Here is a 137,721-nt window from a genome sequence, read left to right on the forward strand (position 1 = left end):
CAGAGACGTTGGAAGAGCTGGGGGAGTCTCTTGGCAGTCTTCCCCAACGAGTGAGGGGGTCTTCTGCACAACGGCTTTTCTTCCAGGCATGTGGCGCAATCGTAGCCGAGCATGTTGAGACCAATTTCCGCCTGTCCCGAGTCTGGCCCTGGCTGGAGGCAGCTCTGCTCCTCCGGCACTGGAAGCTGCAGGAGTTGAGTCCTGGGGGGCAGCCTCCCACCGACTGACAGACGGCCGGCTGGCCACTGTAACCCCCCTGCCCTCTTTCATAGGAGGAAAGTGAATTGTGCAAGACACCAACACCCCACGGAGAAGAGCAGCTGGCAAATGCCACCTTCTGTTTCCATCAGTCGTCTTCAGTGAGCCAGGGGGGCGGGGGGGCAGGTTCAGACATTGGATGGAGAGACTTGGGTTCAAACCCACCTGTGGATGCTCATGGGGTGACTTTGGGCTCCCTCCCAGGGAGGTGGGGAGACATCCCTTGCCAGCCGCCTTGGTCTGTGGAAGGAAGGCAGGAAACTCCACAGCGAAAACCCCCAAATTCCTCCCTGCAGCCAAGGGCCTCCCGAGGAAGCCGTGCCCTGCCGGGGCCCCGGGTTTTGATGGACTTGCCCAGCAAGTTCTTCCCAGACGTGGGGAGCTTCCTTCCAGCCAGCCTGGGCAGGAGCAGCAGCTGGGAGGGAGGCACATCTGGCCAGGAGCTCGTGAGACCGACCGGGAGGCCCTCCAACAACATTGGGGCTGCAATTCCCAAAGGCAGACTGGCTGCAAAGGGCAGGTGGGGCTGGCAGCCCCAACACTTGCAGGGGGCAGGAGTCCCAGGGCTACGCAGCCCGGGGAGAAGGGGCAACCCCTGGCAGCCTTGCTTGTGCCGGGGCCTCTCTCCTCTATCTTGGCCAGGGGCCACTGATGGCCATCCCTGGTGGCGGGGAGGGGTCGCAGCTTCCTCTCCCAAGGAAATTTTACAGCGGGGAGGAAGGCAACCTCAGCCCACCCAAAGAAGTGTCCTATTTCTTCCCTTGTGGTGCGGCATTGCTGCCCAGATGGCCTTGGATAGATGGGCAGCCATAGCAGCGAGCCAAGCAAAGGCATAAACAGACCTCCCCGTGCCACCTTGCCAGAGACAGATCCAGAAGCCAGGCTGAGCAGCCAGCCTGTGGCGGGCGCTGCACGAGAGGACAAAGGCCCCAAGGGGCCGCAATGGGTGGATTATGGATTACGGCCATGTCACCAGACACCGCGGTGCCCCTGAAGGTCACCCACATTCACCACTGCTGGAACAGATGGAACCATTTGAGCTTTTCACAGCATTTCAGGTGGGTTGAAATGAAGTCCCTGCTGGAGGGTGCTTTGGAGCCGGGTCTGTGGGCAGAAACCAAGAAGCCGTTCTCAAATGAAACCAGTGGGTCTGATTCAGGGGATCTGGGACTGCTCCCTGTCCGCAGGGCTGGAAGGACCCGGGTGTTGGCTCCGGTACCCCTGCCTTGGGGGCGCCTTCCTCCGCTGCTACCGGTTGGGGAGGCGGGAGAGGGAGGCAGTTCAGCTCACGTCTCTCCCAGCCAGGTAACACGTGCGGAGAGCTTAATCTGTCGACATCTGGAGCTTCATTCATCACCCATCAGCCCGGGAGATGCGCAGAGGGCTTTGTGCTCAGGTAAGCGAGAGCACTCCAGGTTTGTTACAAGCCCTTCAAACGTGTCTTTCTGGGAGAGAAGAAAAGCAAAGGAAAATCCAGCTCTATGGGCAGGGCTCCTTGCAAGGAAGCTTCTCCGGGGATGGACCTATTTCTTCAGGGGGAACCAGGTGTTGGAGGGCAGGTCCAGAGGCCTCAGTCCCGTTGTGGGCAGGGACTTGCCCATCAGGAGAGGCTCTCAGCTCACCCTCGTCCTCCCCAGCCCAGTTGCAGAGAAGGGGAGCTGGGAGTGGGGCACCCAGGCTGGGCCAATGGCGCCTGGGGCAGCTGCCTCTCCCGCGGGCAGGCAGTCTGGCAGGTGACTTCACTGGGGCAGGCGAGCAAGGAGAAAGGAGGGCCACTCAGAGCCCTAAGCTTAAATGGGGGGGCAGCAGGGGGGCTCCTAGCCACCCTCTAACCCCCCCATGACCTGGATCTACCTGCATCATCCTTTCCAAAACTTAATGGCCCCATAATCTTTGAGCACATGGGGCCATTAATCTCTCTCAAAGAGATCCCCCCAGTTTCAATGGGGCCTTGAATTCTCAGCCTGCGTTGAAGGGGGGCAGACCCTCTGAAAGAGCCAACTGGCCCCCCTTAGTGACCCTTGAATAGTTTCCAAGCAGGGGTTATTCCAGCCCCACAAAGTGGGAGCAGGTTGGGGTTCCCAAGTCCACCCAGACACCCAGTTGCATTCCTTATTAGGTAGAGGATGCAAATATCCGTCTTCCTGGCTGTCTAGGTCGCTCTCTCCCCAAGCTCTGTGGATCAGGCCAAGAAGTGCCATGTAATTCTGGGGGGAAAGGGAGGATGGGTGGCCCCTGGATGGGGTCCCATTTTCTTCCAGCAGGCGGGCCAGTGCTGGGCGCAGAAGGGCCGAGCAGAGGCTGCTCTGCAGGGAGGTTGTGCTCCTGCTGCTGCACCAGGATGTGAAGCCCCACTGGGATGCCAGCCTGGCCGTCCTTCCTGCCTAGCCCTGCCTCAGCCCATAAGGAAGGGCGGCACCCCCCCCCCCCCATATCCAGGTAGCAGCTGAACGTGGCTTGGGAAGCCACCAGTCAAGCCTCTGCCAATTCAGACCATGGCTACCCTCTTTTAAGGCACATAAGGAAAGCAACGGAGGGAGAGAAGCAGAAGTGTGCCGGGGGCCAGGAGAACCTTCCCCCCCGGAAAGGTTTTGCTTCAATCCTCCGGCCACCAACCACCGTCTCTGCAGCCCCCAGGCTGAATAACCCTTCAGGCTGGCTGTGCCAACAAGCGCCTGGAAGCTTCCCTCACAATGTGTTTTCCAGGGTGATGAGGCACGGATGCTGCCAGCATGCAAATGTCCCTAAATGAGGCCCAGCCCCACGGAGGGGAGCAGCTGCCCGCTCTGCGCTGCACTGGCTGTCATTAACTGGGGGAGCAGAGCAAGGGGATGGGGCAGGCCGCAGCACGTCCCCACCCAGCCACCCTGCCCCGCAGGGCACCCTGGACTGAGAGTGGAAGAGGAGGGGGGGCTGTTTTTTCCAGGAGAGACTCTCCAGCTGGGCAGTGCCAGTGGGGAGTGGGGCAGGACAAGGCCCAGAAGGAGCCAGACCGGCTGACCAGCCAGGCTGGGGGCTGCTTTGCATAGCTCTTCAGCTCGGCTTCATAATGCTTCCGATGGGCGTTCCCTCCCCGGCTGCAAGCTCTTCCGATGCGCCAGACTACAGTTCTTATCAGTTACTCATATTCATGTTTTATTTTATGTATCTTTTTAAATTGGGACTTTGGTTTTGGTTTTTAATTGTGATTTGATGTTTTATGATTCCTGCACGTGATTCAGCAGCATATAAGCCTGGTAAATAAATACACTCCCTGAAGCATACCTGGGGCGTGATGAGGTTTGCAATTAGCTGCCTCCGGGAGATGTCAGATTGGGAAAAGCAGCTTAGATCTGTGTTTCTCAACCTCAACCATTTTAAGATGTGTGGATTTCAGCTCCCAGAATTCCCCAAACAGCATGCTGGCTGGGGAATTCTGGGGGTTGAAATCCACACTTCTTAAAGTTGCTGAGGTTGAGAAACACAAGCTTAGATGATGGTAAGGGAGGGTGAGCTTTGGGGTAGAAAGCCTTCGGGTTTCCAGGCCAAGGTCCCAAACAGAGAATTATTATGCATCTGGGGTCCCCAAGGGCAAGACACCCAAAGTAACATCGAGCAGTTTTGGAAAGGGAGAAAGCGGTGGATTAAAACTCTCCCTAGCTGGCCATCCCCTCTCATCCCCAGAACCAAGAATCAGTCAAGAAACTTTAAAAAAACAAACCAAACTATCTTTAATAATTAAAACCAAAACCAAAACCTCAGAAGGGCCACTTTCTCCAGAAAGTCCTCTATTTGACCCCAGGTTGCAGCAGGTCATGCAGGCTGCCAGACACAGGATCCTCAGAAATTCTCCAGGAGCTCCACGATCCGCTTCTGCTCGCTCTCCTGGAACTCGGGGTTCTTCCCATCTCCAATGTTCTCCGCGTACTCTGCAAGAAGGTCAGAGGGGCTCTGAGCAAGAGGAAGAACCGCTTCCGAGCACCCTCCTTCCCCCTGGGCTGCAAGGGAAGCTCGGCCGTGGCTCAACTGCCTTCCCTCCTCCTTGCTGAAGGCAGTAGATGCCCGGTGCCCAAGGTCCTGTCACTGGGGAGGCACACGCCAACACTGGGGCCTTGCACTCTAGGGGAAACTCATTTGGGTAGGCCAGTGTTGTCCAAACTTGACCACTTTAAGATGAGTGGACTTCAACTTCATGGCTGGCTGGGGAATTCTGGGAGTTGAAGTCCTCTCATCTTAAAGTGGCCAAGTTTGGACAACACTGGGGTAGGCTAACTGTTTGAGACCCAGAACTTGGAGCTGACGGGAGTGGCTGCTCCACGCTCCAATTGGGAGAACCCATCGTGGGACTGCAGGAAGTCAGGAGCCGGCACCAAGCGGGGCTACGACAGGGCAGAAGAGGAAAGGGTACTTCTGAGGGAGAATCAGTGTCTCCTAAAGCCACCAGAAGCAAAAGTCTTCAAAAGGGGTGAGCTAAAATTCTCCAGATAGAGTAAAGGCAATCCCACCTGTGCCTTTAAAACATGGAGGAGGTTCTGCAAAGGTCTGGCCTTGCTGCCGTTCCGGAACCAAGTGATGGGAACAGCCCTGCAGAAGGATGTGGACCCTCCAAATGGCAAGGAAGCCAAGGACTGATCCTGAAGGTCCTGGGTAGCCCCCAAGGGGTGGCAGCCACTCCGGTGCCTTTCTCAAAGGGTGCCACAAGGAGACCCTTGGACTCCATGTACCAAGCCCCCGCTTTCAAGTAGAAACTGGGAGGTGAATAAGACTCACCCCCACCAAATGGGACCCAAGCAGGAGGGGCCGCAAGCTGGGGTCTCCACCACCCCCGTTTGATCCCAAGAGAAAGATGGACCCCTCGCAAAGAGCCACGGACCACCTGGGTAGAGCTCGGAGGACTAGCGATCAAACAGACCTGGGTCAGGGTGGGGGGACAGTGTGCCTTGCTCCCCTAGCTGCGGGTCAGCCGGGCTGTGTGCTCACAACAGACTGAGCCCAGGATCACTTCCACACACTCACAAGGCTGCTCCTGAGTCAGCCCTCAATTCCCCTCCCCAGCTGCTGCCCCGAAGTTGCAGCCCCTCCCCGCTTCTTCCGTCTTCCAAACACGCAGTGCTTGGGTTTACACCCGGAGCGCGTCCACACTGCTGGTTTGCAGTGGCAAACGTTAGAGCAGGACTGAGCCACGGCCAGATGCAGGACACCGGAGCGAGCCACGCGTGGAGCCGCCCGGATCCAGAACAAACAGAGCTGCATTAATATTTATGGAGCTGCCACTGCTGTACATCTAAGCAGCTCATCAAGCGCTTTAATATGCGCACAACAGGAAGGCTGGTGGATGGGTGGGTGGGTGGGTGGGTGGGTGGATGGAGGAGGAGGAGGAGGCAGCTTCTCCCCACTCAACAAGGGCACATCGACCACACCAACCAAGGAGGGAGGGGGTGCTGCTGGTCTCCCAGGAAAAGGAGGCTCCTAGGAATATGCATGGAGTTCACATCTGGCAGATTTGGATGACAAGCGTTGGTGGGGGCCCTCTCCTGTGCTGGCTCTCAGTTAATAACAGTTAATACAGAAAAATATAAACTATATCTTGGTTGCATTATTGAAGCCCATGTTATGGTTTCATAAACAGTTGGCGAGTAAAATATGAATGGAGATTGAATTTTTGGTATAGTTAAACAGCAGTGCCCTTGGGGGGACCCGGTGGGGGGGGCGTCAGATAGGGGCGGCTTGCCAGCCTCTCTCCTCCTCTCACCACAGCGAAGTCCAGAGGACAAGCAAAGAAGGACCCGAGCGCCCTGCACCCTTCTCAGTGGTTACTATCAGGACCCGCCACCCCCAGCAGCCAAACGGGGGACAGAAACGGCTTCTCTACGTGGCTTGGGCAGGAGGCACCACGAGACTGACTCCTGTCCTTGCAGCTCCTACAAAGTGCCCCCCAAATGCCGTTAACTGGCAGCAGGAGGAGTAGAAAGGAGACGCGAGAGACGTGTCTTGAACAAGGCGAGAGGAGGCAGGAGAAGAGCCAGCTCCTCTGGGGCCAAGACTGGGAGGGGCGGGCCGTCGTAGCACCTCCTGGCTGTCTGCTAAGCGAAGAGCTGCCTTCGGGGATCCAAAGGGCCTGGAGGTCCTCTGCTCCAGCCCTTGGATCCAAGGGCAAGACCTGTCACGCACCCCCTTCGCCCCACAACGTCTCCTGCTTAACCTGCACAGTTTGGCTGGCCCAGGGAAAGCCTACGGGATGGAGAGAAGGGCACGTTTACAGGCGAGGAGCCATTCAGTCCCAAGGGCGCAAGCAAAGAAGATGAGAGGAAACCCGGCTGGTCTCCTGGCAAGACAAGGGATACCGTGGGTGAGGTACCACAGAACCCCTTTTCAAGTCACACTCAAAGAACATTTTCTTGGTTTTCTGGCCACCCACCCAAGATGTCTGCAGAGCTTGGGGTATTCCCCCCCAATGAGGGGGAGGAGGAAGAGGAGCAGGAGGAGCAGCCGCCGCCACCCTTCCTGTCCATGGGTTCCCCAGCAGGGCGGGTGGGCACCCCCCAGGGGGCTTGCAAGGCGAGCCCAGGCTGGCCAGCCAGCGGCCGCGAGGAATTCCAAGGGCTTCTCCCTGCCCCCCCCGGCTTCCTGAGAAACGGAGAGCCCGATCCCTCTCTTGCATCCAAAGCAACTCACGGCCCTCCCAAGGGATCCATCAGCTGTCAGGCTGCCAGAGAAACAGGGAAAATATGTAGGCCATAAAAATCAACTCAAAAGCAGGCTTCCAATTAGCATGCAAAAAGGGAGGAGGGGGCTCTGTGTGGAGAGCCAAAGCAGGGGGGCGGCAGAAGCTCTAAACTGGCTGCTCTCCCGGCCTGGGGCTGGGGGTCCCCAACTGGCCTTCCTGCCCCTTCCTCCGCCAATACCTGTGGGAGGAGCAGCAAGCGTGACTCAGGCCTGAGGGCGAAATTCCCCGTCTTCCCCGAGGAAACAGCCACGGCCAAACACCCCCAGAGAACTTCACCAAGCCGCCACCAGCTTCAGGGGGGCTTGCGGTGCCTCAGGAGTACCCGAACCAAGCCTCGCCCCCAAAGCAGGACCAGACCTGCCTGGTGCCAGGCTTGCGGACGCCAGGGTCCCTCCCTGGCCCCCCTTGGCAGCAAAGGACCGCCTGCCGCTCCTGTTGCTGGTGGCTTTGCAGGCCTTCCGCGGCGGCTCTGCCGGACCATCGAGTCCCCCCAGGGAGCCAGGAGTTTCTGTGGGGGGAACCCAGCCCAACGGGAGCCTGGGGGCCCCCTCCCGCCCTAGCCCTCGAGGACTCACCTTTGATGATGTGCCGGACAATCTTGATGGAACTGCCCCGCATGTTCAGAATCTGATGCACTCTCTGACGTATCTGGCAGGGGAAGAAAGGCGTGGGAAAAACCTGCTGCCCACTGGAAAGGGAAAGTCCACCTTTGGGGATTTTTTGCAAAGCAGCTCGGTAGAACCGCACCACCCCCACCCTGCAAAGCAGCCAGGGAGGCCCATGAAAGAAACGCGGCGCTCGGCCAGGAAGAGCCCTGCAGAGGGAGGGCCTGGAACTGGGGGTGATCCCCCAGGTCCAGAGAGTGCGCTGCGGGTCTCCTCTGCTAGGGAGCTACGCTTGGCAGGTCCTAGACGGCGGGCATTTTCTGCCGTGGCCCCCACTTTATGGAATGTCCTTCCCCCCGAAGCGAGGCAGGCCTCATCCCTTTTAACTTTCCGGAAGTCCCTCAAGACCTGGTTACGTCGTCAGGCCTGGAGACCTCAGGGGACTGGCAAAATATTGAGATGGCTCCCGTGTAATGAACACCTGCTCTTCGCCTGATATACATTTATTTTTTTATTTGTGCACCTTTTATAATTTTAAAGTTCTTAATAATAATAATAATAATAATAATAATAATAATAATAATAATAATAATACTCGTTTGCATATATTGTTTTTTGCTGTGTTGCATGCAACCCGAAGTCACTTGTTTGTGACATGGGTGGCCATATAAATACGACCAGCAAATAAATAAGTAAATAAACAGCAACAACTGGAGTCCTTTGAGGGGCGTCCTGTCGCGGCACCAGAGGACCTCCAGGCAGGGGGCGGCGCAGAGGAAGCTGCAGGACCTGCCCTTCTGCAGCGATGGCGTGGAAGCCAAGGCGCCGCACGGGAAGCTTCGGGGCCGGAGCAGGGCGGGAGCGCGGTGGCAGGCGCCCGGACTCACCTGAGGGATGCTGGCGTTGCAGATCTCAGCCATGATGTAGCAGATGAGCTGCAGCACAAAGAGACCCGCGTCCAGGCGGCGGAGGTAGAACTCCTCCTCCGTGTCGTCGTCGATGATCTCTCCGCGGCGCACCATGTCCTGAGGGGGGCAGGCAGAGGTCACGCTTGAGGAACGGAGTCGCCGCTTGCTTCGCCCGCCAGGCCCTACAACTCCCCTTAGGGGCGGTCCAGAGGTGCAAGCAGCAGACCTCTGAGAAAGCACCAGCACCAGCTCTGCCTCGCCAGCACGTGCCCTCTCCCTAGCCATGACACAGCCCACGGCAACCTTAGGAGGGTTCCTGAGCCTCGAGGCCAACGGCCAGGGCTGAAGGAACGGGGAAGATCACCAACTGATCTGGCGGAGGGGAAGGCATCCTTTCACAGTGACAGCGACTGAACTCGGTTTCACATGTTGGTCGTCTGATCACGCGGGAGGCCCAACGTATGGACTCTCGCAGTCTTCGCCCAAAGCCCCCCACTTCCTCTCCCTGGGACTGTGCCAGAGCAGTCTCCAAAGATGCTCGTGGAACAAAAGGGACCAATCCATCTCTTTCCGTAGCTGCATGTGTCCTGCAGAGGTGATCCCAGGACATTTCCAAGGTGGAGCCTGGGAGAAGCCCAGAGGAACCAGGCTCAGGGGGCAGACAAAGATCTGAAGGAGCAAATCTCCGGGGGGGGGGGTGTCACAGCTGGGCGCAGAGGTGGTGCCAGAGAGCTGGTTTCGGTCCAGGGAGAATGTTATGAAACCAGCTCTGTGCTCAAATCCAGGCTGCTCCCTTGCAAAATGTGCTCCGAGATCCCTCCTCTGGCTGCAACCCCCTCCAGGACTCGGCCCCCCACCAGCAGGAACTCATGCCGCAGCTGACCTTTTGCTAGCCTCACACTGGAATTTTGTTTTGCCAGCCCAAGATCTCCTGGCCGTCTGCCTGATTTATGATATGGTGGCCCGGCAGGTGGGCACACTCCACTGGAGCAATTTTTCATCCTTACAGCGAGAGCACGGCGTACCTGCAACACTCAACAAGGAGGGCCTCCTCCTGCGGGTGTGCACTGCAGTCAAGCCCACGCCAAGCCACGTTGCAATGCCACTGCCGAGGGAGAGAACCCACGCTTGGCTCTGCGGCTGCGCTGCCCTGGCTAGGCGATGTGAGCGGGACAGCAGGCTGAGCGGGAGCCCCCTGACCTTGGGCACCCGCCTAGGAAGAGCCACAGCAGGCGGGAAGGGGCCGGCCAGGCTCCTGAGATGTTCCAAAGGGTCACTGCCCCAAGTCCAAGGGCAGTTTCCCTGCCGTGCCCTGCAGCCCGCCTGAGCTGGACCCCAGCCTTCCGTTCTGGCCCTGCAGAGGAAGGGCGACCCTCTGCTCTTCTGCTCCCGCGCAGCACAGCCCCCAGGAGAGCCACGCTGCCTCGCCTCCAAGGCCGGCTTTTGCCTCCCACCCTTATTTTTCGGTCTCCCAATTCCACCTGGGCTTGGCTGTTCAGAAGCCGGCCTTTTCACAAGCCACATTGCCACCTCCGGGACTCCCAGCTCCGAGACTTGTTCTGTGAGCAGGATTAACAGCCACGTGGCCTATATCCTGCAAGCGACCGCTGGCCTGGCTGGCAACCGCAGACACCTCAGGGGCAACACCCCACTCAGCACGGCATGAATCCCTCTGGCGTTTGCAAGACGCGAGGATGCTCTCCGGCTGCACTGTCTTTCTGCCCCTCTGGGCGGCAGGGTCGGGCTTCTGGAACCATCTGCCCCGCTGGCCGAGGCGGACGCCCCAAACTCCCTGCGCTTCAGGACACCAAACCGATCTGGGCGGACGGAGGTGTCTGCCTGGGCAGCAACTTCCCCACGTCACCCAGGAGACTCCGCCAGGGAATTAGGAAGGAGTCTCTCGCTGGACGTGCCGAGCCCAGTGCCGCTACGAGTCCGGCTAATCACCAGCACCCCTCCCGACCCCCCGTGTTAATCGCTTTCCAGCACAAATACCAAGGCCCCCCTCCTCTAAGCTGTCAGGATACAACATCCTGAGGAGTGCTCAGATGCCATCCTCATCTGCCGTGAGATGCCCGGCGCTGATGGGATGAGACAGCCCGAGATGGGCTCCTGCGATGCTCACGCTGCCTCTCCTCCTGCTAACAAGGCCGGGCTGGCAGCAAGAAGGATGAGGAGAGCAGAGGACCACTCTCAAGCCAGGCTGCAGCCTCCCCCGAGCAGGAGCCCAGCTCCCCCAGGGCGCCGGAGCCTCCCCTGAGGACAGCAGGGTGGCTGGGGACTCCAGCCTCAGCCTCACTTCCTTGGGGACTGGGCAGAGGGAGCAGCTGCCCTTCCCTCTGCCTTGGGAAAGGCTCCTCTGCTCCTCCCAAGACAGGCTGGAACCATGGGGAGGCCAGAGACCCTCTGCAGTGGGCACCTTCCATGCCAGGGGAGTAGTCGCTCTATGCAAGCTGTTTGTGAGCATCTGGACGTGCCAGGGGATGAGCCACAAGATCCCCAGGCCGGAACGGCCAAGGGGTCACGCAGCTCCAGTGGGATTATGGCAAACCAAGTGCCCCCGAGGGGGCTGCTTTGCCTGTTGGGGCACTTGCACAGATGCCAACATGCAGGCAAGCCCACCCACCCTTTTCAGCACTTGGCCGGCTGTCCACTTCTGCCGAGAATCCAGGCGCCAGAGCTGCTCAGCAGTTGGAGCGCACATCCGCCTGCCAGTCCTGTTCCTCAGGCCCTGCACGACTGCCGCTGACCTGCCCTCTCTGGCTCTTGACGCAGCCATTCGCAGCCGCCCACAAGGCCACGCTCATCCAGATCCCCTGGGAAGCAATCCACGCCTATGGTCCCCCTGCCCTTCCAGGATCCCATTTCTCCCTTCTGAGGTTGTGGCACAATTAGCATCTCATTTATAAGCCATTATGGTGCAAAATGCCCAGAGAGAACATTTTATCGAATCAACCTGCTGAGCATAATTTCCACACAGAAGTCAGGATAATGTATTAAGCCATCGCCTGCATTTGCCTCCCTGCTGCCACCGCTGCCCTGTGCCACCGCACCTCCAGAGCGAAGGGGGCTTGCCACCTCCTCCTCAAGAAAGGAGGGCAGCAGGCAGGAAGCAAAGGAGGCCTGTAATCCACAAGCCTGGCGGGTCTCAGCCTCGTCCGTGGCCCTCCCGTGGCTACCTTTCCCCATCCGTTCCTCTCGTCCCACAGGAAGCACTTCACGGATCATCCCCCGGACTGAACCACTGAATCCACACTTGTCCTGGGCAGGAGAGCTCCCGGCAGGCAGACATGCTGTTCGTGGCAGGAGCCTCTGCGATCAGGAGCTCGGCCAGCGTCTGAAGAAGGGCCCGCAGAGTGGGAAAGCTGCCTCGCAATTCCTTTGCGGGGCCCGCAGGACCATCCACTGTCCCCCGCCCCACAGCAGGCAGCCAAGGTGCTCTGTCGGGAGGCCCCTCCAAGAACTGGGCTCGGCCCAGGGGCACCTCTTGGAAGAACGAGAGTCCTTTCGGGGGCACCTGGCGGAACTTGGAAGGAAAGATTGGGGCACCTGCCCCCGCAAGGAATCCAAAGCGCCGCCTAGTTCGGCCTCCTGTTCCCGGCCACAGTCGGCCAGGCGCCCAGAAGGAACCCGCAGGCCAGAGGAAGGGCAATGGGGGCTTCCTATGTGCGACCCGCGGGGCCGGAGCAGGAGGGGGACACTTACATGCTTTTCACCTTCAATCTTCTTATCGGCTGCCTGCAAGGCATCCAGGTACTTGAAATACAACTCCATCAGCCTGTCCACCTGGAAGAGAAGACGGGGTGTGTCTGCGCGTCTCTCCCAGGGTTAAGGCAAAGGCTCTCAGCCCAAAGGGACAGAGTTGCTCCGTCGGCCACGGGAGCCGGGGGGAGCCTCAAAGACGCTGCTTCCCTGCTGATCCCCTCCTCCAGCCTTCGCAGCTCCTCCTTCCTCAGCATTTGGTCTGCTCCCGCTGCTCTTGGCCTCCCCGAGCCAGCGGTGCCTGGGGAACCCTTTCCAAGCCAGCAGGGCTCCTGCCCCCGAGATGCAGGGCCCGCAGGGCTGGCACAGGAGGCGCCCGGTCGGAAGCTTCCAGAACCTAAAGGCCAGATGTCCCTGTTTCTTATCCCCAGTGATAGAGTGCCCCTGAACATGGCAGTTCCATTTAGCTATCAATAGTCTGCAGCTATTGACAACCTTTCCTCCACCTCCTCCATAAATTTCAGGGGAAAAATATCAATTCTAATTAAAGTAGTTCAAATTTTAAAAGCACTTTAGGCACATTAATTGCTGTTCCTCGCAGAACAAAACCAGGAGGAGCACCTTGGGACATGTTTGGCAAACACTCCACGAAGCCCTTGCGCCCTTGCAGTTTGGGCTCTCCTGCTTCCCGCTACCGTTGCCATTGATTTTCAGAACTGACACCCATTTTGATCCAAAATTATTTTCAGAGACCTTGTGAGCATTAATCGATTAATTCTTTCATCACAGACTGAAAGGCTGCCTTTGGAAAGGGAGAATGTGCAAGAAAATCGGGACTGAGGGCCGGCAACGCACAGCAACCGCAGGAGCCACAGGAGGCTTCTGGCCACTCCCGGGCCAGCACGGCCACGAAGCAAAGTGGTCACCCGGCCTGGCAGTGTTTGGGGCAGAGGCGACAAATTTACCCCATGGGTGCGAGTCCCCGTGACAGGAGTGAGGAGAGAAAGGACCTCCGGGCAGAACAGCACCGGGGTGAATCACATTTTAACTTGGCCCAGGGGAATACACCTTTGCACGAAACATGAGTGGCTCCTGTCCGAAGCAGCCCCTCTGGCCACCCGTCACCCACCTTCTCGCTGTCGTTCTCCGTGAATTTGTTGAGCAGCCGCGTCCGCTGCTGCCCCCGCAGGTTCCTCAGGAGGGAGGCCAAGATGGAGCAGACGTGCTCTGGGCACAGAGAGGGAAAGACAGACTTCAGCTGGGGACGGTGCTCCCCTTCACCCCACCCGCCCCTTTCTCAGCACCCTCCTGGCTCCTGTCCAGCAGCCCCTAAAGGCTGCTTTAGTCCCACAAAGAACCCCAATGCCCCTCTCCCCACGGTGGAACACCATTTAGCCACCGCGAGGAAGGGTGGATCCTGCCCCTGGCCACAGCCCAGTTTGCAAGTGGCCTTGCCTGTCCCAGAGCTGCACTGCAATGGGGGGGCGCATGTGTGTCTGGAGCAGCTCTTGCTCCCAGGTGAAGCTCTCCGTGGCACAGAAGCTCCGGAGGAAGAGGAGGGAGGGCCGTCTGGCTACAGCCCCCCAGAAAAGCCTTTGCTCGGCAGCCGCCTCCCAGGCCCAGCACCAGACAAAGAAGCCCACCTACCCTGAATCCGTTCTCCTCCCCCTCCATCCTCAGAGAGACCCCCTTCGGATCCACCGGGGCGGGGAAGAAGGGGGCCGGAAATGCCAGGGGGATGGAGGATCTCTGCCTGCCACCTAATTGTCTCTCCTGCCTCTCAGAATAAACATGCTCGCCTTGGCTTTCCCAACAGATTTATTTATTGTATTTCTGGTGATTCACAATGAAGGGTTTAGGGCTGAAAAATGCAGCCGAATATAAAAGCTTAGAAACTGAAATAAAACCCCGAAATAAGCACCAGCGAAGCCTCCGGCACTGCCGAGATTTAAGTGGCGAAGAGAGAAAGGCTTTCCAGGCTGAGGTGGCTGGGGGGCCAAGGGGTCCCTCTGGCCAAGGGGGCTTTCAGCGCCAAGAAAACCCCGGCGGGCAGGCCTTCCTGTCCAGCTTCCCCCGGCCGCAAGATGGATGAATCCTCCAGTGTGTCTCTGCTGCCTTGCCGGAGGGCAGAGGGGTCAGGATTTGTTCTATTTGAGAGAGGAAAAGGCGGGCCGCAGAGGAAAAGGGTGGTCTCCTCGTTGCTGTCAAGACGATTAACGGGCACTTTCCCAGCACTGCCTGCTCAGGGGCCACGAGGAGATGCAATCCATCGCCCACAGAACAAGCCACGTGCCCCCGCCTGCAGCGGCTTTCAGCAAGAGGCACCTGACCCCCCAAGGGACGGGCCGCTCCCCCCTCGCTGCGGGGATCCTGCACGATGCATTAAGGCCTGTCAGTGCCACTGGAAGCAGGTCCTGCTGCGCTGAGGGCTTTGTGAACTGCTAATCAACGCTGCTCGCTCAGAACAGATTGCAGCCTGCGACGGCGCCCACTTCTTATGCCCTCCGGAGGTGGAGCTGGGCAGGGAGAGGAGAGGAGAGGCGATAAACCCGTTCTCTGGAGGTCAGCCCCAGAGACCTGATCATCCTGGAAGAGCACGACGTGCAGCAAGATCGCTTGGGGGACGCCACAGACCTGGGCTTGGCGCACCTGCACGCAGCGTCCCTCCGCACCCTCCGCTTTAAGGAGAAGGAGTCACATGCGTGCGTGGGAGGGAGGGGAGGAGGAGTGAAAGGCGCCCAGCAGGCTGTTTGCGAATAATCAGAATCCCGGGAGTTCTCTCGGGTTCCCCCTTAGGATGAATTGCCTATCGCTCCGGTTGGAGGGCCCTGAAACTCCCCTCTGCCCTCCGCCCCACCCTGCCCAGTACAGCCCAACCGCAAAAGGCATTCTGCTCGGTGACGGATGGGACGAAAAACAGCCGCTGGGAGCGTCAAAAAGATGCTGTAGCTCTTGGCTCAGCCTGGCCTGGTCGATGCCTGGCCCGCAGGTGAGTCTTCAGAGCCCAAAGGGGGACACGGACCTGACCCAGAACCCCCCACCCCAAAGCCAGCCCCAAGCCCAGGGCCAGGGCTCAGAAGCTGGGAAGCACGTGGCCTTGCGAACAGCGCCTGAGCACAGGCCTTGGTTCCCTCTGCCAGGGGGCGGGGGTGACAGGCTCGGGCCACCCTTCAGGCATTGCCCACATGTGCAGGGCGCGGTGGAGGAGCGCAGCGCCAGGTGGACCTTGCCAACCGCCCAAGAAAGGGAGCTCTGAGCGGCTGTGGAGAAGCAGGTCCCAAAGAGGAGCCTTGGGGAAGTGGGCCCTGCCCTCCGGCCCTGGGGGAAGCTGCAGCCTGCCCCCGTCTTCTGCTCAAGCAAAGGGGAGCCCTCCATCGACTGGCAGCCCCTTAGGCAGCTCCCTAGAAGAGCAGTAAAAGGCCAAGGCACAGAGAAATGGAAACCTGGATGCGCGTGAAAGGACAGGTCTGGGTCACGGTGTCCAGTACCTCTCTGGGCCCCCTCCTCTGGCTGGCAGTGGATCTCTGGGGCCAGGGAAGGGCTAGCTGGGGACTTTCCAGCTAGCTCTGGGCCAGGTCCGAGTCTCCTTCCACATTTGCAACAGGCTTTGCTGGTCTGGCTCTGCTCCGAGGACAGATGCTTAAGACCCCAGGAGGGAGGCCAGAGTAGCTGCGCCCCGGCCTTCTGAACCACCGGGACGGCCCCTGGCCCCTGCCCCCCACTCAGGGATTCTGCTCCACCGGGTTTCCTGCAGCAGACAGGCAGGAAAGATGCAGGATGCAGGCAGGGCTTAAAAAACCCTAATTAGATTGGTCTCGACTGGCTTGAAACTCAACATTAAAAAAACTAAGATCATGGCATCTGGACCCATCAATTCCTGGCAAATAGAAGGGGTAGAAATGGAAGCAGTAACAGACTTCATTTATTTGGGCTCCAAGATCACCGCAGACGGAGACTGCAGCCATGAAATTAAAAGACGCTTGCTCCTTGGGAGGAAAGCTATGGCAAACCTAGATAGCATATTAAAAAGCAGAGATGTCACCTTGCCGACAAAGATCCGCATAGTCAAAGCTATGGTTTTTCCAGTAGTAATGTATGGCTGTGAGAGCTGGACCATAAAGAAGGCTGAGCGCCGAAGAATTGATGCCTTTGAACTTGGTGCTGGAGAAGACTCTTAAGAGTCCCCTGGACTGCTAGGAGGTCAAACCAGTCAATCTTAAAGGAAATCAACCCTGATTGCTCATTGGAAGGACTGATAATGAAGCTCAAGCTCAGATACTTTGGTCACCTAATGCGAAGAGAGATCTCTTTGGAGAAGACCCTGATGCTGGGAAAGATTGAAGGCAAAAGGAGAAGAGGACGGCAGAGGATGAGATGGTTAGATAGCATCCCTGAAGCAATGAGCATGAAACTGAGCAAACTCAGGGAGGCAGTGAAGGACAGGAAGGCCTGGCGCAATATGGTTCATGGGGTCACGAAGAGTCGGACACGACTTAACGACTAAACAACAAAGCGGAATACAGATCCCCACATTCATGGCAGGAACTCCGTTCAGGTCAGTCTGTGCCCGAGTGCCTCTCGGCCTTTGCGGCGATCCTTCTCCCCCTTCTAATGGACTTGGGCCCAGCAGGGAGGAAGGGAAGGACTGACAGGCGGGTGGGCGGAGGGGACGGGAGGCAGCCGTGGAATGCTGGTGGGGGTTCAAGAAACACCCCCTGCCAAAAGCCCAACCCACCCATCTCCCAAGAACGGCAGTGTGGGCTTCTGGAGGGAAGAGAGCAAGACAAGAAAAGCGAGAAGCCAAGGAGGGCAAGGAAGAGTTTCCTGCTAATGAGCTCCGAAGGAGCCGGGCTGCGTGCCCTCCATGCCAAACTGTGCCCTGCTGCCTCACTTGTCCTTTCACTCTGTCAGAACGGAACGAGATGTTTACAGTTGACTCCAGAGATCTCCTTCTTTCTGCCTGCCAGATCGAAATGGGCTCTCTTGGACAGAATGCTTTTCGCGTCAGCAATCTTCTTGCCAGGAATGAAAACCCCAACCGCGCTTCAGTCTTGCTGCCGGTTCCCTCTGGGCCCGGTCCTCCCCTCTCCCCAGCTGGAGCAGCAGACCCGTGCCCTGGCTCCGGAGAGGGAGGAGGAGGACAGCCATGATGGGCACCAGAGTTGGCAACAGCCACTCAGGTAGGCTGTGTCAAGAGGGCCCAGCTACTGCCTTGCTGGTTTGAAGACTAGCGTCAACGTGTCCCAACTCAGAGCTCTCTATGGGCCCCAATGGGGTCACAGAACATCCAGCTGCAGCCGCGGACTCATCCCACAACGGATGTGTGGAGAGCTGAGATACCTCCACTGGTTTAAGAAAGGAAGACCTTGTGGGTGGTGCAAGAACACTTCATATATCAGAGCTACTCTGCTCATAGAGCAGTGTTTCTCAACCTTGGCAGCTTGAAGATGGGTGGACTTCAACTCCCAGAATTCCCCAGCCAGCAAAGTTGAAGTCCACCCATCTTCAAGCTGCCAAGGTTGAGAAACACTGCTCTGGAGAAATCTTGAATCATAGCCACAGCCTAAAATGGGCAGCTGGGGTGATCTGCGAGAATATGCAAGACGTGTGAAGGCAGCTTTCTGCTTCTTAAGGAACCAAGTGTCTGGGCGCACCAAAGCCCCCCCCCCTCCGCCCCCAAGACTAAAAGCATTGCAAGCAAGTCTCGGTGTGCTGAAGGCCTCTCCATAAGGTACGACAGAATGGAAGAGATTGAACACCTCTGCACTGCCAATTAACTTAGCGCAGCAGGAAAGATGAGCACTTCCTGCAGGAAGAAAAAGGGAAATCCCAAACTCCACAGGGCTCTGCTAAAGAGGCTGGGAGCCACTCTGGGGCTCAGCTGGACTGACAACCCAGTGTTTGCCTACGTGCAATTCGCCAGAGGCCCGCAACAGAAAACGCTGGTCTTTAATATTACGCTGAGATAAAAACGGAGAGGAAATGGCAGGATTTTAGCATTCTCCTAGGAGACAGTGGAAGATCTGTGATTGCAGGAGGCCGAAAAGATGGGCAACCCTGCAGCCCTCCAAAACTTCTTGCTTATTTCCAAAGCCCCAAAATGGATGCCTCCCGCAGACCGCTCCTGACGGCTAAATCCATTAAATAAACAACAAAGGCCACCTGAAAGGAATTCCATCTCCGTCTGCAATTCTGCTCAGAACTGCTGATGCTTCAGCCAAGGCTTCCCTTTGGATCTTCGCTCCTCCGTGATACAAATACATATTGCAAGATATTACACGCGTCTGATTAATTGAATAAACCCGCTTGGTCTTTCTTCCTTGTCTCTGCAAATTCCTCTCCGGTGTAAAATGCTGACCAAATGGCAAAGCTTGTGGAAATATTTCACTCTGCACCAGAAAAAGCCTTTGAAAATTGGGCAGGGGCTGCTCTGCCTTGAAACTGGGGCCCTGAGAAGGTGGCCTTCAGCCTCCTTTGGAATTCTGCATTTCCACAGCCCACCAGGAAATCCAACCTTTTGGCGACTCCTCAGGCACAAACCTGGTTCCCACATATGCAGAGGCAAAGAGGGGAGTCCAGAAGACAAAATCGAAAGGTTCAGGTAGACTTGTCCTGCCGAGTGGGTTTTACCCCTCTTACATTCTGGAAATCAACCTGAATGGCCGAGACTCTTCCTGCCACGCTGCTCTGGGGGCCAAACCTGCAAATGCAACCCTGTTCCAGAACTACCTGATCGTTCACCATTGTGGAATGTCATCAACCACCCACATTCGCTTTTTGGGGGGGGGGGATCAGAGAAGTGCTTTTCCCCATTTTTCAGCATTCGTCTCATACCCGCCAGAGCTCCACCACCGAAGCAAGGTTGCCTTCTTTCTGAGCATTTCCAAACCTTCCTCTTTCTATTACCCACGCTGGAGACGTTAAGCAATTAACAATTTCATTTTCTTCAAGCTCCTTGACACCTTGATTCATTACGTTTGTAGGGCTGGGAGCGAGACGCATTTTTGAATGTCGAAGTGTCGGGGATTTGCACACTGAAGACAAGGGTGTCAGTTTAACTTGTGACAAGGGCTGGTTCCAGAAGCCTTCCATCTCTGCCAGCCAGGCTCTGAAGCCAGCAGGGACGGGAGGATTCTCAAAAGCAGGAGCCAGCTCTGGACGGGCAGTGGCCCCTCTCCAGTCGTGGCACGGACACACGGCCAAAGGAAGGGGCGGAAGGAGGAAACGTAGCACACAAAACGCACTCTCCTCCATCTCCCTCCCTCTTAAGATGGCCCGGCTTTGCTGTGCATGGCAACCGCCAAGGCCACCAACGATCCAGGGGCGGCATGGCGGGCGTGCAGGTGTGGAGCAAGGAAGAGGAGAAGGCAAGAGCGAGCAGAAGGACAGCGGGGCGAAGACGCTGCACGAGAGCAGAGTGGAGGCGAAAAGGGAGAGAAGGCTCAGGGAAAACGGGGGGGGGGATGGGGAAGGGGCAGAAGAGCCAAGTGGGATCAGCAGCATCGCCCTTCCTCTGACCGGGGCCGCCTGTGGCCATGAGGCCAGCCCGACCAACCCGGCAGAGCCAGCCCAGGCCCAGAGGCGAGCGGGACGGAGCCCGCCCGGCAGAGCCAGGCCAGGGCAGACCCCCCCAGCACCAGCCAAAAGGCCACAGCCCACCGCAGCCAGCAGCACAAGCGCCTGCTGCCCGACCTGTGGGAGAAACCCACTGTGCCAGGACAGGAGAGGCCTGCCAGGGCAGGAAGGGAGGGCAAGCAAAGTGGGGGGGGGGGGGCTGGAAGGGTACAGCTCCCCCACCTCTAAGGGAACAAAGAAAGGGGAAGGGGGTGCAACTCACGCTCCTACTTTACATGCATTGGAGGCAGAGACCTCTTCTAGTCAGTCAGATTTGGGCAGCCCAAAATCAGGAGAAATCTGGCAGCATCTTTTCCAACCAACAAATGTTATTACTATATTTATTTATAACATTTATAGATGTTATAAATAATGTTATTATAAATGTTCTGTCATGTGCTGTTTTTTGTGTTTTTTGCATTATTTTTTGTTTTTCAACGTTTTTAACAATTGTAAACCACCCAGAGTCGCTGGGAGTTGGGCGGCATATAAATTTAATAAATTATCAGCAGCAGCATCAGGCATAGGCTTTCATGAGCTGCAGCTCACTTCCTCAGATGCATGAAGCATTACTGATAATGCAGAAGTAATTCTTAAGTAGATTTGCTAAGTACAGTTAACAGGGATATGTTTATAGGAATAGGCTGCAGGATTACAGATAAAAATTACTGATACAGGTTTAAGAGGAGAAATAAATGCAGATTTATAGAAGCAAGCATGCAAATCTGTTTTATAAAGAAACATTAACAGGGAATCTAAGTAATAAAACTACCTGTTTCTGGGGTGGAAAGCTTACTGGCTGTGTGTGCTGCGCCACTCCCAAAGAACCCCCACCAGTAGGTCATTCCCCTTCCCGATCTATGTATTGCTGTGAAATACTGTGCACGGCACTCCTTCAGCTCCCGGGGGGCTCCCGGGGGCTCTGTTCCTGCGGGGATCTCAATCCGTAATCAAAAGTATTACAATAAGCTGTTAATCCCAAAACCAACAACGTCGCTGCCAGGTAGAGCTAAACTTCTGGTCAACGTCAATTTCCCTGGCTGACCCAACGTGATCTGCAGAAATTTCCCGCACAGGCTTCCCTGGAAAGAGGGTGGCGGTGGCTCATGGAGTCATGAGCACGAAAGGCGGTTCCACAAGACACGAGGCCACCTCTGGCCTCTTCCTGCCTTCCCACCAAGTCCACCTGTGTCCTCCCTTGCTTCCCCTTTTCTGAACCGCACGCCTGAATGGAGGCATCCCTCTGAAGTAGCACCAGTGGCTGGAGCCAGAGGGACTCCCCAAAGTTCACTCCGCTAAGCATTCACACGACCTGATATTACTTTGTCTGCTCTGACTGCTGCCTTCTCGTTCTCCTTCCCTGTTTCCAGCTTCACGCTAGCACTACATTTCATGGGCTGACTTGTTGACAGGGGCTGCAGAGCAGAGCAGAGCAGAGCAGAGCAGAGCAGAGCAGGCCCTCCCGTGGGTCACATCACCAAAAAATTGCCCTGGGTGCAATGGCACAGGACGTGGAATCAAGGAGAACAGCCCCGAAACGGCGCCAACGAGTGCCAGGCCCGCAGAGGCAGGAGGCCTTTTGCAACTGTCACAATAGACCAACAGAAGGAGGGACACAGTTTCCGCTCTGCGTAAACAGGCGTCCACTGAAAGGCACATGTACCAAGTGCACGGCTTGTTTAAACAGCTGGTAGCGTTTACGAGACAAGATCAGAGTCAACTTAATAGCTTTGAGCCCCCCGCCTGGCAAATATTTATCAACTGAGCAACTGCATGTACCTACTTGGCTCGAAGGAGCCTTTTTCCCAATCAGGGAAGTGGTTCTGAACATCAAGCAGCTCGCTTGACAACGAAGGGCACAACAGGTGGGGGATCTGGATGGCAGAGCTACTGTTCTACCCTTGTGCCTCAGTAGACTCTGCATCCCAGATTACTCGCTTTTGCAGCAGGTCTGGTCCCAGGAAAGCTTCTGGGACTGTGCTTTACCGTTTTGCAAAAAACGGCATCTCTGCGGAGCCACCCCAGGAGCCCAAGATCCGTCTCTTGGCCAGTCACAGACAGTTTGGGTCCCGCCTGCACACAGGTGAAGGGGGGGTTGCGCCCCCCTTTACCATTTTACCAAAATGCTCTACCATTTTCTCTGCTGTGCTCAAGGCTCTACTGCGAGAAAGTGAGGCTGGCCAGCTCATTGGGCACATGAACCTCAACTCACGTATCTATCCTTACAATTCCCTACGCATCACACCCAATTCGGTCTTTCCAACTTGTATATCCTGCGCTGGGGAGAAAGCACTCCCGCATAGAAACACGTATGTGCAGGCGACTCTGCCCACTGCCAGCCTGCCTGCCATCGTGGGTGCCTCTTCCAGGCTATGCGTAAGGTCACACTGCCAGTGCGGCACCACTTCCCGACAGCTCTACTTCGGCTGATGGGCGTTTCCCTTCTGCTAAGCAGCTGATGTCTGGTTGGGGCACCTGTTGGGCCAGGACCTGTCAGCTGATCAGTGGCCTTTTAGCCAGCACCCTTGGCGGACCCTGTCCTGGTGTCTGGAGGGGAGGAGAAGGCTGCTCCCATCACTCGCTCTGGACCCTCTCCCAGATGTTCCAGCCCTTCCTCGCAGGGAGATGCTTGAGATTCCCAATCGTTGGCATCTGTGCTCCCAACTCTCTGCCAAATACGGTGACCAGAATTGTCCAGATGTGGACGTGTCGTAGATTTGCAGAAGGGCTCTACAAAGCGGGCAGTCCTATTTTCCACTGGGGCTTGCCTTTTCCACCGCCACCACGCGCAGGGGTGGCATCTCTGCGGAGCCACCCCAGGAGCCCAAGATCCGTCTCTTGGCCAGTCACAGACAGTTTGGGTCCCGCCTGCACACAGGTGAAGGGGGGGTTGCGCCAAGGGGCGTCCCTTTGGCTCCCTTAAGTTGAACCGCATTCGCTAACCCAGTTTGACTAAAGCCTTCTGGAGCTCTTCGCGCTCGTGAAGAGCTGAGCGTGGTCTGCAAAGTAGGCCAGCTCACCGCTTACCCGAGTCAAAAGGATCTCGGAAGAAGCTAAAAGCTAAAACCAGAAGTCCCAGCCCAGGGCCTTGAAGGACTCTCCTTCTTCCCTTCAGAAAATGTGAAATTTTTGTTTTGGCTAGGACATCAGCAATTTCACACTTGAGCTCTTCAAGCACTTTCAAGCGAGTGCTGTTAGGGCCCCAAAACTCATCGGGCACAGTCAGAAGAAAAACCGCACGCTCTCACCCAATTAGCTCAACCCCCTCCTTGAAACAGAAGCTCCATAAATTTCCCTTTTGCAAATTCCTCTTCTTTTCCCAAAGAAAACCACCTGGGAAGCAGCAGCAGAGTCCCAGGTAATCATCCTGTTAGCTGCTGAACTGCTGCCCTCGGAATGCGAGACTCAAAGGGAGCCCATTGTGACGGAAGATCGACTCGACTGAGAAGGCTGCGCAGTGCTCCAGATCTGATCTGGAAGAGGTCCTCCCAAACATGTGGGAGTGCAAATGCCGCATCTCTCTACGACTCATTAAAACAGCCCCAACTGTCTCCAGGGTCCTCCAAAACTTCTTGTCTAAACTGAATCCAAACTACCACACAGTCCTATTGACTAAGAGGGGTATGTGTGTGTGCGCGCGCGTTATTCTCACTATTTCTCTAGCATGCAAAGGAGAACAGACTGCGCAAGGGTGATAAAGCACTTACAGCATGTGATGGGATGTGATGTAAAGTCAGCTGACACACAGATTTACCACATTTCGTAGCCAGTGCTGTGGCCATCCACATTTCCACCCCTTTCACCAACTAACTCCTGCCATTAGTCACAGGATATCAGAAGCAAAAGCAAACAAGGAACAACACTTGCCCTTGAATTCCTACCCGTCTTGCCTCGGGGGAACTGGACCCCCAGCAGGAAGACATACTGTCTACCCTCCCAGGTGGCTACTTCTTGCCACAACTCTAGTCTTCCAGCAAGGTGGGCCTCTCGAAAGGCCAGCTGCCCCTGGGAAACCCGGCCTGCTGGTGGGTCTACTGTGGGAAAATTCACCATGGCTCTTCTTACGGATGCAGAATGCCAGGGGCCCTTTCCCACCCCACTCTCTTTCCCATGTTGAACCAGGTCAGAGAGACGGTGTAGAGGCAGCTGGAGTTCCTCCATCACCAGAAGCCACATGGGCTGGGGAAATTGGGGGTGCTGCTCCCCAAACAATTGGTGGGGGAAGGTTGGTCCAACTTAATTTTGAATGGCTTGTCTCTGGTGCTCCCGGTCGCCTTCTGGGCTCTACTGTCCCACTCCAGCTCCCTGAGGTACAAAAGAAGGCAGGATTCGTGTGGCTTTTCTGCCACTCTTAAGCATTCCAGGTTTACCTTGATAAATCACGCTCGCCCCCCCTTTCCCATGCAGGGTGGAAACTAAGGTGGCCTCTGGGCTGAAGCCGCAGCAGCAGCCCCAGGTAAATAATCTCCTGTTTGCACAAACAAGATCAGAAAGTGACACAAACAACCGGCAGGCCTGCCAACCCACACGGGTGCTGCAGGAGGAGATAACAGCAATAATTAAAACGGTGTGCCAGGCTGCTTTGTCTGCTGAGAACAAAGGAGGGGAGGCAGAGCCCCTTCCCTTCCCTCCCGTTCCGGCTACCTGCGGGGGGAGGACTGGGCTTCAGAGGGCAAAGGAGGGGGGGAAGGGACGCAGAGAGGCCCACCCAGGGGCGCAGTGCTCAGGGGTGGCCGTGCACAAACTGCCCAGACTGCTCTGTTGGGGGACGGGGATGGGTGGGGTGCAAAAAGGTAGAGAAAACCTCCCCCTAGGGCCCCCTTTCCATCAGTATCTTCCACACTGCCCTTCTGGATTCCCATAACCTGCAGGTTACAGCTTGTCACTCCCTCCAGCCCGCTTTGACCATCTTGTCATTTATATGTTTTGTACAACACAAAATCGATAATGGTTAGCAGGAGCTGTTACAATGGGGGTGGGAAGAAGCACAACTGTCTTGCACAATTCACAGCAGTGACAGTGCTGGTCATCCTGACATCTTAGAATTTCCATATGACTAATTTCTGAGAGGTGCTGATCCGCCTTCCTCTTCTCCTTGATCTCACATCAGGATCGGCCACCTGGGCACTCAGCAGTGAACCAACTCCTTATGTTTATCCATAAATGCTCTGCCCTGGCCGCGTCTCCAAGAAAAGCCAAGGGTTCAGTTCAACCCTGTGGTCCATCAGGGAAGTTAAAGTCTCAGAATCAGAGAACTGTAGAGTTGGAACAGACGGCAGGGATCATCCAGCTCAGCGTTCTCAACCTTGGCAGTTTGAAGATGTGTGGACTTCAACTCCCATAATTCCCCAGCCAGCTATGCTTGAAGATGTGTGGACTTCAACTCCCAGAATTCCCCAGCCAGCATAGCCAAGGTTGAGAAACACTGAGCTAGCTCAACCCTCTGTAATGAGCAGGAAACCCAATCACACCATCCATGACCAGCCCTTCTTAAAAACCTCCAGAGATGGAGAACCTACCACTTCCATAGGTTGAAAGTTCCACTTTTGCACAGATCTTAATGCTGCGAAGTTTTTCCTTATGATTAAACTAAATCTGAGAACCTGGCCATTATTTCTGGCCCTAGTTTCTGTGTCCATGGAAAATAGTTTTTGATCATCTTCTCTGTAGGTTCCCTTTACGCACCCGAACATCACTATCCTCTCTTCCCTCCTTTTTTTTCCTCCAGACAGAACCTCCCAGTTCTCCCTTCAGCCTGTGCTCACAGGACATATCCTAAGGTTCCTGTGTCATCTTTGCTGCCCTCCTCTGACCCCCTTCTAATGAACCTGTTTTAATGTGTCCAAATCCTTCTGGAAATGTGGTGTCCAGAATTATGAAGGAAGGCTGCATTATTCCAATAGCAAGTAAAAAAGTAAGAGGGAAGAGGGGAGGAACTAAGGCAAGAGATTGGCACCAACTGATAACTTACAGAGAAAAACACCTTTTAAGTTCTTTCTATAAAGTTTAATTGGAACCATGAAATTTCATAATGCAGGGAATGCTGCCCAAACCAAACTAATGCAGCGTCAAAACTGCAGCATCACCTGGGCGAAGGGGTTCAAATAAGAGTTTCACATGCAAATGCTAAGAAAAGCAGCAGCCGTAGCACCTTATCCTCCGAAGAGCACAGAGGTGGGTACCCAACTCCCTTGACAGAATCTGAACAGGAAGGAGAAGCCCCATCTGCCAGCCTGCACCGTCCTTATCCTTGGGCAAACCAAAGACAGGGGTTCCCAGAAACATGCCCACAGAGGAGAAGCGCTCCTGAACAGGTGCACCACCTCAGCCGTGGGGCACTGCAGCAAGACCCCTGGTGCCGCTGAGGCAGACCACCGATGCCTACCCTCTTTTCTGCCAGAGATGCACAGGGATCTTGGGTTTAAGCTTTAGAAAGTCCCTCATGGAAGGAGAACTTAGCTGACTGGTTTTATGACTCATTAACTATACGCCGGTAGAGGAAAGCCTTTGCTGAGAAGTCCAACTATACACCACATTCTTAGCTTCTTAGTTTAAATTATTTAACGGTAAAAAACAAACAAACCCCCTGCTAGTGCACAATTCACTAAAGGCAACTTTTTAAAACAGAGATTTTAAATTAATGATTCTAATAACTAAATATGGCAACCCTATCAGAAAGCCCCCGGGTTCTGCGAGTAGAAAGCAACTCAAGGGGATCTGCCATATGGACCCCCGGATCTAACCCTTGGCTCACAGCAGGAAGCCCACTTTATCCAGCTTTGATGGATATGCAGAGAAGGGGAGCCCACCAGGGGATAATTAGTTCTGCTGTCGAACGGCTCTGACGTTAGGGTGTTTTTAGATGTTTTGGTCCAAAATAATTCAATCTGGAACCCCTTTCAGAAACCTCTGGGCTGCCTTTTGTCTCTATGGATGAGGAACATAACCCAAACCAAGGACTTCTGAGTCCCCCCAAGCTACCCGTTCTTAACTTCACCACATAAAAGATGCTTCCATCCTGCTGCCAAAGCTAACCACAAACACCATTTCCAGTGATGGAAGTGTGCCAACCCCATGCGACAGAGGAGGAGATCTCCCTCCCATACAAAGCAGAGATGGATGACATGAACATCTTCTGGAGAATTACCAGATTTTTTTGAACATCTCCTAAACAGACCTTGCCCAGTGCAGCACTCTCATTTCTTGGAACCTTACTAGGATTTTCTCAGTGAGAAAATGAACAGGGATGGACAAACAGTTTGGAGAAGCACGAAACTCACACTAATAACCTTTATGGACAACCTGGACTGGCAAAGCATTTGGGATATATTTGAGACACAACTTTATTTTTTGCAGAGCAGTAACGAGATTGAAAAAGTTTGTTCCTGGCTAGATTGATCTCCTTAAGCACAGCCATTTTCCAGAACTCCCAGAATTCTCAGCCAGCACGGCCAAAGGATGCCCGACTGCGGAAGGTTGTATTAGCTATGAAGTCATCAACAGAAGGTTTCTCCACCATCTTCCAGAAGCATTCAGACGTTCCTGCCTGATTGGCTTTCAGATGAGAATCATCCATCCATCCATCCTCTATCATCCATCCTTCCATCCATATCTGTCTGTCATCCATCCAATAATATCCATCCATCCATCCATCCATCCATCCATCCATCCATCCATCCATCCATCCATCCATCCATCCATCCTCCCACCTACTTACCTACATGTATGCCACCTCAGCTAAAGGGCGATCATTGGGAGTCTGCATGTTCAGCTTTGTTTCTGGTTAATATTCTAACTACCCTCAGATGTGGGAGCAGAACAGAGTAGCAAACAAAGCTTCGAGCTGGTCAGACCCAGATGTCCAGTTCACCAATGACCAGCCCAGGACTTGGGTGGAACATCACAGTAGGACAAGAATGCAACTGCCCAATCTCCTCCAGGGGCAGCTGAGCTTCAAAAGCACTCTGTCTCTGACAGGAAGCCATCATGACAAGCAGCCATTGCCATGTATACTATGATAGCAAGACCATCATAATGGAAAATCAGCAGCCTTTATTTTATGTGTTTTATTTTTATATGTAATGTTTTTACTGTCCATAACACCAAAGGCACAATGTCTAAAAGTAATGTGTACATTAAAAGGTCATTCATTAATACATCTGTATTTTAAATCTTACTTTTCCTCTGAACATACTTAGTTAATTTTGCAGTATTTACAGGTGAAACTCGAAAAATTAGAATATCGTGCAAATGTTCATTTATATCAGTAAGGCAACTCAAAAGGTGAAACCAATATATGAGATAGACGCATTACATGCAAAGCGAGATATGTCAAGCCTTACTTTGGTATAATTGGGATGATTATGGCGTACAGCTTATGAAAACCCCAACTTCACAATCTCAGAAAATTAGAATATTACATGACATCAATAACACAAGGATTGGAAATAGAACAATATCGGACCTCTGCAAAGTATAAGCATGCATATGTACTCAGTACTTGGTTTGGGCCCCTTCTGCAGCAATGACTGCCGCAATGCGGCGTGGCATGGATGCTATCAGCCTGTGGCACTGCTGAGGTGTTATGGAAGACCGGGATGGTTCAATAGCGGCCTTCAGCTCCGCTGCATTGTTCGGTCTCATGTCCCTCATCTTTCTCTTGGCAATGCCCCATAGATTCTCTATGGGGTTCAGGTCAGGCGAGTTTGCTGGCCAATCAAGCACAGTAATCCCATGGTCATTGAACCAGGTTTTGGTACTTTTGGCAGTGTGGGCAGGTGCCAAGTCCTGCTGGAAAATGAAGTCAGCGTCCCCATAAAGCTCGTCTGCGGAAGGAAGCATGAAGTGCTCCAAAACCTCCTGGTAGACGGCTGCGTTGACCCTGGACTTAATGAAGCACAGTGGACCAACACCAGCAGATGACATGGCTCTCCAGATCAACAGAGACTGTGGAAACTTCACACTGGACTTCAAGCATCGTGCATTGTGTGCCTCTCCATTCTTCCTCCAGACTCTGGGTCCTTGGTTCCCAAATGAGGTGCAAAAGTTGCTCTCATCAGAAAAGAGGACTTTGGACCACTGGGCAACAGACCAGTTTTTTTCTGTAGCCCAGGTAAGACGCTTCTGCCGTTGTTTGTTGTTCAGGAGTGGCTTGACAAGAGGAATACGACATTTGAAACCCATGTCCAGGATCCGTCTGTGTGTGGTGGCTCTTGATGCACTAACTCCAGCCTCAGGCCACTCCTTGTGAAAGTCCCCAACACTTTTGAATGGCCTTTTCCTGACAGTCCTCTCCAGGCTGCGGTCATCCCTGCTGCTGGTGCACCTTTTTCTACCACACTTTTCCCTCCCACACAACCTTCTATTGATGTGCTTTGATACAGCACTTTGGGAACATCCAACTTCTTTTGCAATTACCTTTGGGGGCTTTCCCTCCTTATGGAGGGTGTCAGTGATGGTTTTCTGCACAACTGCCAGGTCAGCAGCCTTTCCCATGCTTGTGATTCCTACTGAACCAGCCTGAGAGACCATTAAAGGCTCAGGAACCCTTTGCAGGTGTTATGGATTCATTAGCTGATTAGAGTGGGACATTTTGAGCCTGGAATATTGAACCTTTTCACACTATTCTAATTTTCTGAGATTGTGAATTTGGGGTTTTCATAAGCTGTACGCCATAATCATCCCAATTATACCAAAGTAAGGCTTGACATATCTCGCTTTGCATGTATTGCATCTATCTCATATACTGGTTTCACCTTTTGAGTTGTCTTACTGACATAAATGAACATTTGCACGATATTCTAATTTTTCGAGTTTCACCTGTATATCCTGCCTATGACCCAACATTTCTTAACAAGGTTTATTTTTAAAGACAAAGAAGATAATCCAAAATCCAAGAGTTGCTAAAAGAGTTCTACAGTACTGGAACTGCCTGGAGGGGAAAGGCTCTTCTGACAGGCTCTGAGGCCAATATTTCTGCAAGGACTTCTGCCCAATGAATTGTGTTGCAAGCCTGCAGCCACTTGTCTAAAGAAGAGATCTATTCAGATGCCAAATTCTTGACCTCTTGCAAGATTTCAGCTGGTTTTGGTTGTGGGGAGAGGTTGCTCTCTAGGTCCCTCTTATGTGGGGTGCCATCTCTCCCCTCCTGTAGGTAGGTAGGTAGGTAGGTAGGCAGGCAGGGAGGCAGGCAGGCAGGGAGGCAGGCAGGGATCTGCCTGCCTTCCTGCCTACCTGCAGTCTACCTGCAATCAACAAGCAGTCTGACTCCCACCTGAAGGTGCCAGTGGGGAGGAGGGAGGCTGAAGGCCCTGGATCCACCAGCAAACGGTCACAGCCGAGGCAACTCAGTGGTGACATTCTTAACTAGCAACCAAGCCATCAAGCCACACATTTTAATCCTCGCTTAACACAAAGGGGCATTCAGTGAACAGTTTAATGCCATACTTCACAGTAATTTTAAACAGCACTGACTATTTAAAGCTTTATAGCCAGGGAGGAAAAATTCTCTTTTGAGGGGTCCAAAGCATATCTATGGAGGTCACAAGCATATCTATGGAGGCACTGACATGGATTTTCTAGCTCTTGGGGCCACGCAGGATGCTACGTAAAATATTATCCCTTCCGATGCTTTTCTTCAGCAAGTTCTGAAGGAAGGTCCATTTGAGTGTGTGGGTTTGTACGTTTGGGCAGTCAACAGGCTGCTTAATCCTTTCCCCAAATCCCAAGTAATCCTGGTACCCCCACCCCACCCTAGTAGACCTCTACCTGACCAAATAGAAAGACCATCTACTTCAGATGGAAATGAAGAAACAGCACTCTTGGTTTGGACATTTAGGGGCATATTTGCAGCCCGACCAAAGTGTGAGCTTGCTCCCAGGATGGGTTTCCACTTCCCAGTCAAAGACCTGGAACTGAAATAGGCTGAATGGCTGAGAGGTTTCCAAAAGGGCTTCCTGAATCACGGGCATATGGCTGATATAACAAGATATTCCTTTGCAGCTGGGCGGGATTGTGGAGGCTACTTGGTTGGAAGATAAGGCAGCACCTGGAGAATTGCTCTAATTAAAATGAGCAATTAAATGGAAAAAATTGAACTTATCTCTGTATTGTCCTGGCTGGTTATAGAACAATGTAGAGCTAATTAGAATGAGAAAAGGGCAAAGAGAAAAACATTAGGAAAAAATAAACTGTTTTAGGTTAAAGATATTCAGGTTTGTACAACTGCTATTGTTTTACAACTATTCCCACATCGTCAAAGGCGATGGCTTGATTTTAAAGCAGAGCATATTTTGGTCACTGTAAAAGTACTTTGCTATGTATTGATGCTAAGCCTTTCTTTTTCTTGATATTTTGTCATCTTGCAAAATTTTAGATTTAATTTTTGAAACTAAATGGTTTCTGAAGCTACAGCTGAGGACTGAAAGTCCTAGGTAAAGTGGCCTGTCTCTTTGTCTGCCCAGGAAACGGCTCTAGGACAGTGTTTCTCAACCCTGGGAACTTTTAAGATGTATGAACATCAACTCCCAGAATTCCTGGCTGGGGAATTCTGGGAGTTGAAGTCTGCACATCTTAAAGTTCCCAAGGTTGAGAAACACTGCTCTAGGAGGTACTGTAGACAAAAGGACACTGCTTAACTATGTTAAAAGAGTAAAACTACTCATGTTGAATGGAAACTGGGAGGGGCAAGGTTTTTGGTGGTTAAGGGTTGTACTTAGGCTTTGAGGGGGGAGAGGCCACTTGACCATGGCTGAATTTGGGGGGACTTGGGGCCTCCACACTTTTTAACTGTGATGTACCGATGTTAAGGTTATGGTACAGCTCTATTCTGTTTCACGCTTCAATGTGGAATCTGAACTTTAGGCAAAGGAGCTGTTGGGGGCTTTGCCACTGAGTCTTACTGCTTTGACCTTGCAGAGAGACAAGTAAATTTATTGTAACTGGAACGTTCCTCTCTGTTATGACCTCAGTTTTCTTTTTATCTCTTTGTAAGATAAACTTACTCTTTCCTGAATTTTCTTAACTTCTCCCAATCTTTCTTTGTGCTTTTGAATTATTTCAATGTTGACAAAACTTCTCACGGGGCTGAAAATATCTGCAATCCTAAACTATCATTGGAGGGGTGTGTGTGTGTGTATATCTTTTTCCCCCATGCACGGGGTATTTAAAATCCTTAAGTTAGTTATACTAGAGATGTGGCCAGATCAGAAAAATAAGACTAAACCTAATTTATTTATTTACAGGACTTATACGGCTGCCTACCCCATACGGTGACTCTAGCGGCTCACAACAATCCATAAACCATAGTTAAAAACCAAGGCACCCCCCAAGCCCCCACCAGAACACACATCCTCACAGCTCAACCCGCATCCCAGCCCAATGCTTGGGGGAAGAGCCGGGTCTAAATCTAATCTTCCTTGTCACTTACTAAGCACTGATTAATGAATGTAACTAACATGATTACGTTATTAGGCAACGTAAATCCACTGTAGCGAACTAAGATTAACGGCAATAAAGAGCCGCTTCCCCGTCTCCTCCTCTCCTCCTGACTGCGCCCCCTCCCCAAAGGGCCTTTCCCCGCTCTTGCAGGTAGAAGCTAAACACACGGACATGCCTTGCCTGATCTGGCACTGATGTTCCCAGAAGCGGATCGCAGGTCCCCAGCACTTTTTTAGTGCAATCGTTCATCAAGTCTCCTGCGGAGGCAGGGCTGGCTAAAGAATGCAGCAAGCAGGGAGCAGCAATTAACCGGCAGCCTCCTTGGTCAGGAGAGCGCCCGGCAGTGGCTGGTTCAGGCCAGGATGCTGCGGGAGCCCTGACCTGGTGCTTGAAGGCGTGGGGGGGGGGGCGGAAGCCGGAGGGGACGAGACAAGCTGCAGCCAGACCCTAGCGAGCGGGAGCTGCCGTCTGCCCAAAGGACAGCTCGAGATGCGTCTCTGGGCAGGCTGACACTCCGGTTCGAGGAGAAGGTCTGAGGCAACCTCCGGAGGCCGCAGCCGGGGTACGCTGGTGCCCCGGGCACAGCCCTAGCTGGAGAGAAAGCATCTGGCGACGGTTAACTCATGCCCTCGTTACTGCCAGGAGACGACTTGGAAAGTGCAACTGGTGCCAAGCGCTGCGGGGTGAAAGGCACTTCAGCCGTATTGCGCCTGCAAAGCTGGGCAGGCTCTGGCGCTTCCAGATACGGTTCCAAGTGTTGGCTTTCATCTACGTGACTTCCCAGGCACTTGTAGAACTGCCTTTTCCCGGGAGAACCATTCCATCCAGTGGGTTCATCCTGGCAGCAGATCTTCACTATCCCCGGTATATGAGAGTGCTGGGGCGGATGTTTTATGGTCCCCCGCTTACGGAACAGCCTCCCCGTGGAGATGAGACTGCTACAGCTTTGGCATCAATCTGCAAAGCAGCTAGAGCCGAGGTATTTTGGAAGGACCGGGAGCTACTGCCAATAAGTATTGACGGGCACCTTTGGTTATGGGATTGGATAATGATATGGATTCGTTTTTACTTGATTGTGCATGCACCTTTTTTTTATGTAACCATGTATTGATTATTTTATTGTGAACGGAGCCCGGCTCCAGGCAGGCCGACCTCATCAAACAAGAAGAGCCCCTCTTCTGAGGCGGCTGGGTTGTTTGTAACAGAAGGGCTGGCCGCCACCTTTAAAGCCCTTTGTAGCACAACGCTGGGATGTGTAAGGCAACAACCTGACACCACTGACTCTGTGCACGCAGTCAGGCCATGTAGAGAGCGCCTCTCACAGATGTGGGGAGGGGGCGCCAGGCAACAGGCCCTCTCGGGGTGGCCCTCTTTTTATGGAAGACTCCTCTTCCCCACGGAGGTACCGATGGCCCCTACTTTACAAGTATTTCTAAAACAGGCCAAAACAGCAGCAAGTTAAACAAACAGTGCTTTTGTACTAGTTAAAATGTTGATTTCTACTATTTGTATGCTCTGAATGCGTATTTTGGTTGTATCCTGCCCAGAGTCCACTAGGATTGGGTCAGGCTATAAACACCGTATGAATAAATAATTATTTTCTTTCATTGTTTTTTCTCAAGATTCAGTGGTGTATATATTTAATGACGATGATGGTGGTTTGTGTGTGTGCATGTGTGCGCTGGGTGTGCCATTCCAAGGGAAAGGGGATCGAAAATTTGTTTTAGTCTCTCCTTCTGAACCAAGAGACCGAAACCTGGATCCTGGTGACTGAAGGGCTGGGACTGCGGCCTTTACCTGCTGATGCTAAACGTCAGGCCCATTTGCAATAAGACCTTGCTTGTCCATGGCTGAATAGCGGACGAGTGAGCAGACCTGGGCGTTTTACTGAACTCCGGCAAGGCAGGGAGCAAGATGTTGCCGCTGAAAATCTGCTCTCTTGGATTTGGCATCCTTTATCAGCCTCAACGCCAAGGCCAGAGCCGAAGAGTGGCACTGATGTGCAGAGAAACCTTATCTATGACCAAGCTCCCTGCTGCCCAGTTGGGCCACAGGAACAAGATGGGGACCCTACTGGAGTACCAGCTGACTTCTGCCCAGTGGGATCTCTGCCCAAACTGCTGGACACAATCACGTGGCTGGTGCTGGAGTCTCCATACTTGGTGGTGCTGGGTAATTCAATTTCCATATCCCGGTCTAGGTCTGAGCGAGCTAAGGATTTCATGGTCTCCATGGCCAACATAAAGCCAGGTAATCTCTGGTCCCGCACACCCAGGCAGTTGTAAGTTGGACCTTGTCTTCTGTCTTGGAGCAGTGGTGTGATGCTCACTGTGGTCAGATCGTTCAGATAATACCGACTGCCACCTGGAACTTTGCTAGGAGCACAGACCAATTCAGATGGTCCGCCCCAAGTGTCTCACAGATCCAGATGGATTTTGGTGGGGAATTTCACAGCAATTTAGTAGTAGCTCTACTGACTGCCTCCTTAGCCACTGGCCATAGGAGGTAGCCCAGGCTCTCAAGGGGATTGCTCCTGAGAGGCTTCTTTCTGGGCACCGATCTTGGATGGCTTTTTGGTCTACCTTCTCCCTGCTGCACAATATTTACATGAAGCCACTGGGAAATGCCATCCATTAGTTCAAGGTGTAGTACCATATGCTGATGATATCCAGCTATTCACTGCCACCATAAGCTGTGCTGGTGATGTGTAGAACCTTATCCTGGTAACAGGAGGCTCTAGAACAGGCTGAAACTGGAACTACTGTCTTATCTCTGAGACTGACAGTCACCTCCAGGGTTGTCTCTTGATGGGACAGAGCACTGTCCTCGAGGGAGGAGATCTGCCACTTGTCAATCCTTCTAGACTCTTAGCTACTTCTGGATTGAAAGGTGGATGCCCTGGCCGGGAGGGCTTTTGCTCCGCTCTGGCTGGCGTATCAGTTGTAGCCTTACCTGGAGTGTGAGGATCTGACAGTGTGACTCATGTCATTCGACTACTGCAATGTGCCCTGCGTGCCTTTGAAGGCCATCTAGAAACTACAGTTGGCTTGAAATGCAATGGTCCATTTCCTGGCAGGAGTTACACGCCAGGACGCTCCGTTGGGTGTCAATAAGTTTCCAGGTGCAATTCAAAATGCTGGTTTTGACCTATAAAGCCCTTTATCTCTTGGTGCCCAGGAACCTGCAGGATTACCTTCTTCAACCAGAACTGGCCCGGGTACGTTCATCCTGGGAGAAGCTCTGGTTGTACCGCACTCATAAAGGGAGGGAAGTTCAGGCCAGCCTGACGGAAGAGTTTCCCTTCAGAAGTGACCCTGCCTCCTCTGGTACAGTTTTCTGGTAGTTATCTAAGACGGAGCTCCCCCAGAAAGCATTTAGTGGCTAGTATGTTGCTATCTTTTATTATTTATTACTCGTTATTTGGTTATGAATTGTTCTATGAATATTATCCCTAGTTGATTGTTTTATCATTACATTGGTTATTTATGTTATTACCACAAGTGTTATAAATTTGTGATTGTAACTTACCATGGATTTTTAAGTGCTGATTTATGACTGTATATTGCTAGGGGTTTGGGGTAGATTCAGCAGTATTCAAATGAAATATATAAATAACACAGAGTCCTCAATGGATGAGGATGATGGTGACTATCACATTTTAAAAGCTTACGTTTTATCTATTTCACTGGGGGCAATTGAAGTCACCAAACAGAAAACATCTGCAATATTTAAAACAGTCCCCAAAGCCCAGATTCCCCCCCCCCCAAAAAAGGGCCACAGCATCTGTAAGAACACTGTGGGCTGCTCCTGGAAGAGGAGCATCCCCTTCTTGGGCCAAGGCGGTGAGCAACTTTGCACATGATACAAAGTCCTTCAGGTTGAGGAAAAGCAGACCATAACAAAACCCCCGATGAGCTCTCAAAATTGGGCAAATGGAAGACCACATGCAGAATGTGAGTTGGAGGTGAGGGATGAAATGTCAGTAAGGCACTTACGTATTCTCCATCAATCGCATCTCTCATGAGTATAAAATCTGGTCAACTGGAGTTAATGTTTCCAGACAAGCAGGGGTTTGGCCTTCTCAAAATTCTCACCGTGCCTGAATATACTGTTTCCAGCTTTCAGCAGGACCAGTAGCTCATAACACTCAATGCTAAGTTTAAGAACTGTGTTTTACGAGAGCAGATGTTTTTCTTGTTATGAATGCTCCTAGGTCACCCAAGGAACAGAAGGGGAGCTTTGCGTCTCGGGCACGGCACAGCTTCCTTCAGAAACAGCTCCTCTGCACCGAGACCCAAAGCCCTTGTAGATGTTCTGGCTGGCGGGGGGTGCAGAGAATGTCCCACCAGCATAACGGCTAGGAGGGGGCCTGTTAAAGTGTCAGTCTACTGGAAGTGCTACAGTCTCCAGGGCTCACTTGCTTTCTGAAGCAAAACAAAGAGCTCTTACTTAAAACAAATACCGCTATTTTAAGTCTGCATCAGGACCATCCCTGAGTTCTGCCCCTCTTCACCACCGCCACATCCTCTGTTTCCCAGACGTACTCAGGAGGAGAGAAGCAAGATCCGGAAAGCGAATGACCCGCTTCTCCCCCTCTCACGCGCCTTGCAGCATTCTTTGTGCAGCATCAGAATTACTCAGGACCTGCTCGTTGCGCTGCTTGTTTCAAGACCATATTAGAAGCTACTACAGAAACAGTGTGTAAGGTGGATTTAACATACATACCCGTCATGCTATTCCATTTGGGGGTAAGCTATGTTATGCAGAGTGCAGGAAAGCAGCAAGAAACAATAAGCACAAGAAACGGCATGTGATAAGAAAAAGAAACGGAACTATATCTAGCCTATGCCAACCCCGCTCACGACATCTCTCCTTGGTTTTCTGTCCTTGCAAACCTCCTCACTTCTACCACATCCATTCACTGTTTCATACGCCTCATTCTGTTCTTTAAACTTCTCACTTTATTCTTTCTGAGGACCTCCACCACATCCAACCACACGTTTCTCGGTCTTCCCCTTCCTCTCAACCTATTCCTTTTTCCTTCTTAGTTTTGCAACCGGATCCTCATTCATTCTCTCCCTAAGAGCAGAGCACCCCACCCATTCTCACAGGAGGTCGCTCTCTTTTGGATTCAGACCACATTCACTCAGCACCCATCGGTCTTGACCCCACCTTTTGTTTCAACGCGCAAACTATTCTATTACAGCATTCACGTCCATTAGCTGTATCATAGGCTTTCTCTAAATCAACCAACCCTTTCTCGCTTTCCTACATTTCTCCACGACCTGTCGAAGAGCGAACACCTGGTCTGCAGGCCCTCTGCCTAGCATGCAGCCACACTGCACTTCTTACCTTCTGGTCACTGTCGCCTTTTGCATGCTTTCAATCAGAAATCTGCCAGATATCTTCCCTCGGCAAACTAATCCCCCTGTGAGTTTTGTATTCGCTCTTGCTACTTTTCCTCTGCATACGGAAACAGGAACAGCCTTCTTCCGATAATCAGCCACAGGTGCAGCCCCGCAAACACATTAAGCAAGTTGTACAACTGTTCTGCAAGCAAGCCACATTCATACTGTAACCTTTCTCTAGCTACACCATCTACACCTGCAGCCTAACCATTTTCCATCATTCTCACAGCGGGCTTTGGAGACAGCCCGGAAGGGACAGTTGCTGCAAAACGGGGCAACCCGACTCCAGGCAGGCCGACCTCATCAAACAAGAAGAGCCCCTCTTCTGAGGCGGCTGGGTTGTTTGTAACAGAAGGGCTGGCCGCCACCTTTAAAGCCCTTTGTAGCACAACGCTGGGATGTGTAAGGCAACAACCTGACACCACTGACTCTGTGCACGCAGTCAGGCCATGTAGAGAGCGCCTCTCACAGATGTGGGGAGGGGGCGCCAGGCAACAGGCCCTCTCGGGGTGGCCCTCTTTTTATGGAAGACTCCTCTTCCCCACGGAGGTACTGATGGCCCCTACTTTACAAGTATTTCTAAAACAGGCCAAAACAGCAGCAAGTTAAACAAACAGTGCTTTTGTACTAGTTTTTTAAATGTTGATTTCTACTATTTGTATGCTCTGAATGCGTATTTTGGTTGTATCCTGCCCAGAGTCCACTAGGATTGGGTCAGGCTATAAACACTGTATAAATAAATAATTATTTTCTTTCATCATTTTTTCCTTAGATACTAACATTTAGAGTATTTCATTTTGGCTCTACTCTTCAACATATCACATTCATTCCCACAAAAAAAAAATCTCTTCATATGCTTTTCAGCATTCTTTCAAAGTTGAGTTTTATCTCTTTTATTTGTAATTCCATTGGCTCTCTGAAGACTTCTTGTTTAGTTCTCTTCACCCAGTTCCACAATAATTTTTTATTTCCATCAGAACTCTTCTGCATTTTCTCTGCATCTTTTAATCTCAACCATTCCTTACTCTTTTTGACTACACTCTTCTCAATGTTCTTTTGCCTCTGTATTCACCTTACACAGTATCTTTCTCATGTCTTCATTTTTGGCTGCACTCATTCTCTTAAATGCATTTCTCCCTCATCTACATCCTTTCTCATTTCATCATTCCACCAAGCATCCTTTTACATACTTCCCATGAGTGAATTCCAGATATTGCTGTGTCACTTGGAAACATAATTCTTTTCACTCTGTACTAAACTGCTTGCACATTCTCTTTCCTTAGGCCCGGTTCCTATTAATTCTGACAGGAGATTAATAATTCTTCTACATATAGGACCCACAATGTCTCTTTCTGCAAGCACTGTAGTTTCACTCTTGTTTGTTTCACTTATTTCCTTTCCTTCTATATCCATTTTTTCTCAATATCTACAGGTAGTTAAGAATACCCGGGTTACAGATGACCCATAGTTAAGAATGGAGCCTATTGTAGCAAAATTCAAGTTAAGTACACAATGATTTGAGTTAAATGCACAACGGTTTGAGTTCATTACACAATGCTACTTACACAGTATTATACAATAATACTGTTCTGGCTTACATACAAGTTCAACTTAAGGACAAAGCTCGGGAACGGAACTCGTTCTTAAACTGGGGACTAACTGTACTTCTGAACTACCAAAAATCGGTCAGTTCTCTATTCAGAGCCACTCATCGCCAGTGTATCCTTCACCTCCCTGTTGGACTACTGCAATGTGCTCTGCATAGGGCTGCCCTTGAAGGAGGTTCAGCTGGTCCAAATGCAGTGGTACGTGCAGTATAGGGTGTCCTCCATGCAAATTACTGCTGCATGAGCTGCACTGTTCCCAGTAGGCTTGCAGGTGCAATTCAAGGTGCTGGTTGTCCCCTTTAAAGCCCTACCTGGCATGGGGCCAGGTTACTTGCAGGACCACCTCTCCCTGATGGCTTCTGTCCATCGCACAAGATCGGGCAGGGCAGTCATGCTCCAGGTCCCATTGGTGAAGTAGTGTGACTTGGTAGACCTAGAAAGCTTGTCTTCTCTGTCATGGCACCTGCCTTGTGAACCAGCCTCCCCCTGACATATGAACAGCCCTGCTCTGGCCTTCTAGAAGCCTGTGAAGAGCTGGATCTTCTGCCAGGCACTGGGGCCAGGATGATAATGAAGCTCTGGTGTGGGTGTGGCCATGCTGACATGTTAGTAATGACATTTTCAGGAGCTTCAAATTACATTTTAATTGAGTTGTAAATTTTGGATGATGTTTGCTGCTCAAACTTCTTTTAGTAGATGCGTGACCATATGAATTTGTTTAATAAACGAATAATCCTCTCAATCTTTCATTGTAAACAATCATATTTTTAGATTTCTACCACTTCTTTGCCAGTGTACATACAAATACGCTGATGTATTCAAAACCGACATTTTTCTAAGGGTCCCTGAATGGCCCACTCATTTTTTCTATACTATCTTGTCTCATTCCCACCTATCCGCTAAGGTCACTTGGCAGAATATTTTTCCTTCTGAATTATTATCCTCATTCAGAGCATTGCACAATTTTCCCCACTTGCTAGCAGGAAGGACAGGATCAGTCACTTCTTGCATATTTGGGTCACCAAAGCCCCATTTTATCCTACACATGTTCACACTGTTCAACAGAAGCCAGGATCTCTCGTGTACACTATCTTTCAAGCCAACATACTTTGGCCTGCATCAACCAACTAGTAGATATAGGCAGCATACTAACATGCACACAAGATGCAAGATTTGCAAATAAATAAATAAATAAATAAATAAATAAATAAATAAATAAATAAAAAATTCAAATGCAATGACCAGAGTTGAAACTTATGGAGATATGCAGTCAGGCAAATGGACAATGTTAAATTCTAAATATGCATACTGAAAAGGTAATTTTTCGTTTTAAACCTTGAAACTTGAGAAAATGAGTGAAAATGTTTTTTCCCAGAATATTTTTGTACTATCATGCTTAATACTACACTCATTCATTGCAAATCTCAACCATAAATTAGCCACGCCAAGCAATTCTTAGCAGAATGGACTACAACTTCAGGAGGCATCATGAAGCAGAGATGGCTTTCTTTCCCTGTGCTCCTTTTTCAGGTCTTTTGGAGAAGATGACAGTACAAGTGAGGCGGCATCTCGAGTCAGGGGAAGTCAAGACACACTTTCTAGATGAATAATTTTTGTCCTGCTCCATTCCCCAATGCACCAAATCACACACATTGGCCTGTTTTTGAAACACCTTTCCAGGGAGCTGTCCTTGTTTCGTATTTTGTACCAGCCTTGCTGTTCCTCACAGCTGAAAGATGGAGACAGCCATGCTGAAATCATCAGCAACTCAGGCTGATGGGAATTCTGGATCCTTCCCCCCACCCCTGGGGAGTCAGTGGAAGGAAAGTGAGAAAGTAACAAGAGCCACAAGCAATTTGTGTCTGCGGTGCCTGATGTTCATGTCACACTTCAGTGCTGGGAGCCAAAAATACTGCTTTGGAGGTGACATTTGCAGTTGGCTCATTACTCTTTTCCAAAGAGCTGGCATCAAAGAGACAGCTTCAAACGCCAGGCTCACGTGCACAGATGCAGGAGCTAATTAGCCACTAAGCTGGGAGTCGGAGCTACTGGGAAGAACCCAGCCGCCTCCACGCTCTCGCTGGCTCCGCACAGGAGAGGGAAAGATTTACGAAGCGTGGACGGACCAAGCCCTTCTCTCAGAGGACAACTTTTCCAGGAACAGTGGAAGGGCGAGCTTGGAGGAAATCCTACCTTCGTGCTCCTTCTCGGAGGTTCCCACTTTCTTGATTTTCTTTGGGGACTTCATGAAGAGCGGAAAGATTGTGCGAAGGCCAAGAATGTCGACAAACTTGTGGCAGTTGTCGGCCCCCTCCGGCCCAATCATGGCATGGTCCAACACCTTCAGGGCACTGCTCCGGGAGATCTTCTTCTCTCTGCAGAAAGGAAGATGTTTGCGCATGAGCTGGGCTTTGCTGCAGGAGCCTTCTCTGCCAGCTGGAGGAGGAGGTGGTGACCCAGAAAGGGGAACTGAGGCACAACTCAGATTCAGTCTTCAGATGAGAGAAACTGAGCTCCCTGCCTTTTGAGTCAGTTATTTAAAGTTCCCTTTCTCTAGCACTAAGTGTCAAACAGTTCACGGGTATTGTGAACTTCAGCACAGAAAAGCTTTGGAGGACGCTTTCAGTTTGCTAATCGTGTGATTCTGTTTATCAGGTTGGCTACCACAGGCCTGCTCCCATTTTACAGAACGGCAAGGGACAGATGGCAAGGCCTTGTCAACCAGTAATTGGAGACATTTAATTTATTAGAAGGGATTACTGAATTCTGAGACAAAAAAAGTCCATTAGTTTTTATAAACACCCATTATTGATAAATCAATCTGATAGGCAAATTATAAAGGCTGAATGGAATAAGAAATCAGAGATCCTTATTTTGTCTGAACAATGGGAACTGTTTTAACATCAGGATCAAAACTTTCAGTAGATCTTAGATTACAGCTTATTCAGCAACAACAAAAATTGGAGCTCATTTTGTTTGTACAGAAGGGAATGAGTAAATCATCTTGCCTAAAACCTCTTTGTACCTAAATCTTTAGGGTTCATATTATGTGTGTTCTATTCATACTTGTAATGTGTTTAACGTATGGTATTTTATTTACCTTTTCAGTCCCCTAAGCGGGATCCCCTTGAGGGACTCGGTTATAATTAAGTCTCCTTTAGAGTTGTTTCCTGCTTTTCCCTCAACTGAACTGGTGTGTCAAGAGAACATATAGTCGTTTCCAGGGGGAGTGGCATTTTTTTATTGCTTCTAATTCCTTGCTGGGCACAGCCACGCATCTTGCTGTGCAGCACTCTGCAAATATTGTAAAACGGGTAAGCCAGCCAGCCAGCCAACCAGGAACGGAGGTGGGTTAGAGTTCCTCTTGGTTCAAGGCAACCTGTCTGCCTGGAGGGCCTCAGTGGGCATGGCTGTCTCGGGGCTTGAGCTGGGCTTCTTTTGGTGCTCTAGATGGATCTGAAAGGTCCATCTCCAAGAGGGGCCCAGCGGTCAAATGCGCCTGCCCACCTTCAGAAAAATTCCTGACGTTAATCGCCAGTTACTGTTGTGTTTTTCTACTTGAGAAAAAACACACCTTTACCTGCTATGCTTGCTTATGGACCTTCAGCATGCAGGGCCCTGGTTTCCCCTCCTAGCAAGAGATGCAATGAATGCCTCACAAGAGAAAAACGCTCCCTCCTCGGAGCCCTATTGATCCACGAATAATGTTTCATGTCTCTTGCTATGACAGCTACAGGTGTGTGCAGAAGCGGCGAAGAGATGAACGGAAGAAAGAGTGGTCCTGAAGCTCGCCATCAACAAGATCCCATGTCCGTTTTCATAAAAGGAAACAGCAGACCTTTGGCCAGGATGGAGCTGAACAGTTCAGTTCAAAGAGGGAGAACTGGGCTCAATCGTAAGCCAGCCCTGCCGGACCAGATCACGGGGGGCACCAGCTTGCTACTTACAGCAACAATGGGTGCTTCTGGGAAGCTCACAAGCTGTCAGCCCTCTGAGGTAGGCCAGGCCGTAGAACAAATAATGCAAGCCCTGCTGGAACTCTACTGTTGTTGGGCAGAGTAAAAGAATCTTGAAAGTCGGCCCCCGCTTATACCAAACAGAACCAAGGCACGGACTCTTTCTCACACCCTCTCCATTCCCAGGACTATGTTGTCAGTTATTTTCTCTTAATGATTCTTGCATTCCTTCGTCAAGGCTACTTCCAAAATCCTCTACCCTAGCAGGGCAGGGCAGGTGGACCAGATCCTCCCCTCTTCGCTACCTCCAGCCCGTTGTGCCCCAAGATGCTGGGACAACGGATGCTGCTCTCCAGCTCACAGAAGCCACCCTTCCATCCACTGCCCCAAATCTTGTTGGGAAGCCAGAGACGGCTAGAGGCCACCCTCAGTGTTTCTTTGGCAGCACTCCATCCCTGAATCTGGTGCTGTGGGAAGGACTTCCTTCGGGTTCTGTCACGGCTCCATCCAATTCAGTGGGCTACCTGTGATGGACTGGAATGGAGGAAGGGGGGTGAAAACGGTGCTCTCGTCTCCAGAGCAACGTTTTCACCCCCCTTCCTCCATTCCAGTCCATCACACTATCTTAACTTGGGCTATTAGAGAGACAAGAAGGAAACCTCCTAGCCAGTTCTGCACACCACACACACGTGAATGGATCTCTGTGATGCACAGACCTGCCCAGCCTCTCTTCATAAGGAAAAGCCCCAAAGGCTGGATAATCCGGGGTGTCTCCGGGGGGCACGGCCATTAGGCTGCACATATGAGTTCTCGGGGATCCATCCAGCAAGAACCTGCTCCTCCACCTAAGCCTTGCTGAAGAAAACTCTGATCCCATTCAGTTGAAAGGTTCTACTTCGCAGGAGAGCGTTGGCTTGACTGCCTCCAAGCCTATATTAGATTATTCAGCAGCTCTGCTTCCCAACTACTTACTAATGGTCATTAATTTTACTTCTGCCTGTGTGTTCTCCTTCCTTGCCTGAAGCAAGCAGTGCTGGTAACCCGCGTTAGTTTGGCCGCCAGTGCAGAATGCTTGCTGGCACATCCAGCAAGGTTTTCACTCTTTCCCGACTGCAGCCACTCTTGGGAAATGCTGCTGCGAAATGCAGATGCGTGTCTGTCATTCAACAAAAGTAAGTACAGAGACAATCGTTGGTCATCAAACCCCTTGCTTCAGCACAGAATAGCCCCCAGTCTGTTTGGGGAGCCTGTCTTTCGGGGGAAAACACCCGACACTGAAACAGAAACAACAGCTGTTGGGATGCCTGAACTGGAATATGAACAGGCAAGAAAAAAGGGGAGAGCGAGACCACAAATCTTGGCCACTTCATCCGTGTCTTCTAACACCCCACAAAACAAAAGGCCACCATCTCACACAGCCCAAAGGCACAATCAGGCCCTCAACCCACCACCACTAGCTTGACATGGGGCTGCGTTAGGCTGAACCAGAAACTGGAAGCGCCTCCTGTCTTAATGGGAAGCCAAGAAAGCCCAAGGGAGGGAGGAGGACCACTGCAGAGGCCAAAGCGGCACAGAACAGCCTCAGGAGAGGGCATTCCCACATTCCACTCCTCTAAAACATACTCAGTCCTGGCTGGGAATTATGGAAGTTGAACACCGCAGAAGGCTGTTCTGATGCACACAACGCATGTACCTCCACATACAAAATGACGTTTATAAGAGCAAAAACAAGTCTTCATGTAAAACAGAGTATTCCCACTCCTGTCTAAACTTCGTGCATCCCAGAGGCATCTCCTCCTAGAAACCCCCTTCCCTCCCCCCTCCCCATAACCTTATCCAGCAGATCTTCAGACAGTTGGCAATCCGGGGTGTACCAGAAGACACTAGGAAGCATTTCTGACTAATCTGTCAGTTCCAGATGTTCTGTAAGCCCTACCCTACATTTTCGCAATTCTCTTTGAAAACGTCCCTCAAAAGGAAGAGGGGCAACGCGCAGCTCTCTGCTCAGCTTCAAGGGCCATCTGCGCCAACCTGCACACCCCGGCAGTTGCTAGAAAGCTAAGGCTCTGCCACCCCACTCGAAGAAGCTCAGCATCAGGCAGACAGAAGAACGTCCTCATTCGAAACCAACGCGAATGGATCCACCAGTTAACTTTTCAGAGCTGAGCAGAGCAGGGTGTTGGAACAGAGGAACAGGGATGAGTGGTAATTTACTCGGCTCCTGCCCCAACACACACATCTATACCCCTCCTTGTTTCCAAGTCTGCTTGCTTCACCTTGAAAATCAAAATAGTAAAAGGCTAAAGGAAGTTCGTGTTTTAGCTGGAGAACTGAAGGACTCTTTTTCAGAGGAAGCAATTGTATATCGATCAGTGTTTAGACAGGTTGCAAGGAGCTGATCCCCGGAATATTCATGGCATTTAAGTTCAGGCTTTTAGAGATCAATAGATGTTTGACCGGTCTGTCCGAGGTTGGTTTTATTTGAAATATTTGTTCTACCAGAGGGCAAGCAGTTTATCTTAATCCACCTTTCTTGGCTGATTCTTTCAAAAGGAGAGCAATGGCAGGACCCTACAAGCAACTGACATGTTCTTGGGGCTGGAGGGGCTTGGGAGGGGCTGGAGCTTCCCCAACCCCAACCCCAACCCCAACCCAGTCCATTTGGGCTCAAGGAAGTCCCCTGATTTTGCTACCTGGTCTGTGAGTGCAAGAGAGGGAGGGGAAATGTGTGTGTGTGTGTGTGTGTGTGTGTGAATTAAAGACTTGGTGAGAGAGCACAATACTCAGCTATTCAATACTCAGATCCCCTTTCACAAGTAGACCAGGCAGAGATCTACGGATCCATCTCTGAATTAGTAAAGACAGGCCCAAAGGAGGAGGATGTCTGCACCGTTCTCAGCACAGAAAGCAACTCCATCCTTGACCCACCGCAGCGCCCAAGTATCAGGGATAGTTTCACTGTGGCTTTCTGCTCGCCAGATTTATGCAGGCACGGACCACAGCAGGTGGGCCTAGGTTTCTCGTGCTGAATAGCTGATTGCAGCTCCCGATACCTACGAAGCTGGGCCTGAATTTCCCAGCCACACCCTGTAAAAAGAAGCCAGAACAAAAAGAAAGCCTTCCATTCAACTCACCTTCCATTCTGGGCATCCTTCTGGAAGCGCCGTACAATAGAGCCAGGGGAAGCTTCCTTCCACCAAGGGTCTCTATTGTACGATGCTTGCAGAAGGTGGCTGCTTTAGAAAACCTGGCCCAGGATCCAATTCGGCTAGGTAAACATAGCACAAAGCTGGTAATAAAAGGAAATCTCAGTAGTTACACATTAATTTTGAGTTTCCAAGGGGCTGATGTGATGTGAAAACAAGAAAAGTAATGAAAGATTTTGCAGAGGCTGCTGCAGGCAAGGGGCACTCCACTCCACACATAAATCTATTTGTCTTTTGTTCTGTGTGCCCGGCCCTTCACGCAGCTTCTCTGCTGGTGCCATGCAGCCAGAAAAAGCCTCTGCACAGGTCAAAGAAAGCCATTCTAATGGCTTCACAGCAGTGATCTGCCTCCCCAGGCTTCCATCTCCTTCCCCCGCAACCCAAATGCATCCCGTTATTTTTCAAACATGGCCTGAATTTAAAAACTAAGCCAGCTCCTTCACTTCTGCAGGAAAAGGCCTCCCAGGTTATCCACCAAGAGATCAAGGCTACCTTCCTCCTTTTACACAGGAGGAGGTGGCGGCAGTGGCGGCGGCCTCACAGGTCAACATTCCCGAGGGCCTCGGAAGCCTCACCCTGCCTTTGCAAAGCCGACAAAGGGGCATCACTTCCACTCCAAGAGATGCCAGGCACCTCCCAGCCAGGGAAGAGACAGAACTGCAGCTGGAGACAGCTCTGAAATTGTTGTGACACCACCAAGCCTCCCTTTGGAGGCCGCTAACTGGGAAGTAAATCTTATTCTCTTTAGGTCTTTTTTGTAAAGTGCCCTGAGAACCTTTATTATGGGGCAATATATACACACTGTGATAAAATACACAGCTCTAAATCTGCTCACATGTAGACCAGGCGAGCGATTTATTTACAGCATTCATAACCCAACCCAATCCCAAAGGACTCTGGGCAGCCTACATCGGCTATGAAGGGCCACGCCTTTTCCAGCTACCAATTTTTACCCAGCAAATTTGAAGTTTCGTCCCTCCTCCAGCTAAATGGACAAGTTCAAGATAACCAGGTTCTCATAAGCCACGTCCAGCAGCACACCCTGTAGGGCCAGGGCAGACTGACAGTCAGGGTCCTAGCTGAAGCCAGGATCAAAACACAACATAGCAATCCACAAGCAGCAGTGTCCTGAACTGAAGGCTCCTCCCCGGTCGTCCTCTGGAGGCTGACCTGACATGGCCTCTCTGGGGATACTGGAGTCCTTTTGGTCATCACCAGAGTGAGCGGGTTCGGGCCATCTGGTCAGGATCCTCACTGGAAAACCCATCCTGGATTAAACTAAATTATGCATGTTACCCTAGAGATGGGGCAGCTCAGAATGTGGGCCAGTAAGGGCAGTACTTTCTTGCCACCGCTGCTGCTGGCAAAAATAATCCTGCAGAGTCGTAAGTGTCACTGCCATATAGGAATTGCTTACAGAGTCCTCTGCACGCAGGAAAACGTGAGAGCCAGGGAATCTCACCGAGGCAAAGAACCATGACCACAAAGTGCACATGCAGACATATGTGTGTGTGCACATACACAGTTTAAGCACAATCAGCAATTTTTATCTTTGCAACAATCACCCAGGCACCAAGGATGAAAAGGGCATTATGGTTATGGATAGGGAAGGTGGAGAAGCAACAAAAGACTGATTAAAAGTGTTATGCTAGCCATCATTACTATTATACTGGTTAACTAGTTGTGTGCCATCAAACTGGGTTCAATTCCTGGTGAATGCACAGACAAATGCTTACTGTCCTGGCCTTACTGGTACTAACATATAACATAAAATACAACATTCAAAGACAACCTTTATACATTCCCAACGCTGTACATTCCAACGAGAGAGTCCCAAGATGAATGCCTTGGTAATTCCAATCTACCGTCACCATATGGATCATCTGTGGTAGGGAAAATGCTTGAATTGTGGTTTCCACCAGCCACTTGTTCAGCCCTACCCTGTGTCCTCGCTAAGCATCCTGAAAGAAATGCCTCCCCAAATGATCTCAAGGAATGGGAAGAGCTTCTCAGAGACAGATGGATCTCCTGCTGCAGAGTCAAAACCTGGCTGGGCACCATCTCCTGGTGAACTGAGCCTTTCACCACTCTTCCAAGGCAACTCAGCATAGAGCCAGAGTACAACTGTGGCTTGCGATAAGAATGGAGATAGTTGATGTCTCTGCTGTTGCTGCAAAAGTCTTTAGGAACACTGTTGAGAGCCACTGGAAGTTCATTTCTTATGCCAGCCCAATAACCATGAGTGGAGACATCTGCCCCAACTCTTTAGAAGATAAAGAGAAGGCATCACTGGACTTGGAAGGGGGAGGGCTGGCTTCATGCCAACCCTGTGCTTTATTTGCAACCCCCGCTTTCCAAGGGGGATAAGGGATGCTCCACGATGTCTGGCAGGCTGTGGGTTTAAGCCTCACTTTGCCTTTCAGAGCTCCTTTGAAATGTAGCCACATCTGGGGACCCATTTGTTCTCCTTGTCATTATTTGCCAAGATGGAAGAGGAGATGGCAAACAGCATAACCCCAAAATGAGGCGGGGGTGGGAAGGAGGAGCAGGTAGGGGATGGATGGGAAGACCCAGTGAGAAAAATTAAAATACCGGATCCCTCCTGTGCAGCTCAAGGACTCCAGCTAATTAGTTCTGCAAGGCCAGCAGAGCAGGCCTGAGTCCAGAGGAGAGAAGGACAAGGACATCCAGGAAGGAAGCGCGCCCTCTTCTCCGCCGTGGCTCCAGGACTGTGCAGCTTTGCTTTAATCAGCCTAAAGAAAACTCAGCAGAACCCAGTCTAAATAATCCATGTTTCCTGGTTATTATTTAGTCCCCTGCTGCTGCTGTGCATTAGCCAGCCTGGCTCTGCAGGAAGAGATCACTTCTTGCCAGCCACCTTTCCAAAGACCTCCCTCCACTGAGGGAAAGCTGAGAGCAAGAGCAAGAGCAAGAGCAAGAGCAAGAGCAAGAGCAAGAGCAAGAGCAAGAGCAAGAGCAAGAGCAAGAGCAAGAGCAAGAGCAAGAGCAAGAGCAAGAGCAAGAGCAAGAGGGAGGGTGTGGGGAGGGGTGAGCTCAGTCCCCCATGGGAGGGTGGAAGAAAAAGTAGGCTTTCACGCAAGCTATATCTTGGGTGTGGGGGCTGTGGCACTCCCTCAACCTCAACGCCAGCCCCGAAGCATTCCACGGAATCTGGGAGAGCAGTCGAGTGCCCGCCCATGGCCCCCGGGGATTCCTAAGCTGCCCCCAGAGGCCCCCTCCCTGCCCCAGCAGCACTCGTGTTCGCAAACAGGCATGGAAACCAAGCGGCGGGGATGCGGGACGCAGTCCAGGTCTGCCACAATCTCACCACCTGCCTCAAACCGTGAGGGACGCGGGTGGGTTCTCTTTGCTGGGGCTCCACAGCAGCACCGATACTCCCCCTTGCTTGCGACTTTTCGGCTTCCATCCGCAAAGCAGGCTGCTGAACAGGGGGTTGCTCTTGGATGGGAGCTTTCAAAACAAGGGGCTCCTGCGGTCTCACATCCAGGCCAGGAAGGGAAGTTGCCGAGGCTTGATTTCCCATTTCTCCGTGGAACTGGCGTGAGGCGACCGGAGGGAGACATCCAAGTGACCAGTGGAAGTGGACGTCCCCTTCCCAGACTGAGACCCCACCCATGAAAAGCCCTTGTTACCTTAACTGTTTCTGGGCATACTGACTACTGACTACAGACGGCCTTAGCGGTCAGCGTGACTGGATGCCGAGTGCAAGGAAGAGCGCTCCAACCCAAAGGCTGGCTGCCCTGGAGGGCTCCCTCTCTCCTCACATTAGCCTTCCCCAGCCTGCTGCCTTCCAGATGTGCTGGATGACAGTCCCTTCACCCCGTGGCTGGTACGGTCATTGCCACTATGACTGGTTGTTGAGGGAGACCATGCACAGGAGCAGAGGCAACCCTTCCTCCCTTCTCCCCCACTAAATCTTGGGCCCAGGAGGCCCACTTTCGGCAACCGAAGGCTGGCTTTACTCTCCAGGGAGCCGGCTTCTATCTATGCTTTGGCGGGGTGGGGGGAGCCTCCATCCCTGTCCCCAGAGAGGCCTGGCTCTGGGGTCCCGTACAGCGTGCCTTCACCTGAGCATGAGGTTCATCAACTGCAGCCCTTCCCCCTTCAGAAAGCGGTCCCGGTTGGAGCTCAGCATCAGGGAAGAGCAAAGGGAGTCAAACAGGTTCTCCATCATCTCCTGCTCCTCTGCCGGGCCTGGGTTGTGGCGCTTGAACACCTGCCTCAAGAGGAAACAAGGAGACCTGTCAGCGGCCTGCCTCGCCAGAGACCCCTCTTGGGCCTCAAAGGCATGCTCTGCACATGGGGACCTGAATGGGACCCTGAGGTTCATGCCCTTGGGGCTGCAGAAAGGCCTACGTGGCGCATTCAGCACAATCCAAGGGGACTCACAAGTTGCCTAAGCTGAATGTATTAACACCACAGGGACGTTTCTTAGCAGCCTCCCTGAAGGGAGCTGCTGGTTCGGCAGGCAGAGGGCTTGGGAGCTACTGGGAGCTGGCTCAGCCATGTGGGACAAGCTGGGAGGGTGGAAGGTTCAGTACCGCTGCACAGGTTTCCTTGGGGAAGTAGAAAGCTCGAGGATGACCTGATTTTAATACTCATTTCTACTCAAGTTATTTCCTTTTTGCATCCAGTGTGTTGTTAACCACCTAGACTGCCCTGTTTGTATAGGAAGGGGGGGGGGGGAGCTACATTAAAAACAACCCTGCAACATCACACCAGCAGCATCCTCACCCTCTTCATCACTGCTTTCTAGCCCAACCTTCCCCAGCTTGGTGCCTTCAGACAGAATCCGTGCTGGTAGCTGGTCTTTCATGGACCTCGTGGCCACCGGCTTGTATGGCAGCCCGAATGACCTGCTGTTTAACAACACGGGGCTGGCAGCCAGGGCCCTTCGTGTTTCCACAGGGTGGCTTCAGGGTGGCCTTGCGTGACAAGCAGCAGGAGGAGGCCTCCCGGATGCTGCTGCCTTGCTCCTGAGCCAGGAAGACTTGACGCCTGACAGAGCTGCTGTCAGAGCTGAATTCCCAGGAGCTCCTGCTGGAAGCCCAGCAGCAGAAGGCTTCAGGAGCCGTAGTGCAGAGCCTCCATCTCCTGCTGGGCACGGAGCCTGCGCAAGGGGCACTGTCTGCCCTCGCGGAGGCTGCCGGGCACGGCCAGAGGCAGACAGGTCACCCCTGGCTCAGACGGAGGGCCACGAAATCAAAGGGAAGCTACAGCCTGGTGATTAGAAACAGGAAGGGCAAAGGCTGGGCCGGGAGACAGCTTCAAACATGGTGGCTTCTGACCGAGGAGCCCCCGCCTGCAGGACAGCCTGCAATCCCAGGGAGGCAGTGGGCATCCTCATGGACCGCCATGGACAGTTGGACAAGCGAGACTCTGCCAATTGGGAGGTCTAAGGATGAGGAGGACCACTGCAGGCGCGTTTGCTCTCACCTTCAGGAACCAAAGGCACCCTGCAGCGTTTTATCGTCCCAGCTGCCGCCCAGGAGGCTGGGAGCTGTCATTCCTGCCCCCCCCCCCCACATTTCCTGCCATTTGCATTTTATTTTTTCCCTGCAGAGGCAGGAGGGGAAATCCATGGCGGTGCAATGAGGCCAATGCCACTGCAAATAGGTGAGGTGGAAGGGAGGGCATGTGGCTCACCTGCTTCTGCCACCTGTTTACCCATGTGGTTGGGGGAGGGGCAAACAGAAATGTCTACAGAGATTAAGTGCCTAGAGAAGTGTCACTTTCACAGGGACTCTAGGATGTGGGTTGATCATGGACATCGGAAGCCACGGCTAGCCTTCCAATAATTGATGGGCGTGATGGGGGCTAGTGTCAGTTTGGACTTAGATATCCTTCCGGGTTAACCAACTGAGAGAATTAGCTTAATTTTGGAGTTTGCACAACTTTACACCCAGTTAAGCATGTGGTGCAAAGAGGGCCAAGAGGTTGGTTGGATGGTTTGTTTATTCAATTTATACAGCCGCCCATCTCAACGAGTAACTCTGGGTGGCAAAGAGAATTATGTAAAATAAAATAGAAACAATTGCAAACATTATAGAGGAGGTTGGAGAAAGCAGAGATGCCAGGACTCCACGTCAGAGCACCAGCCACAATCAGTGCAACTGATCCACAGACTTTTCCCAATTGTTTAGTTTCCAGATGATTTACAGGTAGTCCTCAACTTGCGACCACAACTGGAACCAGAATTTCCATCACTAAGTGATGCGACTGTAAAGCACGACGTTACGTGACCACATTGCTTAGCAGCCACAATCCTGGGCAGTCCCGGTTGTTGTTGTAACCCCAAGATCTTGTTAAGCAGGAAGAGGCAGGAGTCCCAGGTAAGGAAGATGCGGGTGCCACGGGGGGGGGAGGCCTGGGAGGGCCAGTGCAGACTGTGCATAACTTGGGGGGGGCGGGTGCTGGAGGGCAGTGCGAGCTCAGGAAGGCTGGGAAAAGAATACGCTGCGGCTCAGGGGCTTCTTGGGGCACCGCAGCTCTGGGGCTGCAAAAAGCAAAAAGCCCTAGAGCTGTGGTGCGCCAGAAAGCCCTTGTGTGCCATGCAAAGCCCAGCCCCAGCCCAGCCAAGCAGCACAGTGAAAAGCCAGCAGGCCCTGGGAAGGCCCAGCCACCCCAGCCCAGTCCCAGTCGCCCTCGGTACCCTGCACTCTGAGGCCCCTGGTGCCCTGCGCTCTGCCGCCCCAGCTGACCTTCGCTGTCTTCTTGCTCCCACTGCTGACGAGGCATGCCCACCCTGGCCCTTTGTGAGGCAGCTGTGAACCAGGTGAGGCCATCTTCTCCAGGTCTCATGAGGAAACTGCCATGCACAGGCTGGGAAAGAAAGCCTTGTGTGGCCAGCAGGTGCCTCACGAAGGGCCAGGTCAGGCATGCTTGGTCAGCAGCGGGAGCAAGAAGACGGCGAAGGTCAGCTGGGGCAGCAGGTGCCACAGAGTGCAGGGGGCCAAAAGGGCATAGGTGGGGGGAAATAGGTGGGTGGGGTGAGTTGAAGCACTCCTGCAGTTGTAAGCGCGGGTGGGCTGCCAAGCATCCAAATGTTGATCGCGTGACCGCGGGGGCACCGCAGTGGCCATAATTTTGGGGACCGGTCATAAGTCCCTTCATTCAGTGCTGCGGTAACTTCGAATGGTCACTGAATGAATGGCTGTAAGTCAAGGACTACCTGTATTTGAAGAAAAGATCCTTGCAGAGACCAAAGGCTGACTGTGTCCAGTATCCATTTTTCCCCAGTGAAAAGAGGGGAAATGCTCTTTCTTGATCCTTCATAGCCAGGAGCCCATTTGTTCCACGTAAAGCACATGGACTGCAGCCCCCCGCAAGGGACTAAAAGCATGCCAGGCTTCAACTTCTGTTCTCTTCCCGCTGCACCTGCTCCTCTCCCCTTGGCTGAGCTTTGCCCACCATTCCTCCTCCACCCCCTCTCCCTCTAGCCCACTTCCAGGGCAAGCAAGAGGGCAGCAAATTACTCACCGATAACTGCTGAAGCAGCACATCGATCCCATCCAGCTCTCCAAGCATTTCCCGGTTGTCTACAGGAAGGAGAGGAGGGGGAAAGGAGGCCAAAGGTCAGGTTTTACAGCCACCTACCACAGCGATATCAGCAAATAAAATCAATACGGCTTGACAGAGCATCTAAGCGGGGAGCATCAAGGTGAGGAGAAGGCGGGACGGTGCGTGAGTGCAGCAGAGGCAGCACAACGGGGCCCAGCAAGGGCCGGGCAGGAGCAGGGCTCACCATCTGTATTCTGGAGGAGAATGGCCAGCACCTCACTGCAATAGAGCTTGTTGGCATCGAAGGGCATCTTGGCCTGCAAAAGGCAGAGGGAAGAGCAGAGAAGCTGGTAAGGAATCACGTTTCTGATACTTCCCATGGCAAAGGAGTTACTGTCTTGGGTGGGCGTTATGGGAGTTGTAGTCCCCAGGCTCCCATGCGTCATTCTGGCTAGCTTTTCTTCAGTTCAACCCCCTCAAGTTGGAGAAGCTGATCCCAGGACTGAGCCTGACTACCTACACAAGGCGGGCCCCAGCAACAGTCTGCTGTGGTTGGAATGAGAGAGCGGCTGAGCCAGCGGCCTCTCCAGGGCTGCCCAAGGACCAGTTCCTGGCCGGCCCGCCACTGCCTTCCCTGGGGCTCCTGGTGGGCCCCGCTTTCCTTGCAGGTTTCAAGCAGCCCCAGGTCAGAGCACCATGATCAACCCAGAGAGACCTTCTCAACACCACCACTGGGATGCTGATCCCTCCCTCCCTCCCTCCCTCCCTCCCTATTTAAGTTCTCTGGGTGTTTATAAACACTGACAGCCTCTTTAATAATCCTGGAGACGTTGTTGTTCACACTATGACACTGCAACATCACAGCACAATATCAAGCAGGATGCTGAGGTTTTCCAGGTCCACTTTGGGTTTGGTCTCTGTGATGCTGACCATCTTAACTTTTCAAGCCTGATAGTCTATGTCCAGTTCCGCAACCTATGAAACGTCCAGTTTGTCCAGTGTAACTTCCCCCACGCCCACCCTTCTTCGTTTGGGGAGTCTGTCCTTACTGGAGGGCAGCAGATGTTTTTTCTTGCCCACCACCCAAATCTTATCCCTATACTTTTTATTTTATATAAGATAATCACTGGGTTGGTCAGAAATCTTGGCCCAACAAAAATAACCAGATTTTGGCTTATCGTTCAGCATCCCGAAAAATCAGTTCCGAATGTTAACCCGGCCTCCACATAAAGTGACTATGGGCTTAAGAACCTGGAAGTATGGCAGGCCGGGTGATCCGTAAAAAGTCTTTACCTTTCCTTGCTAGCTGAGACAGAACAAATTATGCAAAGCAATAGATAAATGTGCATGCTTCAATGAGAATGAAAATAGCTTAAGAGTTTTAGGATTACTGCATTCAACTGCTTGCAGTTGTTTCCTTTCAATACTTTCTCCACTAAATACCCAGTTCTAAGCACAGACCTTTCCTGCTCCCATCACTGGAACGTCTCCTAATGGGAGCTGTACCAAAGGACTAAAGGGGAAGCTTTCGTGCTTGGTTTTTATCCCACGGGGGACCTGAGAGGCCCGTGCCATCAATGCCCCCTTTTGCGGGGGGGAAATCAAGGTTTCAGGAACACGGAGTGCTCAAAGTCAGTTCAGGTCCTCCAAGGTCAGCAGGATTCCGGACAACTCCCCTGGTGGCCTCTGGCAATGGCAAGACCACAGACAGGGCCCTCAATGACCCGGGGGGGGGGACTAGCAGAGCCCCATTTGTCTGTCCAACAGCTTGATGCTCAAGACACACCTCCCCAGAATAAAGCTGGTAAGCTGAGTCTTAAGGGCAGAAAGCATGATTGCATTATCACACCCAACCAAAACTTCCAGAACATTCAGCATACTAACAAGTACCCGGGGTCATGGAGAAACATCTGTACGCTCCTGCAGCTGATGAAGCACCATTTAGAGCGTATTTATAGCAGGAGGAGGAGGGTCAGCAGCCGTTGGACAATTATAGATTTATTCATACATGAACCTGAAATCTTTGCCTGAGAGCAGTGGTGAAGGAGGTGGGCCGGAGACCAGGAGACTGCGAGTTCTAGGCCTCCCTGAGGCGTGAAAGCCGCCCGGGTGACTTTGGGCCAGTCCCTCTCTCCCAGCCCAGCCCACCTCACAGGGCTGTTGTAGTGGGGGAAACAGGAGGAGGGAGGAGGATTAGGCATGTTGACCAAATGTATATTAAAAAGGCAGGTTAAAAATCTAATAATAATGATGAGAATTTTGGTATCGGTTTATCCCAAAGGCGTGGGCAGAATCCAAACCACAGTATCCGGCCTCTTGGATGGTCCTGGGCCAACATCTGGATACAATAACAAGCTGTGTGAAAATCAGAAATCATAGGCTGGTTCTCAGCAAGAGAGATGGAGTCCTTTGTCTGGGAATTAAAGAAGCCTGTCGTGAATCAGGTTATGCTCCCTCCGATGGAGGTCCCAGAGCCATAACCACTATCAGACACAGTGATCCACACACTGGTCACCTCGAGGCTAGGCAACTGCATCGTATTTATGTCTAAGTCTCTCTCTGAGAGGGTGCAGAAGCCACAGCCAGCACAATATGACATGTGCGGTTTGCTTGAAGAGGAAAGACTACCAGGAACACTGAGCATCTGCTTCAAAAGAGCTACAGTCTCTGCCATATGCCCCAAGCAATGTCCAAGGCTTTTGCCCTGTTGCAAAAAGCCTTTGATGGCTTTGGACCTGGGTAGCTAAGGGATCACCTTATCCTTTAAGCTCCTGCCCTTCAATTAAGGACAAGCAGGGTATCACCCTGAAGAAGCCACATGCGCCAGACGCTCACAATGCAGCAGCGCAAAAGAATGCCTTATAACTGTAGATCTCCTCTGGTAGCTTGGCTCATCCAAAGACCACCTTGCTCACCCGGGCTGTTGATGGAGTTTAGGCTGCAGTGTGGTTTAGCTTGAATGGATGCCTCATTGCAGCAGTGTGGGTAATTCAACTAGACTCTAGCCAGCACCTTTAACTGGGGGAATAATGCCTGGGACATCAGATACTTTCATAAACATCCCAACTGCTGAAGGGAAAGATCTACACAGAAGCGAGAATAAGTTTGGCTGAGGAGAAAACCACAATTAGGAAGGGTTTAAGGCAGGAGAACAGGAGGAAGCTACAGGTTCATGGGGGTGGGAGGCAAAAGATATGCAAACGTAACGAAAGGCCTGTTTTGCAGCTTTAGGGGGAACCATCGGAGAAAAGCAGGCTGGCACTCACCTTCAGCCTCTTGAGGAGCCACTGCATAAGGCCCTGCTGAGCAGCATCTGCGCACATCTCTGGCCGAAACTCTGCCATATTCTCAATTATCGCTTTGAAAAGAAGAGGATTAGGAGGGGGAGAGTGGAGAACAGACCATCAGTTTTGAATTTCCAGACTGACACCAGATTTCATAGCCAACAGCCTATCTCAACAGCCTTCCCAACCTGGCAGCACCCTCAGGCTTACTGTGTCCATCATTCCCAAACAGCATGGTCCTCTGGTCAGGAATGATGGTGGCTAAGTCATGCCCTGAGAGTGCCAGGTGGCTGGAGACTGTCTGAGGGTTCCTCTCTCAGATCAAAAGCTCTTGTTCACACCCTTGCCAGATCCTCTTTTTTCCTTTGGAGAATCAACCAGACATTGCCCACAGCTGTATAGAGCCATGGAGATGACTTTGGAGAAGACATCCAGGAGGAGAAAAACAGGTGCTGAAGCAAGCCCAAGATGTGGAAAGTATTAGAAAAAGACTCAGACTAGGGGTCCCCTGACTCCCTGGGGTATAAGAGGGAGGGAAGGGAAAGATTCTGTTTCTATAGCTTATCTCAATAAAGTATATTTCTAGTCTTCTTGTGGAGTTAGTTTCCTGGGCTACCTCTCAGGCCCGACATCAGCACTGCTCTGGAGTCACTCTTAATAAAGCAACCCAGAGTGTGTGATTCCACCCTGGAGGTAGTCTTTCTTGTAATCCTGACTGCAAAGGGGGGGGGACCCCTTTCAGCACCCAGTTTCTGAAGAGCTACTCCTCCAAAACTACACAATGGGGTGGCTTTGTGCTAGAGTAATAAGAAGGGCAAAAGGTACTTCAAATCCTAGGCACCAAAGTCACATTTTCAGATCCCCAGCTGATGGGACCTGGCGTCATGGCCTACTTCATTCTCTCTCTTCTTTAAGAGTTAGAGGAACAGAGGCCAAGATGGCAACAGATTCTTCAGAAGGGCCATTGCACTGTGCTGGGATTGGAGGTTGTAAGTGGCTGTCACTTGACTCCAATCCCAAGCTTTGAGGAAGGCATCAAGATAAGGCGAGCTAATGGTCACATGCCTCTCCATTCAGCAAAGGCTGAAAATATGCCATTATGTTGCTAATGTCACTTTGATATGGAACATCACCGTAAAGCAAGGGGCAAAATGTCGCTCAGCCCACCGTTAGCCAAGGACTCTTGCAGAGTCCACAGGTAGTACTCTGAGAGCCAAGGTCCCTTCCCTCATCCTGACAACCATTTGCATTTGGGACGCCAGCTCAGCGCCTGCCATGGTGAGTCACTGCAAATGGGCAAAGCTACTCATGATCAGGTATAAAAGTGCATCGCTGTATCTTAGAAGTGGGCCATACGTAGCCCCCAACACCCCTTTTACAGCCGGAGGGCATCACCAGATCACTTGCTGGTTGATTTTGGAACTGTGTCTATAACATGGAGAAGAAGCCACTTTATGAAACCCCCCAGAACTGCGGTGCCCCAGGCCCACTTCGCCCTCCAATGGGCACGGAACTTACCCAGAGTATTATGAACACCATCTGCCTCTTCCTTAACACTTTCATCCAGACGCTCCAGATTCTGCACCAGCAGCGCTACTACCTGCCCTTCGACCTGGGCCATGGAAGGGGAAGAGAGAAAGGACAGACTCAGAGCAAGCACACTGGAGGAGTGCGGGTCAGCGCAGCACACATAAATCGGCAGACGGCAAGAAATCCAACATAACAGAAATGAAGACTGCTCCATTGAGGGATGCTTGATCAGGGAAACAATCTTTCTGTCAAAGCTCTTCTCTCTGCAGCCTCCATGGCTGTTTTGCCCTTAATTAATTGGACAATTTTTCCAAGTCAGTCACAACAGAAAAACATTTGAAAAATATGAATCTTGTCACAGGTCTGCCGTTCCCTAAATCAGGCCTTGATTGGCTCATCATCTCCTTGAATTCCAAAATGCCAAGCAGAACAGCCCAAAGGGGCGTCAGCTGCCTGCCAGTCCTTGGCATGATTCGACTGCCAGTTATCGCATGGGCAGACTCCCCCCCCTTTCCTGGGAAGCAATGGAGCAAACTCCAAAGGCCGAGCAATCACGCCTAATGAAACCCCCAGGCAAGAAGTGCCCTCTCCGCAGGAGGGGAGGGAAGATGCACACATCAGGTAACCCCTCCCTGCCTTTCATGCACAGCTCTAAGACTGCGGTGGGCCGAGGGCCACGTTATCCGATTAGAGCTGCCTTTCCTTGTTCGGGGTGTGGGCCTGCTGCACGGATGAGCTGGGTCTTCCGAGGCAGTCTGGCACTGATCACAACTGTCCACGTCCGACCTTGGATTGGGAGCAAAGGGCAGTGCCAAAGGGGCAAGCCCATTTCGGAGAGCCAGAGGGTCCGAGGACAAGGCTCCACGCTATCAGCCAATTCACTGGACAAAATGCGGAAACAAAGATCACGCGACAACCAAATCAGGCACGTGAACAAATTAAGTAGGGGAAGCCTCCGCCTCCGCTGAGAGGAATACAAAGAATCTGGTCTGCAGAGCTGGTGGCAATCTTTGCTCAAGAGCATCCTTCAGCAAGCAGTTTATTGACCACCCAGGAAAGGTCAGCTGGACGGCTGCTGGCTGTAGACAGCGATGGCCGGGAACGACATGCTTTGCCGCAGTGTCTGCCAATGGGACAAACGCCACCGGCTTTGGTATCCAGCAGAAATGCCCCCTCCTGGCCCGGCTGGGCTTTCGGAAGGTGATTGGAAAGGGAGGTCCAAAGAGGGAGATGTGGAAGAGCAGAGAAGAAGAGATCCACGCTTATGAGGAAGAGCCGAAGGGGAAGGAAATATCCAGGCTAATCAAAAGGGTCTTTGTGATTGATTGATTCAATAAATAAATAAGGGAGTAAACAGAGCTGGGAGCAGCGGAGGAGAGGCCAGGCCAGCTTGCAAAACTTCATGATGGGAGTCAGACTGTTGACGCATTGGCGCAGCACTGCCCACCGTGGCTGGCAAGGCCTTCCTGCAGCCTCTTTGCCGGACACTTTCAAGCAGGACTATGGCAGGGATTAAACCCGGGCATTTCTGTGTGCAGAGGAAGGGCCCCCACTGAGCTCTCAGCCCTAAAGCTGCTCACAGAAAGGACACAAGGCAGCTCGAAGACTAAGAGGCATCTCCAAGAGGAGAGCGTGGACGAGTTTCAGTGCAGCAGATGCCAGGAAGCCTCCAGAATCCAGCCTGCCGGTCAGCGGACCTGCCACTTCCAGGACGCCACCATTCGCACTGCCCAGTTCCTCAAAAGCACCCTGAAGCCCTGCTGCAGTCACCTTCACCCCCAGGCCTCAAACTGCTGACAGCAGCAGAACCCAACCTGTTTTCCCTTCCAGCATCCAAGCGGAAAGCGCAAAGAACAAGCCTCTGCCCCAGCCCTCTTTTTCATATTGTGAGCACTGGCCTGGCAGTTTCCAGAAACAAAACAAGAAAAAAAAAGCAGCTGCTTTGAGAGGAAGAGGCAAAACTGGCAAGGCTCTCTCTCTTGTTGCATGCAGGAAGGGCCCCTCAGGGTGCGCCAGCAGGCTGAGCCTCAACTCTTGGAAGCAGCAGAGCAGTGTTTCTCAACCTCGCCAACTTGAAGGCGTGTGGACTTCATCTCCCAGAATCCCCCAGCTGGCTGGGGAATTCTGGGAGATGAACCCCACACGCCTTCAAGTTGGCGAGGTTGAGAAACACTGGAGCAGAATCTGTGCAGCTGCCATGAAGTGAGATGCACGACGGTCTGCCTAGAAAACAAGCTGGGACAGGAGTCATTTGAAAAAGCATTAAAGAATAATTAGTCCAACTGAGCTTTCTGAATTGTAAAAGGAAAATCTACCCCTCCGGAAGGCTAGCAAAGATGATCCATTCACAGACGATTCTGCTCGGCGAGCCAGAGCATTCTTCCCATCTGATCCTGGTACGGGGACCCTTGGTGGGGCATGAATTATCCTAGCAGCCTTGGCTCAGATGGGGAGAGAGTAATTACTTCCACAAAAGAAGAAAGCGCCATTCGGCAGTCAGAAACAACCCCTCTTGTTCAAAGTGAACAATAAAAGACACTCAAAAGTCTGCTATTGTCAATAACCTTGAAGAAGGGGCCCAGAAAAAAGGTTTTGTCTGGGTTTATTGCTTCCATGTGCAAGAGATTCAGCATGTTTCAACTTCTGCTCTTCTATCCTCTGGTCGAGCAGGCAGAGTAGCCCGTTCAGGGCAACCATCGTTAACCTCTGGAAGGTAACACAACTAAACATCAAGCCCTGAACACTACGATGTGAGAACGCTAGTGCAGTGGACTCCTCTCTTCTTCCAAAGAGATGCTCTGCCCCCACAAAAGATCTCGATTTGCTTTTCATGGTTACACTCCCACCCCACCCCACCCCTTTGCACATGGCAGTGCTGAAAAGCACCACGCCCTTGTGGCCAAGGATGGCCCCAGGTGCTACTTACCAAGGCATCTATGAGGACCTCAGCTCCTTCCTCACTTTCATGGAGGGTGTCAATGTCTGTGAGTTCCTGCAAGAGATCTACCACTGCAATGGACACATGTAGGAAGGGATTAAGGGAAACAAGCAGAACTTTCTTCACAGCAACTGGGGAGCACACTCTTCCGCTGCAAGTGTGCCTTCCAAAATGACACCCCAAAATGTCTGCACAGATCAATGCCTTTCAAAAGTAATGGTGCCTGTCGGCCTTCAAAATCTGACATGATTTTGGAAGTACTTTCAAAAATATAAGCCACCACCAAGTTCTAATCTGGAACAGCATTCCCCAAGGGACTTGAACGGCCTTTATCCTGCTGTTCTTCAAACAAGTCTGAAGACCCAGCTCTTCCCCACCAGGGCTCCCTGGGGTGGGTGTGTGCAGAAGGTTGGTGTAGGCAAGAACCATTCCTCAACTCACTGTTTTTCCTATTCTGGTTTTATTGTTGTTGGCCACCTAGAGTCAGTGGCCTTATAAATATAATGTATCAGTCAGTCAAGAATCTGAAAGTCAACCTCTAATTTTCAGGAGCACTTCTCTGCCTCTCTATCTTCTGATTCCGGATTCTGAGACTCAGTGACTTGTGCGGCTGAGTCCCAGTGCCCAGGAACGTGGGGCACAGGGCATTAGGAGAGTTTTCAAGACTGGTCAACCGCCCGGGGCAATCCCCCCACTTCCTCTGGGAGCTTATCTGGCAACAGGGAGCAGCTCTTCTGGACACACAGCATCGGCAAGAGCTCTGATTCTTTTGACAGGAATGAGAATAATAATCTGATAATTAAAGGCATTCTGCAAAATTTACAGGGTCCAGGGCCACTTCCTAGCTGCTTGCTGTCTTGCTAGGAAGGAATTGCTGAGGCTTTGGACAGGCCCACAGAAGACGGCCCCCATGCAGAAATCCCATCTGCAAAGGCCACGCTGTCGCTGCTAACTGGAGAGCCAACAGGCTCTTAATCAGGCTGCAACCGATTAACAAGCAAACAAACCAGCCGGCAGCCCTCACCGCAGCGCCCCATCTCCCCTCATTGACCTCAGATTCCGGCATCAGAGGCCGCTCCTTTAGTGGCAGCCCTTCTTGCTCGTTGGAGACTCGGGCTGTTCTCCCATCAGTTCTGACCTATTCCTTGCGCATCAAAAGATGGCCCAGATTCTGAAATGTCCTACATAACAGCTCTCCTGAGCGCCCTCTCTAGAGGAGCAGCAGCCACCTTCATCCCACACGTGACGCCCTTCCCCAGCCGCCTCCTGGAATTTTAAAAACTCAGTTTAAAGGCTGCAAATTCTCTGCACACGCACACGCACGCAGGACCCACTCCGCGCCTGGACTCAAGGCCGGGGATTTCGTTCTCCCACACCGTAACTTGCACGTATTTCCTAGGCAGGGGAAACGCTGCTGATTGCGGAAAAGCACATTGTCTCAGGTGGAGGCCCCCAACGGCCACATCATCAATGCCAAGCAGCAATGCTTTAAAAATGTTTGGCTGGGGAAGAGATGCCCATGGGACCCCGGGGGCCCTTCGCAGCCTCAGTCCTGCATCGCAGAAATCAGCTCTCACGATCTGCAGGCAGGCCGTCGCGCAAGGCACCTCTTGCCTGGAAGAGGCGTTACGGCTTTGGCACCAGCAGGCCAAGGCAATCCAGTTGTTCCTCCTTGATGGGGCCCCTTTTGCTCCCCTCTCCCAAGACGGCGGCTGGAGGTTCCGAGGACCACCAGCTCACCCCTGGTCAAAAGCCCCTATTGCAAGCGGGTTCAGTGCTTCCTCGGAGGCTCCGGGTGCAGTTCCGAAACCACAGCCTTCCTGAGACCTAGCCCCCTTTGGTACCCGAGGCTGCTGAGTCTTCAAGCAGAGATGGGGAATGGAGGCCAAGAACGGGGGGGACGGTTTTCCTTAACCGCCCCTCCCCACCTCCAGGCATCGCAGCCAGATGCTTCTCTCCCTTGCACCTCAGTGAGGAAGGGGAGCCCCGCTGTTGAGTTCCGGGGCCAAGAGGGAAATGCCCCCATAGCCAGAGGGCGGGTTTTGCTTTCCACCAGAAATCCTGGTCCGTCCTCCTCAGGCAGGCGATAAATATGGCCATGTGCCCGGTTCTGGTAATGAAGACCCCGTCTTCCGCGTAGACTAGGAAAGCTTGGTGCAGAGGAGTGTTGGAAGAAAGAGAGCTAGAGGAGGAGCAAGTTGGTCATCTGCTGGGGAAGCCACTTCACTGGGATCAGGGCAAGAGGGAGGATCTGCTGGAAGTTCTGACTGTTTCCTCCCCTGTGGCAAAACAGGCTACTTTCCAATTCTAGGATCATTACTTTGGCCTACGGAGCTCTTAGTGGCTTGGCTTATAAGCACCGGAGAACCTACCCACCCCGCCCCAACTTTCTACCAAGAGCACGGAGGAGCTCCGCTGATCAAACTGGCTCACTAATTCAGCAAGATCCAGCAAGGAGCCAAGATCTACTGGGTACTCTTCCATAAAGTGATGAACTCCTCCTCCCCTCTCCCCAAGTGTTGGGGACCATCTAAAGCAATGTTTTTCAAACTTGGCCACTTTAAGATGGGTGGACTTCAACTCCCAGAATTCCCCAGCCAGCAAGGCTGGCTGGGGAATTCTGGGAGTTGAAGTCCACCTATCTTAAAGTGGCCAAGTTTGAAAAACACTGATCTAAAACCTGACCTTCTTCTGCAACCTTTGTCCAGACAAACTGCTAGGAAACAGCTTTCGAGTGGAGGAAAGAGCTGGACTCTGGTTTCTTAGTTGTTATGGATGGGATTAAGGCCATGCTTTGTGAAAAAGGAAGCTCCTTATGCACCATTTAACTTAGAAAATCAAATACTCTATAGAAAATCCCCAAAGAAAACCCTTTGGTCACAGGCCAGTGACACAAAAAAGGTTCTGGGAAGATTTTTTTGATAGAAAACAACCTGTGTTTTGTACCCTAACTCTGACCCCAGTCCCTATCAAAGGCAAGGCCTCACAAAAACAGTAAATCCAGGACCACCAGAATTATGAATTGCTGGATTCTTAAGTAAGAAGAACTGAGGAATATGACAACAAAGGTTTTCCAGATATTGGTAGTGTCACTTGACCAATACATCCTATCTCAAGAAAATATATATTAATAAAGATGCTTGATGCAATAATATTTTACTACTTGGGAAAGAAGTGACTTATTTCAGATTATCTGCTCATAAATAGCTGCTGAACATGAATTATGAACGATTAGGAAGTGAATAAAGAAGGGAGAGTTGCTTAAGCCACTTCAGGTCTCCAACATAAACCACCCAATTTGTTCTTCCTTGTGGATGGTTCAGACAGACCTGTTAAGCAACTGTCTGACAAGCTTTGATGTAGAAATGCATTAGTGATGTGCCTGTGTGAATGCTCTGCTCTGCTGAACTAACTTCATAATCTTTTGATATTATTTTTTGCCTGTTGGACCCAGTGATAGAAGTGAATTTTAGTAACAAAGAGAGAATGAAGGCTTTTTGCTTCAGAGAATGATTTAAAGATAAAGACGGTGGGTTCAAGACTCTAGGGAGATACATGTCCTCAGGGAAGTTTGATGCTATATGTCAAAACTCTTAAGTATGTCCTGTAAATTGATATGCCAATGGTGAGACATACAAGAGGTTTTTTGAATACCGAACAATCGCTCACAATTTATCCTTGGTGTTTTAAACTATAGCCCTGGGGGACGGAATAGAATAAATTTCTTTGCAGACAGCAGTTTGAAATCAAGCAGAAATTGTGCTTTTAGTTCCTCTTGGAAAGGTGAACTGGGATGAGGGAAGGACTGATTCGTCTCTGTCAACTTTGGCCTCGGGCCCAGGCTTGGCTACCAACACACATACAGGCACAGGGAGAAAACAAGCCGGTTTCGTGTGGTCATTACTGGGCAGAACATTCCGAGTTTACCCACCAGCTGTTTGGAAGCTGCCCTATTTTGGCAGCAAGAGAGAAGGTCCTCAGAAGGATGCTGATGCTGACGGACGTGCTGAAGTTCTCAGCCTCTGCTAATTGAAACTATTATTGGGGCATTATCTTCTGCTTGCATCTTGGCTCACCTTCAGCAGGAGAGCTGCCTGGTCCACGAACTTTGCTTCTAGGGATTTTATCCATTGCGTGTTCCCCCTCTTTGCTGTCAGGGCTCTAACTTCAATCCAACAGGAACTGCTTAGCATTCTCTTCAGACCAGCTTCTCAGAATTCCATGCCAGAATTCTGAAGCTCCTGACGGAAGGAGACCTTCTCTGGCTGTGTCACGGCAGTCTCTGGGGTTCTGCGCAAGAGAATTCTGTCAGTACTTCATGCTTTGCCTTCTAATGCTTTGGAGGAGCTTCAGCAATCGCCTGCAAATGCCCCTTCCTCCAGGACCACAGGTCAAGACCCTGATTCCAGTTTAACTGACGGATGAAGGATGAGTCCAGCACTAAAAGCCGGAGGTGGCCACGAAAATCCCGACAGGCCACCAATGGCAATTATCATCCCAGACCCGGCTTCTCATGGCTGTGGGGACAGAACACACCACATTTTCTCCCCTTCAAGGCTGTCACTAGCAAGACCTCCATCATTTATGTTCTCCCACGTGGATGGCAAATCCAAGTTAACCTTTGGACAAACTACACCACGCTCAGGCTGCTGTAGTCCCCAGGAACACCATGCAAAGAGGAACAACCAAGGCCACAGAGCTGCTTACACAGAGGAAATATTTCTAGCTAAATTTACTTCGGGTCTGTTTTTATTTTTTTTAAACTGAAGGAGGGAGGCGGTTGCAGAGATCAGATTCTATAGTTCAAGCTCAGATCAACCAAAGCAAACATGAGACCCATCTCTCTCTGAACGGCACTGAAGATAAGACACTCCTAGCTTAACTGCCTTAAATACAATTACTGGTCCCAACACGCACATGCATTTTCATAAACACAAGCTGGCACATGCTACTCAGAGTACCAAAAATATTCATAATGCAGCATGTTCAAGTGAGCCAGGCCAAAGAAAATCTTCATATGCAGACCTTGTTCGCAAGCCTGTTCCTTTTTCACCCTGCCTCCTCATCTATTCTTTCTTCGTTCTTGGCCAGAATTTAAACAGATTTTTTTTTACTGTATTGACCAGTAACTAGGAAAGGCAACAGGCTGACATCAGACGGATGGAGTCTGGTACATTTGTTAAATGCCCAGTGCCCTGCAGGCAATTTTAACAAAGCTTTTTCACCTTTTCCGCAGCAGCTCCGGCAGTTGCAGGTCCACTCAAGGCAACAGACACACAGAACTCCCAGCTGCCCTCTAACCTGGCAGATAAACCTGGCATCAGAGGCTGCACTGATAATCTCTTTCGGAATAAGGTCCAGGAAAATTTCTGGCCTGCTAACCCAGACAGAGGGATAGTTGCGACAAAAGATTTGGCCTTCATTTCCTGAGGGAGAGAAAGCCTTCCGAAGAGGGCTAACAGATGGCTCCAACTGGTCTAGAACACACAACGGGGGAAGTGTCTCTTAGCCAGCCTCGCTTTTCCCTGCTCGATCCAAACAATGTGCCTATCAGCAGCCTGAATTATTATTCCCCATCCTGCCTGCCTGCGCACTCTACCTGGAGGTGATGCATTTTAGCCCTTGCCCCAGGCTCGGTTTCTCCCAGAATTTATCTGTGGAGCATCCCTTTTATAAAGGCGGCTCACGCCCCATCAAGCCCAAGATGCTCTGTTGGCCACAAAGCCCAATGAGAACGCAACGGGAGCCCAAACGAAGCAAGAGCTGGTCACACGCTTGGGACAGGAAACCCATCACTCAGGAAGGATATCTGTGTTGTCATGCCCAAGCAGTCCAAGGAGCGAGTGCACGGCATTCAGTTCCACCAGAAGATGGTACAGGTCCGGCATGGTAGCAACCACATGCATCTCTTGAATGATGTCGTTGAGATCCAGCTCCGACTCCATGAATCTGTGGACAGATGAACAAAATCCAGCAGGACCCAAAGGATCTTACCTCTCCCCAGAGACTAATCAGGCTACATCCCAGAACAGGCCCCTGGGAACAGAGGATTCCGCATAATGCTTATCCTGTCCTGGAGGGGAATGCTATCGATCATCCTCATGACCAGATCCAGACACCAACCAGCTCATTTTCATCCCAGAGGCCCTGTGCCATTCTCCAGATCCAGGACATGGGTTTGCACAGGCCTCAGCTTTCCCTTCCCCAGGTCCCTCTACTTTATAATCATAATTTAATAGTTTATCAAACTTGTATGCTGCCCAACTCTCAACAACTCTGGGTTTAATTTAGTTAATTTAGGATTGCCGCCCAGAGAAGAAAGCACGCGGGAAGGGGCCAGGCCCTTTCCAAAACTGAAACGTGGAGGACTGTGCCAAGTCCAAAGCACAAATGTCAGCAGAACGGCTATGTCAGGAGCTGAGCTACAGCTCTTCGTCAAGAAGTTGCTGCTGATGCCAGATCAGGGTGTCAAGGACACCACATGTTCTTCTAGCTCCAAATGGAGTATGTGGGTGGGGGTGGGGGTGGCAGGGCTCTTCATGGGATAATTCAATTGAGTCAAACCAAATTGGATCGTTCGGATTTTTTTTCCGGATGTTTAGTATGCTCACACCCAGAAAAAACGCACTCTTTTATACATTAAATATATCTCTATCTTCATCTATAAATAAATGAAATATACTGTAGATTAAAAAAACAGCACAAAAGTGATAATCCTAGAATCCTAGAGATGGAAGAGGCCCATGAGGTCATGAAATCTGACCTCCTGCTCAGGGGGGCATCCAAGTTAAAGCCTCCCAGACAGGTGGGAGTCCTTCACATCCCAAAGTAACAAGAGCACTCCCAAAAGAGTCGCTTAAACCCAATTCCACATTTCCACAGCACCCGTGACCAGCGAAGCCGTGAACGAGGACAGCTCTCTCGCTGTCTGGTCCACAGGGCTACTCTGAGCCTCTTCGGAACAAGGGGAAAGAAACGCTGCCGTGCCAAAGGGGGAGGCGCTTTCACCTTGGTGACACAGTGCAAACGTTATCTGTTGTCCTCTTGCCTTATTTAGAAGGGGGCAGGGGGGAGTCAACCTGGTTATGTTCTTTTTATGCTGGCCCTTACAAGCCCCACTTTTCCACCTAGGCTTTTGCTGAGGATGCAAGACGAGACCAAGACTGGACGTTTTCAATAACCCACCCCTTCCCACCCCATTTCTGAAAGTACGAAGAGAAGAACAGCACAACCTTAGTACCAGGCAATTTTGCTCAACTTTCCCTCTCTGTTCATAAAGTTGCTAAGTTTCTACTACGTTTCATTCTCTTGTGTCAGCCCACTTCTCTAATCTGTGCAAGGACATTTTGAATTTTCTTTCTCTTTTAGCTATCCTACCCATTCTGGTATCAACTGCAAATCTTCTAAACTTTCCTTCCACCTCTTCATCCAAGTCCATAAAAATACTGAAGTGTACAGGGCCAAGGCTGAACCCTGTGGCACCCCACTGGGTACTTCACTCCACTCTGATGTGCAACCACTGAGAGTATATACACAAATACATATCCCTTTAATTTTCCATCCAGCCCACACAGTTTACAACCCACTCCACCGATGTAGAATCTTCTCTTAGATACTTTCCCAAAATCAAGATATATTGAATCTACATCTTCCCCATAACTATGAATAAAGTTACCGGATTAAAAAGAAAGATGAAATAGGGTTAGACTGGCAACACCGGTTCTTTAGAAACCCTTTTCTTTATGAACTGTTCTAGAATCAATGTTGGACTTATCTGAAGTTCTTCAGAACCTCAAGTCCAACAGTGTCATTTCTAGAAAACAGACAGGCCTCCTTGCTTAAGTTGCAAATTAGTATTCAAGTTCACACAAAACAAGCACAGTGACTATTTTGTGTTATTTCTATCACAACATCTAAAAGGGCCCGGTTGAAATTCAGGAGGGGACGCGGTTCAACCAGAGGTGATGGTGGGGAATTTGGCACAGACTCCTTGCAGTCTGCCATTTGTAAGGAAAAGCGAAGCAAGGAATGGACGCTTAGCAGCACATCCTGCCATCTTCAGGTGGCACCAAAGAAACCAGGGTGGCCCGCTGAGGGAAAGGCGATCTCGGGCGGAAGAGGCAGGACCAGCATGCTGAGCTTCATTTTGCTGCAGATGGCCTCAAAAACCTTCAGGTGATGAACAGTCATGGCAGCTGTGGAGCAGGGAGTTATCAATCCACGAGCTCAGAACTGACTCCAGGGAGCAAAGGAATGGGAAGGAAACAAGGAAACTGCTCTTGCATCCAAGAAAGCACCACTTAACTAGGTCTCCAGCAGAGCAGCAAGACTCCCCCCACCTAGCTTGGCTTGGCCCGTTGCCCGAGGTTCCCTGAACGCAATGTGTAACTGCACTTCACAAGCTGTCAGGTACCGCTGAAAGGGCCGTTTGGCCCATGCAGCAGTCCTGGGTACATTGTAAAAAGAATGAAAAATTGGTTTGGTGGGCAGGCAGGCGGGCAGGCAGGTGCAGCCGAAGCCATTCCCATCCACCTGCTAGGTGGAGAGTGCGCTGAACATGCAGGTGGCCAAAACACGTAAGCTGGGGAAGGAAAACTCCTGAGCCTAAAACTCAGAGACTGACCTACAAACAGGGAAATCCCCAGTGCAAAACTCAGTTGCTGCCTTCGGCAATTGATGTCTAGGCTTGGTTCCCCTGACTCCGTAACGCAGGGTAATAGTTCTGACCCTACCTCGCAGGGAAGCTGTAAGGACCGCAACAAGACTGTGCAACCATTAAGGCTTCAGAATGCCCCCAAGGGTTACATTCATGCTGCTTTTGTAGGAAAGAGAAATCAAAGAAACAGAAGGACTGGAAGGCAGAATCAGAAGAGGATAAGCCGTAAAATTCTTAAGCTAAGGAAGGCACAGATTTTTCAGCAAGAACAGATCCTCAAAAGCTGAAAGTGATGCAGCGCCAGGGAGATGGGGGAGGGGGCGGGCAATCTGGGGCTGAATCTCGCCAGAGAACTAGGAAGTATTTGCACACAGCCTCCAGTGGGATGCGGGAGGGTAAAAAACCTGGTATCCCATATTATGTTTGTATTACTTTTGAAACACTTATGCTTATAACTCATGCATCCATTATTTAAAAAAAACAAACCAACCAACCTAAAGCCTATAAGCACGGACTTCAGTGTGGAGGAGAATTTGCAAATACGTAAAAGAAAGAGCAGGAAAAAAACCCTAAGTTTACAAGCTGAAGCCAAGACTCTGGACCAGCAGAGCACCGAAGGACCCTCAAGATGACCGCTAAGACAACGGAGGCCTGCATGTTGAAGTTCTGCCCTTTCAGAACGGGGAATCTCCACTTTCAAGTAAGAGGAAAAAATAACCCGAAAGCCATTCTGGGCATCCACGCAGCTCTCAGAACTGCCAATCCCTGCAAGAGAGCCCCCTGGCCATCATGGGCACGAGGACGATGGTCGCTACACCTGCCTTCAAAGCCCATGCATCTTAAAGTGGCCGAGGTTGAGAAACACTGCCCCGGAGGTTAGTTCAGGATCCACCAGAGCTTCTCTGACAGATGACTGTAAAGCTTCTGCTTAACAACCTCTGGTGAAGGAGAGCCCACCACTTCATGTCACAGTGCACACGCTTGGGAAGTTCTTTCTGATCTCTGGCCCGAATCTGCATTCTTGTAGTTTGAATCCCCCTCGTCCTGCTCTCTGGAGTGCTAGGGAATGGGACCACTCCCTCACGTCAGGCTCCAAAGGCAGGAATCGAATATTGCCACGGTTGAGAAACCCTGGACTAGAGGATCTTCAAGTTCCTGCTTCCCAACTCTACGATCCTAAGATCCTAGGATTCCATCCTTGCAGCATCAGGACAAATGAAAAAAAAAAACTTTTTCCCAGAGTGGAACCAGCTTTTGCCCTCAGCCAGGCCATTTCCTGCTTCATTATTGCCATTTGCATGAATGTCAAAGCAGCCCCTTGTGCTATTTTCCAACATGACCTGCGATTTACATCCAGCAAGACCGGACTGTAAATCTAATTCGGAAGCGGAGGGCAAAGCCTCACTTAGGCAGACCCGAACTGCATCTTGCCAAGTTCCCAGGAGTACAACCAAGCCACCCTACCGTTCTGACTTCACAAGTACATTACCGGCAAAGGGCTTGGGCTGCGTAAAATCTAGTATGCCCAGAGCTCCAAAGCCACCACTGGAAAGAGAATCCTGGCTCTGAATCCAGCCTGGGGTTAACTGCCAGAGCCTCCAGGGGAAAGGAATTCTGGAGCAAATGCCTGGGCTGCTCCCTCTCCCTCTCCCTCTCCCTCTCTGAAGAACGTCTTCCAGAGCGAAAGCCAGCTCCATCTTCCTCCACTGCATGACGCCCAATTGCCTGGCCTTTCAGAGCGCAGGGCCTAGAGAAAAAGGCAAACCCCAGCCGAACTTACTTCTCTGGATTGTCCGGGAACTTGATCCGGAGTTCCTGGTTCTTGTAAGATCTCTTCTCAAAAGTGAGGATCATCTTCTTCACTGAGCTTTCATCCAAAGGCTCCTCCTAGCCAAACACATACTCATCTCAGGGCAAGTTCATAACCTCCTCGGGCACCCACAAGCCCAGCTGGAACCCCTTCTTTCCAAAGGGTTCGGGAAATCAGAACCCCCTGACAACCTTCCTCTTCTCTCTCTCCGTCTCTCTCCCTATCATCCCCCCTCCTTTGGACAGACAAATAATGCCTGGGGGGGGAACCCAGCGTTGCCCACTTACGTGACGTACAGCTCATTCCACATTAATATTTCCCTCTGGCAGCAGCCCTACAAGAAAGTGTGGCCCCAACCATCCAGATGGTTGCCCAGTTTCCAACTCCTCCTCGTCTTTTCGTTCCTTTCAGCTGGGGGGGAGGGCGGACAGCAAGAGAGCACAGCACAGAACACTGCATGACAGCTTTGATCTTTTGTGTGCCCCTCCTTCCCCCCACATACAGGCACACGGACCACGCCTCTCAATCTGTCTTCCAGGAGGAACTTCATATCCACCCCCATATAATGAGTCTGCATTTGTAACAAGCAGGAGAAAAAAAGACAGAGGGATATTTTTTGCAAAATCTCTCCTCCTCCCTATTTGCTCATCTCCCGGTCCCATACGCCCTGCCAAAATAACACTTATTTGCTGCATTTCAGTGCTGAAACGGCCCATTTCACTTTCAAAAGATGGACCTCGAAGAGACGCAGGTCTTCAGGCAAATGGTACTTCTCTAAAGTGATGTAAGCTATTCCTGAACCTCTGGAGCTGATCCACCTACGGAGAGGGTAGGAAACAGCCTCCGACCAACCCGTCCCGCCACCAGCTCCCCATGAAAGGAGGTCACCGGGCAGGAAAAGGGAAGGAGGAGAAAGCAACTGAGGATTTATGACTGACAGCTCTCTCTTCCAACCATAATGTTTTTAAAACAGGACTCTCTTTATTTCCTTTCAGTCCCTCTGCTTTGGGGAGGGAGGCAGAATGAGCTGACAGAAATGGACCCGGGGCTCCCCAGCACTATCTGGGAGATGCCTGGACATGTGGCAGCCTGCTCAGGTGAGTGCTCTGACCTGCTCCTCTAAAGCATCCACTCCCGTGGCCCTCATTCTCCGGCTGCCTGGTAAAGCAAAGGGCGCAAGCTGTCCTCCGGCTAAAGGCGGTGCTTGCCAGCATCTTAGGATCAGGGCTCCCAGCACCAGAGTTGTGGCTACAGAGAGCTGGGAGGGCCTCACCATTCCACCCTGTTGCTCCCTCTCCTGCTGTGTAATGTAAGAATTGGTGGGGGTTGGCGTCTTACCTGGCAAATGAAGTAAAAATGGGTCCCTCCCTCTGCTTAAATAATGTAAGAAGGCGCTAGACCAGTGTTTCTCAACCTTGGCACCTTTAAGATGGGGGACTTCAGCTCCCAGCTGGCTGGGGAATTCTGGGAGCTGAAGTCCTCCCATCTTAAAGGTGCCAAGGTTGAGAAACACTGCCCTAGACTGACAGAGTTAACAAGCAAATGGAGTTTTATGACTGCACCTAAAAACCTTGCAATGTTGCTGGTGTTTCAAAAACAAGAACCCTGTGAATTGTCACCTCTGAAAAGCACTACTGATTTGAAATGCTCCTGCTTTCCACGTCCACGTGAACTGGCACTGGATAGCGTACACGGCCAGAACCTGTCATTCATCAAAGCACCGCTGAGCTTGACTTTCATCCCAAATGTAAGAGGAGCTACGGCTGTCACTAGGACAGTCAGTGGGGGTCTCCAAAGCACTGGGCTTCTCAGGTGAGGACCTGCTTGGACCCAAGGTGAAGAGGTGCCTTCTCCACAATGGAGCAGGTCAAATTCACCATTCAAAACCAGAAGGGAACGAAATGTTGGTTTCTGCCAACAGCCAGGACCTAAGAAAGGGCAGGATGAGAAACACACCTCTTCTTCCTCCTCCTCGCCTTTTTCAATTATGTGAAGCAGCTTCTTCTTCTCATCTTCTGCCTCCTCCGCAGCAGGGGGCTCTTCTTCCCGGTAACGGCCACGCTCCCGAGAACTGGCTTGCTTGTGCCGCACTTTAAGATCCTCCTCCTCATCTTCACGTGTTCTTTTTGTTCCCCTGTTTGGCTTTACGAAGAAGAAATTCAAGCAGTCAGCAAAGAAAAGCAACCCATCCTCGCCTCTCACAGGCCCAAAATGGAAACCACCACCCAGGTCGTTGCTTGAGTCTTAGCCTTAAAGACATCCCGAGCTCAGGTTAAAGCAGCAAGAGAAGCAGTGATAGGATTTTGCTCAGTTGCTCAGAACAGGGATGGGGGACAACTCCGGTGGTCCTTGCAATCTCTTTGTGCCCACCTGTGCCATAGGGAGACCAGGAAATGCTGGCAAGAACCTCCAGAAGGACAGCGTCCCCCCCCCCTTGCCAGGGCAAGAGGCCACACGGCCACTTCCCAGATGTGAAAAGAGCTGCCTCCAATATGCCCCCCTTGGGAATCTCGCCTCGCCTCGCCTCGCTCCCTTCCTTCTTTCCTTCCCTCCTAAGAAGAGGCCAGGGCAGCACGGGCTGCAGTGCCAACTTCGGAACAACTGGGGGAAAATATCACAGCTGCCTGGAAATGCGGCTTTGCCTTCAAGATGAAGCCGGCGGTGCCCCTGGCCTGCAAGAAAAGCGCCCCCGTGCCGAGAATACCCAAGAGGAGGACAGCCTCAAGCAGAACCGCACGCTAGAAAAATTGTGTCCTCGTGCGGAGACAAGAAAAGAACAACACGCGCACAAGGATAACCACAGGTGGGAAGGGGGCATCCCTTACTCTCAGCTTCCTCCCAAATTTCCTCGGGTTGTTTCAGCCACTTTTCCCGCCAAAAAGAGACTGGATGTAAGAAAAAAGTGATGATTTTTTCTTCACCCACTGATTAAGGGGAAAACATTCCAGCAAAGAGAATGTTCCCCCAAATCTATCTTTGTGTGCAGAGAAAAAGTCTTTTGCACGCTTCAAATGGCCACTGAGAAGTTACAAAATGGTTGTAAAGATTTGCCTTTGACGGCTTCTCAAGGCCATGTACACCTCCAGCTGCTGCTTCCTGTATTTCTCCCTTCGTTTTTTTTTAATTAAAAAGGCAGTGAGACTACAGCTGTAATGAAGGGCTTAGGGGAACACACGGTGTGGTTAGACACAAAGTAATGTACCATGGAGGAGCCTCCATCACCAGAACTGTTGCTAAATTAAAATTCCCCTACAACGCCAGCCCGCTTCCTCAGAGCCCACAATCAAACGGCCTTTATTGGCAGTTGCAATCAGCCTGGACCTCGACTGAGAGCGCGTGGGAGGGGCGACATCTTCCCTAATATGCAATACCAGAGTCATTATGACCAATTATGAAAGAGCTCAGAGTGTAAGTATTAACGCTGCCCACACATTTGCACCTGAACACCAGGGAATTCCTAGGCAAAGATGATGAAATTCAGAGTTGCAAGATGCGTTCCCTCCCTCCCTCTTCCCTGCCAAGTACCAAAAATAAAAAATCATAAAAGAAAACCATCACGCAAGGGAGCCACATATAAATCTGTACGGCATCCGGCTCAGCATTCACCTCCGGTGCATTAGCGCACATCGATGCAGCATCCTGGCACGATGCCCAAGGGAAGAGGCAAGTCTTCAGGACCGAAGGGCCGGAGCCCTCCAGACGGGGGGGGGGAGCGTGTTCACTACAGGTTCTGCTCTGAACCGCACCCAGTGAGACGGACCCAGGCTCGGAAGAGCCACAGAAGCCCCGGACTCTGGGCTCGGGTGTCTTTTAGATCTCCCCGTGAGGGTTGGGGAGATGTTTGACTTTGGGGAAAACCAAGATACAAAAGTGAAATATGAAAGTCACCAGTCTCCACGTGAGTGCTTTCTACTGCCTCTGTCCTACACTCTATTACTATTACTTCCCATTACTATTATTTCTATATGACTATGCTAATTACTATAACAATAACTATACTCTGTTACTACTACAGTATTTCCTCTATACTATACTTTATTGCATAACTATCCTATGACAATGTTTTCTTCTTACCAACCCTGCTCTGCCTTAATTCCTCTCCCTGGAATTTCTTCTGCTTTCCTCCTCTCTGTTACTGGCCAGCAGGTAGAGCAGATGAAGGCATGGCTGGCTGGGGGATTCTGGGAGTTGAAGTCCACCCATCGTCAAGTTGCTGGGGTTGAGGAACCCTGAGGTAGAGGACTTGCAATTGGCTACCTTGTGCTTTTATACTTGCCTTTTCCTTGCTCTGCCTCTATGCTTCCTTTCCTCTGGACCATCCAGCCTTCTTTTATTCGGCGGCTTTCTGGCTGGGGCAGAGCTTCCAAAACACGTGCCCCCGTCTGCAGCGGTCTTCCACAGGAGAAGGGCAGAGACAGAGAAAGCACATTCCGGGGGCCTTCCGGATGGCACTGCGCGACAGGCCAGACCTGGAGTGCGCCGACCCTGCTGGACCTCGCTGGGCAGGCAAACCCAGCTGAGATAGACGGTCCTTCAGAGAGCCCGGCCCCGTTTCACGAAGGGCCTTACGGGTCACAATCAGCACTCTGAATTGCACCAGAAACCCTGCCAGTAACCAGGACAGCTTGCACAGTAGTGGCGTTATCTAACGTACTGAGGTACACACCGACTACCCGCACTGCTGCAGGTGGTTGTTGTTCAGCCGTTAAGTCGTGTCCGACTCTTCGTGACCCCATGAACCACGTCGCACCAGGCCTTCTTGTCCTTCGCTGCCTCCCTGAGTTGGCTCAGTTTCATGCTCAGTGCTTCAGGGATGCCATCTGACCATCTCGTCCTCTGCCGTCCCCTTCTCCTTTTGCTTGCATGAGGGACCAGCTATAGTTTCTGAGTGGTCTTCAAGGGCAGCCTCATGTACAGCACATTTCAGTAATCCAACCAAGTGTCACCAAAGCATGAGTGAGCAGGGCCAGGAACAAGTACAACTGGTGCACAAAATGGATTTGTTCAAAGGCCCCGCAAGCCATGGCGGCCACCTGCTCTTTGAGAAGAAGCCAAGAGACTAAGAGGACCCCACCCCCCGAGAGGACGCCCAGGTTCGGTTTGGGGACGTGCCGCCCCATCCAGCCCTTAGTGCATCAGCAGTGGGTGTCCCAAGGGCCATTCTGGGTTATTTGCTTCATTTTGGGAGGTGAGGTTCAACAACTACCGTAGAGCCACTGTGAGACATTTGTGCAACACGTTGCTAATAAAATCATCAAATTCACTGAGGTCTGAACTTTGTACAAGTGGGGTCTGAAGAGGTGGGTGAGGTACCACTTGCACAAATCCCTAGGATTATTTTTGGTTTGTTAATTCTGAAGAGGTGGATAGGTGATGTGTGGAATGATCCCCATGGGACTGATTCATGCCCAACCTGGTTGCCATGGGATGCCAAGGGGTATGTGAGTGAGTGGCTGGATCTGGGAAGCTCTCAATGCCTCATTGAAGAAGGTTGGTGGCATAACCGCTCCTGAAGAGGACTTTCCTAGACCTCTCCAGCCAGGTTAGACAATCACTGTCCAGTCTCCCCATGTTAAGGAAAGCTAACGATAACGCCAACTACTGAACACCTTAGATGAAGTCGATGATGCCCACTCCTTTCAGTCCGGGCTCAAGTTTGGGTGTGGAATGCAACAGTATTGGTCGTCCTGGTTAAGGACCTCTGCTGGGCTCTAAATGGGGGGAACGTGTTAGATCGCTGCACAGCTTTTGAAACCACTGACCATGGTATTCTTCTGGACTGCCTGCTGGGTTTGGAAGTTGGTGGCTCTACATTTCAGTGGCTCCACTCCTATCTAAGTGGGCACTTTCAGTCTGTGGGGTAGGGAGGAAAGGTCATCTTGCTAGTTACTGCCTTGTAGAGTGTAACAGAATTTGTCCCTCTCACCCCTGCTTTTTAATGTCTGCATGAAACTGTTGGATGAGAGGCCATCAGTTTGTCTGGATAAGTTATAATCAACATGCTGACGATATCCAGATGTACACCCTCGCCCTAGACTGGCCGGGGATGCTGCTGAAACCCTGAACAAAGTTCTTAAGTCTATGAGGGACTAGATGGGAAGGAACAAGCTGAAATTAAATTCTGGCAAGACAGAGCTGGTGTTTGTTCATCTGGTTCTAATTTCACCCCCGTTATTTCTGAATGGGGTTATGTTCCCCTGAAAGAGCACATCTACAAGCTGGAGGTCCTCTTGAATTGATAGCTGTTGTTAAATAGGAGGCTGGAACTAAGAGGGCCTCCACCAGCTAGAGCTAGCGTACCCGTTGCAGTCCTACCAAGGAAGTCATCCATGCCCTTATTCGCTCTAGAATGACTACTGCAATGTGCTGTACATGGGGCTACCTTAGGAGACCTCCCAGTCAGTACAGGATCTAGCAGCCCACCTTCCAGCAGATGAGAGGTACTAGGCTCATCCAGTTATGCAGGCACTGTGTGGGCTGCCAACAGGCTTTCAAGTACAACTTAAAGTGTTGGACGTCACCAATATGGCTTCACCCCAGGTAACATACTTTGAATAAAGTTCAGTAGTCCAGTGCGGGTTTCCTGACTCAGGATGTTAAGAATCCCGGACATGTAAAATTAGGGGGTGGGGTGGGGTGGGGTGGAAGAGAGTGGTAAAAATGCTTCTCAGTACCTGTTCCATCTCTATGGAACACCTGACCCCAGAAGTTTGAATGAAATTGTTCTGGAGTGCTCTGATGGCCCTGAGCTAACGCCAAGTAGGATGTCATGATTAGTTTTTCATGTAAGTTTCTAGAATATTATGATTTTATTATTTTGGATTTTGTGCAAACTGCTGGGAATCCATGCAGAGTCAGCAGTATATCAATGTTACAGTAAAAATAAATAATAAATGATGCTCATGTTGCCCTTCGAACTTGACTTTAACATTGCCCAAAGGCAGCCAATCTAACAAGGAACGAACGATTCGCTCGTGCAAAATACGTGGGGTCTGCCAACCTTTAATCTCAGGATCAAATTATCCCACCATGGGACGCAAGCCCCCTGATTTGCTCTGTCACCATCCTCTCTTTTTGTAACTGAGATTTGGCAGGTCTTATCTCATTTAATCATTACATTGAGAGCAATGAGCCTGCTCATCTCCAGCAAACCGAGCTGCAATTTAAGCTGAGCATCAAAGCCTCTTGTGCCTGGCACCCAAGCCACTGGGCAACCAATCAGACAAGGGGAGGGGGCCGGTGTGTCAAGCCTGGGACACTCATTAAGCCTCCAAGGAAGCTCTAGACAACCATCTCCACCCATCTCCAAGGACACAGGCTCTACCAAAAACACTGCACAAGCAATCATTACCCTAAATTTAAAGATATTACATGATTCTTAATGCCCTTTTCTACTTACAGCAGGAAGTGTTTAGGACTTCCTCTAATTTTTAGGGAATAGCTAGCAAAAGTAATACTCTCTACCACTACACAACCTATCCTCGCTTTTTGTGGCAAAAAAATGAAAAGATATCCAACTATTTAGCCATTTCTCTTGGCCTTTCTGGGCAGCACGTTGGTCATGCCCCCTCCCCAATGAAGCAACCACCAAATGAGGAGAGTCTGGCCCCCTTTGTGTTGGACCTAGGTGGACCACAAAGATAAGCTTGCCTTTGATGGGTTTCTGAGTTCCACCTTGCATTCTGAATATTTTAAAAATAGCTTGCTCTATTCTTAATTTGCATATGAGTAATAATGTATATCACCCTTGGGGCAGAAAGGTGATTTCCAAATACTGCCGTAAACAGATAAAGAGCCGGGCTGGAAGATGTCCTTTGCTGGATGGCTCGCGGTGCACGGCTGGCCGCCTGCCTGCCTGCCTGCCGGCCCTGCCTCCGGAATCCGCCTTTTAAACGGCTCCTTCCAGCCAAAGAACAAAGGCGCAGGCTCGGCAGAACCCAGCCTCATCAGCAACTCAACAGGGTTGAAACTGGGAGGAGTGGAGCAAAAAGTAACTTGGGCATGAATTAATGTACTTGGCTTAATTCTATTTAAAAGGATACCTGCTTTGCCTAGTGCAAAAGCAAATGGACCTTGTTGCTGAGAAATCGTTTGTTGAAGAAAGATGAAACGCATCTTCCTAAGTGAAAGGGCTTTTTTGCGTGAGGATTCCAGCAGATGAATCTGGCTGAAAAGAGCCATCAAAGAGAGCTACCTATTAGCTATCAATTTAGACAGACTTCAGGAAGCAGCCCCGAGTCAGAAGCAATATCTGATCTCTTCCCAGCACCCTTTTAATCTTTTTGGTAACACCTGACAGCCTCCTTCCAGCCCTGTACTGGCTAGTGCCTCTCAAAAGGAGTAATCAACATTAGATAAAACAGGAAATTAAGCTGCTGGCTGGCCTGCTGAGAGGGAAATTCATAGGCCCTTCCCACGGAGGGCATTTTGTGCAGTAAGGTGAGCACAGAAGGGGAAATCCCTGCCCTGTCCTTTGCAAGGGGATGCTACCCTGGAGAGGGCAAGGAAGGCAGGATGCCGATTCACTTCCAGGTGGGACTGAAAGCAACGCAAAACATCCAGCGGGCCCGGCCGTGATGTACGACAAGAGGAAGATGCTCTCCCTGCTCAGCGACGCTGGCTTGGCAGGCAAGTAATGGGAAGAAGATTCCAACAAGCGAAAGATTTGATTTACAGAATTCATTGCTCGAGTCGGCCACCTGTTTGCTAGGTTTAGAAAAGAGATGGACACAAGAGGTCAAGCCCCAGCTGCAAGAAGTACATGGAACACTGATGCTTAGAAGCCTTGTGCCCCCGAGCTCCAGTTGTGGAAGGGGAAGTGTCTGGCAACGGGAGTGACCTTGATGCTCTGGGGTGAGTTGAACATCTGTCTGGCCACTGTGGGAAGCCCCCTGAGAAAGCAGCTCGGAGTCCTACGCACTTTGCTCTCCTTCCCCAGGGCAGGAGCCGGGAGGTCCCGCAGTGCCAGAAAAGCAGCCAAGATGTGGGAAAGCCGCTCGGTGGACCACAAGTCTCTCAACCCAGGCCCGGGGCCTGATGGTCCAGCATTCACAAAGGCCAGCGTGAGCCCAGGGTCAGGCATCACTCAGCACCTTCCCTCTCTGCTAGCTGCAGGACAGGACATTATAGGAAGTGGGCAGGGCTGAGATTTTCACACAGTACTTTATAGAAATGGTTTCAAAAAACGGTTATTGGAAACCTACTGGTAAGCTTATGAAGACATTTTTAGAAAATAAGCGGGACTTGCACTTCCACTGTATATAAACAGAGCAAACCCCACACTCACTAGCGCCGATGGTGTTGCCTAGTCGGGTAATGAAACGTCTGCAAGCAAACCACCAAGCTCAGAGAGGACCAAGGACTTCACTTGCACTTCTGCCATCCGCCACCTGATTTCAGCAACGCCATTGCTGTAGTCTGAATGTTTGCCCAAAAAAAAAAGTCAAGGTGCACGCACCCAGTGTGCAATTGGCAGTATGGAAACTGGAGGAGACAGGTGTGAGCCCCAGCCACACATTGCCTCTTCTCACCAGCAAGAGCGCCCGGGCACGGAGGGCTCATCCGCTACCGGAAGTGCAGCACGGCAGTTACGTCTGTTCTGCGACTGGGTGAAAGGAGTCTCCCTGGCATCCTCCGGGGGCTTGCCACAGAGACGGATCACCTCCCACAGCCATTTCCATCACTTTGCTCCTGTAATGGGGCCAGGCCCGTGACCCGTCCTTGTCCGCTCCCTCTGCCACTCTCTCGCCACGGTCCTCCAGCCAGGAATCAGCTGACTGCAGTCACACTGATCGGCTCAGGTACCCTGGCAGTTGCTCCGCTCTCCTCTCCTGGCATAAAGCGGAAGAGAGCCCTTGAACCAGCTAGGTTGGCTACGACCCCCTAATCCCTGCATGTCATCAGAAACCAGACCTATCAGGGCTGGTGCAGCTTTTCTGGGCAAGGCAGCAGCAATATTTAATCATCAGCTCAGACCATCTGCAACGGCTTTCTCTGCCATTGCAAAGTTTATGGATTCCTGCATTCTCCAGACAGCACCAGGTGCGGCATTCATTGTTATTGTATTTTCTGCTGCTGCAGACAGCAGCTCCCCCTCCCTCTCCCCCTTCCGATCAATGTTCAGTGCTGAATTAAGAGGCAAGTTGCCCAGCACAGCCCAAGCCAAGCCTGGCACAGAGGAACATGGCTGTTTGATTAAGCAGAGCATAGATCAAATGTTTAGAGAAGAGAGGTCCAGGAGAATCAGAAAGGAAAAGCAATTAGTCAGGTCGGTCCAGGCAGGTCCGTAACGTAACGTAACGGCCGGCAGTTCCATCAGATGCCTGGTCAAAGGTGGGAGGCTACCAGAGCACTCGATGAGACTGTCCCCAAGCAGCCTCTCTCGTTTGCAGGTCCCAAGATGCACGTGAATTCACTAAGGAACTTGAGGAGATGAAGCCGCAGAAGCAACGCTGGGAGCACCGACAGAGGAAGACCAAGAGCTAAATGACAGCACGGGTAAGAGCTCATGGTGGAGCCCACGCTATGGCGAGAAGGCCAAAAAAACATTCGCACTCCTCCACTTTTTTTGCACCAGTGGTTGCTGTTCTGTGACCTTATTTAAGGTCACGTGATGCCCGCCAGGGAGGCAAGCGAGACCTACAACCTGGCCACTGGGACACATTTGCTGAACGTTTTGATGATAAAGCCCTTCCAACTCCCTATACTTCGACTCCTGATGGTTGGGGTCTCAAGTGGGGCTAGGGGTGCATCTTGTATTGTGACCTGGGGTTCTTTTCTGCTTGGCACCCTTGATGAAGAGGAAAGGGGCTTTGCAGAGGATTAGAGCCTTGCCCTTCCTGGCTCTTTCAGGCGGCCCATTGGAGTAGCTGAATCCTTAGGGGAAGGCACTGTGCCAAATGCCTTTGAGGAGGCATTGGAGCACCCTTGTAGGAAGATGACCTTGACGGAGACATGTAAAATCCGTCACCAGGGCAACGGGGGTGAAACACATTTTAAGTCCAGAACAATGAGATAACATTCAGAAGCGGTTCAGGAAGACACCTCCCTAAGTCAGTGGAGCGTGAGGAGGAGGAGGAGGAGGAGGGCCTTCAGCAAAATCCAACTTGCAAGATTCCGTCACTGTAGCTCATCTCAACAAAAGAAGTTTTAGCCTTCCTGTGGAGTTGATTTCTTGGTTTGGTCTACCTAATGGGGCTGACAACCCTCCCCTGAAGAGGCCTTCCCTAAAACTGGCAGGACTGCTGCCCTGTCTCAGTTCTTCCAGAAGACCGTAGAGAAGAAGATGGGATGGCCCTGGCTACAACGTGTCTTACAGCAAGCAGATTGTCTGGACCCCTTTCAGGTGGCCTTCGGGCCTGGCTACCCGACTGAAATGCCATTTGTTGCTCTGGGGATAACCTTCGTCAGGACCTGGAGGAGGGGCTCCCATCCCTCTTCATCCTACTTGACAGCTCAGCAGCATTCAGTCCCATCAAATATGGCACCCTTCTGGATCACGTGTGAGGGTTTGCAATGGGAGGCCCTGTCTGAGAGTGACTTCACTCCTTCCTAAGCAGGTGACTCCATTCGGTGGTCATGGGGAAGGAGAGGTCAGTTTCACAGGTATCCTCTTGGAGGATCCCACAGGGATCGATTCTCTAATTCTTTAATATCTACATGAGATCTCTGGGAGAGGTTACCCATCAGTCATAATGGACTATGACCAGTATCTGTTGGTACCCAATTATGCTCGCAAGACCATCTCTTTTAGGAAGACCTGACCCATCCAGTACACGTATCTCAGTTGGAAAAGCTGAATGTCCCTATATACAAGGGATGAGTCGGGGCCTGGAGGCAGTGATTTACTTGGGGGGCCCTCACCTCCAAACTCCAGATATGTCACCTTCAGATTGACAACGGGGGGGAAAATGGCTAAAGCTAAGACTTTTTGGAAGACCGTTTGCCACAGGTCAGAGTGAAAGAACTGCAAATCTTGCAGAAATCGCCAGCCTCCACCCAGCCCCGTCCTTCAGCCATATGTGGAGTCTCACTTCAAACCCTGCCCTGCAGAAATGCCAAGTCGGAGTGAACAAGCATAGGATCGGACACACTAGATCCGTTTCCAACGGAGAGCCTTGAAGAGGAGCTGAAAGGCAAGGAAGCCCAGACCCAGGCAGCTGTTATGAAGGAAGGCCTCCTCCCCTCTTCCAGGTTATGACCAACGTGGGAGAGGCCAAAGAGACTTGAAATATGCCTGAATAAATGCAATCCGCCACCGCCCCCAACTCCTCTCACTGCAGGAGCACTTTATTTCCAAAGCTGGTAGAAAAAATTATGAGGAAAATCAATTTTCTTTTTCCATACAAACGGCTGGAAAAAAAAAATGAGGGTGATGAAATACAGCACTGTATTACATTTCATAATGACTTCCATGCCACATGCAAATTACATCAAAAGTACTTAGAATTAAATGAGAGGGCAATCAATAACAGCAAACCCCCCAAAACTAAAGAAATAATGACAGGAGAAAAAAATGAATGTTTTCCCTTGGGATTAGGAGTAAAACAAAGTGCTGGCATAAAGGGCTGAACACAGGAGAACTGCAGCGGGGAGGGAGACGGGGAGAGAAAGCGGGCAGACGACCCCAGCTGCCTCCAGGGAGTTTGGCCCAAGAAGACAGGCGGAGCAGGAGGGAAGCGGGCGAGGAAGCTGCCCGTCCCAGACGCCAAGGCCAAAGCAAGGGCCACGTATGGCAAAAGCACCAGACAGGAGAAACTGCACTGCTGCTGGGCCTGGGGGCAGGCGTGCCCCTCGTATTCCCCAAGCGGTGCCTGCCCCGGTTTTAACGCCAGAGTGGACTCCCAGCCCGGGCCACTGCTTCGCTGTCGCCGGGAAATGGCCGCATCCCAGATGCGCCCTGAGGCAAGCCCCCCACGGCGAGAGTCTGTGAAAACCAACGTAGCTATGGCTCTCTTACGCGAGAACGCCCCCCTGTAATGAGGCTGGCTGAGGCTTTAACGGGCGTGGGGCTTTCTCCTGAAATGGGGATGATGAATAGGCATCTTCAAGCATGAAACTCCAGGCCGTATGTGAATAAATGGATCAGAACGCTGTTATAAAAACATTAGTTGAATTTAGGAAGTCTGCCTTCAGCTGCCGAGACGAGATTTTCGTAGCAGGAGGAAGGGAAGTCAACCGCTTGCCGCAGCTCTCTGGAAAAGGGCTCCTGGGGCAGGTGGGGAGGTCGCCCAAGATTTCCAAGGGCCGTTTCATACTAAGGAGCCAAGACCGCTGCATTCTCGCAAAGGTCCCCAGTACTAGCCCCACAAACTGCTGTTCTTCTGAGAGACAGGATTATTTTAAAAAGCTGCAAAGACGGGGTTTCACATATCACACTAGGCCATTTGTTTAACCACAGCTTGCTCAATAAATTGTAACAGGCTGGGTTTCCTTAACACACTAAGCCACAGAACATGGTTTACAAACCACACTGACCAGTTCACACCCCAGGCTAAGCCAACACCAAGATGCGTGAACCCTCTCAGTGTCCTCACGAGGATCCAACACCTGCGGGCGCTGCTTACACTTCTACCCGCCAAACCATGTCCACGCTGAGTTTTTAAGAAGTGGGAGAGGAAGGAGGAAGGGGGGCCCACACAGTGCCACGGGCGGGGGTGAGGCCATTTCCTCATGCTCCATTCAGAGTCGGCTGACGAATAGTACAGTAAACGCATCCCAGTCAAATCAATGGAAGGGAAAGAGCTACAGTGGTACCTCGGGTCACAAACGCTTCTGTTCATGACCAATTCGGGTCACGAACAGCACCGTTCGCAAAAGTTTGCTTCCGTCCGCGAACTCCGCATCGGGTGACGAACAGGATCCACGGCCATTTTCCCTGCCGTGACACGTGGTCGTGGCTTCCTGTAGGGAGGGGGACTCTCCCTCCAAGCAATAACCGCCTCCCCACCCGCCTTCCTGTCCTCCACGCCAGAAGTCGCCTCGAGCAAGGTTAGTGTTCTCTCTCTTCGTACTGTATTTTGTGTCATATTTTTGCGGTTTAAAAAAAAAAATACATATGGTTCAGAATGGATTGACTGTAATTACATTGAACCTTATGGGAAAATTTGATTTGGGACGCGACCAAAATCGGTTGGCAACCAAATTCGGAGGGGTCAGAACGGATTACCCGTATTTACATTGAACCTTATGGGAAAATTTGATTCGGGTCGCGATCAATTCGGGTCGCGACCAGACTTACAGAACGAATTAAGTTCGTGACCCGAGGTACCACTGTATCTTTCTAGCAAACTTCAGAACAATCCTGAACGTCAGCATTATACTGAAGTCTTCCATTAGAGACAGCAGTCTTAAAAAATTCCAAAAGGATCCTTCAGAAAAACACTCCCTATATTTTCTGTTTTTATATAGTTAGGAACCCTGGTCCAGGGAGCTCGATGTGTCATCCACTCCCTGACAAACACCCCATTACTTATGGGACCATCTCTCCCCAGAAGGGCCTACAGTACCTGGCCCATTAGATCCGGCAGGAGAGCCTGCCCCGGGTCCCATCCGCGAGAGAGTGCCATCTGCCAGGAGCCAGGAGGAGGCCCTTTTCTGCCATGGTGCCCGCCCTTTGAAACATCATTCACCCCCCCCCCATCAGACTTGGCCCAACCCTGCTGGCCTTTTGCAAGGCATCGAAAACTCAGCCTTGTCATCAAACCTGGAGCCCTGACCGTGTGGGTGAGCCTGCTTTTGGGCTATATTGACTGTGAGGCATTCGATTATTCTCAGCTGCTATTTTACACTGTGTTATTTATGTTTCTAATTATTGGCCTTGTTTTTATTCTGTTTGAATAGTTAGCCACCCAGAGTCATGTATACGAGATGGGCAGCCATATAAATTTATTAAATAAATGAAATAACTATGTTACTTTGGCTGGTGTGGGTCTTCCGGGCTGTGTGGCCGTGTTCTGGAGGTTTTGTTTCCTAACGTTTCGCCAGCACCTATGACCGGCATCTTCAGAGTGCAGGAGCACAGACAGGAGCAGTTCTCTCTGTGCCCAGGGTGATGTGACCCTTTTGTGGGTATTTATAGAGATCTGGGGGGGGAAGGGGGGATTGGGGGTGTGTGTGGGGGGTTGAGTTACTGAGTGGCTGCTTGTTTTGGTGTCAGCATCTGTGTGTATCTTCCTGGGGATTAGGCAGGGTTTTTTCTTCTATTGAGTTGTTAACGAGGGGCTGCTGGGGGTGATTAGCAAGTTCATTGTGTGAACTGTTCACATGTCCTGGTGGTTGAGCTGAGTTTGTTGACCTTTTGCAGGCTGTATTTTTCAGGATTGGTAGCCAGGTTTTGTTGATTTTTAGACTCTCCTCTTTTTTATTGAAACTGTGCTGGTGTTTGTGAATCTCAATGGTTTCCCAACCAGGCTATACCGGGAAGGTATAGAAGGTCTTCAATAGAAGAAAAAACCCTGCCTAATCCCCAGGAAGATACACACAGATGCTGACACCAAAACAAGCAGCCACTCAGTAACTCAACCCCCCCCCACACACACCCAATCCCCCCCTTTCCCCCCCCTCAGATCTCTATAAATACCCACAAAAGGGTCACATCACCCTGGGCACAGAGAGAACTGCTCCTGTCTGTGCTCCTGCACTCTGAAGATGCCGGTCACAGGTGCTGGCGAAACGTTAGGAAACAAAACCTCCAGAACACGCCACACAGCCCGGAAGACCCACACCAGCCATCGTATGCCGGCCGTGAAAGCCTTCGACAATATGTTACTTTGCTTGCTTACTTCTGAATTCTGCTTGTTAATCTGTACCGGGTGATCCTAGGCGCAAGCCTGATTAATACAACTCCACAAGCTGCTTTGTATCTGGCTGCTACTTCCAGCTAAATGCCCTGCCTCCGTTCTTCATTCCTTCACGGTTACCAGTTCCTGGTTCTCCACCGTTGGCTCTACTATCAAATGTTGTGGCCTTCTGCTCCTAGTGATATTGCTTATCTCCATTTTCTCAGCTCCTTTGGAATTTGAGAATCTGTAAAAGTTTCAGTTTCTCTGGCAAACCACAGGTGTGACATTGCCAGGTCTCATGAAAAACTCCGGGTGGAATGTTAGAAAATGGGGGAAAGTGCGTGGTCTTTTGCAAGGCAGGCAGGCAGGCTTGCCTGAATGTGTCAGCTATGTCAGGAGAAACATAAGACTCGGCTGAATGCTGTGAGAACTGATCCCTTAAGAAGCGTACAGGGCAAAAAAAAGGTGAAATCAGGTCAAGAACGAATGGGAGCTGAACGAAGATGGACTGAACGCAAGAGTGAGCAATCAGTATAAAGGAGGTCCGCTGAGCAGCTCGGTCCGGATAAAGAGCGACACCCAAGCATGAAAACGGTTCCAGAATCGGGGGGGGGGTACTGGACTCAGGTTACAGGAAGACAAGGCCAACAGAGCGCCGCGGAGGCGGGCTGGCAGTGAGGGCACCTCATCAGTGGCCCCAGCGACCCAGAGAAGCGGGGCTCCCCTTGCTGGGTATATTCCAGCAGACGCCCAGATGGGGTCTGCGGGCGAACGACCCCGCGGCTCGTTCTGAGAATTCAGCTTTCTGCCTTGAATCGCCGCGCGAACCCTTCCGACTCCCGCGGGATGCGCATCCTAAAGCGCAACCGTCAAGCGCTAAGAACGAACGCAGCGCAAGCAGAACTCTCCGAGACCCGCTCGGCGAGCCGGGGGGGGCCCGGCGTCCCCCCGCCCGAGCCGCGCAGGAGACCACTCCGCCCCGCGGGGGGGGTCGGGGTCGGGAAGCCGGGGCCCTCCGCGAGGGAGAAGCCTGGGCGGACACCGGCTGGAGCAGCGGACCCTCGCCCGCCCACGGCGGCTGCCTCGTTTCCTCGCCCCGACTCAGAGGTGGGCCTGCCGGGCACCTTTTCCTCCTTGGGCCGAACGGCTGCGCCCCCCACATTAGGACCTTGGGGCGGGGGCGGGGCAGCCCCGGCCGACCTTCTAAGTCGAAATGGGCTGCCTGGCGCTGGATGGGAGACCACCAGGAAATCCCAGGCCCGAACGCCCCGAGCCGGGCAGCCGAGAAAAGGCCCTGGTCCGCCGGGGGAGGGTCCCACTCCAGCCCCCTCGCGGCGGGGGGTCCACCGATGCCTCGTCGGACCCTCAGCGGCTCCCTGTCCGTTGGACTACCGCCCCTTAAGCCCGCTCGGCCGCCCGCTCGGCAGCCCGCCGGCCGGGGGCTCGCAGGCAGCCCCGCTCGGGGCACCCCGGCGGGGGCGACGGGGCCGCGACCTGGGAGACCCCGCCTCACCTGGTAGCTGAGCAGCTCCCCCACGTCCATGGCCGCCGCTCCCGCGCCGCCGTGTGTCGCAAGAGGTCGCGCGGGGCTGCCGTAAAGCGCCGCGCGGCGGCCAGGGAGGCGGCCGGGCTGGACCCTCCGCCGTAAAGCGCGCCGCCGCCGGGCCGCCCCGCCGCCGTAGAACTCCGCGGCGAGGCCGTAAATACCGCAATAGGCGCGCAAGGCTCCTCAACCTCGGCGGCTTGAAGAGGGGTGGGCTTCAACTCCCAGAATTCCCCAGCCAGTTGAAGCCCACCCCTCTTCAGGTCGCCGAGGTTGAGGAGCCCTGACCTGGAGGCCCCCGACTGGGACGGGCAGCTGCTGCGCCAGGCGGGGATCGGGGGTCCGTCGCGGCCCGGTAGGAGGGGGCAGGCGCAAAGCCCCCCCCGACCTGGACCCGGCGGAAAGCTCCCGAGACAACGGCTGCTCTGCAGCGGCGCCGCCCCGCCTGGGTCTGGCCGGCGGGGGACGGGGACGGGGACGCGCAGCTTGGCTTCCCCCCGGCAGGCAGACGCCGCCAGCTGAGCCCCCGGGCCGGCGGAGGCAAGGTCTTCCGGAGGAGCGCTGAGCGCCCGTCCGAAGCCCTCCGAGCCGCGGAGAGAAGGGGCTGCCCCCCCCTCTGTCTCCCCCGCTTGGCCGAGCCGCTGGTCGGGCTCCCTCGGGTCTCCAGCCGGGGGTCGGTGCGGGGGAAGGAACCGGAAAGAGCGGCGCTCCTGCCGCCCGGAGCGGGGCCGGCGGGGAGGGCGTGCCTGCACCGGGCGAAGCTGGCGGGGCGCCCTGGGCTGACCCCGTCGCTGGGGCGGGGGGCTCACCCGGCTGCGGCGTCGACCAATAATCAGTGAAACCTGCCAGACCGCTCCCAGAGCAGAACTTCCCTGCTTAGCGGCGGAGACCCCCGCAGCAGCGGAGGAGGGCTGGGCTGTCTCAGAAACGCCTTGGGACGAGGCCGGTGCAGCGCTCATTTTCCGTGCTGCCCGACTCCAGAGGAAAGAGGCTGTGAGGAGCGCGCGCGTGGCGCCCCCCCCCCCGATTGCTTTAGCAAGAGTTGCTGGTTCTTGACACAGAAGACCCCTGCCCTGCCCTGCCCTCACTGAACTCGTCTGGGACTGCTCTAACCCCGACTCCCGACTCTTTCCTGCAGAGTCTTTCAAATCTGAGATAAGCAAGGATCTAGCCGCGAGCGGTTGCCATTAGCGTCCACAAGGGTCGTCTGCATCCGCAGGTTGCACAAGCGGAAACATTTTCCATGTTGCAGTAAGACTAGCTGCTCTTTTTAGCTACGCCGAGGAGTTCAGCTTTCTCAAAGCCCCAAAGCTAGGGATTTTATCTGTCAAACATAGGGCGGGAGGCCAAGAATGCTGCCAGCTGGCATTGCGGAGGCCAAATGTGACCCCTGAAATTCTCACAGTGGCTTGGGTATAAAATGAAATCAGTTAAATAAAGACATGGTCGGAAAGAATGCAGAATCCAGAGTGGGCTCTTTCAACCAAGTCTGGTCACTTTTGCCTGAAATGTTCCACATTTTATTTGAAAAATCAGCTGATTTTAGCTCTCGGAATCCCATGATACCAGTCTAGTTCTACAATTCAGTTCAGAACAATTTGGAAAGATTGCACTGAATAACAGGATAAATGTGAAGGAAACTCCCCCCATCTCCCCCCCCCCCCCCCCAGGAATTGAGAAAAGCCACTGGGATCCTTCTGCCTCTGGGAGCTCTTCCACTTGCAGAGGGTGCAAAATAATCTGATGTAATCCCCATGGCTGGCTGGGGAATTCTGGGAGTTGAAGTCCACCCACCAAGTCCCCAAGGTTGAGAAACCCTGGCTTAGACAATGATGTTCCCATGCCGGAATATTCTTTTCTTTACATGGTTGCATTCCACAATATACTGGATCCAAAACCCGGTTCACAAAATCCAACATTCTATGGCCAAACGTGTCACGGCTTCACAGGATGGCCCAATCTGTAGAACCCACAAGCCGCCTAGCCCTTCTTGTTGCGGGATCCTGGCCAACGAGGCTGTTCACAAGTGGCTGTATTCCGTTGCCCTGAAGCAGGACAGGAAGGGTATTTCTGAAGCCAAAGGATCCACAAGCTAAAAGCCCATTATCCTAGATTGTGGGAGGAGAGTGAGGGCATGAATCGGAAAGTGTGGCACTCGGTGAGCTTGGCAGAACCCTAGGCCCCTGCTGTTAGCTGTGGCTCGAGGCTGGCACCGTAGGCCGGATTGCTCCACGGTCGAAACCTTTGCAAACAAATACTTGCTCTTTTTACGAGCCACCGAGGTAGCTGTTCGTGCTTTCTTCTCCTGAAGAAAATGCTTCTGCAAAATGGGACGCCTGATTCGCCCATTGTTCGAGGAAAGAGAAGCGCAGCCTTGGAGTTAACAAAAGGCATGATAAACGAATTTCATTTGCAGCCACAACTAAACCCACGACAAGCAAAATTTCATTGTGAACACAGAGAGTTAGGTATGAAAAGCTAATTGTCTGGAGCCCTGCAAAACGCAGGGTAGTACATCTTTCCAACCACCACAGTAACAAAAATCTCCTCCTACATCACTGGGCACGGAGCTTGCACATTATCTCTGTGGGAGTTTGCCTGAAAGATAGGCCTGAAATTAAAAACATCTGTAATTTTTTGACAGGGGCCCCCAGCCGGCACCCGGGTCGTTCCAATGAGGCAGAGGAGGATCCGGGCGGGTGAAATGAGCTCCACAAATCTCCCCCCTCCGGGAAGGAAAAACGGCCCCCCGTGAACCTGCATCATCTGCCCTTCGTCTGCGGAGGACGCGCAGGAGCTCCAGCCGCGACCGAGGCACGCGGGCAGCTCTTCGGCCAAAGCCAGCTGATGCTCAGGACGTGACGATGGACGTATTGGGAAGCCGGAGGACTAAGGCTGATGTAGAAGAGAGAAGCACTGCTTTAAAAAAGGGAAGTATGGAATAAATACCTAAGAAGACAGAGAGCCCGTTCCCATCTTATCTTCCTGCTTGGGCTGTCCTGACACAAAACTTGGTGGAAGCCAGGGGGCTGCGAGGATGTGGTCAAAAAAGTCAAGATGGCAGCCACAGTAGTGTGATAAAAACTTGGCCTGGCCTTTATGGGCGGAGCTTCAATCCCACCATCATGGCCACCATCTTGACTTTATTGACCACACCCTGCGGACCCCCTTGGTGGAACCAGATATTTATTCATTTACACACATTTCTAGGCTGCCTATTCCTGTGGTTTTTTAATACAGGCATTTCCAAAGTTCAAAAACCCTAACCCTGTCCCTTCCGGAAGGTGAAGCGGATTGCAAGGCCCGACAGCATGGCATCATCCTGCTGGAGCGCGAGGCCTTTACCCCTCTGGCTTTTTCCTCCAGCACTGAAAGCAGCCAAACAGAGGGGTGTGGCGTGGAGTTCCTTAGACTTGCCCAGGATTTCGTGGAGGAGCTGCAGCAGTCTTTCTCAACCTTGGCCACTTTAAGATGCGTGGAAGTCCATATGTCTCAAAGCGCGCTGGCTGGGGAATTCTGGGAGCAGAAGTCTACCCATCTTGAAGCAGCCAAGGTTGAGAAATCCTGCGCGAGAGGATGTACGGGTCCACACGGACTGAGATGTGCACAGCTTGCAGGAAAAGGCTCTCGTGCCCCTAGGCTGCACATGGCCCCTAGCATGCCATTCATCCCCAAAGCACCCCACAATTAGCCCACTGAAATATAGGGGCAAAATGGTAAACGTTCAGCTGCACAGGTTTTCCTGCTTTGGAGGAACCAAGGGTGTTTGCGGGTGGGAATGGGAGCTCAGGGTCCATTCCCAGCATCACAGAAAAAGCTTCCGCTGTTTCAGCGACATCACGGTCTCACCGGAAGGCCTCCCCCCTGCCCCCCAGGCACATCGGGAAGTCCAGAAAGGTTCCCCGCCCCTGCTCAGCCTCTCCTTCCTTCAGTGCAGCCCCCGACAGCCCTGCTTCTTCTGGTCAGAGCCCTGCTAGGGAAGGTTTGGGTTGTTGTGCCTGTTTGCCCCCCAGCAAAGGGGAAGCGGGCAGCAGCCGTGCGGGCCCCATCTTGGCTGCAGCGTCTGAGGGGGCCTGTGCGGTCCCTGGCCTCGTCAGCCCCTGCTCTCCAAAGACTGCAATCCAACTTGATTGCGCCCTGGGAAACTGCCTTTTCTCCGGCAACGGCAGGGGAGGGTTCAACAAGAGAGTGGCGTTATCCAATTCAGGGAGATGGAGCGTGGGAACAAAATATTGAATTAAGCCCGGATACGGAAAGCAAACCGTGATGAAAAGAAGCGGAGAAGCCAGCGGACGGGGGGCTGGAGGTGGCTGCCACAGGATGGCAACCTGGAATGGGGACGAGCTGGGAGTGGAGGGACAAGCCATCTGCAAGGTCCACCCAGGGTAAGGAGGGAGAGTCTTGAAAATGTGGACAGCGGAAGGCGAGGGACTGGATTTCTTTTTCTTCTGCCTGTAATATCCACTTTATCTGCAGACCCCCAAGAACATTGTGGCCACTGGCATTGCCTAACATGCTTACCCTGGTTATGGAACTTAATCCCTCGTCCAGGCTCACAATGTGGTTCCCTAAATTAGCCAGACTGAATGGATCTGGAGGACTTGTTAAGCCACTGAGGAGAAAAAGGAAAGACCAGCCAGGCTTAAAACTGACCAGGCTTCATGCTGGGCAAACGAGGCCGGGTCCTTAGTTGATGTGCTTAATGGCATCTTGCAAATCCGGCCAGCCTCTTTCTTTCCTCCCTGGTTTTTGTGGGGCTTAACAGCCCCCCAGGGTTCTTCAGATGCCTTGGACTCCTACTCTCATCATCCTCAACCAACATGGCTGATTGAAAACGATGGGAACTGATGTCCCACACTCCCCCAGAGGGTAGTGTCTACAGCAAAATAACATGCAGAGAAGGCATTCTGTGCCAGCAGAGAACCTGGCACTTCTACAAAGCCTTGCTCTGGATTTTGATTAGTGCCAGGAGGTGATGCCAGGAAAATCCCCCTGGAAACATTTTGGGGAGGGAAATGACCAGCCTTTCTCCAACTTTACTCTAGGGAAGTGGTGCCACTCCATTCTCCCTAGAGTAAGGTTGGAGATAGGCTGGTCACCATGTGCGGAAGGGAGGGCAGAGCCAGTGTGGCTCCCCTCCCCCCAAGGTCTTTGGGGGGCTCACTTGGTTCCAAGGCCTCTTGTGCAGGGAAAGGGGCAGGCAGACAGAAAACAGCCCAGGCACTGGGCAAAGCAGAACCATCATTTCTGCCCTTGTGGAGGGAGGGAGGGAGGGAATTTCAGACCATGGGTCAAGAGACCTAACAGATTCCACATCACTGCAATTATTTCCATTTTTTAGCTTCCTTTAAGCACCATAATATTCCAAAGATGGTTTACAGAGGGGGAAAACAAAGCTTAATGAAATTGTATTAAATGCAAATAGCTCTACATAAATTAGATTTCAATAAAGTACAATTTAAAAAAAAGCAATTTGTATAGCTTGATAGAATGTTTACTAAAGATGGGGAAATGGATGAAGAATTTTAAGACGCACAAAGGCTGGTAGCGGGAGTTGTTGTTAGAGGTCCAGCGGGGTGCAGTGGGGGGGAGGTGCTGGCCTAGGAACAGGACGACCTGGCTCTGCCCCCCATCACAGAAGCTCCCTGGAGGGCTTTGGGCCAGTCCCTCCCCCTCAGCCCCAGAGGCAGTGGGGTCCAATGGGGAAGGTGCTGGCCTAGGAGTGGGGAGACCTGGGTCCTCGCTCCCGCTCAGCCAGAGAAACTCCTGGGGGACTTTGAGCCAGCCCCTCCCACCTCACAGGGTGATTCATGCACCACCTTGAGTTGGGACCTTGAGTTGGGACCACCTCCAACAGGCCAATAAACAGCGAGGAGCTTCAGGAGAAACAAACCAAGATTGCTTCGCTGCTCAGTCCTCGCTTCTCCGGGCGGAACCCTTGCTTGCCTCTGCGCAGAACTGCAACGGCCTTGTCTCCCGCCCATGCACCCCCTCCCCAATTCAGCTGCAAGGCCAGCGTCTCTCCCTCCATCCGTCACCTGCCACCAGCACTGGCCTCCCGCAAATAAAGTTCTGACACACGTCCCCGACCTGCTCTCTTGGCGGCGCCTCCCACTTCCATCATCGCTGGCATTATGAACCATCAGCCAAGCGGTTTGTCAGGCCCTCTGACAGCCCCTCGGAGCCGTGGCTCGTGGAACCACCATGGGGGGAGAGCAGGATGGGAGGCTCCCCCAGCCTCACGGAGCCCCCAGCATGGGCCTGAGTTTCTCTGCCTGCTGCCCGATTAACCTGGATTCTTACCGCGCTCGTCTTACCCAGCACATCCCTCAAAGCTGGCCTGCTCCACCATGCCCCTGCCCCTCCCCACAAACACCCCGATTTGGAGCAATGGATGGGGCACCCTCGCAAGGAGAGGCCTGGCCATGATCGTCAGGACCCATTTGCCCAGAGGGTTGGGGATGCAGCCAGGGCTGAGGTGGCGTCTGTCATGTGGGAGGGGGACCAGCGAGGGAGAGGCCTTCTTCTCTGCCACCCTGGAGGGCGGGAGCAGGGCCAGAAGAGGGGGGCAACTTCAAGTTAGGCGTGAGGAGGAATTTTGGGTGAGAAGAGCCATCCACTACCAGAACAGGTTGCCCTGTGAAGGGGGGTCTTCCCCTTCACTGGGGTTTTTATGGAGAGGCTGGAGAGCTGTCTGCCTGAAATGCTTTAGTCGGGGGGGGGGGGGTGTTGACTAGATGCCCTCTGGGGTCCCTTTATGATTTTAATGCCTTCCACGGCTGCCTTTCAGGGGGAAACCTCAAACGCTGGGCGGCCGCTTTGTCCTTCAGGCGCTGCCGCCCTTCCCGGCCCAGCCGGCATCGCTTCTCCAGGGCAGCCGTCCCAGGCGGCTCCTCGGAGTTCCTGCCACCTTCAGGGCAGAGCATCTCCGAGGGCGGCGGGAGGGCAGCGGCCGCCGGCGAGGGAGGGCGATGGGCCGCCCGGAGCCCGCCCGGCCGCTCGGCTCCCAGGCCAGCGTCCCCCCGCGAGCCCGGCGGGGGTCCTAAGGGCCGCGCCTCCCCCCGGCCTCCCTCGCCTGCGGGGGAACCGGGCAACGCGGGGAGCTGGCCCCGCTGCTCGGCCACGTCGGGGCAAGCAACCCTGCCTTAAACGCGGGAAGCGGGCGCGAGGGTTGCCAAGAGGAGGCGGCGCTTCCTCCGCTCCTGCACCCCTGGGCAGCCTCCAGGCGGCGGGCGAGCTGGCCCTCGCAGAGAAAGCGGGGCGCGGCGGGCCCGCCCTCGCGGCACGGACCGCCGGGCTGCCGGCTTCCCGGCGCGCAGAGGGAGAAACTCCGGCGGAAAGCTCTGGCGGAGGAGGGGGAGGGGGAGGAGGAGGAGGAAGAGCCGGGCAAGCAAACGGTGGCGGGCCCCTTCATGCGGAGGGACCCGGAGTCAAAAGGACGCAGGACTGGAATCCAGACCGGGGAGCCAAAAGGAAGCCTCTTCCCGGGTTCCGGCAAGAAGGCCGAAGCAGCAGGCGCAGCAGGCCGGCGCGCCGGGACCCGGCTTGGGCCGGGAAAGGAGGCCACCAGGAGATGCTGCTCCTGCAGCCCGCCAAAGTGCTGCCGTGGAGGCCGGACGGCCAGCCGCGAGGGCCGGAAGCCGCAGGAGCTCTGCTGGGGCGTCGCCAACAGGTTGGCGGCCCGTTTCCTCGGGAGGAGGAAGCGCCGATACGGTCCGCGACCCCGAGTCGCTCCCTCCCTTCCTCCCTCCCTCCCTTCCCCCTCGGCGCCTTTCCAGGCAGGAGCCGGAGAAGTCCGGGCCGCGCGCCCCCCCCCACCCCCGCTGCGCCCGGCAGCCCGGCGCGACTGAACTCGCGGCGCGCTCCGCTGCCCGTGCTGAATCCGAGTGCGCGGTCGGGGGACCTGCCGAGGACGCCCGCCGGGTGGGCGCCGCGCCTCGTTCTCGGCTAACCCCAACCCTTTGCGCAGCGCCGGAGAGGGGCGCGGCCGGCTCGAGTTGCGCCGGGCCGGGGCCGAGCCTGGGGCGCGGGGGAGGCGAGCCGATGGCAGCGGCGCTCCCCTCCCTCCTTCCGCCGGGCCGGCTCGGGCCGAGCCTCCCGGGAGCTGCTTCCCCGGCGGCGGCTCTGGCTTCGGGCGCGGCGCGGGAAAGCCGCGAGGAGCGTCCGGGCTCCTGCCCAGATGACCGCCCTCTGCGCCGCTGGGCCCCTCTCCCCGCGCTGGGCCAGCTGCCCCCTCCACTTCCCCACTGCCCGACCACCGCTTGGCTCCCACACTCCCCGGGCGCTAGGCGGGTTGGCAGGGCAACCCAACCACATAGGTCCCCTCCTCACCCCACTTTCCTGGCCCAAACGCACCTCACCGGCCACTCTTGAGGAGCCCCCACCCCATCCCCCCCTCGCATGAGACTATCTGGAAGGGCTTTAGCTGCCCCTCCCTCTTCTTCCCACCCAAGGGGCAATCTCCTGTGCCCAGGGCCCTCTGCCACCCATACTGCGGGGCCTGGGAACCCCCAGCTTCTATTGACTATGGAGTCCTTGGGGTCCCCTGAGCTTGGTTCTTTTCTTGCAAACGTTTCATTACCCGGCTAGGTAACGTCTTCAGTGCCCTGCCTTGCCCGACTGCAAGGCCCTGCCCTTCTTGGCCACACTGGCCTGAACTGCAAGAGAGGCTGGACTCTTGGCAGCCTGTGTCCTTTCCAGGGTGATGAGGCGGATGTGGGAGTATCAGTCTTGGAAGACCGAAGGTGGGTCTGCCAGAAAATGTATTTATTTTTATTTATGCAATTTCTATGCAATCCAAATGATATTCCCAGATCCACGCCAAATGCACACGGGCACAAACCTGAACAGTATTCGAGATTTACCTGGGATTTACCTTGAGGCGAGCTGGAGCACAGCGGCTTGTGCAGGATGGCGTTCTTTGCCAGCCAAGTTCTCCCTGCGTGGTCAGCGCTAGGAGGTGCAGGCACCAGCACGTTCGCAAGAAGCACGGAGAAGAACTGCAGAAGCCCAGAGTTATGTGAATATTGCACTCCAGGAAGAGATCAATAGACCTGTCAGGAATTTTTCTCTTTTTTAGGAGGGGGGTTGACATGGGGGTATTGATCTTCAAGGAGATCAGTAGACCGTCAAAAAAGAAAAAAAGTCCCACCGGAACTCAAGAGGGGCGTGGGATGAAGCAGGAGGGAGCATCAGCCCCACCCACGCTCTTCAGGAGAGCAGGTGGGGGTGGTTCTCTCTCTGGGAGGTGAAGCTGGGGGTGGGGAAAGGGCAGCAGGGAAGCCCCCTGGGGTTGCTCTGAAACTGGCCCACCAAAGCAGGAAGGGCAGTGGCCAGGGCCAGCTGCAGGGTGTGGTCAGACGGTCAAGGCGGGGCCATGACAGCACGATTGAAGCTCTGCCCCTTCCTTATGTGCGCGATTGCACTGTTGCAGCGCCGTCTTGACCTTCTGGGCCATGGCCTGTGGACACCCCTGGCTGCAGCTCTGCCTGGTCCCCTTGCTGAGGGGCCATCGAGGGAGCCCCATGTGTGTCCACATCCCAGCCAACCCAAGGCCAGGAGGAAAGGACATGCAAGCGGCCGTGAGAAAGGGTCCGCCATATAACGTGCCCTTCAGCCAACTTGTTCTTATGCAGCAAACAGCTCAGTTCTGCTGCTGCCTCAAGGACCCCACAGGAATAGCAGTGAAATCCTAGCACGACTTTTTGACTAGTTCTGGGACACGTTTCTGGTGGGCAAAGTGAGGGGCACAGCTCAGAGCCACCTTTGGCTGCCACACCAGAGCCAAACACTAGAAAAATTGCCCAGCGCTTGTGGTCAGACAGAAGCGGAAGCTCCGGGCCCCTTCCATCCTGGGCTGGCAGCACTGACGGAGCTGCTGCTCTTGTCCATGGAGGCTTCACTTCTGTCCTGAAGAAGAGACGCTCCTTCCTGACAGACGGTTGCTGCAGTGTCATCTGCAGGGGAGGTCAACATTGGCAAGGTGACAGGTGGGGCTTGGATCACCATAAGCAGATTCTGAAACCCCCTCCCCCGGAGGCTTCCCCCACAGATGCCACACACTGATGGGAGCTGTCATCCGACAGAGAAAAGAAGGCCGGGCCAGGGGGCGAACTGGGTAGCTTGGAGGCAAAGTTCCCTTTCTTCTGCCGCCCAACCTACCCGTTAGGTTGCTGCTGGGAGTAAAGGCAGGGCAGATCACCACAGTTAGACTTGCTTGCAGAAGAAAAAGCTTGGAGCAGCAATTCTCTGGCCTCGTGGCCGGATTTGGGCTCTTCCGTGTGATGTAGCCACAGGCGATGTCCAACACTCCACAGGGTCACTGGACGGGCTTGAACACAGAACTGTGGAGCTGGAAGAGGTCACAAGGATCCTCTTAGTCCAGTGCTTCTCAACCTTGGCAGCTTGAAGGTGGGTGGACTTCAACTCCCAGAATTCCCCAGCCAGCTATGCTATGCTATGCTATGCTATGCTATGCTATGCTATGCTATGCTATGCTGGCTGGGGAATTCTGGGAGTTGAAGTCCACCCACCTTCAAGCTGCCAAGGTTGAGAAGCACTGATCTAGTCCAATTCTCTGCAATGCACAAAAAGCCAGTTAAACCATCCATGAGAGGTGCTGTCCAACCTCTTCTTAGAACCTTGCCGATGGAGAACCCACAGCCTCCGTAGGTGGACCTCTCCCCTACTGAACAGATCTTCCCATCAGAAAGTTTCCCTCAGATTCAGACAAAATGGGTCACCCGTTATTTCTGGTCCTAAGTTTCTGTGCCCGTGTGGGATCGTTCTTGACCATCTTCCCTGAAGCTTCTCCTTACGTACCCTGAACGTGGCTGTCGTATCTCCCCGCCCCACTCCGCCCCCGTTGTCTTTTCTCCAGATTGAGCATCCCAGGTTCTTTCAGCCTGTCCTCACCTTCCTCCCTCCCCATCATGGTCCGCCTTTGCCCTTGTCAATATCCTTTGGCAACATGGCGCCCTGCATCTTACGCAGAGCTCTGGGTGTGATCTCCACAGGGCACTGTAGAGGGGAATCGGACTTCACCTGTGACTGACCATGCTTTGAAATAACGCACAGACAAAGCCACCCTCACAAAGCTGCCTTGCCCCCTTTCAAAAGTGGCATTTCCCATCTTGCAGTTTCTCTCCTGGGCTTTAAGTTGACCTGGGCCACATCTGGGGCCGAGTGGGGGCTCCCACGAAAGGTCTCTCAAAGGAAACCAGAGGTCCTCAAAGACCTGCCCCCAGAATTAAGAGTGATTGGTGCTTGTGAGTTTGACAGGAGCAGGAGGGGGAAGAGGCAGGGAAACCCATCAATCAAGGGCCATTGGGGCAGAACATCTGGCCAGCTGGTCCTCAGAGCTGAAGAATGGATGGAAATCCGGAAAGCAGCCTCTTAAGTTGGGTTCGTTTCCAGCCAATTTCAGCAGTGGGGACAAGCAGCCGAAGGTGGCCACACGGCAGATGTCTTGGAGGCTGGGCCCTTGCCATCTTACTATTTTTTTATGTTCCAGCCAGTTGTTTTCATTGGAGCCAAGGCCTGCCCCTCCCTCCCTCCCTCCCTCCCTCCCTCCCTTCCTTCCTTCCTTCCTTCCTTCCTTCCTTCCTTCCTTCCTTCCTTCCTTCCTTCCTTCCATTTCAGGGTTGCTGGCCAGGAAAGAGCCAACGCGATAAAAACTCATGCATTTTAACAGGTTCTTTCTAGAGCTCTCGGCTCTGTAGAATAAAAGTTGACAGGTGCAGCTGAGTTAATCAGGCTGGATAATAGAGGGAAAGAAAGAAATCTCAGACCAAATTGATGGAGGCAACAAAAGAGGGAGAAAGCCACCAGGCCGGAGTTCAACAGGATCCCACTACATTGCAGAGAAGCACAGGGAGTGCGGCCCTCTTCTGCCGGAACAACCAGTGCTGGCCTGCGCAGAAGGAGGTGGAGGAGGGCTACGTCTGCACCCTGTGGCCAAGATGGTTCCCCGCTAGTGGCCAGGTGGAAGCCCTCCAGGACCGTCTCGCTTGCCTCTGATTTCCTCCTTTCCCCCGCCCATCACTCCTCACCACCTGCAGATCTCTTTCCCCCCCTCCTGTGCATATCCTTCCTTTGGGAGGAGAATATGCGTGTGGGGATGGGGGGGGATTTTTGTCCCCCTTGGCGTCACGCCCAGGAGGGGTGCCATCCGGCTGAGTCTCTATCAACCCTCCTCAGGCAGCCCTCCTGTTTATGCTGGCCAAGGCTACTCGGGGAGGGCTCCCTCCCTACAGAGGCTTACTAGGGTGCCTTCCCAAGTCATCTGCATGTGCAAACATGCATGTGTGAATCTGTGTCCAGAAGAAGGAGAGACTGAATAGGCAGAGGGAGGGAGGGAAGGGGAGGCCAAGCAAGGGAACCCAGAAATTTCCTTCCTGACCAGTCCTACGTGTTCTGGCAATGGGTGTGAGGACCACTGACTGACTTCTAGCCCTCAGACAGAAATGCCAGGAAGGCCAAAGGGTGCTCCGAGGCTTTAGGCTATGTTCTCCAGGGAGCACCTCAGGCTTCGGCGCTTATTCTGCCAAGGCGCAGGGTAGGCACCCTCGTGGCTCAGGCTGGCATTTGCAGTTCTGCAGAGCAGCTTCTTGAAGATCCACCAAGAGAAGAAGCAGGTCTCCTCTGCCAGAGGAGACACCGGGAGGAAAAGTGGGTTCTGCTCCCCTGAGATGAGCCTGCGCAAACTTCTCTAGATGTTGCACTGGCTTAGCTGTTTTACCTACAGAACGGCTCTTCTCATCGAGGGGCCAACATTAATGGTGAAGGCCCAGTAGCTGGGGGGCTGCTCCTAAAGCAGGTGTCAGCGTCCCCACAGCAAAGGAGATTGCGACGCCGGGCTCTGAGGTCTCTGCCTGGTGTAGTCCAGCAGGAAGCTGGGCTAAGATGCCCACAGAAACCCCCCTCCCTTCAGCCTGGGAGAAGGAGCTGTCTGGGTGCGCCGCCTGTTCCTGGCCGCCGTGCATGAGAAGCTCCTGAGGGGTCCCTGTGCCAGCCTGCAAAGCTGGTGAAGCAAGAGAACAGCTCGTTCTCACTCTGGCTCCCAATTGTTCCCCCAACAAGGACAAGGAAATCATGCAAATGCCTTTCAGAAAGCCAGCCTGTCTGACAGGCTAATACACAGAGTGCCCTGATATATATTCACACACACGCCTATCTAGATATATTAGCCTGTTCCTGCCTCCCCCTGCTCTCTCTCGCTCTCTCTCTATTAGCCTGATTTATCCATGATAAAACCACAATAATGTCGGCAGATTTCCATCGGCATCAGTAATGGACCTTGACTACATTAAGTGCACGCATGCGCATGCACACACGCACACACACAGGCGCAGACATGGACACATATGCATTTAATGTAGTCAAGGTCCATTACAGCTGGCGATGGAATTCACGAGCATTATGGTGGTTTTATCACGGATAAATCAGGCAACCCGCAAAGTACAGGAGTCCGTTAGCATTCAGGTCTCTCCACGCCAAGAGATGCATAACTCTTGCCTTCTACCTAATTGTACCCTGAAGTGTGGAAATTACTGAAGAGTAAAATGCAAATTGGTAGTAACCTTTCTGGAGTTCACTGCTGGAAGTGCAGTTTTCGAGGGGGGCTGTGCGCACATGCAGACTGGGTGGGGGGGTTCTTCTCTTTCTCTCCCCCAAGTACTTTAATTGCTAATGGAGTTAAGGTCCTCGTTATGGGAGAGTTAAACAGCAGCCCTCTTATTGCAGATTAGATTATTGCTGCCTTAAAGGGAGCCGAGGAGGAGAGGAAATGGCGCTATAAAATCTTGGTGGGCAAAGAGCTGTGGATAATACTGGGAAGCGTAATCCCCTTTTCAGAGGGAGGGTCTGCGCGACAGGAAGAAGTGCGGAAGAACGTCGTTACCAAAAGGCAGAAAGGCAGGGAGCATCAGGCTGCATACCGCGGGCCAAACAGGACGTAACTCAGGTTCGCAACTCGGGAGTTGTGAAGCCTCTTAAAAAACAGACTGGTGAGTTTAGCCAGCGTTTCTCAACCTTGGCATCTCTAAGACGTGTGGACTTCAACTCCCAGAATTCCTTGGCTGGCTGGGGAATTCTGGGGGTTGAAGTCCACACATCTTAGAGTGGCCAAGGTTGAGAAACGCTGGTCTAGACCATCAGCTGGATTACAATTGGATTCTAGAGTCTATGTTGCAAATTCCACATTTTCCTAGAGGAGAATATAAGGATTTCCTTTGCAATGGATCATCCTCATGTCTTCTTGCCCTGGTGCCAAAATGCCGCACTAACCTGGTGATGAAGACCTGAGTGCACTGCATCACCCTGGACCCACCATCCCAACTTCTACTGGCACAAGACCTGCTGAGCAGTCAGTCTGCGGTGAATCATCCCAAACTGCGCTTGAAAGCAGGGGTCTATCCTGCTCCCATTGGCTCTTTTGGCACCAAGAAGGTCCTTTCCCTTCCTCCCCCCCCCCAACTTTTCTTGCCCTGGGTGGCAGGAGAAGTGGGGAGAGAGAAGGTGCAGAAGGAGAATGGCTCTTTTGGGGCCGGAGATCAGTCTATGGGATCAGAGGACTTCCACTGAGAGCAACAGGCACCAAGGAAGACCTTCCAACCCCATCTGTCTCCTCCCTTTGCTTCTTGTCTAGTCAGACCCCCCTCCACTCCATTGCTAAGGCAGAATAGGGGTCAGAGTTACAGCCAGCCCTTCTCAAGGTGGCCAAGGTTTCTTCTGGAGAAGGGCACTTCAGTCCACTGGGCAAAGGCACTCTTAGCAGAGGCATCTTCAAGCCACGGGGAGATCTAGAGGACTCCATCTGGGCCATTTTCTCAGCAGGTCTCTGGAAAGGCTTTGCCGAGGCTGCTTCTGGAAATCTTTCAGTAACCTCCTACGGGTGTGAAAGTTGGGTCGGGAAGAAATAAGACAGGAAGGAAACAGATGTTTTTTAACTATGGTGCCGGAGAAGGATCCTGGTGGTATCATACACTCCTCAATGAACAAACCGGTCAATATTAGGGGGATGAAGCCTGCACTGTTCTTAGAAGCTCAAGGGACAAGATCACGACTCGCAAGATGGACGCGTCATGAAAGGGGAGCGATATCGTGCTTGGAAAGTTTGAAGGAAGTGCTTAGAGGAAGACCAACAGTGCAATGGATCGGTACAGCCGCAGGAGCCACAGATGCCCCTCCAGCAACCATTAGCCACCTGGCCCAACACAGTTCAAGACAGCTGTCCACAAGGTCGCCATGAGTCGCCATCAAGCTGACCGCAGCTAACAGTGTTTTTGGAGTCTTTTTTTCCATTTCACAATTTAGCCTAATAGCCCTGGATGGGCTATGGTGGAGGGGTGGGGGTGGGGGCTGCTTAGCTTCAGGGATCAGCCAAGGTCTTTCTAGCTACCTTACAGCATTTTTAAAAATATTTTTTATCCCACCTTTATTATGTTTATAAATAACTCAAGGTGGTGAGCGTACCTAATACTCCTTCCTCCTCCTATTTCCCACCACCACCACCACAACCCTGTGAGGTGAGTGGGGCTGAGAGAGAGAGGGACTGGCCCAAAGACCTCCAGCCGGCTTTCGTGCCTCAGGCAGGATTAGAACTCGCCGCCTCCTGCTTTCTAGCCTGGGGTCTGAACCACTAGACCAAACTGGCTCTCTTTGTTATCACTGGGAAATAAAGTTGTTGTTGTTCAGTCGTTAAGTCGTGTCCGACTCTTCGTGACCCCATGACCCATATTGCGCCAGGCCTTCCTGTCCTTCACTGCCTCCCTGAGTTTGCTCAGTTTCATGCTCATTGCTTCAGGGATGCTATCCAACCATCTCATCCTCTGCCGTCCTCTTCTCCTTTTGCCTTCAATCTTTCCCAGCATCAGGGTCTTTTCCAAAGACTCCTCTCTTCGCATTAGGTGGCCAAAGTATCTGAGCTTGAGCTTCAGCATCAATCCTTCCAATGAGCAGTCAGGGTTGATTTCCTTAGGGAAATAACTTTAACATTTCCCAATCATAACAAGATTTTCCCTATAGATTTTGTTAAGACTCCATGAAATAATGACACTGTTGGATAGAACCGACATGCAGATGTTCACAGTAGTCAGAATTAGTGATTGATAATTAATAATTTGCCTGAATCTCTCCAAGAATTATAGGTCAGTGCTCAGATAAAAGGGCCTGCTTGTTTTTTAGGAGAATTCTCTACATGCTGATCAGGTCTCATGAAATTATGGCTTCCCCAGGGTTTTTATACCACATGGTCAAACAAGACCTGGTGCCCATTCCCAAGAGGGCGTCCTGCTGAAATCTATAGAACTTCTAAGCGGACCTCCTTGTTTGCCAGCAAAGCAATTTAATATCAGCAAAACACAGCCTCAAAGTTACACATTTTAAAACTTGCCCAGGCATAAAAGATGATTAACTTATTGCAACTGTATGAGAAACATTTTTGCAGCTCACTGGTACGTGTGCAATTTTCAAACTGGGAATGGTGCACAAAAGTAATTAAGCATATTTATTCATCCATCCATCACAGTATCAAACAAAAATGTTGCATGAACAAATAAACTTACTCAGCCATCCTGCTCCTGTCTACCCAGAAATATGTACCACTGGCTTCAGTGGCGTGTACACAAAGTTAGCGGATAGACGGGGGCATCCTGAATAGCATTTCTGTGTCATTCCCAGCCAGATGATGACCCAGAGAACATCCTGCAACCCACCTCAAAAGGGGCCCTAAGTTAATACCTCCTCACTCCCTGGTGAGTTTAAAGACAAGTGAACCCGAAACCCAGTTTCCGCTTGTGCTGCTCTCACTCCTTCCCCAGCAGGTGTGAGTTTCCCTGGGGAGGGGCAAAGATAATCCAAGCCCACCTAGATTCCCTCAAGACTCTGCTGGGGAAGTCCTGCCTTGCTGAGCACAAGCAGAGACCTCTGGGGCCGCTGGGTGGGCGGCCTTTCCTGGAGCAACCGAATATGAGAGGCCTTTTCTGTTGCCTGAAACGCTCCGTGGATTTTCCAGGAATTGATTTTCCAAAAAAGGCCTCAAGAAGAGCACCCACGCCCAGGATGATGGAAAACTGGCCTCTCTCGTCTGTGCAGATTATGATCAATGACTGCATCGGGAGTGAACCATTTCAGACGCAGGGGGCTCATGAGACTACTTGGTTCCCTCCCTCCCGATGCTGTCTGAAGAGGTACGGCCCAGGCACAGGTTGGGGTGTCTTCAGGAAGATTTAAAAAAAGTCAAGATGGTGGCCGAAGCCATATGATCAAAGCCTGCCTCTTTTTTACATGCATTGACTGTTTAGGGTGACTTGGTCCCTTCGTGGTAGGAAGTGGTTGGGGGAATTCTTGTGGGGCCACAGGGAGGATTACGGGAGGCATCTGTTGCTTGGATCTGCTCCCAGTTGGACTCTGACTGTGCTAGTCCTGTAGAGATGAGCAGGGCTGGGTCTCGCCCAGTTACCCAGGCTGAGTTCAGTCCACTTACTCCTGAGGAAGTGGACGGGGTCCTTGGGTTGTTGGGTTCTGCCACCTGTGTACATGTTAGGTCCATGTCCTGGTGGCTGATCAAGAGGTCCTGGGGGTGCAGCTGGGGCTAGGCGGTGGGGAATGATTCTTTGCGAGACGGAGTGGCTCTACCTGCCTTGAAGGAATCGCTGGACCCAGAGGCACTGGACAGTTTTCATCTGGTCGCCAACCTTCCCTTTATGAGGAAAGTTGTTGAGAAGGTGGTAGGCCTACAGCCTCAAAGGGCTGCGGAGGTAGCAGATGATCCGAACCGGTTCGTCGGGTTTCAGGCCAGGATATAGTATTGAGAGGGCACTGATCATGCTTGTGGATGACGACCTCTGACCGGCCTGGGATGGTGGCAGTGTGCCCCTCCCGGCCCTACTTGATCTCTCAGTGGCTTTCGGTGCCATCACTGGTAGCCTCCTTCTGGGCTGTCTGAGGAGGTCAGGAGTGGCGGGACTGTTTTGCAGTGATTCTCCTCCTTCCTCCACGGCTGGTTCTAGTTGGTGTGTGTGTTGGGGGGAGGCCTAGCCTCAAAGCCTCTGCTCTGTGGGGTGCCACAAGGCTCGGCTCTCTCCTGGTTCCTATTTCGCATCTACGAGAAGCACAGGGAGAGGTCATTCATCAACACAGGATGAAGGATCATCAGCATGCAAATCTCCGCCCTGGGCCATTCAAGTGATGCTGTGGAGGGCTTCCTCCATGCCTGGAGGCTGTGCACATCTGGATAAGGAAGAACAGGCTTTGGCTCAACCCTGGCAAGACCAAGTGGCTGTGGGCTTAGGGCCCCCTTTATCTAGTGGTTTGCCATTTTAACTCTGGCTGTGATTACACTCCACCAGTCACAAGCGGTGTGCAATCTGGGGGTCTCCTGGACTCACAGCTCCTGCTCAAAGGCTAGGAGAGCCTTTGCACCTCTTGCGCACCAGTTGCGCCCTTCCCTAGATCGGGGGCACTGCTCACTGTCGCTCACACCTGAGTCACCTCCCAAGTGGACAATCGCAATGCGCTCTACATAGGGCTGCGCTTGAGCAGTGTGCAGGGCACGGGCAGTGGTGGGAGCACCTCTCACACCCATGTAATGCCACTGCAGTGTGCGCTGCGCGGGCTTCCAGGAGTAGAGGACGCTTGCTGGCCCCACTGGTGTGGGGCCAGGTTACTTGCAGGACCGCCTCTCTTTGATGATTTCTGCCTGTCCTACTGGATCCTCAGGGTGGGCATGCTGTGGTGAAGGAGGGTCGCCTGGTGGGGCTTGGAAGTGTGCCCTCTCTGTCATGGCGCCCGCCTTGCGGAACAGCCTCCCAACCAAGATACGGACGGCCCCGGCCCCGCTGGGCTGCAGGAAGGCGGCGAAGGCCTGGCTTTTCGCCCAGGCAGCGGGGCTGGGATGTCGACGGAGTTGGCACGGTGTGCTTGACTGATGAATGCCAGTTTTATCGGGCTTCAATTTGTTTTGTTGGTCTTATTTTGTTTGAAATGGCTTTTTGTCCTGATTACATTGTGTTTTTTATTCCTGTTCGCTGCCCAGAGTTCCTTCTGGTGGACGGACAGCCATATAAGTTTGTTTAGTAAACCAATTAAATAAAGAAACTGGGAGGGCCGTGGATCTAAGAGAAGGGGGCCACACGTACGGCCCCGAGAACCAACACGCTCAGACTCTTCCCCGGTTGCCACACCAGACCACGCCTCGGTCAGTTACCTCAGTCTAACTCAGAGCCCATCCAAGCAACTTTGCCCAACTGATGCCTTCAACGGTCTATACTCCAGATGTTCCCCCTCCTTTCCCAGAGCAGACCTTTCCCCCCCCCTCCAGAGGTTGCCTGGAGAAGCTGGAAGTTATTTTCTTCTGTAGCTGCTGCCTCAAAGACCCTCCGTGCCAGCCCACTACATTCACCCACCTCCTCCATCGTTCTTCACCACCAATCTCCCGTGAACCGCTGGCAACTTTGCTCTGCCTCAGCACAAAAACTGCAATATATATATTGCTATCTGGCAGCCAGAGAAGACAGCGCGATGTCAGACTGGCGTTGGAGATGCATTTGACCAGATCCAGCAGCCACGTTATGAAACAGTGACGGTTGTCGGAACAGCGGTGTTTTCTGAGTGTGCTTCTCTTCCTGCAGATGTTTCACTACCAGGCTAGGCAACCCCAGCAGGGCCAGGAGGGTGGAGTTTTGTAGGGAGCCAGGGAAGTACCTTGAAGCCAATGTCCAGGAACCGTGATGTAAACCAGGAGGACAGCAGCCTTCTTCAGTCCTGGGAAGGGAGATAGTGTTGAGAAGAGGCTCGGGGGGCCCTCCCTGACCCCCCCGGGACATAAGAAGGAGGGGAGAGGAGGCACAATCAGACTTGCAAGATTCTGTTCCTAGAGCCTGTCCTGGAAGGCTGCCTTACTCACAGGTAATGCGAGGAGGAGGAGGAGGAGGAGGAGGAGGAGAAGGAGGAGGCGGCGTTTTGAGACAGGTCGCACATGGACTGGGTGGGGGGGCCTTTCTCAAGCCGTCCTACCCTGCAGGTTCTTCTCAAGTCATTTCACCAAGAAAGTGGGTCTTTCACAGAGGGGATCATCTTGACTGGAGCGAAACCCTCCCACTCCCTCTGTTGAGCTTCAAAGGTCTAGCCTCCTCCCACCCACCTCTAAATCCATCCGTTTTCCTCCTGGAGGGGGCAGCAGACGGGGGTCCAGAGAAAGGAGCCAAATGCTCCCCCCTGTCGTGGAGGCGCCACTGATCCTGGGAAGGGTCCCGGGACGACCTCCTTCCAGGAGCCCTTTGCAGTAGCCGCCCAACTTCACCGCCCAGGCTTCGCTCTTCTCCCTCCTGAAATGGGGCTGTGGTTTATGACTCAGCTTTCCCGATTTAAAATTCCACAAAGTGTGACAATCAGAATTAAAGATTTCTCCCAAAAGCCAGCCTGGGGGGAAATCATTGCCGAAGCCATAGGAGATTTCCCAGAGGTGAATTTCAAATTAAAGGGGAAAAGAATTTCTTTAATTTGGTGGCATCGGTGTGATGCAGCTCAGTGAACACGTCATTACCAGCTCAGCAAATGTGCCTGAAATTTGCTCGCTTTCGCAATTACCGTTTTATCTGCTGGATGGTTCGGAGGGCCAGGCCTCAGCCGGTGGGGCTCCAGGGCACGAAACGCCTGACGTCGCTGCCCTTCACGGAATGCTCCGTGGGGCTCCTTGCTGCAAAGCGGGCTCTTCCCCAAGGCCAGGCCCCTCCTTGCCCAGTTTACGATGCTGCCTGCGGGATCGGCTCTCCCCTGGCCAGGTCACTGACTCCTGGAAGCTAAGAAGGATCCGATGCAAAGAAAGACAGCGGGCTTCTTCGGCACGCCCCTGTAACAGCTGAATCCAATCGTGCACCCCCTCGCCCAAACTGGTGCTAAATCCAGCCTGGCGTGCCTTGAATGAAAACCATTCAGCACCCCTGACCTCCCCACATACCACGTGGAGTGCATGTGGCATAGGGGTTAGACTTGCATTAACCTGTAGACCAGAGAGCCCAAGCTTCAATGCCCCTTTGGCCAAGGAAGGCCTGGTCAGTGTGGGTCAGGCTCTAACTGCAGCCTAACCTCCTCGCAGGAGGTTTTTACATCTGCAAGGCGCAGATGGGTGCCTGGAGGAAAGCAGGGGAATCACCAGAGCATAAACAGCTCAGGTGGGGTTGGCCGCTCCCTGGTGTGTGTGTGTGTGTGTGTTTCAACATGCGTGTGCAAGGCTTCTGCCTGGGCTTTGGTGACAAACTGAGGGAGGGAGGGAGGGAGGGAGGGAGGGAGGGTGGCAGGAGCCTCCAGAGGCTGTGCATTCTCATGCACAGAGCAAGGGATGCGCCACGTGCTCCTAGCCACGGGACCCTTCAGGCTGTCATGCGTTGTGTTTCATCCCCGGCGGGCTGGGAAGACCGGCCAAGGGATGCTGAGCCCCCGTCCCTCTCCTGGGATTGGCCGCAGCAGGAACCGGATAGGAAGGAAAAGGCGTCCCTGAACCCGCCCCCCCGCCCCCCCGCCCCCCGCCCCCCCATCTAGGCTCCTCCAGATGTCGCCCCTTCAGCCTAGCCAGGATGGTTCTATCTGGGGAGCTGAAGGCTGTCAGAAAAAATAATGAGCAATATGCTTTTGTTTTTAAAAAACGTCTTCAGGCAGATTGTCTCAGGGAAGGTGCTTCTCTTTTTTAAACAATTTGTACTGTTGTTTTTTTTTAAAGGCAATGCAAACTAAACTCAGAAAAAGACAGAGTAAGAGAGAATAGAAAGTGCGAGGGAAGAGAAAAATAAGAAAAAGAGAAAAGAAATATTTAAAGAAGTGACTTCCGATCTCCATCACAAATACAAACCAACTTAGTGATTCTTCACCCCGTATAAGGTTACATGCATAACCCGTCCCTTATCCATATGCAAATCCATAAATCATTAACATTTCGGTCCTGGTGTCAGCAAAAAGTCCATAAGGGCTCCCAGGATTTTATAGAAACGTGACTTAGTTAAACCTTGGTCACACAAACCGACTTTGCACTCCTTCCTTTTGCTTCTGGCAATCTTGATCTTGAGTCCGTTCGGATGTGGCCACGGGGTTTGGTCTCTCTTCAGCCCTCCCCATCTCAAAGGCTGCTTCGAGGCTCGAGCAAACCTCTTCCGTAAACCCAGTGAGGAGACCTCATCCAGGTCATCCTCTTGGCTTGTCTTTCCTATTTCCACTTTAGCTGTCATCTCTGTCTCATAGTCCACGTTGTTTTATTTTCCAGTATTTCAACAATTCCTTCTTATTCTGATACTTCTGCCTCAGATGAGGTTTGTTTCAGCTCTTTATGCTGTAGATCTTCCAAGGTATTCTCTTTCACATCTGTCACTTCTTCTTTATCGCTTTTGGACATGATCTATCCACGGAAGCAGACATCACTGCTGACCTTGTAGCTGCTAGTTTCTGTCCTCATTCTTCAAATACCTCCTGGAGTATTTCAAATGTCATACCGTTTTCGGTCATTTTGTCTCAGTGCTGACCAAAGACAAAATGCAAACATCTCTTGCTCTCGCTCTCTTTTCTTTTTTCCTTTTAAGCCTGGAATCTTTAGTCCCCTCTAGTGACCAATTTCTGAAATCATAAAGTCTTGAATTTCTGTTGTGACTTAAGGTAGACTAAACAATTGAGTTCCCACAAAGGTACTGTTTATTCATATAATGATTTTTAAAATCTAATAGCAAAAGTTCTAATATTCCAAATTCATCTGGTCCCTTAATTCATTTATAACTTCCTTAGATTAAAGTCTTATTTAGCTTTCTACAATTCCTTTCAAATTCTTTAAATTCTTAAGTTTATAGTTAATTCTTCTTTTATTCTGGAATGAAGGTAAACTCACCAGGTGGCTTTGCAAACTTGTTGTTTTGAAGATCTCTAATAGCCTTAAGGTAGTTAAATCATTTATTTCTGAAAACGATTACAAAGTGCGGTTGGGGAACTTAGCGATGGCTTTCCTTCACCTCCTGGCGCTCAAGCCTGTGGGAAACCGCTGTCCTGTGGCCTCCTCATGAGAAGCAGCCATCTGGAGCCCACGTGGGCAATCTCCCGTCCTCTCCTTATCCGGAGAGATTCTGTGGGGCTGGTCTACTCACCTGTCCTCCAGTCGTGTCCATGACGTCGCCTCCACTCGTTCGGAGACATGCTAGCTCGCCATTACTCCCCCGGAAGTCAGGGAAGGCGCTTCTTAATAGTCACAAGCGCTACCAAGATCAGAAATCTCTCCTTTTTTTCATTCAACAGGCTTTTATGGGTAGCAGCACAACTGTTGTGGCCATCCTGACCCCAGGAGACGCAAAAGCGTTTCCGCTGGGATGCCAAGAGATGCGCAGGCGTGCCTTCAAACTCCCCAGGGGCTGAGATTGACTCAGTGGAGACTCCCTTTTCAAGCTGTTTGGGGGGGGGGAATGAGAGCCTTTGGGGATGTGCGGTGGGGGGCACAGCATCACTTTGGGGCAGAGAGCTGGGGCCATGCAGGATAACGGCCAGGAGGGCCCCCAAAGGCTCCTTGCTACATGTTTAACATGTCGTGAGATCATCGTCACCACTTCAGCCAGTCTCCCCCCCCCACCAGCCAAGGGGGCTGGGGTCTCTGGCAGTGGCCTGAGCGCATCTGGAGAGGCGCCAAGTTGAGGGGGGGATGGAAAGCCGCCTCACCACAAGATGGGTCAGTCCAGCCTGTGGCCCACTGAAGGGTCTTTGGGCTCTGCTTCTCCAGGACAAAGAGTCTTTAAAAACCCCACTTGGTCCTCCCCTCCCCACCAGAAGCCCCTCCCGCAGGTTCCCGGGGCCAAGAGGTCTGCAGGTCTCGCCGGGAGCTCTTCTCTCGCCCCGCCCACGGGCGTCCTGCCCGCCGGCCCGGGTCGGGGGGCGCAGGCAGCTGCGGGGGGCTCGGGGCTCCGCGTCCCGCGCCTGGGACGCTCTGCCCTCGCCCCCGAGTGAGCTGCCAGGACTCCTCCCGCCGTGCCCCCTTTCCCCCTCCTGTTAAGATGAAGCAATGAAATTATTTTTCTACTTGAGCAGTTTTCAATTTAGATTAAGAAAAATCTGTGCTCCGTTAGCGGCGCTGCAGTAAATCACGAGCCAGCGACGCTGCGCGCCTGACAGGCCGATCGCTTATCGGATGCGAACCTTTTTCACGTTGACGGGCTCTGAGTGTGACATTGAGCGAGGGCGACGCGAGGCCCGCGGCGGCGGGGAGGGGCGGGCAGCTGCGCGGGAGCCCCGGCCAGCTCCGGGGGGCTCGCAGGAGCGGCTCCGCGGCCCCCCGCCCGTTTGCCGCGGGGCTGGCCGGGCGCCCCCGGACGGGCAGCCAGCCTCCCCTCTGCTGCCCTTCGAAGTGGGCGCCCAGGGATAGACTGCGCGTGGAGCGGAAGGCTCCACGCCGCTCTGGCGGCCAACAGCCCCCGAGCGCCCTGCCGGCGCGGCATTTGCCTAGCCTGCGGGCAGAGTTCCAAGAGCCGGCGGCCGACTTCCGGGGTGCTGGAGGAAGGGTCCTTTCCTCTGGCCTGTTTCCCAAAGGGGTCAGCTCCCAGTCCGCACCGAGAGGGTTATCCGCGTGGTTTATTGATTCAATTGCTTTCTTTGTCTGACTGATGCCGCCGCCCATCTCCCCAAGGCAACTCGGGGGGGGCACAAACTTTAACAACTAGGATAATGACAATAGCAGAGACGACCCCAATAACAACATTAGCCACCGCAACCCCTTTTGTTGCAGCGGTTCACTCCTTCTGTCGAACATCAGGCAGCGCCTTAACAACAGGCGAAGGCCTGGCCCGCGAGTGAAAAGGAGCAGCCGCGGCTAAGGCCGGTCTCCTCCTTTCGCGGGTAGTTTCTGCAGCCTCTGGGAGGGCAACCCGGTTGCCTGCCGCGCTGCAGAGACGGCCCCGGGGCGGGCAGGCAGGATCCCCGCTCGCTCGCGGGTCTTGCTGCGTGTTCGGATCAAGGCCTCTTCCTCTCCTCCTGCCCGCCACCTCTGATCAAGCACAGTGTGCGAGTTTCCGAAGAATTCCCTCCGCAGCTTCCTGGAAATCCTGCAAACCCCCGTGCTGTTGCCTGCCCCGGCCCAGAAGGCTTCTGTCGCGGCATCTGGGGGTGGGGGAGAAGAAAAGCAGGGCTCCGTCATATTGAATACATTCTGGAAAATAAAAAACCATTTTCAAATGCGGAAAGTTGGAACGCAGCCTGCAAAACAGAGAGTATTTATGTAAAACTGAAAACACGGTTGCGTGCCTGGCTTCAAATCCCCTTTTCCGAGCAGAATTATTCCTGCTTCAAAGCAAAAACCAGCCAGAGGGGTTGAGAGCTTAACCACAGATGCTTTTCACAGCCAAATGCTCATCCTCAGTGGTTTCCCCTAAGTGCAAAGTTTTACTTGAATACCACATTTTGCAAATTATCTTCTCTCTCTCCTCATAAACCAATTAAAAATACCCTGCAATATTTTCTATTTCCACACTTTATTTTTAAATTTTCCTTTACAATTTTATTTGTTTGTTTATTTATTTATTAAATTTCTCCCCGCCCATGGGGGACTCTGGGCGGTTCACACAAAACATTAAAACCATGAATACATAAAACATAAAAACTTAAAAACATTACTAAAAAAGAGAAGAAGGAATATTTGCATATAGCCCCAGTCGCGAGGCCCTGGAGCAGAACAAAGAGATCCTCCTCCACCTCTTCAAGCACCTGACGGATGGCCACCCACGACCTCCCAAGGCCCCGGATCCATTGAACCAGGGTGGTCTTCAGCACTTTCCAGAACACAAGGAGGATCGGGGCCAAATGTGCCTCTGGGGCAGCATATTCCCTGACGTGGGGCTGTCACTGAAAATTAGGAACAAAGCGCCGTCTGCAGAAAGCAAAGAGACCGGGGCAGCATTCCCCAACCTCACGCGCTGCCAGCTGTCGGGCTTCCATCCTGCAATCGCCTCTCCGTCCTGACCACACTCGCGCACATCCAGGGCCCACAGGATGGGTGGAAGGGTTGAGCACAAGCAGAGCTGCACACCCCCCCCCCCCGCCTTTCAGAGGAGACTAGATGATTTCTTAGCTCAGCTGCCTCCTTCCTGTGGCTAGAGGAGGCTGGGCTGGCGGACCCTTGAGGATCAGATCCAGCAGGACTTTCCTTCTGATATTCTTAAGGGGGGTGGCGGGGGAGTCATTTCTGGTACCAGTTGCTAAAGGACCTGGAGACCCCATCGTGGGGTCCTGCTGAGATCCTTGAGGGTCTGCCTTGCCTTGGCACCGTAAACCACCCTTTGCATCCGAGATGCGCAGGACCCAAGTGGGCCTGACAGATTTGTGGAGTTGGGCCTGGGGCCCTCTGGAACTGCTGGGGACTACAGCTCCCAGAATTCCCAGCCTCCTAATACCTCTTTGGGGGAACATGAGCATGCAGGGGCTTCTGATCTCCTGCCTGGGCGATGCTCCCTCCTAAGGGCCTGATCCAGCAGGCCTCTTGCTGGGGAAGGCTGAGAGGGCCCGAGGGGGCCAAACCTGGGGCACTCCTAAAGCTGTGGCCTCTGAGGCCCTGGTGACTCGGGGGGGGGGGGGACACGCTTCATGCTCCACAGGAGGCTGGTCCTTTCCCGTCCTGGGTGAGAAGGCTTGGCCTCCTGCCTGCTCTGGGTCCTGGGTTGGTCAGCCAGGACCACGCCCGACCACCCCATTTTGCTTGGAGCAGGGAGCTGTCTGGAAGGCACTGACCGGCTGACTGGCCTCGGCAGGCAGACGCTCCTTGGGAGAGAAGGCCGTTCTCCTGCCTCTCCCCCCCCCCCCGGAGGCAATTGGCTGCGGTCCTCCTGTTACACGCCTCTTATCTGCCGCCAAGCAGAGCGTGGCCACTGACCGGGACAGCGGGGAGCTCGGATGCTCTGCAGCCTGGCTTCCTCTGCAGAGCCACCACCGCGTTAATCCTATTTGGGGCACAAAGGGATAGAGGGACTCCGTGATGCGTCCGTGGTGCAGGCTGGCTCTCGAGAGGACCCAGGCCGCCCTCCCTGCCCAAGACCCTGCCCGGCAAGAGGGAATCTGGGGAGGAAGGAGGCTTCAGGGTCACGGGCCTTTTCCGCAGAGAAAGGAGGGGCAGCGTGGCCAACGTCTTTGTGCCCTCGAGAGCAGCCCGGGAAGCCAGCCAGCCGTACCGGACTCCCTCCCTCCCTTCCCTTCGCCCTCCAGCGGCCCTTCCCGCTGCAGGCTCAGGACAAAAGGAAGTCAGGTCACCTTGCGGAGGTTGTTCTGACCGGCTGCTCTGGGGCTGGAGCAGAAGGGGCTCCTTACCAAAAACAGGGCACGCGTGGAAAAGCCAGCCAGCTACTTTAACCAGCCAGAACAACCTTCGTAGTCAGGGGCTGCGGAATTCACCGCCACAAGGTGCAGTCGTGGCCGCCAACCAGTCCATAACAAATGGCACGAACGCCTTTCTGGGGTGGAGGAAGCTTCCCAGGGCTGCTCCTCCCAGCGGCTCTCTGTCCTCCAGCAAACTTGGACGCAGCCGTATGCCAAGCGGGCGAATTCCTCCCTGCTGCTGGGACTGGTGGCTGCGAGGCGGCTGGGGTCCTCCCGCCCCGCTCGTGGCTTGTGCTCCAGGCACACCAGGCCGGCTGCCGGGAGGACAGAAGGGAGTGTCGGGGCCACGGGGACCCCAACAGGCCACCCCAATATCACGTCTGTGCACGACAACATCCTGATGCGTCCCCCGTCTCCCTGCTCGCCTGGCCTGCAGACCGCTGTGGTCGGGAGGGCCATCGGTCAGATCTGGCATCTGAGCTCTTTGGGCGTCCTCTTGCATCAGCACGAGGACGCTCTCCCAGGTCAACCCAGCCATTTCACCAAAGGGGAAAGGAAGGACAGAATCACGATGACCTCACGCTACAGGGCTGGGGAGGTGGAAACGGCGCCCGCTTCCGTGTTTCAGTAAACTATCCGGCGGGTTTGTGTGGTTCTGCCTTGGCGATCTCCAGGGCCTTCTCGCCTTCTGCAAAGGAGGCTGGTCCTGGGTGCAGGCTCTTCTGAAGGTTCCTCAGGGCTGAGTGTTGAGACACGGGGTGAGAGAAGCAGAATTCAAACTCACCACAGTAGAGGAGTCACTGAAAAGAAGAGACTGAAATTTAGCAGAGACAAATCAGCAACTCTTTGCTTAAAAAGCAAAAACAAGCAAGCTGAAATGGTATTTTAGGAGGGAGAAGAAATCCGAGGCACATCTCGGGCAGGGAATCCCCAAGAGCAGCGTCATAGGTGGAAATGACCTCCAAATTGTGCTTGGCCACCAGCTGAGAATCAGCCACAGGCAAGCGCGATTTGAGGCTGCCGGCGTGGCATCGTCCTGGCTACGTCTGCACCAGCCAGACCCACCTCAAGGCCTGGGCCTGGTTCTGAACAGCAGACGCGAGGAGGATTCGGGGGGGTGGGCAGGGCAGGGCAGGGCAGGGCAGGGCAGGGCAGGGCAGGGCAGGGCAGGGCAGGGCAGGGCAGGGCAGACCCACCAGGGCAATTGGGGGCAGGAGACAAAAATGGAGCTGGTGAAATTAAGACTGAGCTGGAGCTGGTATTGGGTGCCCTGAATCAAACCTTTTCAAGCCACCGAACCTGTTCGTTTTTAAAAAACATACCATAGTCCCAGAACCCCTGATCTGCAAAACAGGGGCCATGGTATTTTTTGTGGGACTGTACCTTAGAAAAATTGCTATGGATGCCCCCGGCCACCTTCAAGTGAACCTTGTCTTTTGGGTCCAAGGTCCAAAAGGTGCAACCGGTCCAGAATGCAGCGACACACACGGTCCTGGGTGCCCTGCAGCCCGCCCAAGTTATGCCACCGTTGCATGAACTGTGCTGGCTCCCAGCTGCTTTCTGGATGCGCTTCAAGGAGCTGGTGATCCTGCGTGGCACGCGGGCCGGCTATCTGCAGGGCTGCCTCTCTCTGAGGGAATCCGCCCATCCCAGTGGGTTATATAGGGCGGAGGCCCTCCACGCCCGCCCTTAAACGTTGTTGCCTGGCGGGGCCTTGGCGGCCACCCCAGCCCTTTGGAATAGCCTCTCACCTGAGATCTGAGAGCCCCCCACCCTTTTAGCCTTCCCGAAGGCTGGGAAGCCCTGGGTCTGCCCCCAAGCGGGGGGTGAGGATGGGGGTTGAGCCAGGGGGTCAATAGTCCGGCTCGCCTGGCGCCTGGTGGGAAGGGTTGTTCCGTTTTTACCTTGTTGCTTTTCTCGGTTGCCGTGAGCCCCCGAGGGTCACCGTGTGAGAGAGACCGCCACAGAAGTTCTTTAAATAAATGAATTGCTGCCAAATACCCAGGATAAGGGCATACTGGGGAGCGCATTAAAAAAGTCGAAAGCACACAGTCCAAGCCTCGCCCCGTTTTTATGCGCGTCACATCCATGACGCATGTCAAAAGGGACAGGGCTTTGATCGCATGGCCACCATCTTGACTTTTTTGACCCCCCCTGCCTAGTAACACCAGGGAAGATTCACTTCTTGGATTTCGTACAAAAAAGCCAGCTGGTGACCCAAACAATTGCCCCGGTATTCTTATGGGGATTTCGGACCGTTTTTTAAAACCAAAGCAGGCCGAAGCGTCTGGAGCAGCTGCTCTTCTTCACCGCCCACCGTCGGCTGCAGCCCCGGAGCCGAGGAAACCGGCCGAGACGCCGCAGGTAAAGCGGCGGTCCTGAAGGGCCATTTTTCCTCCTCTCTTTTCTCCAGCCGCTCAGCTCATTTATTGTTCTGGCGCGGCAGCCGAGCTGTCACCACCTAAACCTCACTCATCCATTTAACCTTGGAGGAAGAAACATTTTGGTGCCAGATAACGTGCATCTGAGGGTGGCAAAGGAAGGCTCCCGGAGCTGCCACGGGGCCTGATGGATGGGCTACACGGGCCTGGGATGACCCAGCCTTGTACGTTATCTGGGTCCTCCCAGGAGGCTCTCCATCACGCCAAGCTGGGCAGCTCCGGACAGCCGTAAATGCCAGGCACATGTGTGTGTGTGCTGGGCCGTATTCCTTCTGCCTTATGCTGACAACCCATTTGGAGCTCCTCTGGGTGCCCGGGCTTCGAGCGCAGTCAAGCCCACTGGTTTGCCCAGGCTCTGGGCATGCAAAGCAAGGCAAGCTTTAGGCTGGCACAAACAGACCTGTCCAACCTGCTGCCCCCCGCCCCCCCCAGGTGTGCGGGACTTCCACGATCTCCCAACTGGTCAAGCACAAGAGGTGCCCCTCTTCACGGGGAGAGGTGCCTGTGGGAGACGCTTTAAAAGGGGGGTTCCTGCCTGAGCCGCCTCTTGGATTCTCAGACATCTTGCAGGCCCCACCCTGGGGAAGGGTCTTACAGGAGCGGCTTCCTATAAGCCCGTCTGCCAGTTAGTCTTCTCTGCACTAGCTTCCCCAGCCGCGCCTCCTTCCAAGGGTGGAACCTGGATGGCTCATTCCCCCCCGCCCCCCCCCCCCCGCTCCATCACAGAACTAGGGTCCCTCCGGACAGGTATAATGTGCTCTTGCTGCCCCCCGCCCCCGGCCAGGGAACAAACGGGCTGCTGCTTTCTGCACCAGCTACAGCTTCTGGGTGGCCTTCAGGGGCAGCCCCCGCGCAGTGCACTGCAGTCATCCGGCTGAGGAGCGATGATGAGGGCGTTGTGTGAGACAGCAAGGTCCTCTCACTCCAGGGAGGGCCACAGCGAAGCCCCCCTGCCACAGCCTCCGCTGCTTAACTGGCAGCATCCGTGGGTCCAAGACGTCCCCCCCAAGCACAACCTGAGGGACACCGGTTCTCCCGCTCACACGCGGACGAGAGGCTAGCACCTTCACGCGGACCCCCTTCTGCGCGCCATCTGCGGGGCTGCCCCGCTTGCGTCCCGCTCTCTCCAACGCCTCAGCGCACCGCCCTGCGCTGCCCTGCCCTGCCGGGGCGCCTTCCCTCTGCCCGTCATCCCCGAGGGGACGGAGCTGCCTCTCCCCCAGGCCTCTCGGCTGCTTCAGGGGCGCGTGGGGAGGCCTCCCGCCGTGGGAAGCCCTGTCTCGGGCGCCGCGCGCTCGGCCAGGAACTGGTGGCGGGCCCGGCGGGGATGCGTCGCCTTCCCCGCGCTCGGCCTCTGGCCGCGAACGCGGGAGCCGGGGCGGGGGCGCCCTTCTTCTAGCCCCGCTCCTGCTTCTGGAGCGAGGCGCCGGTTCGGTGCGGGGGCCGCGGGCAGCAGGGCCTCCTGCAGCCAGACGCTCTGCCCAGAGAGCCGCACGCCCCGCTCTGCCGCCTCCACGGAAATGGTCCTCGAGCCCTGGGCCGGGTGGGCGGGCGGCCGTCCGCCGGGGTGGGACGGGGCGCCTCTCCACGCGCTCCAGCGGTTCAGCAGACGCGCTGGGCGCTGGGCCCGGCAGCGGCTCTCCCTTGATCTTGTCTGCGGCCAGCGCTCGCCTGGGAGCAGGGCGCCCCTTCCTTGGCCGGGGGGGGGGGCGGGGCCGCCCTCCTCACTTTTCTCGGGGGGGTCTTTGTCGGGATGCGCCCCTGAAGGAGCGAGGAGCCCTTGCCGGAAAAGGACTGGAGCGCTCTCGCTGCTCTCGCCGCCTGGAGAGAGGACCGCTGGCTCCGCCGCGGAGCGCGGGCACCAGGGACAGAAGCCTTGTCCCCGCCCCACCCACGAGGAAGGGGGAAGGATTCCCCAGGCCCTTCTTCCCCCCGCCCCTCCGGCGTCTAGTGTCTTCCGGCCCCAGGCAGCCAGTCCGGGGGCCCAGCAAGCCTTGCCCCGGCAGCCCAGGGCGGGTGGGTGGATGCTGCCCAACGCCTGCCCTCAGGTCCTCTGGGAGGCCGGCCTTGAGCCCCTCCCCCCCTCTCAAGCTGTAGCTGAGGGGGTCCTCTTGGCGCCCGAGGTGAGGGCAGGGGCAGGGGCAGGGGCAGGGGCAGGGGCAGGGGCAGGGGCAGGGGCAGGGGCAGGAGCAGGGATGCCACGGGCATATCGTGGCCTCACCCTCTGGGGAGTGTGCAGACGCCTGTGAGCCCCTCCTCTGTGCGTGTGTGTCGGGCGGGGGGCTTCTCAGCTGCAGCAGCCCCTGCTCTGAGATTGGTGATCCAGCATTTCCAGCCCTTCGTGATTCCGGACTGCTCGCGCCCTCAAACTCTCCAGCCTTTGCCAGGGTGGGTGTTGGCGCATGGACCAACCCTGGGGATCCCCAGCTGCTTCCTTCCAGCGTGTGCCCCCGCTCTGCGCCAGGCTTGGATTTTTGCAACCAGAGCCCACACAGAGAAGGTGAAATATGCCTTTTTGGGCCCCCAGGTCTGATCAGACTCTCACCAGGCCTGTCCCTCCTCCTTGGGATTCCTCAACAGCCCCCAACTTTTCCTTGGCCCCCCCAAACTCTGGCAGGAAAACCCAGGATTTGGGCCAGGCGGGAGAGGCAAAGAGCACGTTTGGGTGGCATTCAAGAGTTCTGCTTGGGCCCTTATGCAGCTCAAAGTTCCCTTGGAGTCTGCCTTTCCTGCACCCCCATTGCCCCCCCACTTTCTCCGAGCTGGGGGTTGGCTCCTTCTACCGTGGGGGGGGGGGGATGCCCAGCCTCTGCAGAGAAATCTCTCCATCTCAGGACATTTGCTGGTGTGCTCTTCCTCATGAGAGGAGAGAGGAGGTTTTCTGGGCAGAGCCCCTTCTGGAGGGAGGGCGGACTGTCCTCCTCCTGCTCAGCGGAGCCAAGGGGGGGATTTGGGTCATCGCCATACCTGGAAGGAGCAAGCATGTGGATATGCCCCCCCCCCCCGCGCAAGAGCCATGGGGCTACTAAGCAGGCTGGGGCTTGCAAAGACGCTGCCCTTCTGGCTTCTTTGTGGGGCCGTCAGCCCATCCCCTTGGAGTGGCGGGGAAATGCCAAGGGGCACCTAATGAGGCACTTGGCCTCTTGGTCACAGGTGCCCCCTCGAGGGCCCCGGAGCTGGCAGTGATGGATCGAGGTGGAAGTGGGCAGCCGAGCCTCTGGTGACAGATGGGCGCTGCCAGCAGCTGACACAAGCCCATTCGGAGCGGGGAAATGATAGATGCTAATTCTAATTTTAAATATCGGCAGCTGAATTCCTCCAGAGTAGCACCAACACAGAATTTAGGGCACAGCTGCCGAGTTCAGATAAGGTGCAAAATTTCTCCCCGTGTGCAGAATATTTCTTAATAATGAAAATTTGGTGACGGATGCTGCTGTCACCGGAATATAATCTCCACAGTTGGAGCCTTTCAGCTTCAGAGCTGCCTCTGTCGGTCTCTGGGTGGCTTGGGAGTAAGGCGGCGGGGGGGGGGGGCAGGGGGAGGCTGGACCGGTGAGATTCTCCCTTGTTTCCTTCGGACTTCACCTCTGCAGGAGCAGCCCCTCCTGACCTGCCTGCCTGCCGGGGGGGCAGCACGGCCCCGTCCAGGCGCAGAGGATGCGCAAAGGGAGGGCAGGCAGTGCCGAACAGGGGGCAGAGGCCACGGCCAGGCAGGGGGGGCCAGGCTGAGTTGCAGGCACTGCTGCAAAGGAGCAAGGGCCCATCAGATCCCTGCAGGTGGACTGGATCACTGCTCTGTATGGATTCACCAGCTGCGTCATCCCACCTCCTCTGATTCACTGCAAGAGACCCTGGGCACATCCCTCCCCCTCCCCCCACGCAGGGGTGTCTGTGGGGTGTGGACTTTTTATGTTGCGTGTAAAGAATGCACCATCGTGGATGCTAGTTGGACTGTTTCCACCACACCCTGCAGATACCCCCACCTTTCCCAGCCCTGTCAGAAGGAAGAGGCTCTTTTTGCAGACTCAGATCCATTTTCTTCCTGAAGGACGAGATTCTGTCCTATATCCTTGCTTCCAGCGCGTCCCGGCGGAACAGCTCAGGCGGCCTCCTAACCAGACGGACGGCCCTTCGAGCGGCGTTCTGCCCCTGCCGCTCTGGCGCCATCCTGCTTCCCTTGGCTCCGCCGCCGGTCGCAGGCCCAGCTCCACGCAGGTGGAGGAGGAGCCCAGCTGGGAGGCACCAGCCATCAGCCGTGTTCATGGAAGCGAGGGTCCTCCGGCATCCGGCTGCAGGGAACGCGGGAGGCCGCTGCAGAAGGGGGTGCAGAGCAACACCGCACCGGAGAGATTTGCACACGGCTTCGCCAGGCAAAGCTGCAGCGACTTTGTGCGGACGGCCTCGGGGAACCTCAGCCATCGGGGCCAGAGTGGGGCTTGGGTCGCCCCCCAGCCGGCTTCCCAGGGAGCCCCCGGCATGGAGGGGGTGGGCTCGGGTGCTGACGGGACTCAGAGCCAAGCCCTGGGGCGGCCACAGCAACTCCGCCGAAGGGATTGGTGAACCAGGCAGGAAACGGTTCATTGGTTGGAAATGTTTAATTTTCCATTTGACCTTATCAAAAGTTTATTTGCACTGGGATTTGAAATTAAGTTTTCTTAAATCATCTGCCGCTGATTTTATACCATATTAATTTCTCTCCAGCCAGAGGAGCTTAGGATTGCTTTCTGTGCTCCCGGGAAGAAGGCAGAGGAAGGAAGGGGGCACGTCCGCTCGGGTCTTGGAGGCTGACAGTTGGGTCTGCTCCGGCCGCTCTTTCTTCATCCAGCTGGAAGCCCCAGGCTCCAGAGCTGGTCCTCCGAGGCTGCAGGCTGAGACGGTCCAATCCTGCCCCCCCCCCCGCCATTTGGAGCTTCGTGCCGGAGGGTAAATTGGGGGCAGGCAGGGTGGAGACCAGGACTCAGGTCGCCACTGCCACCGAGCTTGCTGGGGGCCTGGAGGACATTCACACGCAGGGTGACTGGTGTTGCGGGACAAAGGGAGGAGGGAGGGCCTGTGCACCAACTCGGGCTTCCAGAGAAAAGGCAGGCTGGACAGTCAGGAGATGGACGCTTGGCCCTCACTGCCTCTGGAGGGGGCAAATAAGGGCTTCCATTTCTCCCACAGCAGATCGAGGACACGCCTGGTGTAGGGAGAGTTGTGCGTCCTCCCGTTTCCAAATGGGCCAGCGTAGCGGGAGAGCCACGTTTGCTGCTCCGGGTATTGTGCGATCCACACCCCGGCTCTGCCAAGGAGCCCAGGCTGCAGGAGGCTCAGGGGAGGCTAAGGAAGAAGCCGGGCTCCCCACCGCCTGGAGGATGGATTCTGAAGCACAGCAGTGGCCTGCTCTTGAGGACTAGGATCTTGAGGGAAGGCCCAGCTACCTTGTCACCAGGCTGGACAAAGATGGCCTTCCACTGACCCACGAGAGGGCAGAGCGAATGTCCTGGGGGCAGCATCTCGCCCTCTCTCCCCTTGCCAGCCCCCCCCCGACTTGGCCAGCAGGAGAGCTGGAATGCATCGGGGTGGGCCGTGGAGCCCCCTTGGCAGCAGCCTCTCCATCAGGGGGGCTTCCCCCAAGGACACGGGAGCCCCCTTTCAGAGGGTTGCCTTTCTTGGGGAGGCGCAAGGACCACCCAAGCCCCTTCCAACGGAGGCGGCAAAGAAGCCGAGTCCTGGGCAGCCCCTGGCTGCCTCCAAGTAACTCACCCCTTATTTACGACCCTTTAGTTATGGCAATTATTTCTGTCCTGGCTTACACATTAATCCTCCAAAGGGGCTCGCGAGCGATGCAAACAATTGTAAATTAAAAGACAATAAATACTGTTTGAAAAGGATTTTTCCCACCAGGCAGCTGGGGTAATGGCCCTGGGAGAGGGAAAGTCCAGCTCCCGTCCTGGGGGGCTGACCCTTTGCTTAAGTTGTGCACTTAAGCCCAACTGCGGGTGGCCTTTGCTTGCTCTGCCACTGCCAGGGCCACCTGGACCACCACCTACCTGCTTTTGGCAACCTGGTGCCCTCTGGAAGCACGTGCTGTAGTGAGTCCAATGCAGATGGGGGCACCAGGTTGGGGAAGGGGGCCTTTGATGCATAAAGCCATCTGCCTGCAGTGCATTTTTGCAAAGAGTAGAGCTCGTGGAGCCCACGTTTTCGGACGCCCTTAAACCGAAAGCAGCACAAGGAGGGAAACGGAGACAGGGCTGCCAAGCGTGTGGGTTGGGCTTCTCTGTAGGGAGGCCTGGGCGCAAAGGCAGTGGGCCAGGGCTGTGGGATTTCGCACAGGAGGGGTGTCAGGGAAGCAGACAAGCCCTGGGAACAGCTGGGCAGGGCCTTTCTCTTCTGGGGACTTGGACACCCAGGGTGGGCGGCCAGCCCGCGACTGAGCTGGGGTGTCTCCAGGCAGCCTCTGCAGACCGAAGTGGCTCCTGACCCACCCCTCGGAGGACCACTGGGCAGCAGCTGCTGGGCCAGAGGGTGCCACGAGCCACCTGGAGGCCAGGGGAATGCAGAGCCCAAGGATCAAATAACTGGGGCCGGTGCGGGGGAGGCAGCCGACTGGCGGGTGCCCAGTGCCACAGAAGTCAGCTATGCCACCCGCCTTTGGCACTTCCAGGAAGGAGGGCTGCTTTTCAGAGGCAGATGTGAGGCTCTGGGCCCCTGAAGTTGCTTTAAGCAGCCCCACATCAGACGCCCTCCCAGGAGTCAGGCTGTGGCTCTGGGGTCCCCAGCTGGTACGCCTGTGCTGTGGAGGGCGCCTGTCCTAGAGCTCTGTCCCCCTCAGCCTTGTAACAGTCCAGCCTCATAGCTGGGCTTCCTCGTGGGAGGCAGCTGTTCCTTACCATCACGGTGGGTGGCTCCAGGGGGGAGGCTGGCTACCAGCCCCTGCCAGGCTGGCGCGTTCCTGCTGGGAGAGCCGGCAGCGCGGATCGGCAGGCGCGCCTGGGAACAAAGCCTTCATCAGATCCCTTGATTGGGGTCGCAGGTGACACCTCGGCTTGCCCGTCCTGTTCCGGGGATAATGGGATTAATCGGCAGCTTTCTGGAGGTGCCAGTGGCTGCTTCTTCCAGCACCCTATTCTCGGGAGAAGATGCTGCCGGTTTGACCTCCTTCGCTTCAAGCGAAAAGACTTGCAGGGGTGGGAAGGGGCTGGATTTCAGGCTTATTCCCACCTGCAGGCCTCCCCCTCTGAGCAGACCCCAAAGCAGCTTTCTTCTTTAGGACCCTAGAAGAGTAGCCCCTTCTGCCTCGCCTGGGAGGGCACCGGGCAAAGGGCTGTTTTGGCCACCAGAGCAAAGGCGCAGCACGGGACGTCGGCTTCCGGGTCCCAGCGCCCCAGAGCATCTGGGCCGTGCAGGGAGGAGCCTTGACCTGCATGATGACGTTGGCCTCGGAGGGGCCTTCCCTGGGGGTCCACCCAAAGGCTCCCGGCTCCCCCGCACCTGTCCGCCACTATCACACAGGCTGAAACAGAGGCAGGCGGTGGGGGGGGGGCAAAACGACTTGAAAGAACGACCCCAGAGAGGCCTCTCGTATCTTCCCAGTATTTGCTTCTGCGCTTTTTTGCAGGTCCTTTTTGAAAGGGCATTTCTCCCCACCTTGACGCCATGCTCCGTGGTTGTTATGATTCAGGAGCTGCCTGATGGCGCCAGGGAAATGCAGAGAGCCCTGAGCAATCACATCCCTGATGCAGGTTCACACCCCGCCCTGCCAGGTTTGTAAAGGTTTCCTGGAAGAGCAGAGGTCTCGGCCTGCGAGCCGAGCCGTGGGGGTGGGAACGTTGTTCCAGTGAGCAGGAGCGGAGGCGGAAAAGGCCCGAGCCCCACAACGGCATGGGTTGCGGATGGGAGCTGGGGCACCCGGCCCTGCCAGATATGAGCAACGGGCAGAAAGAACTGGAGCTTCCGAGTGGTCTCCAAGGGCAGCCCCTGGCGGATCATGCTGCAGTAGCCCAAACAAGAGGAGATGAAAGCGTGACAGCCAGGTGAAGGGTCTCCTGACCTGGGAGAGTTTGGGCAGATGGAGAGGAAGGACAAACGGCCTTTTGGCGGGTGGCGCAGAAGCCCATTGTCTTTTAAACATCCCCAGAGGGGGGCTGTATTTTATTAATAGATTGGTTGGTTTATTGATTTATAGGCTGTTCCAATCAGCCAGTGCTGAGCAGCATACAACTCCCCAATGCATCACTGGGATTAATTGCAAATAGATATAAATCAGATTAAGATCATACATTGTAGTCACATAAAGCTGCGAATCCTGGCCAAAGCTAGAAGCCACCCAAAGGGAGGGTTAACGTGGTCTCAGCGGCCTCCTCCGGGGTTCTGTGTGATGCAGGCAGGCCTAGTCATGGGTTCCTCCGGGGGGAGCGTGACAAGCAGCCCAGGGCGGGTGTGGAGGGGGCCATTCACCCCTTCCCCACACATTTTCTCACCCCTCCTTTTCCCCACAAGGCCCCTATGCTGCGAGGCAGCACCGCAGGCCCCGTGCCGGATTCCAGGACGTCTCTCTCGCAGGACTGCAGCACTGCGGCTCACCTTCTGCACACCTCCCTCCCGGCTGTGCAAACGATTGTGGGTCATTTGGGTTTTCTATGAAGGGAGACAGCGGTGACCCACAGGGATCCCAAAGGGGGGGGCAGAGATTCAGGCTTCCTATCAGTCTTGTCCGGGGTGGGAATCTCCACTTGTTAAAAGCATCAAGTCGTGCGTGCAAAGATGCGCAGCTTTTTGCAAGCAGGAGAGAGAGCAACGCCTTCCGTTATTCTGTGCAAGCGGATTTTTCAATGGGGGGGGGTTGCGGTTGTAGGTCCATTTTCCCCCTTCCTCCTTTGTTTTTCTTTGGCTTTATTTTACATTTCGTGGGTACTGAGGGCGTCTTCCCCATGGATCCTGGGAGATGCAACGGAGGGGCCAGGAGCTCACACGCAGCCTGCAGACTGTCAGGACTCCCACCTCCGCATTCCCTAGGGCTCTGCCCTAGGACGAGGCTACAGCGTCCTGCGCTTGCGTGTCAGAAATGAGCCTCCCCAATGTGTGCTGGGACCACAACTCTCTGAATCCCCAGCTGTGCTGAGAATTTGTGGGGTCGTGGCACCACCAAGCATCTGGAGCTCTGCTGAGCCATCCAAGAAGGGCAGAATAAGATCCCTTCCCTGGGACCTTTTGCAAAGCCAGTGGCTCCCTTTCGTTTAGTGAGGATGCGTCCCTTGGTGGTTAGTGCAGGGTGGGGATCTCTGTCCCCCCCCCGTTATCTTTGGCTGCAGAGATCCCCCGCCTGGGAGCAAACCTCTTTTCCTGCGCAAGGGTCGCGCTGTGGGGCGGCGGGCGAGGGGGGCAGGCCAGCGATCTTCTCCCTCGCGGAATGCAAATGCCCCTGGCTGATTGATGTCAGCAGGGAGGCTTCATTGAGGGAAGGATCTCAGAGGGGCTAATTCAAAGGCTATTAATATTTATGTCCTGGCGAGGATGCCGATAGTCCCTATCAGAAAGTATTAAGCCTTATCTCGTTGGCCAGGCAGGACTTTGGGGGCAACGAGAAGCAATTTTAATTGCTGGAGAGGGTGGCGGGCTAAGCCAGATAACGCAAGCAGGCTGCCAGCGCGTTGGCAGCAAGAAGAGGCTCCCCGGGGCCTTGTGGGGCTGATAAGGCAGGCGCCCCGTTGAGGGGGAAGCTCTCCCCGGTCCTCGGCCTCCCCGGGAGTTTCCTGATTGGCCCAGGAGTGGGAGCTGGTTGGTTTGCTTCTCATGAATAATATAGCTGTCTTCCCAAGGCAAAGCACAAGACAGGAGAGATATTAAGACCAGCACATGGGCACCAAGGCGGCCGCAATAATTAAACATTTACAAATAAAACACTCAGGATTAAAATTTCAGTGAAAAAGTAAATAGAGCAAAACTGTTTCCAGCTTAAGGTGAACTAGAAAAAAAGGGACCTGGTGGCTGTGGGGCTGGACATTCTGTAACTACACCCAGTTTTTTGCCTTTCACTATTAAACATTATAACATATTGCATGCATTTATAATAAGCTTACAGTTTTCAAACTCTTACCACAGCAGAGGGAGTGACTGCCAAATGAGCAGCCTGGGTAAACCCCAAGGAGCCCCGTGGTGGGTGGCACCGAAGCTTCTGCTCGCGGGGCAAGGAAGACGGTCCAGACTGCCCTCCCTGTGTCCGAGGGGGCCTGATTCTCCTGCCCCACCACCACTAAAAGGGAAGCAAGGAGGCCGTGCCATGCCGGGGGCCATCGCCCGGAGCGGGGAGGCCAGCATCTTCTCTGGGCGCCTGAAACAGAACCCCGGGGACTCTCCTAACGCTGGGGCATCCAGACTCGGCTCGGTCTCGTTTGCCTCCCCCCATACTCTTTGAAAGCCTGATGGAAGTCTCGCTGGCAGGGCAGGTGAGGCACCTGAGCAGGGAGTGGCCCCGCTTTGGCCACAACACCTGCCTGGCTTCGCCAGGGCTGGCACAGGTCCCCAGGCATTTCCCGGGGGGTGGGGGGATTACCCAGTGCACTCAGTCACCAATTAACCTGCAGGCTTGCGCTTGGCCCCCAAGAAGAAGCCTCCGCCAGGTTAACCCAAGCCAGCTTTCAACGCTGCCGGGGTTCAGCTCAGCGCTCCGGGTGAACGCAGCCGAGCGGCGTTTGATGCCGGGGGCTGCCTATCCGAAGCCCCCCCTCCCCCGCAAGGGCCAAGCGGCGGAGACCCGGCAGGCCTTTCCCCCACGGCCAGGGCCTTCCTCGCCAGTCCCCCGCCCCTTTTTGCCCAAGGAAGACAGGCCAGGGACCCTTCCAGCCCCGGCCTTGCAGACGCCCACCTGACGGGGGGATTCTCCCTCCGCAGGACAGCCCGAGGGCTGCGGCTGCCTTTCCCCCGAAGGGTCCGGAGGTGGAGCAGCAGGGCCGGGCAGGAGCGCGCCTCCGCCCCAGGCGAGCCCGCTTCCCCCCTGAGCTCCGCAAGGAAGGGGACGCGCGGTTCTTTGGCTTCGGGGCCCCGCCGCGCTCTCCTTTGGGGCGAATGCCCCCCTTCCTCCTCCCCCATCCGCCACCCGGCCCCTTCCCGGCGGCGGCGCCTCGCTAAAGCTCTGGCCATCCATTGCGCGCTCCCCCGCCGTCCCTGACCTGGGCCCGGAGCCGCCTTCGCGCCCCTTTCGCTGGCCGAGGGGCTGGGCAGGGGGAGCGCCGGGCTGGGCCGCTTCTGCGGAGAGACAGGGAAAGAGCAGCGCGCCGAGGCCCCGATCCGCCGGGCCGGGGCTCTCCTCTTGGGAAGACAGGCGGGAGGTCTAGGCTTCCCTTGCAGGCGCCCCCGGCTGCTCCCAGGGCTGGATTTCCAGGGGGTGCTGGAGGCGGGAGCGGGGACCCCCCGGGGCACACTCCTCCCCCCCGTTCTGCACCTTATCAGGACACACAGGTGCACCCGGTGCAGGTTGCAGAGGCCAAAATTTTGCAAAAGGCACCCAGCATAAAATTTTTCGAGTTGGGGCTTTCTCTCCTGTCTTTCTCCCACTGCTTTGAAGGCAGGCTGAAGCCTCCCCCACCTCCTGTAGCCCCCCAGCCTTTGCATCTGTTCAGCTGCTGCCTGCGGAAGGCCCCTGAATTCCAGCGGAGTGAGTGGCAGATCCTCCAGCTTCAGGCAGGAGCAGCTGTGGTCAGCGGGCCCAGCGGCTGGGTCTAGATGGCCAACTTTGGGATGGGCAGGGTGGGGCGGAGGGGAGGCTGCTGCGCACCAGCCCGGCCCTGGCTTGGACCCATGCCGAACGCAGAGACAGCGGCAGAGCAGAGGCTGTGGGGGTGAGCCGTGAACAGTGCCCTGCCGCTCACGTGCCAGGTGGTGCATCTAGCAGGAGACGGTCCTCTGCATCGGGTGAGGTGAGGTGAGCTGCCGTTCACAGAAGCTGCTGCCTTCTGATAAAATTAAAACGGGGCTATCAGGCCCTCCTGATCGTTTTGGCAGAGCAAGGAGGTTCAAAGAGGCCAAGGCTCGGAGGGGGTTCTTTGGTGCAGGGCCCCGGCACGGGGAGACAGGTGCTGACTGCGCATCCCTCCACCCTGGGGACACCTGGAAGTCTGCAAAAAAGTCAACTCTCGCATCTCAGTCCAGCCACAGTACATTAACCAGCCCAGGGTATTAAATGCAACCCTGGGACTGATGGATGAAGGTGCCTTTTCTCCCCCTGCTTCCCCTACACGGTGGCTGCGTGCAACCTTTTGGCTGCTCCCCCAACTCTCGCCCTGCTCTTGCCAGCTTACGTTGCAAGCCAGGTTTACCCCTCCCTCCTCCTGGATGGTTCGGCCCTTAATTGAAATCTCTCGGTGGCTGACGGAGCTGAGCCTCGTAAGCGCACCCCGCATGGGGCAATCTTTTCCCCAGGCAGCCTTCTCTCCAGGCAGAGCGTGCCTGAGCATCCATGCACAGGGCAGAGCGGGAGGGGAGGGCTCACCTCGACCAGCCTGCCCAGCATCCCCCGAGGGTGGCCTGAAGAAGCCGCCCCGGGCAGGCCTGGCACCAACTGTGCTGGGAGGGGCCAGAAAGGGGGTTCTTCTCACTCCCCCCCCCCGTCTCAGGCAGGGAAATGCTTTTGGAAAAGCAGTTGTTCTCCCGCACACGTCGCGTCACGTGTGCATGAATCGGCCAGAGGCACAGGCGTGCTGAGAGCGGTGTTGATCTACTCGGTAAACAGAGACGGTGGGCCAATTTCAAAGGTAATACTCGCACCTTAAAAAGTACCCGAATGATTTTTAGAATTTGCTACAATCACCTGCAAACCAAAGGATCAGCTGGTGCATTTGTACCACCTGCCGGTGCCAGCCTTGGTTACTTATTTAGTAGGTTTGCTTCCCATGCAGTAACTTGTACAAACCCCCAAACTGGGTTACAGTTCAGTAAGTGGGTTAAGTGTATAGTGTGGAGGCCACAGTGTGTTACAGGGGAGGACATGGGCGGGTGAGAAGCTGTGCAGAGACAAACGTGCCCCTCGCTGGCCTCGCTCGTGGCTGAGAGGGGTGAGGCTGTGCGGCTCCTCCTCACGCGCCCGGCTCAGTCTTGAGTCAGAGTTTTTGAGCGTTTGGCGCCTTCTTCCCTCCTTCTCAGCAGAACTGGCAGATTTGGAGAAAAGATCTCCCACCCCCCGCCCACCCCCAGAAGTGCCAGGGCTGGTGAGGCAGACGCTGGTTTCCCAGTGAGCCCCGTGAGGCGCTGGGGGCCCAGCCCTGGGGGCCTCTTGCTGCGGGGCCACATTTCCCGCAGGGGTGCCCCTGGCTGGGCTTCTGCGTCTTTGGGGAGCCGAGGCATCTGGCTACTTGGATGGGGGTGGGGGAGCAGGATGGGGCGGGAGGGCTCATTCCCCCTCTTCAAGGAAGAGGCAACAGCCATTATTGGGGCGGGGGAAACCGCCCCGTAGGAGCAGCCGGATTGGCCGAGCCTGGGAGTGTGCACCGGCAGTGGCTGGCTGCATGGAGTGGAACTGGCCACAAGAGGAGGCAGGGGCTTTCCAGGCAGGGGCGGGAGGCTCCGTGGCATTTTCAAGGCACGGGATGGCTGGCAGGATGTTTGCCCGGAGCACCTTCTGGTGGGTCTGTGAAGGCAGAGGGGAAAGTCTCCGCTTCCGCCAAGTGCTTTGCCCTGAAAGGTAAGAACTCGGCTCCTGGCTCTCCTGGGCGGTGCAGGCTCAGTGGCCTGAGGATCCCCCGGCAGCCCCCTCCACCAGGTCCCCCAGAAGCTTGTGCCCAGTTGCCTTCAGCGGACAGAGGATGGGCGTTCGTTGCGCGTGGTGCTGCTGCCCTCTAGTGGACAGGCCCTGCCTGGGAGGCTGATGCTGCACTGGTCCAGCCACAAGGCAGCCTTCCACGGGTGTGTGTGTGTGTGTGTGTGTGTGTGTGTGTGTGTGTGTGTGTGTGTAAGACATTAGATGTGATGCAGGAGGCCCCTGAACAGGCTCCCCCATGGTGGTCAGACTGCTGTGCTCCTTTAGCCATCACCCACAGGGGAACAAGTACAAAGGCCTTTCCTGCAGCCTCTTCCTTGGCTCTTCCAGGGGTGTCTGCAGGTATGTCAAAAAAGTCAAGGTGGTGGCCACATGGTGGAGTCAAAGCTCTGCCTTTTTTTTGTGTGCCACCTGGCCAATGCACATAAAAACGGGTGGAGTTTCCATTGCACCCTTGTGGCCATCTTGACTTTTTTGACCATATCCTGCAGGCACCGCTGCTCTTTGCTTTTCCAAGTTGGGCCCCCTCAATCTTTCGCCCAAATGGAAGAAGCCCCACTAGAAAAGGCTGGGTGTTCTTCACAAAGAGCCCAGGCAGGGAGGGCAAAGCTCGCCTCCTATTTTCACCTGGATCCACGGTGCGACCTGCCGGAGGAGCTTCGTTGTGCTGGAGGAGGGGGTTGTCCCCGGGCCAAGGAGCATCAGTAAAATAGGGGGAAAAGACGGGGTGCTGCAACTGCGCCTCCTGTCCCCTGCCCCGTGGCCCTGCTCGTTGTGGGGAGGAGGGCAGGAGGTGGGTGGGCGGGGCAGCGTCAGCCTCTGGGCCAGGGTTCCCGGGTGGCAACCGGAAGGGCAGCTCTTCCGGCACAGAGCCAACGAGGACGTGTTGCATGTTGCCTTTCCCATCCCTGCAGGCAAAGTCAAAATCTCCCTTTTGCAAAATGAGTTCGAGCCCAGGACACCCACGCGCTCCGCCCTGCCAGCCTTTGCGTTGGACAACTCTGCTGAGTGACCAAAAAGCTGCTGCAAGGAAGGAATCTGAGCCTTCCCACAACTGAGGGTGTCTTTCCACCCCCCAGCATGATCTGGCTGAGGGCTGCTGCTCGGGGCCTGCAGGAAGCAATGTTTTCCTGGAAAGCACAACTGGCAGTGCTTCCTTTAGAATATGTAGCAGCTAAGGGCAGTCTAAGGACGTTGGGTGCATTGTCAGAACGTAAGCAGTGCCTCCCCCCTCCCCACGGTGCACTGCTGAAGAGATGCGAGCTGCCCTTTGCCATCCAGGTGAGGCTGTGGAAGCGGCAGGTGCGCGCCTGGCTCCTTCCTCTGGGGCTCCCGAGGTCTGCTGAGTGCCACCCCAGGCCCTGCGGGTGCAGCGATGCCCCTTCCTGCGGCCCACGGGGGCCCCGGCGACCCCCCCGCAGCAGAGCCGCCTGGAGCAGACCTCTGTGCCTGATCGGGCCCTTTGCCCCCCACCTCCCCCCACCCCCAGGACGAGGCCTGCCCTGAGCATCTCAGCCCTGCCTCCTGCTGGCTGGAAGGAGCACCCCTTCCCTCCGGGCGGTCCTTGCAAGAGGGAAGCTCCCGATCTGGGCCATAGAAACCCAGGGAACCAGCAGAGGGCAGGGAAGAGTTCGGAAAACCCAACTCCTGCCGCGACGGAGGGCTCATCTAATTTTTGCAGCCACGTCCGACATCCTATCCTAAACCCCACCCGGGGTTTTCCTACCAGATGCTGAATCTCCAGATGAGTCGGGCGAAAAGAGCAGGAGGGAAAAGCGGGGGGTCATTTCAGCTGAAGCCAGGTTTCTTCGGAGCCAGCCGTGCTGTGGCAGAAGCTTGACTGGGCTTCACGGATTCGCACCTGCATCGTCCTCTCCTGCTCTCGTGGCCCCGCCCCGGGTGGCTGCAAGGGAGCTGTAGGATGGTCTGGAGCAAAGGCCTTCCCCAGTGGCGGGGCCGGGGCCAGGGCAGAGATGCCTCCGGGACTCAGGCATTCGTTTGGAGGGCTAAGGTAGAGCTGCTGGTGGGAGAGCCAGACCCCGACTGCTGCTGGAGTGGGGCTTGACGGGTAGTGCCCTTGAGACCATTTGCTCCAACCCCCGAGGTCACCTACTTCGTCGTGAAGCAAGACGTGTTCCCTCCCGCTGGAGCCAGGAGCTCCTGGGCTGGGCAGCTAGTGGGGACCCCACAACATCTCTTGCTTCAAGCCAGAATGAAGGGCAGAGAAGAAGTGAAATAGGTTGCAGGGGTCAACAGCCTCCCCCAGGGTAAATGATTCTTGCCCCATCCTGCTGTTGCACTCCTCCGCTGCGGAGAAGAAAACAACTCCACCCTCTCCCTCCTTGGCTGGCTTCCAAGAAGGGTTGGGCCACTTCATGGACGCCCTGGGGACCCATGGCTCTTAGCCCGGATGGCAGTGGGGCAGCCTCTGATGAGGGCCATCTGCTGGGAGACCGGCGGGCTTCCTTGGGCAGTTGATGGGCCCCTGGGAGAACAGACTGCTGGACGAGATGGGCCGGGGGTCCCACCCAGCAAGCACTGCTTATGTGCGTATCTCCTTCACTTTCCCCTTCCCCGCCTCCTTTCCCCTCCCTTCCTCTTCCTCTTCCTCCTCTGCCTGATGTGCTGAAGCCCTCTGAAGCAGAGCCCCTCCCACAGCAACATGGTTTCTTTGGACCTTTTGCGCTTGGCTGAGCTCTTCAGATGAGTTCAGCTGAATTCAGGGAATATCCTGCTGTTTTTAGGCTTTGCTGTGTGGCAGAGTCCTCCCAAGGAGCCAGTGAAGAGCAGCAACTCTAAGGATGGCAGGAGGGCATCTCCTGGCCCCTCTTACCACATGGAGCCCCGGAAGGCAAGGAGAGCAGCAGGGTGCCTTGAAGCAGCTGCTGGGGGTGCTGCTCTGTGGTGGGCACGGCTCACTCCGTGGAGCGCCCACGCAAAGGAATCTCGGGTGGGCGGGTGGGTGGCAGAAAGCCCTCCGGGGCCTGAGACTCACGGGTATCTCAGATTTCTCTTGTTGCCGCCTGCGCTGGAAAGAGTCAATGCAAGGAATGAGAATCCAGAGGCTCTGATTAATTGCAGTTATCAGAAGGAAGATAAAGATGATGACACAAGGGTTCCAGCACGTTCCCTATTTCAAAGGAGCCACGTCTACAGGACAAGAGAGAGGCCCCAGGCGAGGACTGCAACTTGCACCCCGGCCTGGAAAGTCCACTGGGCCCCCTCGACCTCTGGCTCATGAAGAGTCTCTTGTGAAGGGCCCGTGGCCCCGGGCAGAGCTGCATCTGGTGCTGCAGCATTTCTCCAAGCCCTTGGGGGCAATCCCTCTCCTGCTGGCATCTGCGAACCACGCTGGGGGAGCAGCGGGCAGCTCCTGGTTTGGCTGCCAGGGAGAGCAGCCCCAGAACATCCCTACCCCTTCTCAGACTGGAGACCGGGGCAGGAACTCCAGGTTTCTTTTCGCACACTGGTGTGGGCACTCCGCAAGTGGCCATGCTGGAATACATGGGCCAGGATTGTGCCCCCAGCACCAGTCACCTAGTCAGCCCCTCTTGCTCTTCTCCCCAAGGCTTCTCCAAGCCCCCCTCAGCTATGGGTCAGCTTGCCAAAGAAGACCGTCCCTTCCTGGTCCCCCTGCCCCCCCCCGGAGTTCAAGCATTATCTTGGGAGGAAGCAGGGCCCCCACGCTGAGTCTGGCGCAGCTGCCAGGGATCGTTCCAGGCTGGGCCCAGCAGCTTTTCCAGAGGAGCCTCCCTGCCCCGCAGTGGCACTCAGAGGGCACCCACATGGCCACGAGCCAAAGACTTGGGGGACGCTTGCATTCAAGGGACCACCCCCTCCCTTTCAACCGCATGCTGAAACTATGTTGGGCACACCCATTTCCCTGGCTCCTGGAGTCCTTCCTGCCTTTCTCCTGCCCCCCCCCCCGGAGAGTTTTCGGTGCCGGCCCCACCTTCCACGGGGTCCGTGCACTGTTGGCCACACTGGCTGCTGCAGCACTTTCTGGCTCCGGGGCACTGGCAGTCCTTCTGGCAGCTCACCAGGCAGCTGGGCCGGTCCACGGGCGGACAGCAGCCCGGCTTCTCTGCACCAGAGCGGAAGCAGGCAGTCAGGGGTCTTGGCACAAGGCAGAGGTTCGGGGAGGTCGGCCTCCGGGTTCCTGTGTGGCCCCAGGTGGGGTGGGGAAGGAGGAGCTTTGCCCCCCCAGCAGCACCTGATACTCTGAGCTCTGGGGCTCCTTTCAGCCACTCGCTCAGGGGCTTCCTGCACACCAGCCCTGAGACGCCGCACGGGGAGGCTCTGCGGCCTTCCTGCGAGGGAGGCGACCGCCCGGAGCACCGTGCCTCCCTGTGGTCTCAGCCCACCCATCCCCGAGCCTTGAGACAGGAGAATATTGAGCGGCTGCTCTTCCTTGCAGCTCGCCACCAGTGCGCCCCGTGGCAGGGAGCTCCGCAGGCCAGCTCCTCCTTCCTTTCCAAAAGGGCCGCTTCTGGGAGCAGCGGCTGGTGATGCTCATGGGCCTCCGATTCAGCTGCCCACGGAAACTTTCAAAGGGCAGCACAACCAGGGGGGGCGGGGGGAGTTGGGCGGGGGGAACATTGGAGCCAGTTGCTTCCAGGATCCCAGCAAGGCCTGGGCCGTCCGTCCGGGGACGTCTCTTCTCCGGACAAGGTAGCGTCCTATGTTTGGTCTGGCAGCTTCAGCCAGCGGTCCCTGTCCCCCTCCCTGCCCCCCAGCTCCTCAGCATTGTCCAGC

General features: G+C 53.8%; 1 protein-coding gene across 1 annotated transcript; it reads right to left on the minus strand.

Moving 5' to 3' along the window:
• Positions 1 to 3,949: 3,949 nt before the first annotated feature.
• CTNNBL1 (catenin beta like 1) lies at positions 3,950 to 89,551 on the minus strand. Its single transcript, XM_088154147.1, has 16 exons — positions 89,443 to 89,551; positions 74,104 to 74,289; positions 72,118 to 72,224; positions 67,489 to 67,630; positions 61,670 to 61,765; positions 58,732 to 58,825; positions 57,196 to 57,287; positions 54,174 to 54,246; positions 53,909 to 53,967; positions 50,497 to 50,645; positions 41,440 to 41,621; positions 13,309 to 13,406; positions 12,183 to 12,263; positions 8,457 to 8,594; positions 7,540 to 7,612; positions 3,950 to 4,166 (listed from the first exon to the last, which is right to left on the minus strand). The coding sequence occupies exons 1-16, from the start codon at positions 89,470 to 89,472 to the stop codon at positions 4,078 to 4,080; spliced, it is 1,689 nt and encodes a 562-aa protein (XP_088010273.1). The 5' UTR covers positions 89,473 to 89,551; the 3' UTR covers positions 3,950 to 4,077.
• Positions 89,552 to 137,721: the final 48,170 nt, after the last annotated feature.

Source organism: Python bivittatus, unplaced genomic scaffold (assembly GCF_059951505.1).
Source record: "Python bivittatus isolate LINGU-HERP-01145 unplaced genomic scaffold, Pbiv_v1 ctg000700_np1212, whole genome shotgun sequence".
Lineage (NCBI taxonomy): Eukaryota > Metazoa > Chordata > Lepidosauria > Squamata > Pythonidae > Python > Python bivittatus.

What these genes read in the sequence shown, in the direction of transcription:
- CTNNBL1 (XM_088154147.1), bottom strand. Translation starts at nt 89,472, where the DNA reads ATGGACGTGGGGGAGCTGCTCAGCTACCAG. An exon ending in CGGAGAACGACAGCGAGAAG is followed by an intron (nt 12,264 to 13,308) that starts GTGGGTGACGGG and finishes CTTCTCTTCCAG; the next exon opens with GTGGACAGGCTGATGGAGTT. An exon ending in AGATTGAAGGTGAAAAGCAT is followed by an intron (nt 8,595 to 12,182) that starts GTAAGTGTCCCC and finishes TGCCCCCCTCAG; the next exon opens with GACATGGTGCGCCGCGGAGA.